This window comes from Orbicella franksi, chromosome 3, assembly GCF_964199315.1.
Source record: "Orbicella franksi chromosome 3, jaOrbFran1.1, whole genome shotgun sequence".
In the NCBI taxonomy this organism is placed as follows: Eukaryota; Metazoa; Cnidaria; class Anthozoa; order Scleractinia; family Merulinidae; genus Orbicella; species Orbicella franksi.
Window position 1 is genome coordinate 4,277,501 of NC_138147.1, and position 122,500 is coordinate 4,400,000.

Sequence of the window (122,500 nt, forward strand, 5' to 3'; positions counted from 1 at the left end):
GTACTTTGAACAAGCGAAACGAACTAGCAAGTGCGTGCCCCCACAGAAACAGATACCTACTCAAGAACTTTGTGAGCAAGTAACGCAATCTTTTAGCAACACGAGATTTTTCAATGTTATATAGCATCTGTTTTTCCATATCATAGCAACTGTTTTTATATCTCATAGCAACCTAAAGTTAGCTTTTAATTGCCAGCTTGTGTAATTTAACGGTCATTCGTTGATATTGCCTGATGAGTGTGGTCATCCTTTGACCATACGAAACAGCGTTGTCGCAATAAAACGATGAATTGAAGTCTTGCTACCATTGTTTATTATCTACACTGCTCCTCTCAGAGTCGAGCGCTCTATAAATTTATTCTGTTCAAGTTCAAGAAGTTTATATATATATTTATATATATAAATCTTCACAAACACCAGCCACACATAAACGATCTTCATGAACTCATGTATACTATCACAAATGAAGACAAACTGCACAATTTAGTTGCACACCTATATTTCGACTGCCAGATTGATTTGTTTCTTTTCCTCCGTGAAACAACAAAAAGTGTCCAAAATTATCTTCAGTTGGCGTATGCTAGGTACAATACACATTGGAAAGGAGACTAGCTGAGGCGTGAACTGATGAAATGATCATATTCGAACAATGACTTTGTAGTTCAGAAAGTAGTTTCGTTCTTATAATATTAGCTAAAGCCTTATCGTTACTTTTAGGGAGCAAAAACGAAACAAACGAAGTGACATTCACGCCCATAACTGTGTCGACACACACTCGGGTATTTTATGAGGTGCTTTACCGTAAACTGCTGCTCATAAGCCCTCCCCGGTTATGAGCCCCCCTCCGGTGATAAGCTCGTCTACCTCTAAACCAAAAAAATACATCCGGTTGATTGTAAGCCTCCCCCCCCGGCTCTAACTTACCTTGTTTTGAATTGAATTGTAGTTCAAAGCCTAGTTACCAGTAAATGAAAAACGTATTTCGATCAACATGTGCAGCTGGGCACGCTTCGACCGAACGGACGGAACATTAACTTCAATTTCTTGTGACTGTGGGTCTAGCGCGTATTACACACACGCGCGCTAAAACAATGGTTTTCCTGTTTGCCTACGCATACAGTTTTTTGTATGGCGTGGCTCAATCATTCCACCTAGCCTACTGAAGAAGGGCTAGGCCCGAAACGTTTAGATTACCAGGGACAATTTGACACTTTTAAGAGCCTTTTGAGCCCTATATCTGATTTAATGCGCAGCTATAGCTCGTTTCGAAACGGCTTTTTTATTCCGGTTATAAGCCCACTCGGATATAAGCCCCTCCGTTTATAAGCCCATCTAAAAAGCCGAACGAATTATTACAAGCCCTGGGCTTATAAGCGGCAGTTTACGGTATGTGACAGACCTTAAAATAGGCATGTGCTTGGCCAAGCAACTTCCTTTGCTCTTAATATATATTAAATAGTTGAAAATTGTTGACGAGGTTTAAAATCACTAGCTACAGAAGGATTTCATGCCACGATCCGTGGCTCTAAGAAACGCAGTTCAAGACAACCATGCAGCGATGAACATGGCCCCCAAAATTGCGAGAGTTCTGTCTGTTGGATTAGGCATGATATTTCCCGATTGTAAAAAGTACTGACATCCACTTTTTAATCTTCTTCAGTAGTCTCGGACTGCCTATCCGGGCAGTGGGACCAACGGCGAAAACCTTTGCTGTTTTCCGGAAAAAAGCGCTGCTTATGATTTGTAAGAGTTGCCACTCTTCCATTCTCCAGTAACAATCCTTCATTATGTCGATTGTAGGATGTACAAAATGATATTCAAAAGATTACAATAACACAATCCGAGGGTGACCAGTTGTAGGATCAATCTATATACAACAATAAAGTATTATCCTAACTTTCGGGGGGTCGTTACTTACGGAACTGCACGGTAAGAAGGTAATGAAAGTAATTAAGTGGAAAATTGGTAATCCTTTCCAATTTTTCGCAAGATCAATCTAATCTAGTTGCTAAATATTTACCTCAATTTTTATATTGATATCTCCCTCTGACAGCATGAAGATATTGTTCAAAGAGCTTCGTACCACTTCAGTTTAAAACATAGTTCAGTTCTTAAGTCATTATAATTCTGGTTCATGTTTACTATAACTTGCCTTTCACAGAAGCAAACCTTCTACTGTTTGGAGAAATTAAAACAAATATTTGTAAAACATATTTTGGTGGGGGTATGTTTGTTCAAGTAAAGCAAGTGTTCATTTTCTGCTCTCTGTGGGGTGATTCTTGCAAATTATTATATTACGTGTAGCAAATCGGCAACGTTAAATTAACTTAATCTGCAGAGCCCAAAGAAATAAAAAAGGGAAACATGTAATGCCAGAACAAAAACATTGATTGTATGCAGCAAGACCCCTTCGCCCAAACTGTATATTCGCGCGTCGTGCCAAACTTGCACCATTTTTGGGTATGCAGTTTTCACATTTTTCTCCTCAAAATAGCTTTAGATTAGAACCGACTTTGATCCGTTTTGAAATGGAGCATTGATGGTAAAAACTAATCCATCGCAATTAGCATACTCTATTGCTATAAGACTTATCAGCCCCACCAACCCAAGTATAAATAAAGTTATGTGTTTATGAATTGCTTAGGAGCCGTTAAGTATTAACGAATTGCGAGGGATTGGAAAGATAGCTTCTGATACCCCCTCAAACAATTGTAGTATGATTCTCCCTCTTTACAACATATATAACTGACAGTTAAACCTACATGTAAGTGATTTCTATGTATACTCCGGCATCAATCCAAATCTCAAATATCCGGTTCGTATTGCCTGAGCCACGTGCTTGTAAATCCATTGGTTGCGGATGGACTGATATAGAGTGTTATGTTTATTATGTTTTTGACCGCATCATGTTGGCTATGAGTCAAACACACGAATAAAACACTCCTTGTCAACCACACCCGTGCACTCACTCTAAACACCGGCGTTTGTCCGTGGGTACTGACTAACACGAGTTCCCCCTTCTGGATGTACAGCCATTGCATCAAAAGATTCATAACAGTAGTGAGTTAATGAATTAAGTGTTTTAAAACCGGCCGTGGTTCATTAAGCAGCTTTGACATACCCAAACAACGACATCGACAGTTCTCTCTTTCTTGTTCACTCGTCTTCCATTAAGATGCATAACAATAGAAGCCGCTCTTTGCAGCACCAAGATAGAAAAACTTAACAATTAAAAGCTGACCGCTTTAAAACCTCTTTGGTCCTAGCCACCAAAAAAGAGTGCAAGGAATGCCACCGTAATAATCCCACTCATCAGTTAAAATTTTAGCCCATATGCCAGCCACATACTCTACGAGCAGAGTTACTTAGATCGTTCCTTGAGATCAGTCGGAAAAGAGTAAGGTGAAAAACTGGAGAAACTGGAGAATACGCATGCGTGCTTAGGTAAAATCGATAGGCACAGTTTCAAAACTCGTCTAATTCCGTCATCAGTCAAATCTTGGAATGATCCTCAAATCAAACCAATTCGAAGCCGTTGGCAACGTCGTCCTCCTCTTTCCCGACTTATCTAGGAAAGATCGAAGCGACTCTGCTCGCAGTATACCAGCTTACCAGAATCAGTAAATTTTGAAGATCCCATATCTCTGCTTTCTAAGCTGGCAGTTAACGTTGTGACTAATTCTCAGCTGTAGCGATCGATTAACCCTAACCAGACCCTATAAAGTAGGAGCCATGTGGATCGTGGAACAGAGGACCTGCAGTGTGACTCGAATAAAAAAATACTAAAGACAATCTTCATTGGACAGACAGGACTGTTCTTTTGACTATGATAGGTCATTGAAAGCTCCAGCCTGTACAAAGATTCAAAGACATGGTAAGGTAAGGTAAGGAAAGGTAAGGTAATAGTATGCGTCGAGTTTCAAAATTTTCCTATGGGTGGTAGGGAGCATATAGCCCAGCCCTTTGTTGTCGCGTCTAAACGTACTAAACGCGTAAACTTGGTACTGAACCTCGTGGAATCGGTCACGCTCCTAAGGTGAGTAAGTATTTTAGGCGCATACATGGCGTCATCCTGCCACTATTGAGTAATTCTCACGATTGCCTCAAGTCAAGAGCGCATTTTCCATCTGCACCACGTTTACACAGCAAAGCATTAAAACATAAAACATATACTTTTATTTTAATTAACTTGCAGTTCCGAGCACTGTTACAACTAGTGCTGGCATACTTCGTTTTAGTGGCCTTGCGTTTGTATATTTATGACACAAATCTAAAGAGCGGACTTTTCAAATCCCAGCTTCATCTCACTAAGGGACAACTCTGTAGCTCAGGTGCAGGAGACAGCCCAGGATCTCAAACGCTGCATATGCCAAGTGAATGAGAGATTTATATATATCTTAAAGATTGGAAGGAAAGCCTGCAGCGGCCTATTTCTGTCCACGAGCGATTAGCAAAGCCATACATTACATTTGTTTTTGCCCGGTGTTCTTTTCTTGGTATGCTTTTTACTTGTTTCGATAACTTCCCAAAATTTCTAAAAGATTATCCAACCATTTAAATTGCTCACCATTAACAGCCATTAACGTTTTCATGGAATACTTACGAATGACGTGCATAAAATAAGTTAATCCACGGCTCGCATATATGAAGCGATAAATTGCGCTTTAACTTTTCTAATGAAATCCCGATTGAAAAACAATAATTACATTCTCGCAGTTCCTTAAAAAGCTACACCCGGTTTTTAGACCAAATTATTACAACTACAAAACGTGATCCGATTGCAGCTCGTAGCAGTTTGAAAGCAATGACCTTTGGTGTGAGGGGGGAAGGGTGGGGGGTCTTTGTTCTTATCAGGGGCACCTTCCCATTCAGGCCACGGGACCTCCCTCTGCTTAGTTGAGGTGGATAACAATTTGCGTATTCATAGCTCTCCGTTATTGACTACAAATGTTCTGCTCTCCTTTTCACGCGTAGTTTTCCGGTATAATCTCGTACTAGTTTTGATTGCGTTATTTCTTAAGATAGCTGTCAAAGCTAAGATTAAGAAACCCAAAATGAGTCGACTTCTCGTCTCGTTGCTACCAAGTTGTGCGAGGACATGGAGACACACGTGGCCACGTTTGAAAGAACTAAGGTTTCATGAGTTAAAGATCGTCTGACAGCCCAGTAATACAAAGGCTCTTATTGCCTGACATATCATGTGCTTTAGCAAACAAATAACTGTCACCATTTGCTACGAAGATCAGAAAGTTTCATCTAAACTCGTTATAACACCATTTAGAGCTAAAACGAAACAAAACAGAAGCTCGCGACTCCAAGTCATTAAAATAACTGCTTAGACATACGGCTAATTCTTGTCCTTTATGGCATTTAGCCGCACTGTTTTATTGGGCATAGTTGCGCATGACCAAACACCAATAGAAATGTTCCCTTTTCGATTTTTTTCAAATGACTAAGTCACGGAAATTAACAGTGTCCAAATACTGTCTGTTGTTTGACTGTTGAGCGGAAATGGTCTTGTTGACACCAAAATGAACAAAAATATTAATAATTTTTGTATGTGCACGGACAGAACTAAATAAACACGAATGTAACCATGAAGGCAGAAGACACATTCTGCACATTAGGTGCGCAGCAAACCGTATTTGCCACGCCAACTGTGTTGACATACAGTGTTGTATCTACGGCTTTACACAGCATTGCTTAGTGCATCCTTCGTAAGGGCTCATTCAGTCCTCCCTAGGGCAGCCGTCAAAGAAAAAAAAAGAAGAAAAAACCTCAAATACCTAACGGAAACAAACTGTTTTCTCAGCATGCAGCCATGATGAAGTTTTCAATAGTGTTAAGTTTCTTTACAACACTGTTTTCGAACACGTAAATGTGCATTATAGTACTATTGCACAACTGATGTGTCAAGTCGGTGATTATTGTTTAAGATCCTGATGTGCTTTTGTTTGAGCAGCTCGGCTCATTACTATATTCTCCCTTGTGTGATACAAACCGGGAAACTGCTAGAAAGTTGACGAGTTCGCCGCTTAATCTATGAACACAACGGATCAAAGTACGGATCGGTGTTGAGCTCGCAGGGACAATTGACTTAAAAGGTGAACGGGGCATTCGCAAGCATTAATAGAATTATCAAATCTCCAAGCCCATTTCGTTGAAACTCCTTTTCTAGTTCGTTCTTTTGCATAGATTAAGTGTTACAACAAGCAGCAGTTATTAAAATCTTGTCCGATAGCGTCTTAATTTCTCAGGAGAAATAAATTAAAAGTAAAATAAACAAAAGTGCCGGTTTATGCTTTCTTTATAATTATTGCTAAAATCCTTGACGAATTGCAGCCAATTAAAATATAGTTAACGTTTAGAAAGAGAAATTACAAAGTCAAACTTTACCGTTTTGTCTTTGCGAACGAATACTGTTAGATATAATCGACCCACTACATTCCTGTTTTTTTTTTCAACCGTCTGTGGCCTTAAAGTTGCTTGCGACATGACCTGTTTGTGTACAGAGGGAACACATAGTGAAATTTATGTTTTGTTTGTTAGTTTACACTGCGACGAAAAAGAAATGAACACTTCTTTCTTGACTGCAAAGTAATGCAAATGAGATAAGAAAGGTTTTTCATAACCGCGGGTCACAATTTCAGGTTGCATTCACCTTTGTCGTTCGCGGCTAAGCGTAGCTTGCAAAGGCAATCGTCACATGTTTATATTGTAATAAAACTCGTTTCAAATAAAACGGCGCTAACAGAGTCGTATTAGCGGGATATGTACAAAGTAAAACTGCTAATCTTTTGTGTTTTCGGCATTTTTTGAAGTCCTTTTAAATGACAACCTGGCTTTACAAAACCGATATCGTGTCGGCTTATAACACTTGTCGGCCTTTTGAGAAGTAAGCGGAGCTGGCAGGTTGCAAAATGGGTTCACGGCGTAATCCGCAAATTCTTCCCACGGTTAAAACAAAATTTAGTCTTCATTTATTTCTGACCCTTCCAAATGTTGTCAACCGATTTGACAAATCGGTAAATAGAGGCCAGCTCTCAAACACAGAACAGTCTGTTAATACTATAACAAGTCGGAAAATGTGATCGGCAGATTTGTAATAAACGGTATGTTTAAAGACGGTTTATCTCAAGAGATCCCGAACCAAAATTAGTACAAAAAAAGCTCGAGTTTACTTTTGCAAAAATTAAACAAAATGTTGTTTAAGGTCTTGACGAGCACCTAATAACACAAACGGGTGGAATTATCGCGTTCTTTTTCCTGGTGATGTTTGGTTTTCTTTAGACAAAAGTTGCTAATAGCGCGCGTTCCGAGATGAAAAATGCTAATTTCCAAACATATTAAACTTGTACCGATTTATGTTCACAGTGCGATTCAGAGATTTGTAAACAGAGCACACAATGAGTTCAGTTTTACAGAAGAAGTCTATAAAAATATCAATCACGCCTTGCAAAAGGGTATTTGTTTGTTTACATTTGGACAGTAAGGCCCTCATTTCTCTGTATTGAAATTAACTTGTCCTGAAAGACAAAGAATGTATCACCAATAAAACCAGCAATAACAAAACAGTTAGTTTATTCAAAGAGCTTTAATTACTTTGTGTGGGAGGATTTATGGACTATATCAAGCAATATTGTATCTTTTGAGGTCCAGATAATTAACACGTGCATTCTGGGCTCTATATTTAGTGTTTTACTATCACAGAACTGCGCGCTTCCCTCTTAATTGTTCGCACGCAGCAACTTGCGAGTGCGCACTGAACGCGGATAGATTTGACCGGCTAATGATTGAAGGTGTCAGACAGTTAGGCCGGTTTGAATAGAACAACAGGTCGACTCGACAATTGCAACTGCCTTGTCCGCAAGATGAACGCGAACGATTCGAGTTCCTCCACAGACAACTCAAAGACCTCAGAGAAGATTAAGAGGCCACTAAACGCCTTCATTCTATGGTCTAAGAAGAGGAGAAGAGTCATTGCCAACGAAAACCCGCAAATGCACAACTTCGATATCAGCAGAAAGCTCGGCTTGGAATGGCAGAAGTTGTCGGAGGAAGAGAAAGCGAATTACTTTGAGGAGGCCAAGCGTTTGAAGGAAGAACACAAACAACTTTATCCTGATTACAAATACCAACCGAGAAAACGTGATAAAACAAACAAAAGGAACAAGCTTCTGCATGGAACACCGTTCCAGTTTAGCTTCTACCCTCACGACACAGCGGGGTTTTTCGATAGCAGATACCACTTCCCCATAAATGACACGAGGCCTTCCTTCCCCACGGAAACATTGCTACCTCACGCCGAACCCAGCGCAAGCAACGAAGAAATCACACACAGCTCTCACGCTAAACCAACACACACGGATCACAACCCTCATAGTGTCATTTACCAGAGCTTCCGCCCTCAATCATGCGATGGATTTGTGCCCTACAGGAGTTTGGATGCCCCGTACATGCCGTTGCGGCCCAATTTCGATTTCTCGCATCTTAATTGGTACGGTTCTTCTTCGGCGGCTGGCCGCATTGCTCCAGTACCATACTGTAGTAGGATGTACCCGTGGCACGCGGCAAGACAAACCGATTTTCACTCGTGACAATGAACAGCGCACCCCGCCGCCTTGGGTTCTCGTAACTTAAGCGGGCTTGCCCCAGAAAGGGACATATCAAGGTATAGTAGAGAAATAGGGACACTATAATCCAAACTACAGGAGATAAATTGCGAGACATTATCAAATTTATTACTGATCAAAACATCGTTGAAATTGTTAGTTTAATTGGTGAAGACACTTCTAAAGTACTTCGTGATTACTTAACTTTGACTTTGTGGGTAGCTTAATGTCTTAAAGAGACGCAAGAACGAATCCTTAAAGTAATCGCTAAACGGAAGTCGATTTTTCGGTTATAATTATTTTTTAACGTTTTTGTAAAGTACAGGAACCAAAATGCAACAAAGCACTATACATTTCGTGGAACGTTGTTAGTAAACACATCGACTTGTACAGTTTTGGCCTCAGCAGTTTTTTGTTCAGCGTTTTAGAGACTTTGAAATGGCAAAACGAAGAGAAAAGGAAAGCAGAATATACTATGTCCCAATTCGAAAACCAAAAAGCTGTTTTATTATGCTCAGTCATTTAGTTAATGACAATTCAATCTCAGTTATTGAAGGAATGATGGAGTGCTACAAAAATAACGGAAATCAGATTCTTTCCAAACCAACAACAAAGGCAGAAGAGACATTCAATTGGTACCGAACTTTACTCAGTGGCCAAACTTTGGGATGATCGGCTCAGATAAGCATCAGTAAATTTAACAGTGTAAATTTTGTGTGAAGAAAGCGGCATTACATTGAACCCAAGTGTTAAAACACGTGGCAACTAAGAAGTAATACTTCAGTATTTGGCCAGCATGTAAAAGTTGCGCAAATGTTCAACGTGCCGCGGGCAACCGCGGCAACACCCGCAAACAAAAGGGGGGAAAAAAAATCACGTTTAACTAGTTTGATTCAAATTCAGAACGTTAATAACTATATTGATTTTTTTTTTGACTGATGAAGATAACTAGTTTCGACCAGTCGGCAGGCTCAGGGCCTTTTACTTTCATTAAATCGTTTTACAGCTACAGAGTCAACAAACTACAAACACATTCTGACATGCTAAATAAAACACCATATCAGGTCGCGTTTCTGTTTAAAACAGTAGGTACTATAATAAGCCGCATTGTTTTAACCTCTATAGGGACATAAAAGCCTGTTACCAAACTCACGCTGTTTCTGAAAAGATGAACAGTATTCTCAAATGGAGGTCAAAATAAACGGGAGATCACGAGAACTTAAGAACTGTCGCGAAGAACTCCAATGACACACTTGGCGTTTTATTTGTACGTGAAGTTTGAAGTAATGAATCTTTTAGTGCACTTTACGTTGGCATTTCTACAAGAAGTTGTTGTTGGCTTTGTGGATTTATGAATCTTATAAGACTGATTTTTTTTTTTTTTTCTCAGTTCGAAGTATTATTATCGAAGCTAAGTTAAGAAATATTTTAGGCATAAAATAAAAGACACGCTTATGTTCATAGCTTGGATCCTAACTCATTGCCCTTCAGGAAGGGCAATAAGCGAATTTTACTTTATCCATTCAGAGGTACATTTGGGCAGAAAAAAGCTTTTCGTGTCTCTCAGTTTCTGAGATAATTTAAGGAAAGCTTACATGTGAGTTTAGCTCGATAACTAGTAAGGTAACAACGTTGAAGTAGGAGCTAAACGAGGAAAATTCTCTGTTTCTACTTTGCGTGGTTTTAAGTAACACCATTAAAAAATGAATTGAAGACTTTTGTTGAACAGCATATCATTTGTCTTCACAACTGTTATTCCATTGGTTCTATAATTGGAGAGAAGATTTCATCTGGTATTTCTTTCCACTCAGCTCTAGATTATTTTGTTTTTCATGATTTAATATGAGGATATAAAGTACGTTAACTCGACGCAAAGGGAGGGTTCTTGAAAACCACTTTCTGTATATTACGAAATTAGTGAATTCCTTGTTATATTACACAAGAAGTATTCTACAAAAACTTGCTCTCCTTTTAAATCGTTAGACCTTTGTAGACAAAGTTTAGATGCTTGTTAGTCAACACCATCGTTTTGATGGTGCAATTAGTTAAACACTGCACAGTTTAGGAAATTCGGTAACGAGTTAACCGCTTTTTACAAATGCACACATTGTTTACCTTTCGTCCACGGGGCAACACTGATCCACGAATTTCGTATAGATCATACTGCTCACTTATGTCTTTTACTTCCTAGTCCTTTACGAAGAAATAATGTTGTATGTGTTTCAAAGAATATATATTCGATTACTCATTATGTGTTTGATTTGATTTTTTTCTCTTTATTGCAAAACCCAATGGACGGTATCCAATGTTGTACAATTTGTGGGATACCTGTTGTATATTATTGCTTCACGCCCTTTTTGTAAGAAAATAGTGTCTGCATATTAGGGAAAGAAACAGAGATCTTTTATTTCAAAACACAGAATAACTTGTCTCTTTTGTTGTCTTTTAGCAGCTATCTCTATTGAGCCCAACTAGGATATTTAGCAATTAAGATTTTTTTTTTCATCTGGTAAAGCACTATTCACTGTGTAGAAAGACACCTAAACTGTCCTATCTCGTCGTTTGATGGCGACCGCACTGGTTGTCTCACCGGTCCAGCTGGGAGGCGGCTGTTTAAACTTTTAATTTAATTTTTAATAAAGAGTTTGAAATTGAAAGTCGAGGAGTGCGGGAACATAGTAATGTCAACGTCTCTCGGAGGCATGTGTTGATATTAAAGGTGGGGGCGAACGGGAGTTCCATAAAAGAGAGGTTGAATCAGCGGCGATAGTTGCTTAAGCGAGATTTGAAGACCACATCAAGGCGAAGGGTTTGTAAATAATCGTTTTCGGCAGCTGCAAAGCGGTGTTAAGCTGAAAAATAAAAACCAACGAAGGAGCTGGATTACTTTGATGCGATGTGGTTTTGCGGCATTAAATGTAAACACTTAACATTCTGCATGATGGTGTAAAAAAAAGAGACAAAAAAAAGTAAAAAAAAAAAAACATATACAAACGTGTTTTGTAAGTATCTATGGCCTTCAAACAAATCCTTCTTCCTCAGTATACAGATGAACAAAGATTTATTATGCATCTATAATTCTCTTTCCATGATGAGGATTTATGCCTTGACTAAAATTTTTTGCTCGTTTTTTTTTTTTCTTTCTTTAAAAAATATGGAAACACTACTCCGACCCGCGGGTTTCTGCCCGCGGCAGAAAGCTGTTTGCACCATAACTTAACCACAAAAAGACGGTCTTGCATAAACTTTCCATTGCAACCAATACTGCTAAACATGAGGTTATATGTGAATAGTTGATTTTCAACCTATTTAGTTATCATGAAATACATGTCATATCTTTTTTATTCAATGTAATATATGAAACGTTTGCTACCTTTGAGAGGGATAGCGAGAGATAAAATTACCGACTTAATTTGCCGTGTTGCACAGTCTTGTGATTCGTCAAGCCGTCCATATTTGTGATACGGGTGAATTTTTTAAAACATCTAGAGATAATCTTTATTTTATTTTTACTACAGCCCATATTGATCAGCTCAGTTTTCCGTTGCAAATTAAATTTACTGCACCCTAACTTCCCTCTCTAACCCATTTACATTGGTTAAAAATGTTAGAAATGTCATGTACTCGTAACATCAAAAGGTGGGCATAACTTAAGATACTTAGCTTAAGGCAAGTTGTTTTCGGAAGTGAAAGATGACTGTTACTAACTTTATCAGCTTTCCTTTCTGACTAGCGAAATTTTTTCTTACGCCGTTTCCTCTAAGGTCACACTTTTGGTTCATTGTTAACTCGTGGGAGATCTATTCTGTCCAAATAAAAACTTGCCAAATAATTGAACCTCAGAAATGCATATTTAGATGCCATGAATTTACAAGGTGCATTTTCGCTTCATAAGATAACACGCAGATACCAGCTTTATTTCGAGTGGGCTTAGAATTCAAGAGCCTTTTTGTCACGATAAACTATACAAACGATTGCAAGGGGAAATTGGACAGCCATGTCACTTTTAGGCAGGAACTAGCTCATATCCTTTACAAACAGCAATTTAAATTGCGTTCTCCTTTTCATAGTCTTTTTCTTTAGCTTGAAAGACTGCGGAATATTGACTAGAGACATTTGTTTTGTTTTCACGATCCTAGAAATTAATTTCCAACATATTACGCACTTGAAGTGTGCCATCGCAGGTCTTAATTAGTTATACAACAAACGCGTTTCTAAATTTATGTTTTCCGTAGAAACTTGTTTCGCAATTTTTTCGAGCTGCTACATTTTTTTGAACTGCCAAGAGCTCTTCTCAATTAAATTTGTCGGCTTTAACGAGTTGTTCAGCACTCGCCGCATACCCTTTATAAGCCTGGTTTATTGATTTTTCTTGAAGTAAGCTACACGTTTTTCTATTTTCGAGGACATGACTTGTTTTACCTGACTGCCATTTTATGTTTTGTTGCTACCTGCCACTTCGGCGAGGTTTTTAATTATGAAATAAGTGCACACCACGTCGTTTTTATTGTCAGCTCGTGAAGCAGTTTACAAATACAGCTCCCATATAGACTGGAAAGTCCGACCACCAGTTTATTAAACGTTTTTCAACATCTTTAAACAAATAGTTGAAGTTTGGGTTAGCTGCTTAGTAATAAATCTATTTCCTGTCAATTGCATGCGACAAGGTTTTTTTCACTACAATTAGTTCCCCTTAGAACTGAAAGAAAAATTACCAGATTACTGAATTAATGTGAGAACTATGATTCTTTTCGTTAGGTTTACGCAATTCACAGCTAAGCGAGTTCAATAAAGAAATACGAACGTTTCCACTGTGACATTTCAAATCTTTGATTTTCCAATCACTTTCAAGTTATCGAATTGTTTGCCATCCCTCTATTGCCCCTTGGCGAGCCAAATTTGTCACACTTATCTCAAACCTAGCATAGTAACCTTGCATCAGAGCAGCACTGTAGCCATCGATTATCGTCTTACTGCAAGATACCTCTTGATTTTGAGAAAATAAAAGCGACCATTAGCGATTATAATAACGACTTTGCTTCTTTGTGTCCCAAGTTTATTTCTTCACGAAAGCCCAAAGGTAAATAAGTGGCTATGTGGGCACGGATGTGACGGAAATATCAGCGTTGATACGAAGACTTAAACTTCAAGTAAGTACAAAAGTCGGCATGCTGAAGACATTTTTGGTAGCTAATATCACGCGTTATAACTGCTTCAAAGCAGTAAAGATGTACTTTCATTGCGTTATTCCAGGCGACAAGAATTGATTGTTAAAAGTGCCGAAGTTATTTCATTGAAGAATGAACACAAAATAACAAGGCGAAGACAAGGCGTCTCGCCGGTGCAAATGATATGTCAACAAAAGCGGTTTGAGGCCGACAAATTAATAGACGACAACGTCGTTAGCGGTGGAATAGCGTACAGGGAGAGGTAATTCAGAGGGCTTTCATTGGCTGAGAAAGGGGTTTGGAGATTATTAAAGGAATTTTCAATGAAGGTATGAAATGGGAGGTTGCATTTTACGGCGATCGAGGCTTATTCGCCGATTCTGTATTTCCAAGGTGTGTAAACATCGTATGGCATACAGCTGCCCATAAAGTAAATACAATATTCTCAATGACCTATAACTGAAGTTTCACGCAATTAAAAAGATTAGCGAATAGAATATCACCAGTACCCATGATGGGCATAAGGCGATAATTAAGCCATTGAAATGCCTTCCCGTGGGATTGGATCTTCAAACGGGTTTCCACACAATGAGGCCGGAAATTAAAATCTCCCGCGAGTAAACGAACCCTGATTCACATGTCAAAACACACTTGGTTCTTCTGTGATGTGCCTCCCTGTTAGACTATGGGAAATACAGTTGACGAACGTAAGTATTGATGCTTGGCAGCTAACGAGAAGAGCCGTTTTATTAACGGGAACAATAGACGGGACCATGACACCTGACCACCGATCCCTCACAAGAACATTGTTCCATTTGATTGACATCCCAGGTTCATATAGTAAAAGAGTTCTATACACTGAAATAAATCACCGTTACTGTTTTTTTGTTCCGAAGCTAGGATGATCTATATCAGTACACGATTCAAAAGCTTTTGCCTAGAACTTGTCTCGAACTCGATTTGCGGTAAGCTTCCTCTAAGCTGCAAATAAAGACACAAACCTCTTCAAGTTGGATTTATTGAAAGTTTTTTTCAGACATGTGCGACATCTTAAAAGAAACGAGGCCTTTTATACCCGTGACATTTAAACCATTGTTATTTGAAACTTTTGCATGTGCCGACCTCTTATTTAGTGCTGCCTTGAACAGTACATGAAACAGCAAGTCCATGAAATTCGACTGCCTTGAATTTCAAACTGAAGCAAAACATATCCACCCGACATTCTTTACTCAAATCTTTAGAAAAAGAGCTCGGGCTTCTACAGCTTAATGACATTACCATGAGTAGATTATGTTAAATTAAATCCTGTCTCTGTGAAAGCTGGACTTCATAACGAGCCTAGAGGACAATGTGAGATCAAACTGGGTTTCAGGGTAGCTTGTTTTAAAATCCTCCCTTGGCCGATTTTTCAATAGTTAAGGTTTCCTTTCAACTATAGGTCCTATAGTGATCAGCCACAGTTATTGCATACTTCTTCTTAGCTGGATTCATTTACCAGCTAACATCCTTTTATACTTTTCTAAAGGTTTTTAGACCGATTGTTTCATTTATTTCATACGGTGAATAAGAGAAATTGTAAGATCGAGCCGGACTAAGTTAAAGCGGGCAAACAAGGAAAATAGAAAGTTTCTTTCTGTAAAGCACCTCGTGTCTTCAGTCATGACGAGCACTGTACGAAGATGACATCGTAGTTGTTCCGAACAAATACGACTGTAGCACGAACACTAGATAATTGCGCAAGAAACTGCCCGGTCACAGAAAGCCTTCTTCTTTCCAACTGCTTAAATTGGAAAATTTACTGCGATGATCATTCTTCACTTTCATCTACAACCGCAGTTCAAATATGAATTATTTCATATATACTCCACATGATTTAAACATAGGCACGCGAGGCGTGCAAGAGTTATTTTTTGGGAATTAGAAGCCCCTGGAGGTAGCAACACTCAGTGGACTCTTAACAGTTATGAGAAGGTTAATCCAACAAGTTTGTTTGGTTACGATGTTCTCGTTGACGTCGTCGCCGTGGTTTGCCTAAGCTCCCTATTATATTATCTCCAGTTAGTTAAGTTTCAATTTTTCTCAATCTAAGAAGGATATTCTGTCAATTTTAGCGTTAATGAGTTCACATTGACTTTGTGACCTTGATACTATGACATGGGTTCTTGTCTCGACCGCTGGGTTAAGGGAGCGAAGGCTCAGGTACTAGCTTTAAGTTTGTCCTACGCGGGCAAATTATCTCGAACAATAAATAAATATGGAGTTAGTTTAAATTACAAGGAAACAAAAATAATCAAACGTGCGCACTCTCTGAACGCAACTCGTGTATTCATATGCAAGATTTACAGTAATTTAACTATAAAACATTGCGATAAGACAAAAGTTAAAACCATCACGGTTAAAAACTCTAAAAACTGTAAAAAACTCTGAAAAGCGACGACGTTTCGACGTTTACTCAACGCCATTTTCAAGTTTAATAGTGTTTTATTGAAGTCTCTAAGGATTTGTTTTGTACATTTATATTCAAATAACGTTTTCTTATTCATTTTGACTTGAAAATGACGTTGAGTAAACGTCGAAACGTCGTCGCTTTTTAGAGTTTTTTTTACAGTTTTTAGAGTTTCTAACCGTGATGGTGTTAACTTCTGTCTTATCGCAATGTTTTATAGTTAAATTATTGACAAAGCCTATTCTTTTAAGATTTACAGTATTGTTGATATTTCTGAAATGTTATAGAGTATCGTATTCTAAGTAAAAAATAGTTTTTGGGGGTTTGACAATTATGCATTGAGAGGTTTTCGGCCTTCTTAGTACTCTCCGAAACCGAAGGATAACGACTCTTGAATGACAGAATAATCAACAAAGGACCATGAACTTCGGTGTTACGACATCCGAACGGATGGTCAAGTCGGAAACTTCCGTCGATTTCTGCGGATAGGAGGAAAGCGTTAAGGGAGTGTTTGATCACCCATTGATTATGATTGATCGTATTTTGCTTGGATCATGGCATTAAAAATTATATGTATGTACCTCGTGTCTTAAAATAGTCTTTTGGAAAACCCGTTGGAAGGCAGGGTTCTCAAATTGTTAATGGTTTCAATATTCAAATCAGATTTAACCGCTTAATCGTAGTTAAGAAAGTGTCTGTCTCCTTGTTTCGTGATTCATCAAATCCCTTTGGCCGAATGTAGAGCGATTTGATTTCGTGGCTTCGCGGTATCTTCCTACGCGACCACGTGAGTCTAACACTTGTGGCAACGCCACGGATCCAAAGCCCCGTTTTCCCGCGCTTTTAAAGTCAACATAACGTAATGCGGTCAAAAGCGAGATGAAAAATGCACCAGTATGGTTAGAAACTAACGCCAAGGGAATTAAGAGGCAATCAGTGGTCTCTGAAGTAATACTTTGCCTGTTATGTAAATGATGCAATGAAAACTTAAACGCACTGATTTGATACGTTACAAAACTTATTATTAATTCCTTGCTATGCGCGAGAAATTCACACATTTAATAATGAACTTCAAACTTAACGACGCAGTTTCCTTTGTCCATGCGCACCTTAGCCAAATTTCATTTCAAATTTCTCAACCGATGTTTAGTTCAGTTTGAGCTGTACCCACTTCGCGTCAGGTTTGCTGACTTTTAGCAATGCGAGCGAAGCTTTAAAAGGATACAGCGAGTTTTATTTAAACATTGAGCATTTCATTTCACGTGAACCTGAGTTTCTTGAAGCTTTGAGACGGAAAGTTCGCTTCACAAGGTGGCAACATTCCTTCTAACGGTTTGATTCAAGCAACGCTGGGCTCTGTGGTGCTCACCACTTGGGACATTTCAGAACTGTACTGTAGTAATCTTTAGTAGCAACCGACAAACAGAATAATCGATGCTGAACGATGCAATCAGCGTTAATTCCTTCTTCACCGGTGAGACATTTAGATACAGTCACTATGTTGAAGTATGCGGAGACAGATAAGAGAGGCAGGGCAGTGGAAAAAGCCTTCTTAATGGTAAGTAAGAATTTCTCATTCTATATAATCAGCAAATAGATTGAACTTTATTCTAATGGCATTTCTGAAGATTTTTTGGTCATATGATATTTCAAAGACTAAGCAGTCTCTTAGTTAAGAAAGTAACTCTCAGTGACTTTCGGGCTCCACAACAATTCAGAATACCAGCAAAAACTCATTGTTTAATTTTCCTAGAAAAGCTTCAACACCAGTACCGTGGAACAGTGATCTGAAAATTATATTAAAATGCTTGAGTTAGAAACCGAGTGTATGGAAAGCAGTTACTTTATCCAAGAAGGCGACTCTCGTACATATACACATATATTTACCCTTACACTCTTCGTAAATAAGCTTCAATTTTCATAAAAACTCTTTGTGATAAGACACGAAGAGACCGAAGACAGCATGTAATTATAAAACGTTTAAACGTAGTTTTCCTTTGTGAATTACTAATCTAAACACCTACTTTTCTCTTGATTAGTCCTTGAAGCGCTGATTACTGTGCAGTACGTACATGACATGCATATCGGTGTCGCAACCGCAGCAGTCTACTGATCATCAGCCTGGTTCAGTTGTGGCTTATAAGGATCCATACTGTGGAAAAACTCAAATGATTTCTGGCCGGAGAAATGGCTCGGACAGTGGGATGGAAAGCGGCAAAGTCTTTCATGAGAGCAACCCGACTATGGAAAATTCTGGTAACGATAGGATAAGTTATTAAGGATAGAGGTAACGACTTGTTTCTTAGAAAAATCCAGTAAGATGGAATGCGGAAAATTATTTCAGTCCTGAGAGCAACCCGGCTGAGGACAATTCTGGTAATGATAGGATAAGTAAATAAGGACACAGGTAACGACTCCGGTTTCTTAGAAAAATCCAAGATCAGTGCTAGAACAAGCTAATAAAACGTCCATTTTGAAATCGGAATGATCTCAGAAGGCAATCACGCATTCCTAAGCTGGGTGGAGAGTTTCGTGCGCTCCTCTTAGTGCTTGTTTTACTTTCACGTCCAGAGGGGTGGTAGCAGTCGAGAGGTCGACTAGTCATTCCGTGCTCGCAAGTTGGAAACCTATCCTGTTGGACACAGCACGCAGGTATCATGAGTACCATGCGACAATCCACCGGAAGCATGAGTCTGGATGGAGTGTCGGAATAGGGTGGTTGATTTCTGACCGGGCCTGTACTGCCTCAGCGCTTCTGACTTCATATGTCCTCATATGGACCCCCCGAGGTCTGTGTCTGTATTTCAAGCTGGGTTTGCAGGCTGTCGTTTCTGTTTTCTGTTTTTTGTTTTTTTGTTCTCTGCAGTCAAAAGTCTAAAAGAATTAATAAACACTTGATCCGGGTTTTTCGAGGGCTAGTCGGTTGTTATCAGTAACTTGGAGGAAGGAAGAAATGTGGACACAATATGCGATTGTATGATCACCCTCGAATGGAGCAGATGAACATCTATTTCCTGTTTAACTTTTTGAGCTTTAAGCAATTAATGTTCCTATACAACAACAATGCCATTGGCTATTGAACTGATATTACATTTTTTACCTCTAGAAGCACCGATAAGGGAGGTCAGGAGTAGTTTGTATGTTGAATTATTAATGCTTCACCCAATGCATGCCATGGATAAAGACTGGTTTGGAGTCTTTTTTACATCAAAGTGGACAAGTGTGCTTAGGCAGCGTTTGCACGTTGTCTTTCTATTTTCTGCATGAAGAAGAAATATTCAGTTATTGGGTTAATCGAGAATGAGAAGAACTTCTTCATGAAAAGAAAATTTATGGATAGTGCTGAAGTTACGCTAAAATTTGTGGGGTTGTAGTTAAGTTACTAATTATTTTCTTTTGCTGTTTCTAAACAGTTTATTGACTTGTTGTAAATTACATAAGGCAGAAAAAAGTTGCTTGCTGCGTCCTTGCGATGTTCTCTACGATGAAGCTTGTGCGATTTCCTAGCCTCAACGAACAAAGAACTTGGCTAATATCCAGCCCTCTTGACCTTACGCTTAGTCAATAACCTATATGTAATTCTAGGTTGGACTATGTAAAACAATGGGGAATATCTAATTATGTATGGTTCTGTAGGACTTTGTAAGCAGGTTTTGAATGATATTGTACTTTAAAGTTTTATCTGGAATGTTAATCAAACTTAAAGTTTGGTTATATATGGTTATATGAGTTTACTAAGGATTTTGTGTTACTATCAGGAAGATGTAGGGCTCTCCGTAGGGCTATATCAGCTCAATTGTATGAAAATGTATTGTTATGTAGAGCTATATAGGCCTGTGTGTGGCTATGTCAAGCCATTTAGGGCTGTAGAGTCTTGGCATGCGTGAAAAAAGCTCTTTATGACTATTTCTAACTTTTGGTTGGGCTTAGGCCACGTTTATTCCAGACTCAATCGAAGCCTTGTCATGGGTGTTTGCATCCTTCGAAGTGTGCCTAAACGCATTGCAGAACTGGAAATGAAGACAGGAACTCACTCACGGTATCAGTCATTATTTACTCGTTCGATCTTTTGTGACCTTCGGAAAACTTCGGACATCTTGGGTAACCTTCGGTAAATCGAGCACTGTCGAAGAAGTTAACCTTTGGAAATCCGCCTACTGGTTAGGCGTAAACTGAAGAGCATCATCTTCGGTAATCTTTGATAACCTCCGGGAAAATCGAACACTGTTGAACATCTTCGGAAATTCGACTAATTCGACAAATCGAGCTCTGTCAAAGCATGTGCAGAATATCTTCGGAAATACGACATATATGGAATATCGAACATCGTCGAAGAAGGCAATCTTTGGAAATCCGACTAATTCGGCAAAGAGAACATTTTCGGTAACCTATGCGAAAATCCGAGTAATTCGGAAAAATCGAGTACTCCCAAAGAAGACAATCTTCGGAGATGCGACTAATTCGGCAAATAAAACGAACAGTGTCGAAAATCTTCGGAAATCCAATATTCCGCAAGTCGAGCTCTGGAAGTATGTGCGGACGAATATCTTCGGAAATCCGACTGGTTCGGAAAATCGATTTACTGCCAAAGAAGAGCATCTTCGGAAATCCGACTAATTCGGCAAATACAGCATCTTCGGTGGCCTTCGGTAACCTCTAGAAAATTCGTACTTTTTCGAACTTCTTCGGTAATCCGACTATTTCGGCAAGTCGAGCACTGTCTGTTGCTTTCGAGTGGTATACCGCGGAATATCCCACGAGACACTTGTATTCTCTCGATATACACACGCGCCTAAGGCTTGTGTTTATACCGAAAAAATTTAAATGACCCGTGGGATATAGTTATTCCAGAAGGGGTCACTGTTCCGCCGTTTTGTTACTTTCCAGTAGCAAAATTCGTACGTTATCCATGTCATATGGACTGGAGCCCAAAAAACTCAACACAAGCAAGTAAGTGGTAGGGCTAAAGCCCTTCCTCCTCCCTCGCGGTCCCTGATTTCATTTGGGGTTTTGAACATATCTTTCAGTAGCCTGAAATGTCAGTCATCTCCCACCCTCAGCTTAATCCCCGGGCGATTAGGCTGGATGGTGGAAGATGACTGACATTTCAGGCCACCTCGGAGACCCAGGGGCAGTTAGTCGGGACGACGCGATGTTTTCGGGCGAAATTTTACGTCTTGATGTAAACTCTCGCCCGAAAATATCGCGTCGTCCGAAAATGTCGCGCCGACTAACTGCCCCTGGGTGTCCCAGGATGACCTTTTTTTTCAGCTACAGAGCGGGCCTACAGAGCAGCGGGAAAGCTTCTTGAGCCGACTGTACGCGAGGATGACCAGCAGTTTCCATCTCAAATTCAAGATGGCGGACGGTGAGTACTGTCGTGCAACGAATGTGTTACTTAAAAAATTGCTGTTTGCATTAAGGGTGTATACATTATTTTTTCTTTAAAGTAAGACTACATGTAAGCAGAAGTATAAGTCCTTTTTTGTTATTTTTTTCGAATGAAACTCCAGCCTCCTACACGGAAAGGCTTAATATATTATTTGCATGCTTAGCGACGTTGTTAGAATTGTCCTCTCTTTCCAGAGTCCGAGTAATTCTCACTTATACAATGTGCTTTTTGTTCGTAAATTTCAGGTCAGTCGGAGCGAACTCTTGAAGAAATGTTAAAATCTATCAAGCACGTGATTCTTGTTTTGTCTGGTAAAGGAGGAGTTGGTAAAAGTACTGTTTACGACACAGATAGCATGGAACCTCTACGACAAAGGAAAGAAGGTAAGCTGAAATCTTTGCGTTCTGTCGACTTATGGTTTACATTTCTACATTTACCCGTATTAAGGACGGTTGCGCGAAATGTAAAAAAATGGGGCGTCACCGACTTCGTTTTGGAGAGAACATCCCCAGAAGAACACCCGAAATCTGAAATAATCGGGCTTCGTTAGCGAATAACGCCACAATGTCTGTAAGCCCAAAATATTGCAATTAGATCTTTGAAGTGAAATGTTCTCTGCCAAATGTTGTTTAAGGTAATTCCTCTGAAATAAAAGTGACAATAGAATTTTTTTCAAACTTTGTCTACTGAATATTTATCATATGAGAACTTCAATTTTGAAATAAAAATGGGGGGGTGCCCATGCTCATTAAGGAGCAGCGAAGCATTGAAAACGCCCCATTTTGGCATTGTTCAATGCTTGTTATAAGAACACATTCCCAGTAATAGTAAAATCTTTGTGAGTCCAGACTCACGAGAACACGCATTAAACTACAGTCAGTACATTGCGTCAGACACAAATAAGCATTTTAAGTTCGATTCAGACAGAAAGCTAAATCCTAGATTTAAAAAAATGAACCAAATTTCTTGATATGGTTACCAAACTGCAAAATAGAAAAGACCACAGTGTATCTGCTATTTTCTTTATTTATTCAATTTTCAGTGATAGAAATTAGTTCAGTCTTTTCTCATGCAAAGCTTATGATTAGTTGATTACAATGACTGGAAAAAAAGGTGGGGTTCCCGTGCTCGTTAGTGAGCTATAGCCATTTTTCAACTGACAGAACTCAATATGAAGGCAAATCCATCATGTTTTCAAGATGCGTGTGCACGAGCATGCGCTAACTGACGCCATAAATTATGCGCAGTAAGGATGCATGATGCAAATGTGAGGAATCACCTTAAGGGGACCTATTAAGTGAATTTACTCAACTGGCGAGGTTCCTTAATGAACAAGTTCGCATTTAGCGACCATAGTTTCATGGACCTGGCAGCCACAAGATGGCAGGATTCGATATCCCGTGGACAGAAATCTTAAATTTTTTTTAACTTCCCACATTCATTTTTTGTTCATTTTTGGACAATGTGGAGATATTTGTTAATAAAATCTGTTTCTGGAAAGAAAAGTAGGGGTTGCCAAACATCCAAGATCATTAAACCCAGCCAAAGCTATGGCAATAGCCTTCTGCCCTATCATTGTTCATTTTATAGCCTGCATGACAGGCCGTAGAAGGGGAGGGAAAGGGTCCACGTAGGCTATTCATTTTATTACTTAGTGTGTGCTCTCATGCATAACATGATGTGTGAATTTGCGCACACAGTAAGGACGTGCAGAAACAATTAGGGCAAATGTCCTTAAGTCATTGATTCATATGCAGTGGGAAGGGTTGCATGGGGGGGAAGCTTTATTGGATGATTTTCTACGTTTGGGATAGGTCTTGTTTTCGTGTTTTACATTTGGGAGCGAGATTTGTTATCAGAAGATTTATAGTATTGGCCACATGATGTGTGAACTGGTGACACTTAGGGAAAAATCCTGTCTTGGATTAAAAAATGTTCACTTTGCCTTCCTCCCAGCACCTTCTGTCTTTCTCCCCCTTACCCCAGAGTCACCCCAGTGAAAATCTGTGGATCTGCCTCTGGTAGCAAAGAAGTGTCTTCAAGAATGTATTGTTACAGGCTGCCGTACTACCTTGATCACAATAAATGGCTAATCTTTGTGTTATCTCTTTATCTTCCAGCTTGGCATACTGGATGTTGACATATGTGGACCAAGTATTCCAAGGATGATGAATGTAGAGGGAAAAGATATACAGCAGTGTTCTGCTGGGTAGGTCATAATATAAAGGATCATCTTCTGAAGCCATTCCGTGGGAGCCAATATTAACTAAATCATGCATATATACTGTATACAACTCTCACACTTGTGTTTGATGTGTAACAGTGAAAGAGTGTCTATGACCTTTAGTGGCTCATTACAGGAGAATTCCTTATATCCAGTTTGATGGCAAGAAACTGATTTGAAGTGTTGCGGCTTCTCCTGCATGGAATGCTGGTCTGTCAGGAACCAGTACCCCACTTCTTTGGAACTTTTGTGGGTGAACGTGCTTGATCTTGGGAAGTTTTTTATTTCGTAGAATTTAGATTACCTGCAGTATAAATGCATCAGACGTGTGTTTTAATTATCATACTTTTCATGTACATACTTCACTTTCTAATTTTTTTTTTATAAGATCAGCTGATATGTTATTGACATCATAACTTGCCTATGTTTTTTGCCAAGGGTGTTTACTGTAAGTATTTTCTAAAGATCACCTGAACCTTTCTTTTTAGTTTGGTTCCAGTTTACACAGACAAGGACCAACGACTGGCTGTTATGTCAATTGGTTTCTTGTTATTAAATAAGAGATGATGCCGTTGTGTGGAGAGGACCTAAGAAAAATGGTATTTATTCATTTATACTCTTCACTTACATATTTTTTGACTTACCTTGACCTGTTCAAGCTTGTTAATCAAAGCTAGATCTGAGTGTCTCATCATCAATGAAACTGACTACTGAAATCACTTCAAGGAGCTATGCCACCACATATTGAGTAATTTTTTGTGAAATGCACAATTTAATTACCTTAGTTTAAAATGTAGGAAACTTCAGGTAGCTATTATTAGGCTTTGTTGATATTGAGCAAACAATACTTAATTTTCTTTTTTGGGGGCAGTATTATGTCTAGTTGATATATATTACAAAATTTCTCAAAATACAATTAAATAGCTCAGTTGGTAGAGCACTGCACTGGTATTGCAGACGTCATGGGTTCAAATCCCATTCAGGCCTGATTTTTTTTTTTCAGGCTTTAATTTCACAACTGCTTAAGTTGTGTGCATAACTGCGATGATCAATCATGTCTTCAAAAAAAATTTTATGTGACACCCCCAGCTGGTCACCACTGGATCCACAGTGTAACTATTTGTACAAAGTTATGCAAATTCTTTCGAAAATACTGTGGCTTTTCTGGGCTTTTGAATGAAAGGAAAATGTTTGAAATCAGCAAAATGTTTTACGACTATTTTAAAACAACTTTGTTCCAGGCCAGAGCACCACTGTCTGCAATGCACTTTTATTAATGATTTCTAAAATGGAGCAAATTCTGTAGAGTGCTACAAACATTTTGATGTTCCTATAGACTTTCTTGAGTTCTCAAGTGACAGTTACCGGTTTGTTTGTTTTTTTAGCAATGATCAAGCAGTTTCTATCAGATGTATGTTGGGGTGACCTGGATTACCAGCTTATTGATACACCTCCAGGTATGACGACTGTGTAAAATGTTATTTTCAGAGGCTTGTGATGTACTGTTGTGTTAGGTACAGTGGCCCAGTGGTTAATGTCGTACACTGTAGATCAATAGATCTGGATTCAAAGCCCGTTCATGGGTCTTTGTACTGCATTTTTAGGTGAGAGACTTGACTGGCAATGCCTTCCATCACATAGGAGGAGAAATGAGTACTAACAAGTTGCTGGCCAACCTGAACTGCAAAAATACAGGGATATGAGGAGATATCCACCAGTAGGCCAGCTCCCCATTAAGGACATTTAAGGGAATACAATACTCCATACTGCGAGACTGGAGTTGGAGTCAGAGCAGATATACTCTTAACTTTGTTGATAGTAAAATCATGCACATTCATTTTACAGTATGCAGTGTAATCCTATCATTATTGCTCTGTTCTAAGATTGGTTTTGTTCAATCCAGGAACATCTGATGAGTACATAAATGATTACAGTTAGTAGAAAATCTGCGACATTACAATCCAGATGGAGCAATTTTGGTCACTACTCCTCAGGTATGCATATTAAAGTATATTATTTTATAATAACCGTTCTATAATTAAATGCTGTCAATTATTAGGAAGGCTTATTTTGATTTCAGAAAGTTTACACTCGCTTAATATGTGTCTGTTGTGACTAATACATTGTTAATTTAGCCGTAAGAGCATTGAGGAAAGGCCAGCTTTTCACTTAGACATTTACTAGCCTTTTAATAGTCAATCAATTCAGGTGAAATCGAGCCTAATCATTGTTTGGCCAAAACCTAAGATTAGTTTAGTATCAGTTGATTGGCAAAATTGGTCTCCAGTTCTGAACTTTTAACCCTCATTTTTTCCCTTTTGTTCTCAATGAAAGAAAAATGTCAGCAGTTGTTCCTGGGCATGGGATAACTCTCCATCTTCAATTGCTTAATAAAAGATTTGCAAGAAATTTACCAGAATGAACTAGTATGTAATATATTGATGGATTTTTCAATGACATTCCTGTTGTTTCTCAGGGTGTGGCAGTGTCTGACGTCAGGAGAGAACTAACATTCTGCAAGAAAACTAAAATCCCAATCCTAGAGTGGTGGAGAACATGAGTGAATTTGTCTGTCCTCATTTGTAATGTAAGTGTTAGCCTCCTAATACAGATGCTCTTTGCAGGAAACACTGAAAGCGGTACTCCCATATATGGGCTATATAGGTTTGTGTCATGGGGTAGGATATAGTTTTTGAGGTTCTCAATCCTTAAAATAGGGTATCATTTTTGCTCCTGTTGACATTAATTGTGCTCACGGTGTGATCCTTAGACAGGTTACCTACCTAAATTGTGTCCGCTAATATTGCAATGCGTAAATGCCCGGCCAAACAGAAAATAAGTTCTACACTTGATGCTTTTAAACTTCCAGTGTCACAGAAGTGAAATACAGTTGACCTGTTGGTGCCATTCATAGTTTTTGTTTTTTCCTTGAATTGGATGTCATTTTTCTTGGATCGGGCCTTAAACAGGGTATCAGTTTCTTTTGTTTCATCCCTAAATAGGGTCAGGGTTTTAAGTCTTTTCACTGCACACCTACAGTATCTGGGATTGAGGAAACATTGCCAGACAAGTCCATGCAAAATGCATGTGTGGAGGAGGCTTTTCCTTTTCATGATTTAAAGAGAATATTTAATACACTATGACTTGTTGTATTTTTGACTGTTATAGTGTACCTTCATCTAGTTCATAGTATGAAATAATATTTCACTTTCTTTCCTTTAAAAATGTACAAATTTGTTTCAAAAGGAGGAGGTGAAGCTTTGGCAAAGAGCTGCAATGCTCCATTTTTAGGTAAAAATACTTACTAACATCAGTGACTACACAGGAAGGGGGATAGAGGGGTAGGGGGCAATCAAGATCATGTTTCATGGAAAATGGTCTTTTCACCATTTATTACACTTGTCTATATTAGTGTTAAAAAAAAACAAGCAGGGAAGTATATTGTTTGGAAATGCAAAGGTCTCATTTGCTGGAAGCTTAAGGAATGTCAACCAAATTCTTTGTTGTGTCAAGCTTATCACAAGGGGTCATTGCAAATTGCAGACAATTCTCACTGATGTGATGTGTTCAATTTGACATTGAAATCAGTGAGTTTTCGCAGAGGAGAGTCTTCTAGCTATATCTTGCTTTCAGCTCTTGAAAAAATAGTTTTTTCCTTCTTTGTAGGTTCTATTCCACTGGATCCCAGTCTAACGCAATCCTTAGAAGACGCCAAGCTGTTATTGACTTGTTTCCTAACTCACCAACACTAAATGCAGTAGACGTAATCACTTCCAAACTGTTAGAATTGGAAAGCAATGGAGATCAGTGATTGAAGGAACAAGTACATTTTTTCAAAAAATGGTTGTTGAGCATGTGGCATTTATACAGTTGGACAAATGTGACTGAGATGGCCAAGTGTTCAACCACTGGTTTCTCCTTACAGTGCCAGTCCCTTATCAATCAAACCAGTGATGAGAATTACGGCAATCATCAATCAAGCCCTGCTCTAGTCATTAATTAAGGAAGAAAACTAACATAGAAAAATATGGCTTCGCCTCTCTGGACGATTTTGCCACTCACTTAAACCAAGCATTGCCTTGTTGTTGGGGCATATAAACCATGCGTAATAGCCTCCTTCACAAAGTTCTACTTGTAAAGCAAGAAAGTATGATTACTGAACAGCATCTTGAATTGGGAAAAGCTTCATTTGAATTTTCCTTTGATACATAGTTACATAGTATATGCGACTTCAAGACTTGTTTTGTCTGTGACCTCTTCAGGTGGTCACCAGTAAAGATTTGAATTTTGGATGACTTCATGTAACCATGCACGAAAAATATAACTTGATACCAAATAATAACAACCAACAATAATATAACCAGATAGAAACAATAATAACAAGATAGAAATAAACCAGTAAATAAATAAATAAATAAATAAATAAATAAATAAATAAATAAATAAATAAATAAATAAGTAGACTGAAAAAAAAATGCAAATTAGTTATAGTTTAACTTGTGGTATCAAGGTTTATATTTCATGCATGGTTACATGAGGTCACCTTGGATTTAAATCTGTTATGGAGACCAAATTAAGAGGTCATGGACGAAACTAGTTTTGTAGTTGTATATATTACTGTAACTGTGTGTTGAAATAAGATTTGAATGCAGTTTTTCCCTATCAAGGTGACGTTAAATGATTGTACCTGAATTTTGATAAGCAGACTGATGTTGCAGAAGTGATTTATGATCAGAAAAACAATTTGAATGAGGTCTTTCCTAATCCAGATTGTTGCAAATCATAATTTTACACGGCCAATAATATACCTAAGATTCTTTGGTCAGAAACTCATAAAATGTTGCAGCTGAAAGGTCAACAAAAAAAATGGAAATAAATGCAAGTGGTACTGCCTCAGTTATCTGCATGGTATTTTGCGATTGTAAGAATTGCATTAACAATCAACGTTTGAGTTACTTTTACGTGTAAGAGAAATTAACACGGAGACTCCATATTTCCAATTTTGTTTTTAATTTAGTGTGTTAGTGTGCAAGCGTGTCAATACAAGAGTTATTTTTTTGTGAATAAAAAGCCCTTGGAGGTAGCAGCACTCAGTGGACTCTTGACAATTATGATAAGGTTAATGCAACAAGTTTGTCTGGTTGTGATGTACAGCGAAAAAGAAAACATTTTAAGAATTTGGTTTACCTTAGGAAATGTGATATTAAGCCTACTTTATGAGATCTGATTTTAACAATCGATCAGTGACTTTGTTTATTAGAACTACATGGAACTGTTCCCAGCCAGACAGCTAAACATCATGCAGTCTGCAAAAACGGCAGATTGGTTTTGATTCTGGATAATTTTTCCAACTCATTTTATAACAACAACCAATTTAAGTAATATATAGAGTTAGCAAAGCCTAAAAGCAGAGCTCCTGATTACAACAATTTAACCTTGCTTGAGCCTGGGATCCAATTGAAAACCTGTACCTGGGCAGTGGTCAACTTAAAAAAACACGTGACCTCAATGAGCTCTAAAAACGAGCCTGCGATATGGTCAAGTGATACTGGTCAGTGCATGCCTTGTTTTGACAGGTATAAATTGAATATAACATAGATACCCAATAGCAAAGATGTATGCTCTAACCCTCCCCCCTCATGATCTCTAAAGGAAAAGCCTTGGGAACTAGGTTGTTGTAGAGTGACATTTCACATTGATTTACATGGAGGGTGCGTACGGACGAAGGTACGTACGGACAATTACGTGACAACCAAAATATTTTGGCTCGATGGGTTACTGCTAATATATAGATTTAGACCAGCCTAAAAGCGTAGCTCCTGGGCCGGGTTGTTCAGAGCCAAATTAAACTAACCCAGGAAATGGTATAATTTTGTTTTGAGTTTTGTAACGCGAGTTGTAAACTTGAGCCCACGATAAGGTAACGTAATACTGGTCAACGGATACCTTGTTTTGACAGGTGCCAATTGATCATGACATGGATAATAATAATAATAATGATAAATTCGAATGTCGATAACTTCGATAACTTTGGATGTCCAATATCAAAGAAGTACACGGCAAACCATGGCTGCATGTCTCTGTCAACCTATTATTTGGAGTGTGGCCGCCATGTTGCGCGACTCAGTCGTCGTCGTCGTCGCTGTCGTGCGTACGCGTCCACGAGCAATACCGCTAGCCATGATAACCATGAGAAAATCAACTCATGGGTTTCCTTTTCTTTCCTATATGAGTATGGGGCTCCGCTTGGCGGCCCTTCGGGCCGCCGAAACTCCGCTATAACATCGTCATGCAATAACACGGTCTTATTCTGTTTCCAGCAATGATCGTAGTGTTTTTAAGTTTTGATATTCCACAAAACCAGTTCAAATTAGATAATATCAATATCAAAACCCATAACATAGGCACGAGAGGCGTGCAAGAATTATTTTGTTTGTGAACTAAAAGTGTCGGAGATAGGAGCATTCATGAAACTGTTTACAGTAATGATTTGGTTAATTTGACAAGTTTTTTTGGTTGCGATGTACAGCAAGAAAGAAACTGGGAATTTATGATGTACACACGATGTTACATCGGCAATGGTAAGATAACTAAATAGTAAGCCATAAAATTTTTGGTTGAACAAACTACAGCAATCTGACACGTCTCCAGATTAATGTAGATACCATCTTATTTTCTAACAGGCTATTATTTGATTCTTTCTTTGATACAACCCACACTGTGATTGGTGAGACACGTGCACATGCATAACTCCCTCACTTACCGATCACATAGCTCTTCCAACCCCCAAGAGGAATTTTTGGTCAAAAATACTCAAGTTAAGAGAACTTTTCGCATTTTATACAAGTCGTGAGGTTACCCTTTTTACACAACACAACGCAACAACACTACTTCACCGAAAATAGAAAGAAAGAGAAAAAAGCCTCTGACACATTGAAAGTCTGATTTAATTAAACTGCACTTTAACTTGGTGCCACGCAGTTTTCAAAGAACATTTGAGAAGTTTTGATACTTTTTACCTCTAAAAATATCAGACTGAAAAGAATGTCATAAAATGCCCATCAGAAAAAAAATAAACTGCTACTGCAGAGACGTAAAAACCGTCCAGAAATGAATTTACTCCAATATAAAAAATCAAAAGTGTTAAGTTACCATTTGTAACTAAAGATACCAATCATCTTATGGGAAAGAGTGGTGACGATTCGTCAGCTCTAATTGAATTTACTCCCTTGTAAGAAACAAGAGTGTCGAATTACCCTTTGTAACTAAAAAATGAAAACATCTCGTTATATTCGCATGCAACAAGAACAAAACAGTCGTCACCTGCACTTACTGTTGTAAACGTTAGAACTGTCTCAAATCTAAATAGTCTCGTCTCCTCTAACACATGTCCTAAGAACTAGAAGCGACGATTCGTGACCTCTAATTGAATTTACTCCTTGTGAAAAACAAAAGTATCAAGTTACCTTTCTAACTAAAACAAAAATATTTCGTGCCATTTGCATACTACTAACTCAGGAACTGTTTCAAGTATCAAGGCTCATCTCGTTCAGTCCTTGTGTTTAATACAATAAAACGCTCAAGGCTTCATATACCTCACTTAAGTTATCTTGAATAAAAAAAAAATTCCTTTTTCTTCAACTACAATTCGTGTTGGTTATTCATGTGAATAAGCGAAAACCTTGATAACATTCAAGAGAAAAGATTTAGTTTCATTAAAACGTATCTTCTCATTCCAGTAGTAAACAAGAACCATTATAATTGTAAAATCGTCACAGAATTAGATCTTTTAGTTCGGTTGACCAAATTAATCGTAGTCTCTTCGCTTTTCACATTGAAACTTATCAATGGATGCTGAAATTAACGACACGCCCGGAACACTCATTGCGAACTCTGCAGCAATATTTAGGTTTCAATAAAACACGCAAACGATTTGAACCTGATCACAACCTCTTCACATTCCCAGTAGTGCATTCCGTCCCCCCTAAAATACAATTGATCCTATCATAGAAACCACATCATCTTGTTTTTCATTCACATCTTAAACCTAGTAGTAGACTCAATTCAAAAATTACACTTATCTGATGGGAAAAGCTCACCCTTCATCACATGCTCGTAGTTATATGCAAACACTATGTTTCTTTGACTGATTATTTAGTTGCAGATGATTATCAACCCCGCCCACAAAATCTTCAGCCTAACCCACAAAAAATGTCGAAGTAAGCCCAATATATGAATACTTCCTCCTCTTTTATAGAATAAATATGGCCGCTCTGAACTGCATTGAGATCAAATCTTCTCACATACCATTTACCTTTAAAACAAGAAATTTAATTGGCTGCTTATGGCAGATCCAATCTGATTGGTGTGACATACATACATCTCTCACTCACTCACTCACTCACCCACCCACCCACCCACCCACTCACCCACTCACTCACTCACTCACTCACTCACCCACTCACTCACTCACTCACTCATCCAGTGACCCGTCCATCATGACATACCCCGACAGGCCGACTAAGAGGTATTTTTTTTTCCCAAAAAAATAACCCAAAAATGATTTCCACTTAATAGCAATTAGGAATGTGTCATTTTATTATATTGAATGTTTCAGTTGAAAAAGCAATCCGCCGAAACTAATTCGTAAGCGGTTAGCGCTCCGTATTGCGAAATTCAGACTGTTCAGGGAACCAATCACTGTTCCTTCCTTCATCCAAGACCACGTGATGAATAGTTGTCACTGAACTAGCCCGAGCTTCCTATTGAGGAAACACAGTGATGATCTAAGTGGTTCGTATTGCAAAACTAAGAACACTTACGACCAATTCAAAACTTAGGCAAGAGTTATTTTTTTTCTGTGAAGTTTTGGAGATAGAAACATTCATGGTAGAGTAATGATTTGGTTAATTTGACAAGTTTTTTTGGTTGCGATGTTACATCGGTCATGGTAAGATAGCTAAATATATAGTAAGCCATAAAATGTTTGACTGAACAAACTACAGTAATCTGACACGTTTCCAGATTAATGTAGATACCATCTTATTTTCTAACAGGCAATTTGATTCGCTCTTTGATACAACCCGCACCGTGATTGGTGTGACACGCGCACATGCATAACTCCCTCGCTTACCGATCACATAACCCTTCCAGCCCCCAAGAGAAATTTTTGCTCAAAAATACTCAAGTTAATTTAGAGACTTTTTCGCATTTTATGCAAGTCGTAAGTTTACCTTTTTACACAGCACAACACAACACTACACAACTTCACCGACACTAGAAAGAAAGAAAAAAAAAAACCTCTGACACGTTGAAAGTCTGATTTAATTAAATGCACTTTAACTTGGTGCCACGCAGTCTTCAAAGAACATCTGAACAGTTTTCATACTTTTTACCTTTAAAAATATCGGACTGAAATGAATGTCATCAAATAAAACTATTAAACTGCTACTGCAGAGACGTAAAAACCGTCCAGAAACGAAAGCTTCTTTTTTGTTTAATTTCCTGGAAACAATAGCCGGTAACTTGTCAGCTCTAATTGAATTTACTCCAATATAAAAAACAAAAGTGTTAAGTTACCATTTGTTACTAAAGATAGCAAACATCTCGTGGGAAAGAGTGGTGACGATTCGTCAGCTCTAATTGAATTTACTCCCTTGTGAAAAACAAGAGTGTCAAATTACACTTTGTAACTAAAAAACAAAAATGTCTCGTTATATTTGCATGCAACAAGAACAAAGCAATTGTTACCCGCACTTACTATTGTAAACGTTAGAACTGTTTCAAATCTAAAGTCTCGTCCCCTCTAAAACATGTCCCAAGAACTAGACGCGACGATTCGTGACCTCTAATTGAATTTACTCCTTGTGAAAAACAAAAGTATCAAATTACCTTTGTAACTAAAAATAAAAATATCTCGTTGCATTTGCATACTACTAACTCACGAACTGTTTCAAACCTCAAGGCTCATCTCGTTTATTTAACTAAAATCCTCGGCCTAACCAACAGAAAATGTCGAAGTAAACCCAATATATGAATACTTCCTCCTCTTTTATAGAAGAATAAATATGGCCGTTCTGAACTCTGTCGGGATCAAATCTTCTCGCATACCATTTACCTTTACAACAAGAAATTTGATTGGCTGTTTATAGTAGATCCAATCTGATTGGTGTGACATACATACATCTCTCACTCACTCACTCACTCACTCACTCACCCATTGACCCGTCCATAACATACCCGACGCGCCGACTAAGAGGTATTTTTTTTTACAAAAAAATAACTCAAAAATTGTTGACCGAGGAGGCGGAGAAACTCTGGGAACGAATCGCATGTCAGCGGTATTGCCCATGAAGACAAAAAATCAACATGGTGGACGGAGAAGCACGAGTAGTCATTTAATTTTGCAACAACAAGCCTAACGTCCTGTCTCCTTTCTATCCAAGCTTGAGTATTACAGATAAAAAGAAGAAAAACTCTGTTCCGTGATGTCTGCTAATCCAATTCCTCTTCGCCTTCCTCCGATGCCGAAGGTTGCGGACCTGCTTCGCTTGTATGGACTAGCCGCAAAGAAGCAACTTAGTCAGAACTTTATTCTTGATCTGAACGTTACAGGTAAGAACATTTAAAATTTTGATAAGGAAGGCGAGGAAAAATAAAAGAAATTTAGGTTCAGTAGTTATTAAATATTCAAGTGAAAAATCACAGGCCAAGAATCAATACTCAATTTCTTATATAGTTATGTGCTGTAGGTAGGCTTTATGAGCGATTTGCTCATTGCAGTTCTGCAGTCATGAACTTAGATGGGGCACGCACACAAGATTATATATGTTAATGTATTTGAAAGCTGCAAAGGGTTGTCATAATTACTAGATGGTGTCATTCCATTTTGTATCAAGCCTGTTTGCCGTCAGAGAGGCAACTGCTCTCCTCAAAAAGCCCAGATGCGTTTAGGACAAATTAAATAAAGATTGATTGATTGATTCACCGGTGTGAAGTCCACATACACGGGTATATGTAATGACTAATGCGTTCCATTATTTTTATGCTGGTTTTCCTTCATGTAGGTGACAGGGCAGAAATCTCCAAAGGTGACCACGTTTCACTGATACTCTAACTATCTTTTTGATTGATAGATAAGATTGCAAAAGTTGCTGATGTCTTTGATTGCCATGTGTGTGAGGTGGGAGCTGGCCCAGGCTCTCTCACAAGGTCCCTGTTGCATGCTGGATCCAAGCATGTCGCTGCCATTGAGATTGACCGGAGATTTCTTCCATCGTTAGAGGTACTCAAATGGGTGATTCCAGAAAATATCCATACCCTACCATGGGCGGCATGAACATTTTAACCCCCCCTTACCTTAGGAAATTCCAAAATGCTCTACCCCCCCACCCCATGCCCTCCAAATTCCAAAATCGTTAACCCCTCCTCCCCTCCGGAATTTTCGATTTTTTTTCAGATCCTGTTTGACTGCCTAAAACTTCCACTGAACAGGAAACTTGCACTTTTTTCCCCATCCAAGAAAATTCTGCTCACAATTAATGGTCCAGTAAACAAGCAACTCAAGTTTGTCAACGTTTAATAAAGGTACACTGTAGCTTTCCCATAAGTGTTGTCTTGAAGTTGCTTACCACCAAATAAAACTTTTTGTTTTCATTTCATTAACTTCATATTTTCAGGAGAGTAGATCATATTAATACCTGTGGAAGACAAAAGTGAAGTTCATGATGTGCCTTCACCTGCCATATTGAAAATTGCGTTCATTGAGGGACTGCTGACCACTAGTAATGCTGCCTACAAATCTGTCAGGCGTTCCATTCAGAAACGAGAGACTAGTGTGAGTTTCTCTCATGGATCAACAATTGTAGTTTGGAAAGAAACACAGACTTGTTTTATATTTTATTAATCTATCGACTAATTCAGCAACTTTAATGCCTCTTTGATGTGGAGCTTGCCGCACAATCCATCTGCTCACTTTTCTGTGTGATCGCTAGCACCTGCCTGATCGATCTTTATCCTGCTTCAGTGGTCGGCTCATGCTTGATGACTTACAAACTGGAAAAGTTATCAGATGCCTGTGGAAATTCAGAGCTGAACCCCCCCATGCGTTTGGAATTCCAAACTGCATTACCCCCCCATGCCTTCAGAATTCCAGTCCAAGAAACCCCCTCTCCCTTTTAATTCCAAGATGCCACCCGTGGTATGGTATGTTTATTTTCTGGAATCACCCAATGTAACTATACCTGTCAGGCTGGTGATAATTTCCACACGAATTATGCCACTTGTTATTTTATCATTTTTATCTGCACTACTGTATTTCAACAAGCAGTATTCGATTTTTTTTTGTGCCAGTGCTCCTTAAGTCTCAATTCTAATGCTACCCTTTCCATTATTGAACAAAGCCTAAGAAAATACTGCTCTCAGCAACTGTCAAACTATATTGTCCCATCCCTACAGATGTGATACTTTCTCATGCTATTCTATATGGCTGTCTTATAATTAGATGCTTGAAAGTGCCAGTAGAGGAAGACTGAGCATACATCATGCTGATATCATGAAGTTTTACATCCCTGATGCTTTTCCTAAAGCTGACATGGTGAAGTGGGAGTCTAATGGTACAAAAGTCTTTGGCTTTATGTATAATTCCCAATAGAATATTGCATAAATTTATTTCAATGTTGTTAGTTCAAAGAATTAGATGTCAGTAACACAAAATCTTTAATTACGTTTATTCTAATTTCCTGTGTGCTTAACAAGCTATCGACAAACTAGGGATAAATTAAATATTGATTATAATTGCATTGCAATGTAAAACGCATGATTATTTCAGATCATAACTTGAAGCTACAATGACTGGACACAAATGTTAGTTTGAAGGCATACAAGGAGTGGGGGAGGTTGCTTGTACCGTGTTTTCACTCCACGCTCCTGCCCCAATCAGTCAGCTCCTCCCAAACAATCAGTCCATGGGTTATTTGTGAGACTATTTTGTGGAGCAGTCTATTAAAGGAACTATTATACCTTAAACTTTTCCACATCTTTATTAATTATAGCTCCTGTGTTTTGATATGCAGATATTCCAGGAGTGCGTATGGTGGGGAATCTCCCATTCAATGTGTCAATCCCCCTTCTCCTGCAATGGCTGGAAGCCATTCCACAGAGAGCAGGGCCATTTACTTTTGGTAGGACACCTATGGCACTTGTGTTCCAGAAAGAAGTAGCTGATGTGAGTGAAAGAATGTACACGGTATTGTTAGAAGCATAAAGTAGCAGTGAACATATATATTAAAATTTTGTGGTCAATTCATATAATCTGGGAGAAATCTTAGATTGGAACCCAAAAATTTCATGGTCACCGCGATAAAATTCAGAGTTTCAGAGTTGGTGATCCATGTGGTACTGTGATTGTTTTTATTTGCACATGGAAGCTTAAAACAGAGTGGAAAATGCTGGTAGTCATGTATACATACTGGTATCTGTATATTAATGCCATTAAGTATGGATTTTTTTAAAATTTAAATCTAAGACATTTCTTTAGTAAGCTTTTAGACGGCTATTTCCACTTGCAGATAGTGGTTGCTGTTTTCATTCCATTTGTCCTTCCCTCATGTTTCATTTGTCTCTGTGAGTATGCACACTTTGTGAACCTGACACCCTCTAACAAATCTACATCCACAAAGGCTAGCTTAACAAATTACACCACACAAGGCCATGGTCATACAGACGTGAACTAACCACAAGCTCAACTTGCCTTTTACTCTATAAGTATTACATACATGTACATTCTCTGGTTCTTATTAAAGTTATCACTAACGAATCACTCTTTTCCCTGGCTTTAGAATATCCAGGCACCCCCTGGAGATAAGGAATGTACACGACTCTCTATCATGACACAGTATTTGTGTGAGGTGAACAAGACTTACTTGATACCAAGAAAAGTGTTTGTGCCAGAACCAAAGGTACAAGAAAATAGAAGGAGGGCATTTACAAATGTGTTTACTCGCTTGCTTTGATGGAAAGTGAAAGATATCTACTGTTAAAATCAGACACTTATAGCACTCTGTGCTCCGTATGCCCATTTATCTCACTGCAGGAACTGCCTGTATTGGCACCGAGCTGGGGAAAGAAGGCACTCGTTATACCTTCTTCCCTAATGCCTTGTCATGTAACTGATGAATTTTGCTCACCTGTAGATTCGGAGAAAAAGGCAGGGACTAAAGAAGTAGTGTCCGTGATTTGACTATTTTTTTTAATATGCAACAAAATCAAGTTACGTATTGAGATGTTTCAATTTATATCAAATAGTTCGTTAGACACCTAGACTTTTAGTCGTGTCTGGTTGTTAAAGAGCATTTAGATGAATATTGGACTGAAACAGACACACCAAACCGCACTAAGTACATGTACATGTAGCTGCTAGAACTTCAGTGCAGTTGAATTTTCACTCTATACATGTGTCTAACCTGAAATATCCAAATCCTACACATATATACATGTATCTACATGTAAGCAAATAGTTACTTCGGAAACATTTTGGACGCATCTAAGTAATATTTTACATCAGCGAGGTTGCTAGGCAACGTGCTCCATCAGCAAACTTTAAGCTGGACTAAAGCTTATCAGAGAACGCTCGTGTTGTTTTGCGTTTGAATGGCACGCAGTTGGGGTAGTCGTTTAAAAAGAAAATCTAAACAAAAGTACACGGCTTTTACATTTATTTTATTGCAATTGGGCAAACAAGAGTAACGAAATGACGAAAAGAATGCTGTTACTGACCAAAACAGGAACTGGGGAAATCATCAGAAAGTTATTCGTCTTCATGCAATGTGTTAAATAGCTGAAGTAGCAAGCACTGCTTTGAATCTGTTCTTGCCAGCGTTCAAAGCAAATGATCAGTAGATCTCAATCAATATTGTAGTTGTTTAGTCTTATGCTTCAAGGCAGTCTTTGTAGCAGCTAAAAAACAGTCTCTCGAGAGTTTCAAGCGCACTATGTAAATAATTTTCCATATCTTCCGCAAATAAACGTAATTAATTTCGCCTTGTTTACACACGCTTGTACAAAAGTTCTTGTCGATCAAAAGTCGGTAGTCATATTTATCATTTTATTGTCATGGCATCATGTGATGACTTCCCCAAACGGCATTGAACTAGAGAACTGATTTACAGAAATATGACAAGCGTTTGCTAAAGAATTTGACTGCAATCGATATCATAGTTTGAATATCGAAGTGCTTTAAATCATGAATACTTTCGAACACTTAGCAATTGGAAACTTCTCCCAGGAATCGTATTGTTTTAATTCGATCATAGCTGTCCAACTCAGCATGTTTTACTAGTTCTGGCCAATTCTTTTGATTTTCGTTTTTTTGCAAGCAGTTTTTAACAACAACTGTTGTACATTGCATCATTTGAAACATTTTTCCGTGCCTGTAAATAGTTAGAGTTGACACACGGGTGGAAGTCTTGGAAGAGAGGTTAAAACTTTAGGAAACAGGGAAATGCTGCAGAAATTCGATTCCACGGCAGGCTCGAGTTCTTCCAAATCTTAACAGGTGTTTTAACAGAAACATTGACATCTTTTTTGTTTGTTTTTGTTTTTGTCTGGTTGTTTGTTGTCTTATTTTACTTTATTTTTTTTCTCCGTTGGAAAATTAGCAAAATAAATTGTTCAAACTGTATTCAGTTCTACAGAGTATGTATTGTTAGTAATATTTTCTCAAAATAGATTTTATTTGTTTTCTGAGTTATTGCGTTTTTTTCTCGCAGGTTGACGCTATGTTGCTACGCTTTGTGCCGAGAGTAACTCCTCTTATCGACGCTCCGTTCGTTGTTGTGGAGCAAGTAGTGAAAGCAAATTTCTCAGAGAAGCGGAAAACCATTCGAAACTCATTACGGTAAATTAATTCACCCATGGCATTAATCACATTATTAGAATTCTACTAGCATACTTATACAATGCGGACGCGCGGTGGCCTCATGGTTAGTGCGCTCCGGGGACATTGTGTTGTGTTCTTGGGCAAGACATTTTACTCTCATAGTGCCTCTCTCTACCCATGCGTATAAATGGGTACCGGTGAACTTAATGCTGGAGGTAACCCTGTGATGGACTAGCATCCCATCCAGGGGGGAGTAGGAGAAATATTTTAAACGAGTGGGCTTATAGGAAAAAAAAATATGAAAGATTGATTTATCTGAATTATTTAGTGGGTGCTTGCCTGTTTTGTTTTTCAAATTTTCCATTTGGCTTTCACGACTTTCATTTATAAAAGTTGAAAATAATTCAATATGATTTTTGAACTAGCGCGCGGAAGATAATTTAGTGGTGAGCAATAAAGACAATAGAATGTCTCAGTCTGATAGTTGCCCCTTGGAAATTTGATGTTCTTAAAACTAGCATATTTGCCCTCGAAGCCGGCTTCACTTCTCGGGCAAATATATGCGATCACTTAGAGTCTATCCTCGTTTTGTATCTGCGATAGTCAACTGAGTTGCGTCTCATTGATTATTTGCTCGGAGAAAACTCGGATTTGTGGTCTGTTAACGATTGTACAACTTGTGCAGATTGTGCTGAGTACTTGAGGTGCGCAGATGTTAGAGCTGTTTCTCGGGTGAAATTGGTCAACGGACCCGAAAGATTGCTCCGAGCTGGAGCTACTTCTCCGCAGCAAACTTATCCTAGAATAGTTCTCTGTAATCTCTATGGCATGTCCAAACTGAGACCTGCGCTACCGTTTGTTGTGTTGAGATTGAAACAACTACTTACAGCTCATGTCATTTGCTTTATTGTTGGCATTCAACAGAAACCTTTTTCCCGGAAAACCGGAGTTACTTGAGGAACTTCTAGAAAGGACTGGGGTGGACTCTACTGTACGTCCCCAGGAAGTCGGCTTTGAAGATTATGGCAAGATCTGTCAATCATTCATTGAAATGTCACGTGAACATGACTTGTCTATCACGCCTCTCAGAGTGCGCAAGCCTGTTCCCATCGCAACGGAGAAATACAAAGAGACGGATGCTAACGCTAGTATCGCTAGTAACACTAGTGACCCAAGTAACGCTAGTACCACTACTAATGATAGTAGCACTGGTGACGCTTGTAGCACTAGTAACGTTAGCAACACTAGTAACGCTAGTAACACTAATAACGCTGGTAATGTCCCTATATATCGAACTAATGTCACAAATTCATGTCGTCAAAGGCTAATCAGGGTCTGATCCGTGCTTCGCTGGCGCCAAACAGAGGATTTCTGCAAAGTAAGCATCTGTTCAATGACAAGCTTTCAGACAACAGACGATTGCTTTATGTCACTCAAGCTGAACAACGCTTGGCTTGTGGTAATAACATTCCTTGTACGTCCCTCATATGATGACGATGCGTTATATTTTACCACGACTTTTACTGACGAAAGAGGAATCATATCATTGGATGTAAACCAAAAGTAATCATTATTCCGATAATGATGTTTAAGAGATTGAATTGTGAATTGAGGTTGTGACTACCGTCCATGTTGGTTTGGAAGACTGCGGATTCCAAATGATGAAATCACAGAGAAATTATCGAAGCATCAGTTTTCAGTAGGAAAAAAAATGGCGGCTGCACATTTTAGCGCGATGCCATGCGAGCCTAACACAGCCTATTAGGCACAAGGAAAGCCGTATTGCAATATTCGCCCCTGTACTAATGACGTAGGGTATGCTAGATTTGAAGATTTTAGAACTTTTCCGTATGTTTTGTACGTGTTGTTAAGGTTTTCGTGCGTTAAGGATTATGGGTAAATGTACTAGTCGCCATCTTTTTTTCCCACGGAGGATTGAAATGTGACGCACTATCACTTTGTTGCTGTATGTAAATTTTTATAAGATGGCTTGTATCAGCTTGTGATTGCTGTGTGCTCACCTTTCTGCTGGGGTAAAAATTGCCAATACTTTTAAGTTTTAAGCAACACTGAAAACATGTTGATGTCAGAAACAAGAAACATGGGAACACTGGTACATACCTTGTGTTATCGTTGGAGTGTACCTGGTGATGCTTTACTTTCAGAATGGATAGAAATCTCGATAAGACAAATTTAGGGAGCAATAAGACATTCCAAAACCATAATAATGGACATGTTTGGTACTGATTTTGTCATTCTTACTTTTCTCTTGTCTCGCGCGAGAGCAAGACATGAGAGTTGTCAAGCTAAGGGTAGGGATCGGAAGTAAATAAATATCATTCGAGTGAAACATCGTATTTTGAAGAAACAAAATCACTTGAAAAGAGCTGCGTTACCAATGGCGTATCATGAATAAATAGCCCAAATATTTCATGTTCGTTTTTCTCCGTCTTCCCATTTGCCATGAGTGCCTCCAACTTGTTTTTGTACCTTATTAGGCCATTATATTTATAGGTTTTGCTTAGAATAGATAAATTTCATACTGAGATCGAATCCTTGTTTTATAGAATTAGACTTATTCGTGGCAAGCGAGAAATTGCACTCGTTGAATATGAACGGGGAGGATTGAGGCAGGGGAAAAAAAATTAAGTTTACATATTACAGGGAAGGAAAGAATCGCCTTTTTTCCTCACATCAAACATCAAACCGCGGCACCTGCTTTTCGGCATCTTTCCAAAATCAATAAACATGTCCAGTCTTTTAATTGGTCGAATTTTTGAATATTTTTTGGTACACTCATTTATTAATGAATGTTTACCTGTGCAAGCCCCAGAAGTGCAACAAATTTGATGGTTTGCTACGATTCGTTAGCACCCATAAGAATAAAAACAAAATAATTTGCACGCAGCCATGAAAAGACGCCAGTTGATAGTTTTAGTCATCATCACTTTTTTTGTTACGTTTTTAATTTGTGTTTTAGGGAGCCAAAATCTGTACTTCGCTCAGCATTCACAAGCCTCTTCGTCTCCGAAGAGGGAGATTGCGTTTGGCGCCCTTTTGCCTCTCCACGTCAAGGACGAACTTCAACGATGTGGATCGGCTCAGAAACACCAAAAAGGATTTTTATGGTTGAACGCACTAAAATATGCAGTTGAGGAAGTCAACAGAAAATGGAACAGGCAGCTTTATAATGCGTCCTTGACGCTGAAAGTTCGTGATACTTGCAATGATGGACAAATAGCATTGGAGCAAGCTCTTGACCTTGCTAACAGTTACGGGAAAACAGTAGAGATATCCTCATCGAGGCATGACAATGCTTCGGACGATATCAAACAAGTTTTCGGCGTGATATCTGCCTCTCAAAATAAGGACGCCTCAACCCTTTTAGGCCTGTTTAAGGTGCCACAAATAATATTTGGAAGAGAATTGGGAAGGAGTGTGCCTCAGAATTCGAATGAAATTTTGCAATCAGTATCAGTTGGTTTCTACAAGGCTCGGGCGCTTGCAGATCTCATCAAATATTTTACTTGGAGTGCGGTATCGGTGATATATTCTACTAACAATCGAGAAGACTACGAAATCTTTTTGCGAATATCGAACATCGAAAAGCTGTGTATTGCTGTTACTGCTCGACTTGCTGTTGGGGAAACGGATTCTACTCGGTTCGAGCGCGTTCTGGCGAAACTGTCGACCGAGCCTCAATCTACTGCGGTTATCGTCTTCATGGGAGATGCTGAAACGAAAGAGTTATTGCAATGTAAGTTTATACCCGGAGTATTTCTGCTTTCAGTGGGAGATCTAAATCGCCTGAGACGCACTCAATACAAGACAAATGGTAAAAAATGTTGAGAATTTTTTTCATCAGCAGCTAAATTCCAGTGACCGAGACGGGTCCAACATTAACCATTAGCTGGTACCTGGCAAATTTCCTCTTCATTAGAATTTAAATTTCACTACACCAGGATTAAATATAACACAAAGCAGTAAATTGCAGTATGTTACACGATACGTACAAATTGTGTTTGAACCTTTAAAAGATTGTATGGAAAACAAATAATGGTAACTTTGAAACAGGGGTATACGTAATATCTGATGATATTTACCAACAGCATTAGTACAAAGCAAAAAATGTTAACCTTAACCTTGCCAGTGATTACGTAAATAACCAGTAAATGAACAAAGCAAATTATTGTTAACTGAATACCGTGCTTTTGCAAGAAGCACGTTAAAAGGGGAAAAAATACCGGCAGTTGCAAAAACTCGCTGACACGTGTTTGAAGGGAAGAATCACTCATGCTAAAGTGATGACATTACTCAGCCAGTTTGATTGTTGCGCTATGATGACCGACGCAAGAATAAACCAGAAAACATTGGTGAATATGCAAAACTCTTGTTTGGGTGCATTTTCAATGCAAACTACTGCCAAGTTTTATACACCATTGGGAAATATTTACCCAGTTGTCAAAACTCTGAGTCCATTTTCCCGTCATGCAAAATCAGAATTCTCCGTTGACCACTGGTTTTGCTTGCTTTTAAATGATTCCCAGTCAATCAGTTAACTGCTTCAAACTTTTTTTTACCGATAGTCTTTTGTTTCAATTTCTATTTCGTGCTGTTTACATTTCATGAACGTTCTTTTTGTCTCGAAGTGGCTAACAATTATGCTAAGTGTCCTTCGATTTCGTTCTGCAGCTTTCAAAAACAAGAAGGCTATTCCACATTTCACCTGGATGCTAGCAAACCAACAGAACGTGAACTGTTTTCAAGGCAGTACTCTACACGATACTCTCATCCTGATCCCTCAGTTTCCATTCATGGAGGGTTTTAGGAACTATTTCAACGACAAGGATGATGCTGTTGAATTTAACGACGTTGTTGAAAGTCCTGGCGGTCAAAGCAGCTGTTTAAACATTGGAACGCTTGACTCGCCGTCTGAACGAAGAAAAGAGGAAATCCAAGCGTCCATGAATAGTGTTTATCTGCTCGCACATGCGTACGAAAAGGCGGCTCAATCCCGCACACACCGACTTGATCGAGCGGCGTTTTCCAGAAGTCTGGCGCTCGTGCTTGATGTGCTGTACAGTCAGAACTGGAAGGTGTTCTCCGGTGAGTGGCGAATGAAGGAGAACATGTTTTCTTTGATTCATTTGCAATCAAATGGATCCGTAAACAGTCTTGTCAATGTAGGTACTTGGGATAGCGCATGGTATATCAATCATCTTGGATTGAGGTGGATCAATCATACAGTGCCAAAGTCCTTTTGTGGCGACCAATGCTCTCCCGGTCACATCCGGGTTTTAAAGGACAACTGCAAGTGTTGCTGGTCCTGCTCAGCTTGCCATTATAATCAGATTGTCAGAGATGATTTCACTTGCACCGATTGTTTGAGAGGCTATTGGCCCAATGAAGATTTCACCAAATGTGAATTTCAGTGGCGGAGAACTTTCTTCGACTGCACTTTGGCCGTTTTAGCTGTGGTGCTTGTCTTCTCCTTCATGGTCCTTTAATTATTTTAGTTCTTAATTACAGTATTACAATTATTTAATTATTTCAGGTAGTTTACTTTTGAATTTTCCTTACTAACTGACATCCTTCTTTATCTCCTGACTGTTTGCCAACGTGCTTTAATTGCAGCCAAAAAGATGTCGAACACTTTTGGGAATTGCATTACAGGGTTCTCTAAGACTTCGTTTCTTACCATACTGCGATTTGTCAGACCTATTTCGCCCAAATGTGATGGGAAAATGCTTGAGCAGATAAAATCGCTCCGATTCACAATCGGAAATCGTGGCGTGTTGGCTCGCGTGAATGAACCACCTAATCGGTCCTATAACCATATTGGGGTGCTCGGCACAGATTATGCAAGAGGTATGCAACTTTATGGGTCGTACTTCTTCTGACGAACGAGCAACACCCTCGTAAATTTTCCGTCGATAAGCACTGATGCGTGGGCCAACTGACCTGGCTGTACGTGCGAACTTGCGGTACCTTTTGTCACAAAACTCGCACAATGACTACAAACAATAAACTGCGAAGATAAAGACCTATCCAATACTAAAATCTCCCATCAAAGTTCACAACAATCAGTTAAAGAATTTATAGAGCTTTACCGAATCCTGTTTCGTGACCTTGTCAGTCATGCAGGCTAATACTCTAGTGATCGGTTGCCATAAATGGAAAGAGTAGGGGAAAATTATATGTTGCGGACTCTAGGACCACGATGTCCAAATGTAACTTCTTTTAAGGCGATTTCTTGTTTAAAAAAAACTAATAAGATTTGTATGCAAAAAAGTTGCCAAGTTTTGTGATCAGCATACAAATCCTTAAAATTTGTCAAATCTTTGAAATCGCCTGCCCGTTTTGTTCCGCGACCCTTACCATGACTGACTAGGTCACGTGGTGGCCTCGTGAAATAGTTTACTTTAGTTTAGTTTAGTTTAATGAGTTCGTGACCAAAATATAAGAACAAATTAATTCGGAGACAAACAATGAAATTAAACAAATACGTTAATCAGTTGCCAAGTTAGTAAGTGCCGTTAAACTGACGTTTTGGGGATATTTTGCCAAGTTGTGGATAGCTTTTCTATTTTTGCATTTTTTACCCATTTTTAAATAGAAAAAAAGAACTATTGTCACTTGAAGATTCACATGCAAAAACAATGCGATGATTGATGCGTTTTAAGAGGCTGCTTATTAGTCACATGTAAAATACATGCAGTGTATGTGTAAAGAAAACTTGTTAACGTTGGTTGACTGCTATGATAATGTTGTAATGCAACATGGTGCAAATATAGCGATCATTTTGGGAGTTTCTGCCAAGTTATTTACAGCTATAAGGATTTTGTGCACTACCTTTCAATCATCTATGCGCTTTCAGTTTCCGCTGGAGTAAGCAACAAAAGTGCCACTCTCAGTTAATCAGGCCATCGAAGGAGATGATTTTGCAGGTCTCGGGGAAGGTATCTGCCATAGAAGTACATACGTACAGGCATCTAACTCCGAGACATTAGAAAGTAGTAATGGCGCATGCAATGGTGAGAGCAGTCGCCTCCCACTGATGTGAACCGGGTTCTAATCTCGGACCCGGCGTCATAATGTGGGTTCAGATTTTTGTTGCTTCTCGTCCTTGCTGCGAGAATTGTTCTGCGGGAGGGTCTACGATTTTCTTCCCCCCACAAAAACCAAAAATTCAAAATTCCAACCAGATTTAGAAACAGTGGACGAACTGCTTCAAAACCTGTAAACAGAGGTCGATTTTAATGAAAAGAAGATCGTAGATGTTGTCTCCCACTAATTCCTCCACTTCCCCCGAAAAATGCTATTAAATATTACTGACGCTTTGGCTTGGCTGTTTACCATTAACACTTATATTCTTACTGAAGGAGTTACCCAACCCATTTAAGTCTCACTGCAACAACTTAACTTACTGAACATTTTTATTACATTGGAATGAAAAGTTTCTCTCATATACTTCTTCAAAACAATCATTTATTTCCCGTGGTTTCAAAAACAATTCTATAACAACACGTGCCTTAAGCAGGTACCTGGCTCGGTTATTCTTCAATAACAAACAAATAATATCATTAAATTTACACAAATGTAAGTTCATTCAAACTACACCTTTTCTATCCAGGTTATTTCACGTTTTGTTGGTTCACAAAGTGAAAATTCACAAATTAATAGTCCATGGCTACTTATAGCTAGTTCGCTATTTGAATTTTTACATGGACGTTTGACATGCAAGTAAGTTTATTTCATGGTAACACGGGATTTCAACTTCGTAGCAAATGGCTCGCCCTAGACACGTGATCAGTGTTTACCAAGTAATGAAACGCTACGTGCGGTAAGTCCATCAAATTCACCATACATTAATAACAGGAAATTAAACGTGTAACAATAACTTCGTCCCGATAATGTTGTTAAATCTCTGTCTCCTCTCAGGTAGAGAATCTTTCCCCGGTTTTCTTTACTTCCTAGAAGCTCTCACAGTGGCCGTCTTCCTCTTCTTCTCGGTATTTTGAAGTTTGGTCAACACTTTCCTCTCGTGGCCTGCCGGGTTTGGCCTGTTGGTATTCAAACTCGCCTCCTTCTTTGATCTTCCTTTACGGGACTGACAAACCATCGTGGCTGCAGGATCGAAATTATAATAATCGTATTCGTCCAGGAAATACTCGATTTGGTTTGCCAAACGGCGGCGTGGGTTATATCCTTTCATTTCTGTAGCTGCAGCAGCTCGGCGTTGACAGTTCAGCGATGCAGTCGTGGATTTTTCTGGCCAACGTTCCTGTCTTTCGATCGACGTGATGTTGTGAAAAAAATAACCGCCTTGCAGGTTTTTAATACAATTTTTAGCACGTGCAACGCCCTGAAGTTATGTGACACAGGGCGCACCCACGCTCAAAATGTCGGCTTCTCATTGGTCGAGAATTACAACGTGATGTTTTGTATTAACTTATGATTTGCTGACTGTCTTAACAAAAGTACTGAATTGCATCAGAGAATTTAGTGTGGCCGGGCTGAGTCCATAGGGGTTCTGATTAAGCACGAAAACAATGCTATGATTTACCGAAGGATGCAATTTTCGTTTGCCTAAGAAAAAAGGCGCGTACGATTTGAATTTAATGGCAGTCATTGGAGGAGTCATATGCGTCATCGAATGAAGTCACTTCGGATTCGATATTGTCACTCAACCTGAGTGACCTATTGGTTCGAATTCGTTTCTCTGAGTTTAACTCCCCCTCGTCCCACGCCCTCACACGATTTTAAGTTTTCCTTATTCGCTCCTGCTTTTTTCGCAAGCTAAGCTTATTATATAAAATTCGAGTCTGATGCAACATTTTTAATTCTTGCTTAGCTTTAGAATAAGCTTTTTAGGGCAAAATGGTCGATCTAAGGTAAGAATGGAGCTTGCTATTTCGATGTAACTAACATGAAAATATCTACGGACATCGATCCTTCCTTTGTCTTTCCGCACATGAGAAACTGAGCGGGACCTAAATGTTACAATGTTTCCGCCTCGTACATAATTGTGTCACTTTGTGACTTTGGTGTTGCTTCGGAACGATTGAACGATGGTTGATTTTCTGTAGATAGCTATCCTATTTCTGCTTTAAAATGCATTTCTAAGTTATCGGCTCCTTTGGAAAATAGAAAACGTATTTTTTAAGCTGCTGTTTGGCACTATTTAGCAATTCGGTTGTTAAAATCCAGCAATTTGGAAAAGCGTAGGCTAAGATAAACAGGTGCCAATGTCGTCGGCCACCTGCCCCGCGTCTGCTAATAAATCGTGAATATTATGATTCACGGATTTATTTTCCTCGTCAAAGACATACGAGATTTGTTAACCCCCAAAATCAAGTTTTAGCTCCTGCGAATCAAATTACCTGTAGTGGTGAAACGACAAAGAACTTGCCCTTGTGGATCAAGAAAAAGGTGGGGTTCAAAGAAACCTTTAAAAATTGAAATAGTTAAGCTGACTCTGATACCGCTAAACTGAGACACTCAGTTTATACTGACGTCCGGCTGTACCATAAGCTATGAGACCACCCACTTAATTAAAGCTAAAATAAAGGGTGTTACAATGTTGCACTATTGCTATGGTGACCATGCATGTCAATAAATGACTACAACTTGTTCGGCAATGACTGGGCATTTGCTTAAAATCATTGTTCATAAACTTATCACTACATGGGTTAATGACTCTTTCTCTGAGGTAAAGGTGTTGCGACCAAGTGCTGGAAACTGTTGCCAGCCACTTTAACGCATTTTACGTAGCATACACGAATCTGGGAGAGGAGGTGAAACGTTAGCTCCACTCTTACTAAAAGTTCATCAGGTATTTCTTTTCTTCACCAGAATTCCAAGTTGAATGAATGTTGTAGCGTAGAGCGATTTAGCTCCATCACTCCTTCACTCCTTGTTAGACATTTCAAACATTCCGCTGACCGGTACATAAGGCTTTCACAGTCTCTTCCACCGTGTCGACTTAGTTATATTCGAGAGGTAGAAGGTGAAACGATTTGCGATTGTAAGGAAAAGACTTAATTACGTTTCTTCCTTGGCGATTCGATTGCAAGGGAGAGTCTTCATGATCTTTCCTTCACAGACCTACGTGATACTAGTGGTAACTTAAAGTTCGACAAGGGTAAGCAAATTGTGAGTTAAAAGGCAATCGCTATCGAATAATTAAAAGATCCGGGCGATTTTTTAAACGTAAGGAAAAAAAAAAACTGATTGAACAACAAAGTGTATTGAAGCTTATTCGGATAGCTTTTCTCTTGTAACTTCCACAGACTGAAAGTGTGAGTGTGTGTGTGTTTTTCTTTTTTTTGAAATATTGACGATATTTGCTTTATGTAGTGATTAGTTCGCTTCCAGCCGTTCTTTGGTAAGGGATCATAAATTCCGGTTACGCAAACACTCGACGAAAAAGACAAACTGTACGTACAATAGCTAATAATTTACCAACCATACCATTTAAAGAACAGGAAATTAGCTTCTCCGTTGTAGCTTCGTTTTATGGACAAACAAGAAGACGAAAAATATTAGAGGCGTTTGTCCATCCCTTAGCAAAGTCAGCATGGTGAAGCACAACGCCGACCCTTTTGACTTTGCACTTGGTCCTTCTTATGATCCAGCAAATGCTTCATCGAGTGTTGTCACTGTGTTTATCTTCACGACCGCTATGACTGCTATAAACTGTCACCTTGTCATTTTGTTCAACGCGCTCAAGTTATTATTGTGGCAGTGAAGACAAAACGGCAGCTTCGCGCCAAGTCAAACATAACTCTTGCCTACTCAGCCACAACTCATCTCATGGTGGGATTGGTAACTCAACCGCTACAAATCACCAGCCACAGTTTAATAATCCAAGGTGAGACTCACAATAGCCAGTTTTGCACCCTGAGTGAAGTGTCAAGGGCTGTAGGCCTGACATGTTTGTTAGCATCGCTATTCCATTTATTCCTGATGACTGTAGAACGTTTTATAGCGATAATGCACCCTTTCGCATATGAGAATCAAGTCACGGAAGTTCGTCTCATGGTGGCCTCTGGTGTGGTGTGGGTCGCTGCGATAGTTTTTCCCTTTGATCTTATCGGGAATTACAATTTCCTATTACCCTATATGTCTTAATCCCCGCTATGATTTACTTTAATGCTGTTATCTACAAGGAGGTCCGTCGCAACGGGAAACAAATTATATCTAACCGAGTGTCTTCGGAAACCAAGGAGAAGATGCTCAAAAATAAGAAATCTTTTCACACGACACTCGTCAAAATACCCACAATTTTTCTGTGCTTTATTCCAACCAATATTTGTTTAATTATACTGGACTCTTTTACGGACAGAATCCCCAACGATGTACGAGTGGTGGTTAAATCTCTGGTAACGCTACTACCGCTTCTAAATTTAATCCTTAGATTTACGTTGTTAGAATAACACATTTTCAGGTAGGCTTAATCCAGTTGTTATCACGAAAAAACCCTGCACAGGCAGAGGAACTTGAAAATCGGATATTTGGATCGCGACAAAATAGGGTCATAGTTATTGCTGAACAGCGAAAAATGAGGGCTGGCCAAGAACAAGACGAACGACAAGAAAATCCCGACACTGGGCAATAAGCGCGTAACAGTGGAGGAAACACAGGGGAGTAATCTCAAAATGAAGAACTGGTCCTCTGCCGCTGAGTCGAAAGTCAATTGGTTTTTAAACATACCCTGCACTTGTGTTATAAATCCAAATTAGCTTAACGGTTATTTGACGACTAGAAAGTCTGTAAGGTATACGTATTAGCAGTTGAATTGTATCTGTTTTTTCTTTTTTTCTTTTTTTTTTTGCACATCAATTTAATAATAAATAAATAAATAAATAAATAAATAAATAAATAAACGTCATGTATCGTGAAGTCTATTGTAAATCTCTGCATAAAATATAGCCGCCCAGACTTACCGTCAAGCTGAGCTGCGAAAGCCGAGGTCGGACTCCACGAAGCTCAAAACTCGCGCGCGAGGAGCGCGAGCGCGACCCTCGCGCCTTTGAAGTTCTTTGAGAACAGGGAGGATTTGAGAAAGTCTGTACTATGATCTCGATGGGGTTAACAGGTAGCCGTAAAACTGGCCAAAAAATTTACCCGTCAGGCGAAAAAATTGGAAAATTTTAACTGTTAGCCGTAAGAAATGTTAACCGAAAAACAATTTCCACGAACGTTAAGGTTTCAAAATTAATGTCTTTTCAAGGCTTTTTGTTTTGTCTTGTGGCCTTAACACTATATTAGTCTTAAATTTATTCGTAAAATTTCTTTTTCCGTCCCGTACAATTTGGGGTAGAAACTACAAAATTGCCCCAATGTCTATTGTATTTATTAGACCTGATTAGACCTGATTTTCTTAGGACATAAGAACGAAGCACGCATCAAATAATGCCTGCAGTTTTAAGTTGTTTCTTCGGTTTTAAAAATCGTTTTAGTTGGTTCAAAATGATGTACAAAAAATAACCTTACAATGTACATGTGGGAACTATCAGGCTATGATCTAAGAAAATTATGCTTACTGTTTGCTAGTTTGTATTTAAAAAATCACTTGTTATTATTGCTTCTAAAAACCTATGTCAGCTGTTTCAAACAAATGTCTCTGTGAACGCTCAATCTGCCGAGTCAGAAGATATCGGTAACTGGAGATCTCAATTCTAATTGTAAAACGATAAAATGAACTGATTCTAAACCAAAAAGTGCACAGCTGTAGGTTTTCTCACTGATAAGACATGTGGCTTCCATGGACTGTACGATTTTTGAAACACCGACGTCGCAGAAATTAGGTTTTTTTTTTTTTTTTTGCCTGAATATTCTATTGTAAGGAGATCATGAATTCCGGTTTACAAGGGCAAACGGCGTAAAAGTTAATTTGCATATACAATAGCTACTAATCTACCGACCATAAAAACTTATATTTTCGACTAAACAATCACAGCCTATCTAAAGTACTGGGAATTAGCTAATCCAATGCAGCTTGGTTTTTTGGACAACCAAGAAACGAAAATTATCTGAGGCGTTTGTCAATCCCATTTCAGCGACTGGATAAACCACGCTGTGTAAAATCGTGATTTTTAGGCTTTTTTTTATATAATAACCTCTTACTGATCGAGTGCGAGGGCTGTGTTGGGGACTATTGGCCCGAGGTCCGTACAAAAATGTCCGAGGGTCGAAATTGTCCATTAGGGCTCTCGCAAACTAGGTTAGAAAGGCCTTTAGTATATATGGCACTCGGGCCTCAACATCGGTGAAAACAAAGTTTTGGTTTATTACGATACAGAAGGGTTTTTTACAATATTTCGGCTCTATTTCAGAGTCATAGTCCTTCAATTAAAATCAAACAAAGTCGACAGCTTACACATCAAGGCTAATTGTGCGTATACAAAAGGCTTTCACAGTAACTTGCATCGTGTCAAGTTAGTTATATTCGAGATTTATAATGTGAAACGATTTATTGATTGTAAGGAAACGACTTATGGTTCTTTCTTGGCGATTTTATTGTAAAGGAAAGTCTTAATGGTTTTTCCTTCACAAACCTTCGTGATAGTAGTGGTAACGTAAAGCGCGTTCAGTACCAAGTTTAGCTTTGGTGACTGGATAAGAAGCCATTCTTTCCTTGTGGTAACCATCTGGGACAAGGATGACTTATTGACTTCGTGGTTTAACCTCTCCTTAATTATTCTTTTACAGTTGCGTTTTGCACTATTTCTTAAGGAGCTCAGTCACGGCATTTTGAGTTACTTTGGCCATGGGCAAAAATTACCTTTAACAAACTGAAGGGTGCCTAAATATAGTAGTTTACTAAAACAGAAAAACACCAAAGATATAAAAATAAACCATAAAGAAGCACGGATGGTTAAGATGGAGAAGATTAACACGGAATACACACGACGAACATGAAAAATGTGGGCTAAACTTTTCAAGATACGAAAACGTGACGTATCTAGCTCGATAGATAAATGATATATGACCAACGAATTAAAACTTAGTTCAGTGGCATCACAGTTCCCACTGTTTACAGAAGATCCATTTTCCAAGTTGAGGGGCACATAGCCACTTCGATTTACTGTCGGATACGAGACTGCGAACGTAAAGTACTTTGGCCAAGAATGGAATCAGGCCAACTTGCCACACAATCTAAGTACCCCGGGTGACCTTGTTCCCTTTGAAATGAGCAGGTAGAATGCATGTTTTCGCCTACAGTCTGTTACTTTGTACAGCACTAATTGCACCAAATTTTAAATGTGTACTTTATTGACAACGATGCAATATAAGACTCTACTGATGCTGATTAGTTTGCCACGGTTAATTATAAATTCTTGGATAAGCGAATTTAAATTTATTTGAGCTTCAACCGGTCTTATCGAGCCAATAGGAGCTGGTGCGCTATCAAATCATTAAAGATTCCCAATTCAGAGAATTCAGACCTATTTTGACCATCTGCGGTTTGGGTGAGGTTACACTGGAAGGTGTTTGTTCATATTCATCTAAAATGGTGGCAAAGATACAACGTAATTTACATACCTAAAAGCAGTATTGCTAGTCCTTCAGCGAACGTGAGGCTTCCGCCCCCTGCCCCTTCCCGAACACGTTTATAGAAAACAGAAAAAGCCCGGTCTGAATACGGATAATTTTCCAGACAATTATATTGTGAACGAAAAGAGCGTTTCTCCTACTATTCGATTAAACAGGACAAATTGACAAGCCACAAGCTCTGGCTACTTTCAAAACCATTTAATATAACACGGCGGAAAAAGAAATGTTTTTGTCTTGTTTTATGAACTGCTGTTTAGAATTATTGGATATGCAGAAACTCCTCTATAGCTAAGTCCCCATAGCTCTTGTAAGGAACATGTCTCAATAAGACTTTTCTCCTCTCATTTTGCTGTTTTCTAGCACTGGAGACGCTTTTCCATCTGTATGGACTAACTTGGACAAAATAGTATCCAAATAGTAACCCCCATTACCTATGATATACATCTTTGCAACAGAATTGTTACCAAAATCACTTAATTTGCCACAATGGCTTTCTTGAAGCATTTGATCAGAAAGCAGTCGTCCGGCTTGATGAATGGGTAATCTTCGTTGCGATACCTGTCTAACGCCATTGTCGCATCATTCCATCTCTTGTGGAATGGCTTGGTGACTCTTTTCATGTAATAGTCTGAAGTCTTGTCGATGTTACTGCTGAGTGCGTCTTCAAGGCGGTTGATCTCGTCGACTTTAAGTTGATTTCTCTCTTTTTCTTCACATTTCAGCTGCAAGACAACAACAGAAAACTGATTGACATCATGTTAATGATACAAGAATGGCGCATTTGCCCATTCAAACAATGGAAGGAGCTAGAACAAGGAGACAACCCTGACAAGTTTTAAAGGGTCCGTTTTGAAATAAAAACAAAATAAAAAAAAAACAAAAAAAACAAAAGTGCAACTAAAATATATGGACAAGCTCTCCAAAAATCAGTGAATCCATGCAAATCCACCATTTCCAGATACGATTATAAGTCTATGCAGCATATATTAACTATGTTATTTTTCAAATGTTTGGAAATCTCCAATACTTGGAAATCAGTGGCTTTTCAACAAAACCTTCCGTTTCGAATGAAGCCGGACCGCTAAATTAGGAATTACGTTTTCAATTAAACATTATCACAGAATTTTTATTTGTCTCATTGTTGAGTTAATTGTGGATTGTTTCGTCTCGTTGGTGAGCTCAAAATGTTCAATTACACAAGAAGCCTTTCATGTGGAAACATAAGTTTATATATTTTTAATGTCTTGTTTAGATATTTCCACTCACGATGCACGTAAACTCCTAGGCCTAGAAAACGCAACTTCCGCGTTTGGGCGACCTTTTCCAGTCAATCCTCATGATTGCCTGGATAAATTTGTCCTTCCCGCTTAGTGTTGTTTTATTATTTACTAAATAAAAAAAGAAGGTACTTTTTACCTCAATCTTTTCTTGGATTTCCTTTTGTGGGTCATTTTGTTCACGAAGGAACTTGATAAAATCCTCTGCCTCGTCCAACCAAGCTCGAACTTCTTTCATCAAGTTTCCCATCTGTTTAACTTTGCTTTGGGCATCTTGAAGCTGCAGGGATATGTACAACAAGGAACTTTTCCATAAAGCCAGTTTTTATGTTCAACCTTACCCTTAAACCGTAGGAAATCACTGAGTAGTACTTTACTAAGGTACACAGCAGAGAAAATAACAAGCCAAAATCGATGGAACAAAAATGGTTAAGAGGGGAGTAGACTGAAACGGATTTGAGCGTTGCACGGGTGGGGAGGAAGCCTAATACAGCACTGTAGAATCCCTATTTCTTGTACTCTTAATTTCTCAAACGATTACTCGTATAGATTAGTTTCACTGACTGTAATTTTAACACCGCTACTTCCAACTTACAATACTTGAACTAACCATATCTATTCGTGATTGGTTCTTCGAGCGCCAGTTTGTCACGTTATCGGAGCGCGATCACGTGGGTGTCTAATTAAAGGTGGCCAATTACAAAAAATTGTAATCGGATACCCCGTAATTCGTACGTGTCATACAATTTAGGGAGTAATCGCGCTCGCAGTTTCGAGTCAGCCTTCCGCTTCACGCTCGTCTGATTTTGAAATTACTCACCCAATTACTCCTTTAATCTTACTCCACTCAGTCCAAGTACTATTACAAACCAACCAGATCGGGATTTTACTGTATATTTCGGTCCTTTCATAATTTAGTTCTTGTTTTATTACTAACCATTTCTTTTCTCTCCTTGACCGATTTAGTGATATCCGCCCAGCATCCATCAAAGTCATCCAGCTGATCTCGGATTCCCTTAGCAGTCGAATTGTGATAGTCAGCATCCTTGATGAGCTGTTCTCCAGTCTCGTGGAGCGAACCTAAACGCGTTCCTTGAGTCTCCATCTCGCGTTCCATTGTCTGTTAGAAAAGTAAACGTCGTTCATTGTTCATGTTTGTTACTAAATAATTAAATAGATGTTTGAATAAAATACACGACTGATGTTGAAAAGCTGATGCGAACGCCCTTCACTCTCCACGCATTTACGGTTACCACAGTGCCTGCCTATTGCAAAACAGCCATTAAATAATATTTGGGTCTTACTCGATGTCAAAAAAAATAAATAAATAAATAAAAAAAAAAAAAACATGGATACCTCTTATAAGAATCGTACTAAATGGGCTTGCTTGGAGTTTGGTACATTTTAGTGGATAACTTGATATTCAAAACAAACAAATAAGCAACAATACCAGTACCAATAACAAGAGCAAACAAACTAACGAAATTGCTATTGATTTTAACAATTTCTTTGGAATTGCGTCTTCTGATCTAGGCAACAACTAAGTTAATTCGATTGTTTTTCCTGTTTTCACAGAGTAATTGTTATCATACGGTACCTCTAGCAGATTCAAATGCATTTTAACTTGTTCGTCATCTGTGATGTCAGTCTGGGCAATCACATCCAGTGTTTGCTCTTTACTTGATAGCCATGACAACAATACTGTTTCCTCTTCACGTAATTTATTCCAGTCGACAAGGGCCTGGTTCAACTTCTCTTTCCACTCCTCAGCCCATGTCCACACTGCCGCCCAGCGCTCACTCAAGACCTAACAGGACAGGAAACTGGGTTAGTTCGATTATATCACTACACAAGCAAAGTGAACTTCTCTTCAAATAGCTATATAAAAAAAGTATTCGACTCTTGGCACACAATGAATTCACGATATTCAGGGAACGATAAAGAATCCCCAGAGTGGAGAGCGCAACCATACACGATTTGCAACCACTCGTTTTAACTAAACGTTAAAGGGGCTCAGTCACGGTATTTTAAGTTATTTTGGCCACATACAAAATTAACTTTAAATGATAGGAAACCTAAAAATAACAGTTCAATAAGATAGAAAAACACCAAAAACATAATGATAAACCATAAAGGAACGAGGATGGCTAAGGATGGAGAAGATTAACACGGATTGCAAACGACGAATTTGAAAAATTTAGGCTAAACTTTTCAGTATGATTTATAATAGTCTTTTAATTGTGAAGAAATAATTTGTGGAGATAAAATGTGAGAATATTCATTACAAATGTGATATTATACAATCTCATTGGGGGGAAGTGGTTCGGAAGTTTCTGTGCGGTGGATCTTATTAACAGTACAATGTATCTCTTCCCCAGATTTTGAGTTACAGAAAGTAGCAAGAAGCGCGAAAGAAGATCTCCACTTCACGTGCAAGATTATTTTACAATAGACGACTGATTACGTGTCGGCAGAAGTTGTAAGCTTCTGGTGTTGGTAGTAACATAATTTGTTTAACCAATGTTCGGATATTGTCCTACCTTAACCCAGTCCCTGATGGTTTCATCTATAGCAGGATCTTCCAAGTCCACGTCTAAGATCATGTTCACCATGGAGTGATTTGCCAACTCCTCTTGAAATTTCTATCAAAACATCAGAAGTAGATTCATTGTCTTATTTTCAAACTTTTGGAAAGTTACTGTCAGCTAAATTTCCCATTTGATTAATATTTGTTTAGACCTAGGAATGACGTCATAAATTTCTTGAACTTTGCAATGAAGCCACTCGCCTCTGACTCATGGCTCGGTTTGGGGTTTAAACAGCTTTATTAGGATAAAATAAAATATCTGAAATACATGTATTACGCACACTAGAAAAGCTTGTAAATCATTCGCTTAACGACTCGTGATTTACAAGCTTAGCTTTTCTCGTGTTCTCTCAACATCCTGCGGGATTTTATTGCGCCGGCAAACCCCTAGAAAGAGCTATCGTTGCTTAACTAGTCCATGGAAAATAAAGTGCGGTTCATTTGTTAACATTACCCTAAATATCGAAGTTTATACAAGTATAAGTCTTTCATATCAGGATAAAAACAACGCCAGACGATTACGTCAATTAATTACATGAAGAACTTCGCATGTACAATATCATGGAGTTAAGGTCACTTTTAAACCTGATGATTGGTGACTTGCGTCTGCACTCCCTCATAAGTTGGCTCCACGTCATCGTCTAACTGCAGCCGGGACTCTGCACGGACCAGCCAATCATTCATTCGCTCCAAATGTTGTTTGAGTAAAATTATATAAAGGTCCAACAACCTGGTGCAATGAAGAATGAAATCAGAGTAAACCTTGTAAGAAAGCTAGCCTGCGTGGCAGGCCGTAGAAGGGGAGGGAAAGGGTTAAAATGAGCGCGGAAGAATAGAGCACTCCTCGAGGAGGCGTCCCTACCCTCACGCACTTCGATCGCTCGTTTTTTCCCCTTTCCTTCCCCTTCGGACACGTGCCACGCAGGCTATAAAAAAAGCCGGCTCTAAAGATGAAACATTTAGAACTCGATAGAAATTAAGAAATGGCGAGAGCTGTGCATGATGGTGGAGCAAGGAGAATTTACATTTTAATCGTTGAAGTAAACAAGTGATATTCCTTCTTTTTCTCGCAGTGTTTTCTGAAAGAGATAGATCACATTTTCGTCGTCTTTCCGTTGAGATATAGAAATACTCGCGAACGTTTGACGTTTTTACAATCCCCAACAAGTTGGGGATTGTAGAGCATTTTTCGTCCTCCCATATTTTCCACTGATGCTCTACAACCAAACAATGTTTACATAGGCCAACGAAAGAGTTCTTTAGCTAGAATAGTGCACAATTTACCTTTGATGTTCCTTGTTGATGCTGTCCTGGAGCCTTTTCAGTTTGCCTTCCGTTGCATCCATTCTATCGTTGAAGTAATCTTCGTGTGCATGGTCAAAGCATCTCTCATTTACCAGGTTCTTTCCTTCTTCTAAGACATCATAAGTCTGGGACTCGACGTACTCCAGCTCAAACATTACCTCCTTTTAAAGACAAACACAACGCTAGGTTACGTTTAAGGTGCTTAACGACCAAAGCATAATAAGTGGGTAAACTGGGTAAAGGCTTTATTTCACGAGGATGGCAGAATAACATTAAACAGATTTGTTATCACCTGGTGGCTCTCAAGTAAGTTATCAGGAATCAGTTGGGATCTCAGAGAATTCGTATTTACAACTTCAGTTTGTCTTGGTCTTGTACAAAAAATACCCACTTATACTTTCATTACAACACGGCTTGGACTGGATTAAAATAACGCGTTTTAAATGCCATGAGATCCTGCTATTTCTATTGATTTGTTTCTGCTGTTGTATTTGATTTCAGCTGTAGGCTTACAGAGGAGATAATGGTCGAGGGAATTTCTTTCTTAAATTGAAATTTATAACATACTTTTCTGTCTCATAAAAGTGACTTCTGTTCATAAAATATATGTGTCATTACTGCTGTTAAAAGCAAAGGGAAAATTTAGTACATTTAAAAGGTAACAATATTTGTACATATAAAGTAAAAGAATAAAAAATTGAGGATGACCTTATGCTGATCCAAAGCATTCTTAGTGGTCTTCAAGTCCATGGAATCCTTGTCGGAATGTTTAGAGCCGTACTCCAGATCACACAACCTCTGATCTACTCCATCTAATTTCCTCTTTAGATAATCAACGAAGTTGGTAGAGCCTCTGAAAATACACACAAGTCATAACCATCTCTTATAAATTTCAGTCAATGACTGGCACGGACTGAATCATCGAAACATTCTTCGATTGGTTTTTGCAAGGAACGTAGTTAATCTTGTTACACAGGGTTATACTGGCTCGTGCCTGTAAAATATTCTGGTGGATTGGGTTATTTTTCACGGTAATTCTGTGGATGCGAAATTGTCAGCTACCATAACAACGACGAAAGAAATTCATATTTCTACTTCTAAGAATGAACAAGGATTGAATTTTGGACAAAAGCAAATTTCGGTGTGAATAGATTCCTGTAAGTGATGGACTATCGAAAACTTAGATATACAGAATACACTAGTAGCAAACATTTTGTCATTGTACTTCCACAACCTAGAGAGCACTCTACGTCTAATGTCTGAAATTACGTTCCTAGTTTCCCCTCGTAAAAGGGATGCATGGAGGTACTGTATTTCACGAGATGTTACCATATCAAGTGTACGTACTTGTAAAGAACACAATTTTCCTCTAATACAATTTTAGGAAACAAACACTAATCAACTGAATCTATGTTGACAAAAACAAATGACAAACATATGAGGATTTGCATCAAGCATTGTTGCAGCTGTTTTATCACACAGGCATTATTAGGTTTATTCAGCTATGACCTCACCTGTCTTCTGTTCCTGCTTTAGTCATCAGATAGTAACCGTTAAGTTAATGGAAAGCCATGGATATTAAAGTAATTAAAGAATCGTCGGGGTTTATTCCGTTATTGAACTTAAAAATTGGGGAGAGTATTAACAGGCGGGTTAGCGGCATAGAAGCGTTATGTGCATGCTTCTGTATCTAGCTATAAAAGATAGCGACATGACAGAGGTAATGGTAATGCTAGTTCCCTTTAATCAATTTCACGTTAGTAAGTCAATCATTAAGATTAAATCAATGGGAAAGAGATACCTATCTTAATGACAGAAAAAAAAAAAATTCTGCTTTCTCGTTAGTTGATGCTGATTAGTGTGCATCATTTTCATCTGTGCTTTTGTGAGTGCATGCCAGTTTTGTGCTTATAATTGTGTTGTGGTACGAATTGAAAACGGAAGCAATACCTTTCCTTACCCTGTATTTTTTCTTTCTCCTCCCAAATTGATCTCAATCTGTGTCACGTATCTGAAAAGCATAATGTCAGTTTGACATGATGAAGTAACATTGGAACTGATAGACTAAATCTTTCGTAAACATATTTTTTTCTCGTCATGCTGGTCAATTTTAAATCTAAATTTTTCACGCGCTAATTTTCCTTTACTTCGCATTTTATGCGCGCTTTTCCTTCATTATTACTCCCTAAGTTAAATAGAGATTGTAGAAAAAATGCGTGTAAGCGATGGAGATGAAACGAATACGAATCGAAGTCGGGTACGCAGGGGGATTAAATACCGAGCCGTTGCAAGGAAGGAGCTGCAGATAATAAGCCAGAGAAGAAAGCTAGCTGAGCTTCCTGACTGCGTGAACCGCAAGGACATGGAGCTACATGCACATGTTTTGTAGCTTGAAGGCGATGTACATGCAAACATAGTTAATAGAGGGAAATGGTTAGGAAACCTGGCAAAGTTCTTTGTTGTATGTTTTTGTTGGCTATTTTGGGGGTTAACCCTGTACAAAATTAAACATGGCAAAATGTAAAAGATGGTTATGTGTGCTCATACAAATAACAAACAGACGCATTGCGATTATGTAACTCATGCATAGTCTAATCAGAAACCAAAAGATGTGCAGGGTCAAGCACCTTCCAACGTTAATCTTAGGCCTGTATGTTTGCTTCTTTGATATTTACCGGCCTTCCTAACTATTTCCCTAACTATGATTTAAATTTTCGGCAGTCAAAAGTTGACATGTAGTAATATGATAATATTAAAATAGATACTTTTCATTCTATTGAGAATAGAGCCATACCTGGAGCTTCACATTGATTGAAACTTTACCTGGGAGAAGTTGAGTCATCCTTGCCATGTTTGAAATATTGAATCGGGGATTCGCCTGAATCTGGTTCATCATTCTTGTCAGGGCTAATTGAACGCCAAGAAGTTGCCTTAGCAGGTTCTGTTGTCTTTGGCGTGCCCTCACCTGAAATGCTTTCCGTGGATATCAACAAAACTTCTCTGCTGCCACTCGATCTTTTTACAACCTGAAAAGAAATGTTCGGAAATTCCAGGCAATGATATAGTCACTGGGCAAACCAAAATTGAATTTTGAATCAGTGATTTTCATGGCTCTCTTTGGTATATTTGCGTCAAAGTTATTTCCAGTGGCAATTATTCCCTCTGTGAGATGCGCCTGCGGGGAACCATGGTAGTTGTATTCATCATCTTGGACTGGATGTTTGTTTAGTTGAATACAACTACCATGACCTTCTGCAGGCACGTCTCACATTCTGTATTTGAGGACCATTTCATTCTCTTCAGTGTAATGACTTTGCTGTTTCCATAGTTTCCATATTTGAAAAATACAAACGTACAGTCGTTTTGATTTCTTCGTCCTTTGTTTCCTTGTTTGGTGTGACTGTTTTATTCCCAGAGCGCTGATTGGCAGCTTTGTCATCAGATTCCTGTTCTTGTCCTTTTCCAATGTTTTCTTTTACTCCAACACTATCTACTGCCTTGTATGTTCTTTTTTCCCTTGTAACATCAGTCACCGTTGTGACGTTCTCTGCACCTGCACCTGCAGCTTGAGGTGTCTGTAATTATGAAGTGGCTGTATCAAATATGGCTGCCATTTTTATTCCACTGGAACTCTGGGAGCCCGAAGTTGACCTTTTACCCCAAGTTCGGCCTCAATAACTTTTAACTAATTATCACTTAAACGGAAGCGTGTACATTCAAGAAGTTACTACCCATGCAACAAACAGCACAACGTTCATGAAGTCATTTGAGAGTAACAAGTCTTTTGAATTATCACCTCAAACACGAGGTTGGTCAGGCTAATTTGAACATTGAACGAATGAATGAATGCTTTATTTAACGTGGATATACGCTTAGCTTGATAGCTAGTTTACAGGTATTCCACCTAATAACTAATGAGAACCTAACAACTAAATAACGCTAATATCACGATTCATCAGGTAAAAATTACAAATTAAATACTGATTAGAACTATTCAAAACTATTATGAAAATATCACCGCCGCAGTAATACTATTAAAACTAACATTTTCAAAAGAAATTGATAATCAGCAGCCATTTATGAAAAGGGTCTATGAAAAAAGAAAAAAAAAAAACTAATCTCGCTGTATAAAGTAAGCTATTTACCCTGACACGGACACCGAAGTAACTGAGAAATGCTCAAATCCGACAATTTATTTTGTCTTATTTATATATCCTGCATATTTACAAACATACGAATAAAGAAAAAAAAACCACTTTATTTAAGTGTCTGAGTGTTTAGCACTACTGTACTAATTGCGGCGGGAGGCTGACCAGATGGCTATTTATAATTACAAAGCTTGGAGGAGTTGATTTTGAGACCACCAAACACAAACTCATCTAGTGGCAGGAGGAAGATTTGAACCCGAGGCCACTGGGTCACAAATCCAGCGACCTAACCACTAAGCCACGCCCCCTCCATAAAATCTTTTTGATAAAAGCTAGTTGACAGTTTCTCTAGTTTTTCGAGTAACCGTCAACTAATTACGAGCTATTCCGCGTATATTGTCTTTGTATCGAGCACTCCTACGATCGCGTGAAACGTGCCAATTCTACTATAGTTTTCTTTGTTTATTTACAAATATAATATGTATCTGAAAATCTTTGATACTGACCTCTCCCTCAACTGTGTATATAAGTTTCTTTTCTGTGTCGTAACCGTCGCGACTCTGGCTAGTGATCTGTTAGAAAAAAAACATAGCTTGAAGATACAGGTTCATGTCATCTTATGAAAGCGAGGATTCATTTCCACAAGGAAGATAAGCAGTGGAAATAATATTCATGTATATAAAATCTAAATTGCACATATTCGTATTCCCCAGGGCCCGTATGGATACCAGCATCGTTTCTGAATCGGCTTCCCTGGTTAAATAAAGTTACTTACTTACTATAAGCAAACCAAAAACCAAGCAACAGTTGGTGGAGTTGAGCCAAGTAGATTCTTAGTGCCCTAACTGAATATACCATTACCTTTTCATCGTCTCCTGTTTTTCCTTTCGTGAAGCTGTCCTGACCCTTGATTGTTACTTGGGTTCCCGTTGTGGCTTGCTTGGCTGCTGAAGCGTTTTGATTATCTTCAGAGCTGAACAACTGTTAGGTGGCAAAAGCAGAGTCAAGTTGTCTGTATCTTGCATGCTACCTTGTCCAGCTAATTATTATTCTACTAGTCTCATAGCGGTCAAAGACGCCACGCGCACATTCTTTTCAACTTTCTCCAAGTTTTAAGCCCAATTTCAAAAAGCTCGACTAAAATAGCAAGCTTTGTAGCTGCACATGTATAGGAAATTTAGCAGTTGCTATCCACTTAGTTTACGGTTCGTGTTTTGGCTTACTGCTGCTCTTTTTATAACGTTTCATACAAATATTGCAAATGCTCCGTTCAAACTCAGTCGAAACTAGGAAGTGGCGTTGGAGGTTTGTGTCTGATCGCTGTAAAACTATCATAGTCCAGAGAGACGTTTTGATTGAATTTTAGGTAGCTTGGATATCTTTATTTTGTGATTATTCCGAGAAAGAAGTAAGAAATGCGAGGTGAATTGCAGATTGAAACAAACATATACCTCGTTGGTAGTCTGTGTGGACGTGACATAGTCATCTGTTGTTGTGATACTTCGTTGTATCGTTGTTACAGTGTACGCGTACGATTCTTTTCCTGACCTTTCAGGAGATGATGTGAACTTTAAAGGCTCCTCCATAAGCTCCTACAAAAGGAAGGTTAGGCGGTAGAGAAATGGAGAAAATGAAAATGCATAAAGTCACTATTGACTTTAACAATATGTTCAAATCAGCAATTTTAATACACACACGAGGATGATCTGTTACATTGCAGATCAAAGGACCATTTCAATCCTGTATGCGTTTGGCAAAAAAAAAAAAACATTATTTCCATACACAGCACATGCATTATGATTTCAGGGCTTGATTCGAAACTTAAATTATTAAAGCTATTCAATCATTTTATACCTGTTACACGAGAACGGGGGAAAATTATTGGACCAAAAATAGACCTGATCTAGAAAATCGTCAAACGTCCTTGCTGAACTTATAGTGTATAACTTGGGACTTCAGTTAAATCATTAAAGTACAGGCCTGCTTGCCAGCCACGTGACCAGCACACTCGTCATAATAAGAAGCGAATTTGAAAGCCCAATGTAATGCTTATTCATTGCAAGTTAAACGCAGGTTGTCAGATAACTCTAAAGGCTTCCATCGAAATATCGTCAACTTGGATGAGGGAGTCAGGGAGAAATAATACCTGAATGATGACCAAGCTTAGACTATCGACCTCTAGTTGAACTGAACTCGGAAACGATAGTCTTAGATCGTGTGGTGGTAAGTTAATGCTTGTTTTGTGAATCGTGATTTCATGATTATCTTGGGTGATTGCTTGCAAGGTAAACATGAAACGTGAATTTCTATTTTCGTGGTTTAAGGGGAGGAAGGGAGGGAGGAAATTCTTTTTCGCAAAGCGTTATAGAATAAGACAAATTGAAACAGCGTAGCAGCATGTATGAGCAGCAGCACCGACAGAGAAGGATAATTTAAAGATTCAGGCTACCTTAGTTTCCGAATCCTTGAAGGTTGGACTTGAAGCTGAGGAGGAACTTCTAGAAGAACTTGAAGTAGGTTTTCGAAACGGAGACACGACAAAAGCTTTTCGCTGAAAATATGGAAAGAAAGAGAAAGAATAAATCCGAGCATTGCTTCTGGGCTTGGAAACAGCCAGATCAGTTGTTTATTGCGTTTAATTTATTTAATCTAAACGTGAATGATTTTGACATGAAAAAAAGAGAGGCGACTGTTGAAAGGACGATCAAGCGAATATATTTGCAGTAAAATGCTTCAGTAGTGAGCAACAATTATTTTCCAGTCATCAGCTCAGTATTTTGTGGCAACTGAGGTCAATTGACATCGGATCCAACATGTTCTTACTTAATTTGGCAACAACAGTATTGCGCAGGAACCCTTAAAAAAATGAAGATTTTGTTTCTGCTTGTAGAAGCTAAGTTTTTTTCTCCACTTAGGAATTGACAGACGGATTATTCGAAGTAATCAAGAAATCTGGTTTTTAAAGAGTGTTAAATAATCGCCCAAATATAGGCCGGAATGTCAAATGCAAAGGACTAGGATTTTAATTTTAAAGCACTGAAAAACAAAGTCTTGAAGTTGAAGTAAAAATAGTCTGGAGGTCGCGGGTTCAAGCCCTGCTCTGGCCACTTCGCTCGGGTTGTTTCTCGGTAGACCCTAGTTCAACTCCTCGGTCATGCTTGTAAATACCTCACTACTGCTCTGCTTCCCGCCAATTTGGGTTTTTTTAGCCTATTATGTTTAGGAGATATATGTGTTTCTTCCAGTTTAAGTGGTATGCCTGTGAACTAGCTAGGCGTGGCGAAGCGCATTGACCACTATAAACAACAACAACAACATTTGAACAACATTTTTTACTATCATCCCATTTCCATGTCCTACCTCTGAAATTTGGATCTCTGTAGGAAAGCCTTGAATATTAAAAACTCGCTCATGCCCCACTTCCTTGTTTATGTTGCTGTCATGGAACACTCCATCGTTCTTTTCTTCATGTGTTGTGGTAAAGGTTTTAACGTCGTACGTGGCGCCACTTGATCGCGAGCTCTCGAAACTGGTAGAAGTAGTCTCGACTTCATATTCCTGGCCAAAAGAGTCCAGGTGAAAACAATGAATGATGTACTTTAATTAACCTAAGATGCCAGCCCGATTTTTGGAACCGGTTAGGGAACAGAAAAATCGAGAGCGCTCAAAAATGAGAGTTAGGCTCTCAAGTAACTATTCGCCAATCGGAAAACAAAAACAAAAAAGAAAAAGAAAAAAGATGGAGGGCTCGAAAAATCGGGCTGTATATTGATACAATAATAATATTAGTTAGTATAAAACGTACGTACTTTGCAAACTAAAACTAGAATTAGCTAGCTGCTATACCATCGCGAAAAAAGTCAGTTTTGCTATTTTGTCATTTGGCCTTTAATACCATATCTACATATGCACCTAAAGGGCTATTCCACACAAAGCTTAGCGAAGAATCTTTACTGTGGTGACAAAAACTAATTCTCGTGAAATTTCAGTTGTAATCGAGTAACAGTGGACAGCTCTAAGAGCTTAGGAATGCTATCTATCAATGATACTGTAAAGTTATTTTAGGAAGCCACTTACCCTTCTCGTAACCCCGGAGAGTGATCCTTCTTTCCTCGAGACATCAACGCAGCATGCGTATTTCTCCACAGATTGATACAAATATGATAAGAACAGCGTTATCATATTCTTATCCGGTGAGTCCGTACCAATATCTTGTAACAAACAGGATACAACAAGCACATGTTATGGTACTTAAAATATATAACGCATGTAAATTGCCACATAGTATTTGTACTGGTTATTTCCCAGGATATAGGGCAATAACCCGCATTAACTAAAAGTATAATTGAACATTCCTTCTGCAAATGGAAACGAATTAAGAACATTTCTTTTTGACGCCCTTAGTACGATTTGTAGAGTTTTTCTTTTATTATTGATTATTGTTCTTTATCTTAGCTGTTATTTCTTTTTTTAATTGACAATAAAGGAAAATAAACAGAAATAAAAGGGGAAGCTATACAAATATCACTAGTGGTGTGAAAAAGAAATGAAATGATGAGGCTTAATAACTTAAGTCATCGTCTTTCACTTTAAGTGTGATGTCAATCGTTTTTCCTTACCTTTGGATTCGAAAAGGGGTGGTACACCATATGAGGTGGTTGCCAGATTAAATGCATGCGTAACTCGCTTCTCGAGATCATCGGCACTGATTGCATCAAAATGGAACAAGGAGGGGCTGGAAATTAAGGTCAATAAGCGCGATAAATACATTGTAACAAGAACATTCACTAGGTGCATTTCTCGTAGGCAGCCACAAGTATATATAACAAGTTTTCTTTCTGACTTCATACAAACCTTTGCCTTTACAAATCCCAGGGAATTTTGATAAAAACCTCAATTAATAAGTCCTTACTCAAATCCAACTACTTAAAAAGTGAAAATGACTACTGAAACTGAGGGATAGTACCAGAGAAATATGCCCAAACCTAAACCAAAATGGTGGAGGCGCGGTTGCCTCAAGATCAAGCGGTCAGAGTTAGAGTCCTGGCCGGAGACATTGTGTTGTGTTCTTGGGCAAAACACTTTGCTATAAAAGTGCTTCTCTCCACCAAGAGGTATAAATGGGTACCGGCGAATTTAATGCTGGGGGGTAACCCTGTGATGGACTCGCATCCTATCCGGGGGAGCTGAATAGAAATACTCTTAATCGCTTCGTGCTACTGACACCGGAGATAGGGGCTAGCCGATTGGGTCATCTGGCTCGTATGGAGACTTCACTTTTATTTTATACCAATATATATGCATGATTTCACCGAATAACAAACTTACTTGAAGGAATGAAGAAGCGCATTGAACGCTACACCATCGAGCCAGCTGCTAGTTAAGTTAGACACACTGACTTTCTCTTTGTATCTAGTGGAGGCAAGACCGCAATGATCGATGAATTAATGTCGAGAGTTTTAGGTAAATGTTACTTTAAGGGCCGTGGCAAATAATGCTTAAAGAGTGTTGTAACACCAGTGAGCCTTGTTTTGCGTCTTGTAAAGCAGAAAACACACGTTAAAGGAGGTTCCCTGTTTAATGAATGATTTTAGGGACGAACTATTGGTAAAAATAGCGCAGGAATTCTCAAGCAGTACCCATATTTTTCGGTTCAAATTTTCATGCATATTTTTTTGTTTTGTTTTTCGATAAGATATTATATATGAACTTTTTTTTCTCTTGATGGTTAAAATCTGCTACGTATCATTCGATGAAGGAATTGATTTTTTTTCTTTAAACACACAGTCAATTAAATCTTAATCTACTGTCCTATCAGTGGCATCTACTCACCCTTTTAGGCGATCCTGACACCAAGCTAACAGCTTTTTGTCCACCCCATAATCCGTTAGAGCAGGCTGGATTGTCTCAGTGACCTATGCAAAGAACATTTACTTTACAGTCAAGCCAAGTGAAGCGTACCCCTCAAGATTACATTAAAGAATTGATTATTAGAATATTGATCCCGCTAGCCGTTTCAAGTATGTATTAATGGATTGATTATCGCTAGTTGTTCCAAGAATACGGCGAAAAATAATGAGTTTATGTTAAAAAAAAAAAATCAATTTGATATTGATTTTGAAATGACTAACGAGGTTAATGTTCAAATAATTAATTCATTATTGCATTATTGAAACTTCTAGCGGGTTCAATGTTCAAATAATCAATTCATTAAGGTAATCTTGGGAGTACGTTTCACTTGGTTTGACTGTAATATTTGAATTCATAACTTACTTATCAACTGATGAAATAAGCAACATGCAGATTCCGCCAATCGCCCATGGGTCTTCCCGGACGATTCCTTTGATCCTTTTTAACCAAATATTAGCCAAATCTTTGAGTTTCACGCAATATTTGTGGCTTTCCATGCGATCAAAATTTCTGGAAACTTTGGCACGGGTGAGAAAGGTTCGGAAATAAGACAAACTCACAGTAATACCTGAAATTGTAGGATAATACTCCATATCAAGCTTAAAGAGGCTCGCTGAACTCCAGCCACTATGTCGCTGCCAATAACACCAGCTGTTCGAACCTAGACATGAATAAAAAGATTTCAAATTGGGGTACATTGTAATGGCTTTTAGTATCACCCAACTAGTGGACTAATGCAAATCCTGCACTCTAATTGGCTACGCTACTAGAGGACTATTAGTAACAGTCCTCGAGTAGCGAAATTGGCGCAATCGAGCGTGACGCTTTCTTTCGTTTTATTCCCAAATAAATATTTCTTCAACTTACATTTGCTAACTTTGTTATTGCCTTTTCTGTCCGACTAGTTGGGTGATACTAAAACAGTTAGACCCTTCGACCTCAAGGGCCACGGGTCAATAGCCCATTCGGCTTCGCCTCATGGGCTATTGACCCGTAGCCCTTGCGGGCTACGGGTCCAATTGTTAAATAGCCATCGTAAGTCAACGCAAGGCCTGGCCAAACGGAGTTGCAATTAGACCCAAGTTTTCAACTTGTGTCTACTTGCGAGTCCGTTTGTAATAGCATTATTTATTATCAGGAGATAAACTAGAAAAGGATCACCTCTTTTATCTCCTTTTCACTTTCCTATGGATTTGTGAATAAACAGTTATTATTATTATTATTATTATTATTATTATTATTATTGTTAACTTAATTTAGGTCCTTGGTGGACTAAATTAAGATCTGTTGTAATTGAGACACATATGTACCTTGCTTCTGGCCAGAATTCGCATAGCCTCCTGAACATTTTTGATGTAGCTAATGCGATTTTTCTTCGTCTCTCTTGAAACTTTAATTCCGAGAAGCACTTCAACAAGAGTAAGCAGTATCTGTCCATCTTTGAGTTCATCGGTAAGGTCAGTGACTTTAACAGGAGGGTTTGCCTTCATAAGAGAAAAAAATTGAAAGGTGCTGAGTTTGGTTACAGTAACTGGTTAAGATTTCGCAGAGTCAGTGAAAATTAGGGTGCGTTCCTTTGGGGAGACCTGGATCAGGTTCAGTGATCCAAGATCACTCGGATCAGGGTGAAGCAAATGGGCCGATAAATCCGTGACCAGAGTGATTCACCAGTTCCTTTAATGTACCATGATCCGTGTGATCATTATCCTGATCCAGGTCATCCCAAATGAACTCATCCAAATTTATTAAGACATAGTTAGGTAACTGTTATTGACCATGCATGAGATGCAGATTTAGAAATATTATGGTTGACCAAGTCGAGGTTTACTTTAGAAAAAATCATAATATTTCACCTGAACAAGACAAACTTGTTGGTGAATAGGATTTTAATTATTTATATTTATTTTCTTGACGTTCGTTGACACAGGCAGTTTGTATCGCATTTTTGATGAAATTTTTGTCGTTTGAAGCAGCAATTTTGAATCGTGCACGTAAATAAACAATTATTTCAGTGAGATTTGCCGCACATTTCTAGCATTTCATGAACGACTATAAATTTGTAGGCCACCTGGGCTCACTCAAGTCCCCCTCGATCTTATTCTTGTCCCTTTTTCTGTAAAGAAGAAAAAGAGAAAAAAAAATGGTGCAAGCAGAAAGAAAAATGCTGAAAATCGGGATTATTTCGCTATGAATGTGAAAGAGATTTACTCGGTTTTGGCAAACTCATTTTCAGACGATTGAAATATTTATGGAAACTCTCCTTATATTAGGATTAAAAGTACCCTTGTGACTGATTCTAGCTGAAGAATTCAGAGTTGAAATAGTGCAGTGTTGCTATGGTAATTGCCTCCATAATTCTTCTGCACTGTCTACATGATAGTATATTGTTATTGTAAAGAGAATAAGGAATTGATCAATGTGTTGCTATGGTGATTGCCTCCTTAATTATTCTGCCCTGTTTACATGATAGTATATTGTTATTGTAAAATGAATCAGAAAATAATTGACCAATGTTTTGCAACAAGAGTTGTAAGGTTGACAATAAGCGTTAATTCTTACTTTTGCCAGCTGTAGGTTAATCCATCGAGTGAAAACCTTCTGGTGCCTGTCCATTTGATCAGCTGTAAGAAAAAAATAATAAAAAATAAATAAACAAATAAATAAACAATTCACGCTTGAGGACGTCTGAAAAAGTGCTGGTGGAAGCTCGAGCGAACCCGAACCCGAGTGCGTCCATCAGTTTTTCCAGATCTCGATAGTGCATTATTTTCTTAGAAAACCTAGGATCATTATTTTCTATTTGGCTTAGAATATAGCATGAAAAAGCGAAAATATCTACAACTGAGAAGGAGCGGTGATTATGCTGGCAACACAACATCCGGGACATACGTGCTCCATGGTTTGCAGCCAGTGTGCTTCTATTTAACAATCAGATTATGAACTTGATATTTCTGATAGGTGATAGCTGAATCGGTCTTCGGCATCATTTACTATGTGCTAAACAATTAGATTATGAGTTCGAGATTTCTATCGCGCGATAGAAATCGAGAGCGAACAATCTAATTGTTTTAGTATAAATCTACTGGTCGTTCAAAACTTAATCTAAATCCTCTTCACAGACACTTCGAAAACGCCAAGAAGCGGCCGTCATTTTGTTAACAAGGACACACTGCTCCGCTACTAACTATCTATCACAGAATAGATAGTGAGTAGCGTAGCCAATCAGAGATCGGCATTCGTGATAGAACGCTAGTAGATTTATACTAAAACCTTATAGAAATCGAAAGCGAATAATCTAATTGTTTTAGCGAATGTACAAGTAACTTTTTAAGATTTAAAGAAGGGAGGATTGCTCACAGGGAGGGCCAGAAGACTTGTCATTAAAATGAGGCCATGTCGTATAATCAGTTTTTATTTCTCTTAATTGCTTACGCTCCACAGAAAACTGAGTAGGACCATTTCTGAGAGTGTCACGGGAGGCCAATGACTGTTTTGTTTAACTCAATCGATTGCACGAGTGTTCAACTGTTCAAGTAAAGGGTTTGCATCTCGAGTACCATGCTCAAGGATTGGCGGATTTTATCACGATGATTATTTTAAATCATTATAATTAATGCTGGAGCGATGAACTGTGAAATTTATTGACCAAATACTTGCGTTATTTCTCCTGCATATTTTCCAATGAAACGCACACATTTTCCTTATATATAAGCTAGTTTTTTTCCCTTAACGACTAGGGTGCATAATAAACCTACATAAAACACACCACAGTTCAGGCAATAAGAAATTGATAAGACAGCAAACTTTTGATCGATGTTACCCATAGATGGTAGTCGCTGTAATGGGATGAATTGAGAGAGCAGAAATGTATCTGTTACTCAAAATACTTTCAATTGATATACTTAATTTTTTTTTCAAAACCGGGAGAGGCAAAAAAAATGCCAACAAGCGGTCTAGTGATGTTTTGCTCTTGAGCATGAAATGATAATCAGTCAAAGCTTTCTCGTCTATTTATGTTCCGTTTCAGTTGCCATAAACAGTAGACGTTGTCAAAAAGAACAAAAGAGTTGGTATTAGGCGCGTTTTTATATGTATGTTGAAGTACTGGATATAAATTTTGAATATCTCTAAACATCTCAGCTGCTGTGTTACTTAAAATAGACGTAATTTCGAAATCATATTGATTTCTTTCTTTTGTTGATTATAGTTAAGACCGCGCAAACTTTGGTTGGATTAATTCATTTTCACGACTTAAGCTAAATACATTTAAACTCAGATCTTTGCATTCAATGGGAACTGGCGACAAAATAGCCTTTCCTCTAAATATATGTCTTCATCTTAAACGTAACACCTCGACACTGCTAAAACTAAACCATTTTGCCACTGAAAGTTTTAAATCCAAACTAAACAAGCTTGCATTGCTAAGGATTTTGTTAAGTTTTATTCAACTTTCAGAGTTTACCTGATTCTCATGCAAATTATTCCAGCTTGATCAACGATCGAAACAAATAGTCCTTCCTAAGATTTTATCTACTTTGCTTTTTGCACAACACTTATCAAGTCTTACCTCTCATGGAGATGTATTCTGTATTCATGTTTGTTCACGTTCAGTATGGGAGCACAAAACTCTTCCAAGCACTGCGTCTTAGTCAACTTCCACAATCGCGTCTACCGTCTGAAAGAAAAGGGTGATCGGAGAGCTTTAGGCCAATGTACCCAACTTGGTAACCTTGTCTGCGTTTCCTCTGAGCAAGACTCTTCAGCAACCCTTCTTTTAACCCTTCGTGAGAATGTTCTGCCTGGCTACGAAGCGTTTGTGTTGTTAATTTCTGCTTTGTATACTCGGCATGCAATCATGATTGGCAAACTGTCACACAACGCTAACTATTGCCCAATTATATGTCAAACGATGGAAACTCAATTAATGACAAACGGCTTGCAAAATATATAGATGTTTTGTCTTTAAGAAAAAATGCAAGCCTTTTCAAAACAAAGCTCAAAACATATATCTTTAAGACTAATTGGCACTACATTTCTTTCAACGCTGAAGGTATCAGTCTGATAATTTGATGCTTAGTTTTACTACTCGAGGACAATACACTCTTCTCATTTTTCTTTGTTTTCGTCGTGGATTTTGATACTGCAAGGAGATCACTTTTGGCAGGTATTTTGGGACCAAAAGCACCCTAGGCTGTTAATATAATTATGTAGATACACATCCTTGGCAAACTGTTTGGATGCTTTCTTAATACATTTTGTTTATTTAAGTGCACTAGGTCCGATTCACAAGCTGCATTGCATGCTGGGGGAAATAGGCCGGGGTGAACTCAAAGAAGTGGTGGAAATTAAAACAGCGAGGCCAAACGTACGTTTCCATATCTGTTGGAAACCCGTCAACTAAATTTGCGCAATAAAACAGCACATCGACATTTTCCTTGACAGTTTTGCTTTTTTTTCTGTCTTTTGGTGGCCAATATCTGCTCAGAAACTGAAAATTTGACACTTAAAAGTAACAAAACGTCAATTTACCGTAGCATGTTTACCCAATGGTTTAACCATTGCGTGTTTGAAAATGAAAAATGAAAATAAAAAAATAAAAAAATAAATAAAAATAAAAATAAAATAAAATAAAGTAAAATAAAAAAGAAAGAAAACAAGCGCGGAAACTGTTTTTGTTACCGAATTCGACCAAAAATGCCGGTTCTAAAGCAATTGATTCTGCTTTTCTCATCTTAATTTGCCAACCAACCAGTCCTTTTTTGCGGCGCAATATGCTTTCTACTTGATGAATACATCATTAGCAATTCTTATATGTTCTGAAGTAGGTCCAGCTTGTTAGGAAAAGTGTCACAACAATGATACATCGGTTAATCTCGCATCTTGTACCTAGTCCTCAGCCGGTTCCTGAATGTGAACAATTTGGACCATGTGGACTGGTGACTACAAAATATCAAACGTTCAGCCGACTACATGCTTGCTCACAACCGGCGATATGATCTGTTGTGAAACTTCCTACAGCAAAAAATCGGCTAAAGAAATTCCATAAACCAAATGATTCTCGACCAGTAAAACAAGGAAAAGGTTTTGTCTAAAAAAAGTAAATATTTTACTTTCGGGCTGTTCAGATTATACTGACTTTGTGTTTTTATCAGTCGCGCGGAAGATTTCAGGGTCGGAAATATCATTTGCTTAATGGCTAATCTTGCAAAATAAACCCTTTCACATGGAAGTGGGGACCTCGGGCATGGAAGCGTGGAATCTTACGGTCAGGCTAATCAGCGGAATCAAGCTAAAGTGTTGTCTGGAAGAACGACATTGAAGCGAAAAGCAGCTTCATCGGAACAAACGAAAAAACAAACAAACAAACGCTAGTTCTTTGTTTTTGTGCGTGCTTAGCGACCACGCGATTGCATTTTGGACCTCACCCCGCGTCCCCGGGGTTGCACGTGAAGACAAGTATTTCTTTAACACCGGTAGGTGAGGTACCTCACCTCACTGGGGTTCCCCGCTTTCCCCGCTTTAGTGCTACCCTCTTTAAATAAAGTCTTTACTTACTTACTTACTTGCTTCCATATGAACAGGCCCTTATAAGGGCTGGATAAGTGACAATTAAACCGCAAACTCGAGGATTCTGTCCACTGATATTTGGCGACGTGCTTAGCCCGAGTTAGGTATCAAAGTCGGTAGAAACCCTTAAAGTGAGCTGTTAACTTGTTTCGGAATGAGCCACTGACTTATTTATCGATCGAACAGAAACTTGACAAAAACGCCAAGTTAATGCCATTTTTCAAAGACTGGCGAGATCCGGTGCCGTAATAATAAAACCGCCCATGTAAAGCTAATCAGACCGTGGCTGCTCGTTTACCTGATAGTCGGTTATAAAAGTGATCTATTTGATAAACCGTCAAAACAAATTATACTGTGCACTTACTTGAGAGCTGAAATCACCGCAAAGGAATTTTATCGTCACGTACGGATCAAACGGAGGAAATTTGTGCTCTATGAAAATAAATTCAAATGCTATGGCAACCTCACATTTGTAAAAATATTATCAGAGTATACGTACTTCAAGAATTAAAGATTGACAGGTCTATCACTGACGTAAAGAGGAAAAAAAATTAAGTCAGCTTGCCTACACTGTGTCATTCACCAAAACCGGCTCAGGACACAGTTGCGAGATGGCGTATGAAACTTCAATTTACAGAGAGGTGATTCAGGAAAAACAAAAACACTATGAAATCAGTGTTCATTTGCAAAAATATAAAAGCGACGTTTTGTCAAAAGGTAAGTGCAACGACCATCAACTTTCTGATGAAACTTTAGAAAACGTACTGTGACGGAATAGTAGAAATGGATTTAATGGATAATTCTTTTGCTGAATGATCGACTATTTTGATAATGTTTGCGTTTCGTCAATGAATAGCTTCTTCGGCCAATACCTGGTTTGACAAAAGGCTTTCAGTCTAGGTCACTCTTAAAACTACATTGAACACGCCTATATTTCCACAATTCAACAGAAAGAAATGGAGAATAGGATATAATTTCTCTAACCGAAAGGTTAACTCGTGCACTTCAGATACAAAAATAGTAAGCAAAAAACAAGTAGAAATCCTAATTTTGTTGATATTTGTGAGTGGAAATATTCAAGTCAGTTTCATCATGCAGCGCAACGTGACTGAACAAAATTCTGACAAAGATGACATTTATTTGGGTGGTTCTTTCCAATCGGGAAACACTGTTGTATGAATTTAATTTTGAAAGCATAGGCCGCTGCTTTTGATGAATACGAATAAATTTCATTTTTAATCCACTTGAAAAGCATCAATGGCATTCTCTACAGCGGACTTTACTTCTGAAATTTTTTGATTTAGGGTCGGATAATTCTCCATTTGTGAAAATCCTTTAGAGCGGGTGATTTGTGAAGCGTAAGTGGCGAGCACGGAGCGCAGCTGTACTGCGGGCTGAGTTACAGATGGAAATTTCCAATTGAAGTGTAACTGGAGAGCTGCAATAGAGCTTTTTCATTCACGCAAATTTTTATAACAAAAGGAAAGTGTTTAAGAATGAAAATAGCTCAACTCGCACAGTATTGATGTTGTGCGCTAAAAATGGCTGCTATTTCATTGTTTAACCAATTTGGCTGCCCTATCGTTATGTAAAAACGCTCTATAATTTTTAAGGTGATATATAGATATGTTTAACGCACATTGGATTCTTGCAGTGGAGTGAGAAATGGCTAGAGAGCCAATAGCAATGCAAACATGTTAAACTTCCTGGAGATAAATTCGCCAAAGGCTTTGTTACGTAATAATGGAGATTTACGCTGCAAAATTCTGCTCTTACAGCTTCTATGCAAACTAACGCTACGCATGCTCGGTGTAATCTATTAAATGGAGGTCTTTTCTTCAGTATGGTTTGCGCCGTAACCCTCGGTCAAGGTCATGATGACGCATGTGATTGCAGCGTTCGTGACTTATCCCTTATCCAGGAGCCGGTAATTACGTACCACTGGACGTTATTGCTTGAGGAGAAAATAAGATTAGTGAATGTTCTAATTATTTCTTATTCAGTGTGTTTTTCCAACGCCACCGACACATCCATATTGTTGTTAAACAGAGAAAAACAGCGAAATTATCACATCCCGGTTGATCGTGAATAGATCTTTTTCATAGGAAAACTTAGAATTTTCTTTGCCAAAATTTGTTTACTTCTCCTGTTTGCATGTGTGAAAATTGATTTTGTGCCCTAGTTGGAAGAATCGTGTGCTGAGCTAAGCAATAAATTGCTAATGCCACAAACTTGAAACTCAGAACAGTCAGCCATTTTCTTTATTCTTACAACTCGAGGCATACAGCGGGAGAGCTAAAATTTGCCACCTTTCATTAACCATATTGGTCACATTTTCCCGTGGTTGGCACTCTTAACCGGAGACCATGTAAATGACATCCATAAATTTTCAAGTTTACCAATGGATTAAAAAAAGTTAGAACTAGGTAGAAATGTAGAGGAAATAAGTATGCTTAAGACGAAAATAAAAAGGTGTTTGGAGAGAAGGAAGCCGAGAACCTGAATTGAGTGGGGATAAAAGATGTATTTTTTAACCTAGACTTGGTTCAAGCTCAGGGGGGAGCACTGCCATATATGGGCTATATAGGTATGTGCCGCTGTGAAGGGTATGGTTTTCAAGCAGTTTACTCTAGGATAGGGTATATAAATCAGAGGTTTTGGGTCTAGAACAGGGTATCATTTTTCACAAAACTGACTAGTTGGTTGAAGATTTTATCTAGACTAAGGAACCCAGGAATTGTCATTCAAAAATATCAAATCAGCAAGTTTAAATTTACGCAAATCAGCCTCAACAGTGACGATAGATGGGGGGATTTGGGAAGTTTACTCTAGTATAGGGTAGCAAAATTCAGCTGAACTAGCTCTGGTATAGGCTAAGGGTTCCAGGGTCCCAGCGGCACATCCCCACCAAGAAATTCCCAAAGTACCTTCCACGGGGTTCAAGCTTCCTCAAAAACAAATTTTTTAAAAGTTGTAGAAACCCTCACTTTTTTTATGCCTGAACGGAAATACGGTATTTAAAATATAACTAGTTTTCTATATGTGCTCTGTAGTGCAACGTGACTGAGCAAAATACTGATAATTCATATAATTATTCGAGCTGGTTATTTCCAATCGTGAGGCACTTGCATAAATTTAACTTTAAAAGCACACCACTGCTTTAAAAAAATTAAGAATGTATTCCACTTTTTATCCAGTTGAATGGAATTAACTACATTATCTACAGCTAGCTTTGCTTCTTAAAGGTGATTATAGGGTGGGTACCTGGAGTATGTTGGCAGGCAATTCTCTATTTGTCGGAATCCTGTAGCACGGGCGGTTTAGATGAGGCGAAGTTCGACGTACAAAGCGTAAGCGGTGAGCACGGAGGGCAGGACTTCGAGCCTCGTTACCGATGGAGTTTTCAAAACTGGCATGTAGTTGAAGAGCAACAATTAGCAAGGCGACATATAGTTATACTTATCGCAAAATAGATTGTTTCGAAATGGAAGAAAAAAATAACGGAAAGGTAAGAACAAAACAAAAATGTCAAACTGTCTTCCTGGGGACAAAGTCTCTTTAGGTAACCATGGAGATAATTTACACTCCAAAATTCTGCTATTACAGGCTCTATGCAAACTAGCAATACGTCTGCTCGGTGCAATCTATTTAACGGAAGTCATATTTACATGGTTTGCGTCGTAACCCTTGGAGGCCATGATGACGCATGCGATCGCACGAGTTCGTGACTCATCCTCAATTTAGGAGCTGGTATTTGAATACAACTAACGTTATTGCCTGAAGCCAATCTATATGTTAGTGAATATTCTAATCATTCTAATCTCTGTGTGTTTTCCAATGCCACTGACCCATCCACATTGTCGTTAAATAGTGGAATAATTAGGACCCGGTTGATCGTGAATGATCTTCTTTTATGAGGAAAATTATAATTTCTATGCTAAAATTTGCTTTATTTCTCGCTCTCTTCCACGCATGTGTGAATATTGATTTGGTGTCTTTGTCTGGAGAATCGTGTTTAAAAGAAATGTTCAAAAAATGTCGTTGTTTATAGTGGTCAATGCGCTTAGCTACACCTAGATAGTTCACAGACATGTCACTTAAACTGAAGGAAACAAATATATCAACTGCACTTAAAAACCCCAGCTGGTGGGAGGCAAACCAGCATGACCGAGGAGTTGAACCAGAGTTTACCGAGTAGCAGCTCCAACTAAGTAGATTTCTGGCGCCCTAGCCACTCGGCCAGACTGCCTCAATATGTTGAGCCAAGTAACAAATTGCTAATTATATAACGCAAAACAGTCATTAAAACTTGAGACAAGTTTTGGACTTTTAACATATTCACCGATGAATTAATTTAAAAACAAAGCTGCGTGTCGAAGCCAAAATTAAAAATGCAAAGAAAAATTAGTATGCTAAATGGGAAAGGTGTTTGAGAAGAAGATAGCCGAGTATGTCTGGATGTGATAATGACCTTCCGGATCCAAGATATCAGAAATACCGGATTTTCACGTTGTCGTCATTTGACTTCAACTACCAGAATTCCTTTCGTTTTCTCTTTATTGTTTAAATTTTAAAGATCCAGTGGGGTTTAAATAACAATTACCCTAATTAGCATAAGAAACAGAGAAAGTAAAGGATTTTGGTAGTTGTAGTCAAATGACGCAAATCACCTATTGTGATGAGAACTGACTGAAAACTGACAACAAAGAAAACAGAAGTTCGTATAGTGTGATCGTCCGGGTCAGTGTAGTTCTGAAAAGAACTGTTGTTGGTGACTGACGTTTCGACAACCTGAGCGGAAGTCATCTTCAGAGTCAAGTGAATAGTGTTTGTCAGTCGATGATGTTATAAGTCTGGTCCGTTGAACGTGATTGGTCAGTATGGCCATGATGGTATTGGCTGAAAGACTCGTGTAAAGTTTGTCATCAGTCATTGGTGGGTTTCGATCCGTCTATTGTTAGTCAAGTAGGTCGGCTTTTGGTCCGTGTATTGTTAAGTCGGTCTGTTAGAAGTCCGTTTGTCGGTTTCGTTTCTGTCGTGGATAAGTCGTTTGTAAGGCGCCGTTAGTTGTTGACATCTGTTAAGTGGCGTTTGTTCTAGGTTAGTGTACCAGCTTTCCAGAGTCAGTTGTTGAAAATAGTTTGTACTGTAGGTTAAGCACTGAGCAGAGTCCCAGTCAATGTTGTGGTTTGTCAGTTGATGATGTACAGCAATGTGATTGTTGGCATCACCATTTCTCGTGGCTCGTTTGTGTTCAGTCAGTCTCGTGTTAAGGTTTCTGCCAGTCTCACCAATGTAGGAAGCCTGGCAGTCGGAGCATTTGATCTTGTAAACTGCTCCCTGTCTGTCGTTAGGTTCGTCTCTGTCTTTCACGTTGGTCAGTAAGTGTCGTAACGTAGTTGTAGGTTTGTGGGCTACACGAATGTTGTAGGGCTGTAGGATCCGTGAGATGGTCTCAGAAGTGCCCTTAATGTAAGGTATAGTCACTGTAGTAACAGGTGTAGGGTTCCTGTTCGCAGCGTCAGCTTCAGTAGGTCGGTAAATGTTTCGTTTAATAAAGTCAGCGTTGTAGTTGTTTTTGTGAAAAACACGTTCAAGGTATCTGTTTTCGTCACGTAAGCTGTCCGGTGTGTCACAAACTAGTTGCGCTCGTCTCGTCAAAGTCTTTATAGTCGTGGCTTTGTGTGAAGTCGGGTTGTAGGATGATTCGTCAAGTAATCTGTCGGTATGTGTCGGTTTTCTGTACACTGTCGTTCGTAGTTCGTTGTTGTCGCGGCTTACCAAACAGTCTAGAAAAGGAAGTTTTCCATTTTCTTCGATCTCTTTAGTAAACTGGATGTCGGCGTTCTGTTCGTTTAGGTGGTCGTGAAAATCGTCAATTTCGTCTTTGTGAACGGCGGTAAAGGTGTCGTCAACGTAGCGTAACCAAAGCGGTATCGTTTGTCGGCAAGTTGCAAGGGCGCGTTCCTCCACGTGTTGCATCACAATTTCTGCGACAACAACAGAAACAGGCGACCCCATTGCTGTTCCATGCAACTGTTTGTAGTGTTTACCGTTGTACTGAAAGTAAGTCGATGTAAGGCAAAGGTTCAGTAAGTCCATGATGTCTTCTGTAGGTAACGGTAGTTTAACAGTAGATTGTTGTATAGCGGTCTCGGTACACTGTAATGTCAATTGAAGTGGAATACTGCTGAACAGTGATTTCACATCAAAAGACACAAGTTTGTAGTTGTCAGGTATCTATACTGTCTTAATAGCGTCGATAAAGTTCTCCGTAGGTTGTAGTTTCGTTTTGATTTGTCAGTAAGGGGTTGCAGTATGGTCGTCAAGTACTTAGATAGTTGATACGTAGGGGACCCACAGAATGACACTATAGGTCGCATCGGTATACCAGGTTTGTGCAGTTTCGGTAGTCCGTAAAGTTTCGGTGGTTGAGGTACTGAGCACCTCAGTCGATAGTAGCGTTGAGTGTCAATAGCGTCAGTCTTTTTAAGCGTAAGTATTTTGCTGTTAAGTTTACGTTGAAGTGCTGGCGTCGGGTCGCGTTTAAGTTCTTCGTAAGTTTGTTTGTCGTTAACAAGTGCGTCCATTTTGTCAAAGTAGTCAGTCTTGTCCATAACAACAGTGACACGTCCTTTGTCGGCTGGTAGTATGACAATGTTGTTGTCGTTTTTCAGTTGTTTCAGTGCTTGCTGTTCGTCTTTTGTCAAGTTATTGTCAGGTATAGAGGCTGATTGTACCGTGATAGGCTGATTGTACCGTGAATTTGATACTCACAAAAAAGTGACTTACTAGAAAAAGAACAATATCAAGAACAAAAACCAAGCAAATAAAAATACCTGGAGAAAACAAGCCAAAACAAAACAAAACAACAACAACAACAACAACAAAAACAAAACAAAAAAACATGGATTTTCCACGCGTGTCGAAGAATTCCTAAACCCACAAGAAAAATTGATTTCTCTGCATGTGTGATTTTCTATTCTTTGTAATCTTTTTCTTCGCAACAAAATGTCTTTCATTTTGAGCTAGAAAACATATTTTGAGAAGCAATGACACCAGCGGAGAGTAAAAAGGTTGAAGCCATTCTGATGTCGGATAATGCCGACCGTAACACATGAGCATCATGGGTATTGAAACTCTATGAGCATTAAAGGAGTGAAAGGAATGATGCGTGTGGTTTTCTTTTGTGCTCTTTTTTGTGATTTTGACGGCACTCTTAACCAAAAAAAGTGCAATCAAGTGCACTTACTGCGAGAGTTTTCACAGCAATATGCTGGTTTTAGCTCTCAGTTTCAAACTACCCTCGCAATTGTCCGTACTAAGACAAGAACCGTTTCCGACTAAGGTCTTTCGATGTAAAAACTCATTTTCATGGGAAGGTTTTTGTACGAAAGACGCGGTTTGACAAGAAACTTTCTCATGGTTGGCTCCTGTTAGCCACATCAGTGGTAATCTCCGACATTTTTGGCACTTAGCCTCGCTTTCATGCTGCGTTCTGAGCCGTTCATTTATAAAACTTCAGTTAGAAGCTGCTGCTGCAAAAAGTGAGAATTGTTTTAACCTTAGACGTATTAATTCCGACGTGGGACGAACGCTAAGGAGCCGCCAATTACATTAACCGTTTATAGCACTCTCAACGTTGCACTAATTGCTAAAAACATTACGAATTTTTGTGAAATTCATCAGCCCAGCCGGGACAATATAGTATTACAGTCATTTTACTGGGAACTCAGCCGTATTTTGAAAATATATTAACTATGTATTGAGTAAACGGGACTATTGTCAACGGTTTACAATGTTGATCACTATTGCCAAGGTAATATAAAGCGTTATGAGAACTGAAGGTGAATTAATCAACATGAAACGAGCGTAGGACAAAGAAAAATTCTGAGTCCCCGACAAGAATCGAACCCATGACCTCCCGAACACCGGGCGGGCGCTCTATCCACTGAGCTACGAGAACTCATGGAGAGCAAGGTCATTTAACTGAGTTCATATATGACAGGTGTCCTGCATACTGCTAGGATCAACACTATTAAAGCGTTATGTCAGCCGCTAACAGCAAAAAGACAGCAAATCAATTAGTACCTGAAAAACGAAAGAAAGAAAGAAAGAAAGAAACAAGTTATTTTCATGCACGATATTCTTCTTCGCTCAAACAGAATTTCTTTTTCTGACATATCAAATTTCAAACCATTGTCGAAAGGATCCACAAAGTATATGAAGAAATCTTCAATTCTACTTGCCTTGGTGTTGTACTGAATTTTACTGAACTGACGACGCTGGAGGAGTTGTCTGAAATCAATAGAGAGAAATGACACTTAAAACCAGGATGTGAAAGAGTTAATGGTCTCTAGAGAACGGTTCGCTCTCACAAATATGGGGCCATTATTATAATAGCCCATGTGTCGTACATATGTCGAACTGAAGGCGAGTTAAATGCACTTGGCACGTACTATCCGACACCCATTTTATGCTGTCTTGTTTCTAAACATGACGTCTGAAAAATAGATAGCAATCACACACGTTTTCTACAAAGTCTGGAGAAAATCCCGAAAGTTATGAGTTATGATCAAACAGCACGAGAAAATAAGTCAGGCGGTAAGTAAAATATATTGTTTTAAGTATATTTAAGATGCAGACGAAGAGGACAAGGATCACCTTTATAAAGATCATCCAGGGCAGCGTCCATTAAAGATGACGCAGTAACAGAATCTCTATTTAAATGTGGCTAGGTTTTGTTTCCATTGAAAAATTTTGTTAAAACAACTAGTTCAAGTTTAGAATGGCTATACTAACTCTATTTTGGATAACTTTACCCAACAATTATTTTCGCGGAAACTTAATTTGACAAAAGTGTAGAGGCAAATTTCGCGAGACCTAAATTTTTCGTTTTGACAGTAAATCCTGCTAAAAGGATTCTAACGTGGCGAAAATTTTCTGACCCTTCTTAAATAACCGAGTCATTCACTACTACAGATTTACAATGTACATTAGGCCTAATTTTACAACGATATTGAACAAAACCATATAGTAATACAAAATAGATGTGCGTTTATGATAAAGCACACGTTATGCTACAAAGGTCAGTATTTGCAGTAGGCATCAGTCATGTGATGGATGGTTCGGAAGGAAAGACTATAGACACGAAAGATTAATGAATACATCAAGAGCGCAAACGACATGTTTTGCTTTTGTAAAGTGGCGTTAAATTCTTATGAAATTGTGCGGCGTTAATTCTGTTGTCTTTTTGCTAACAAAAAAATTGCTAACAATTAAGACGTAGTTTACGTGCGAAGAAAACGTTTACAGCCTGCACCATGATCATTAGGTTAAGACGGGCTGGCATACGAAACAGCTCCATAAGGAAATATAGAGGATATGACCGCGCGGGGAGAGAAATCTTATCCTAGAGTACTGATGGCATCCTCGCTGCACTGCACTTGTGAGAGATATCATCACGTGAGAATCTAACACATCCAAATGTAAAACATCTCAGTTTTTTATTCATTTTTGTAAGCACCGATGAGTGGCCACCTCAACTAAGCTCGGTGGTATGACGACCATAAAAAGTACGTTTGCTCCTAAAAAAAGGGCTATTTTCTGGGTTAATTTTTTTTTATTTTTGGAAATTAAATTGTTGTGACAACAACGGCCGCAAGGCCTCGCCAGTGAAAGGGAGGCTCTTATTGGCTGACATGTCCGTAACCATGATAACACCAATATCCTTTTTTTTTTTTTTTTTTTTTTTTTTTTATTACAGGGAAAAAAACAACTTACAGTTCAACTACTTACATCACTTATGGGACCATTACCTACATCACTTACTGGATAATTACTAACAATACAATTACTTACATTACTTACACTACAATAAGTTACATTGTATTAATCAATTAATTAATTAATTAATTAATTAAAAAGACTACTTACTACTTACATACAATACACGTTACTTACAATACTGACAAGTGCAACACTTGTTAAGGTTGACCTACAGTACAATAATATCCGTGCACAGTGTTAGCCTTAGGGTTTTCTTCATTTTTTTTTTTTTATACAGTTGCTTGTTGGTAAATACGTTTAATTATTATTATCACCCACTTAGATTTCTAAAGATTATCATTTGACGCTGCTCCAGTTTTGAGGCTGTTGTAACATGCCAGAAAGACAGAGAAATGTTTCATTTCAGGGGGCAAGTTGCGTGTCCTACACGACCATATATAATATCTCGCCACAAGAAAATTAAAATTAAGTTTCTGTTTATTCTTTGATTTGTCTGGCCTTAGGCCTAAGACTATATTTAAAGAAAGGTTGTATGTTCTCAACGCAAGATTTTGGCTTACAAGAAGCTCCTTAAAGTTTTGCCAGAAGGTAGAGACAACTCTACAGGACCAGAAAAGATGAATTAGGCTTTCCTTCTCAGTTTTGCAGAAACTGCAGAGATCGTTATCTTTTATTCCTACTTTTTTAAGAAAATCATTAGTCGCCAGTCGTCTATGCAGCAATTTGAATTGAAATACAATTAGTTTTATAGATTTCGTACACTGAAAAGATAGCTGGTACGCCGCACTCCAGTCTATTGGTTCATTGGCTTCAAAGGCACAATCCGTAGCCCATTTTTCTTGACTCTTGGTTGGACACCTTTGTTTAAGACCAATTATTTTTTTATAGGCCTGTCTGCTTGGTTTACTTGCTTTCATAAATTTCGTATAAAAGCTTTCGTATTGTATATTTATATTATTGTGTAAAGGTATTTTGATTTTTTTTAAAGCGGATAACAGCCCATAAAAAGCAAGATAATTTGTTTCAGTGATACCATACCGATCTTTGAATTCAGAAAAGGATAGGAAGGTGTCTGAATCTTTCATCAAATGCGAAACCCTGTTAATCCCTTTTTGCTGCCATTTTTTGTAAACACCAATATCCTAACATGTGAAAGATAATTATAGTATCTTCCTTTCGTGCGACGAATAAATGAAATTTTAGGATCAAGAAAATCTCAGTAGTTCGTCAATATCTATGTTACAAGATACGTTTTTTTAACAGTAGCGGTGGTGTAACCTAAGGACAAAAATATTTTAAAGGCTTGAACTGCGAATCCTTGGAGCTGTGCAACGTGTATGGAATTTTACCGTATTCATAGGAAAAGGAAAACACTGTGACGTGAGATCGATTTTACTAGCTTGACCGGAAGTATATAACAGAATTTCAAATGGTAATTAATAGATACAAATTCATAAAACACGAGCCATTAAAACAATTTTTATATATATTTACAAGCACGTGTGAATCTATTTGTAAAATAGAAAGAGGAATGGTTGATTTATTTTATCTACGAAATCGGACACGGCAAAATTTCAAACACAATGTCAAACTCAATTTGTGATGTCAAATTAATGAAGATGGTCAAGTTGTGCTGTCGCTTCGTTTTATTCAAGTTGCCGCAGCTCCTTTCTGAACTCTTAGTGAAAGCCACTATTGCCAACTCCATGTATTCGGCTACAACTGAAGTTCGTCAGGAACAAGGAATATGAAATTTTATTGCATAAAATTTTTACTGAATCGTAACTGTACATGCGCAAATATTTTTTGATCGATGTACACCAAACTTTCTAAACTAACATAATATTCAGTATTAAGAATCCTTAAGTCTTTCTCATGCAAATGATGAACGGTTTCTAGAGAACGGGCCACTACTGCAAATATGACATTGTCATTTCCCTTTTAAAATCACTCGTCTACAGGTCTGTGCATAAATTCGTGTGTACGGGGAATTAAAATACTGCCGAGGGACAAGTGCGTCTTTCTGCCCTCGCTGTTAGTACACCCTGTTTAAATTTGAAGATGGAAGGTAAAACTCCGGTTGGTAATTCAAAGCCTGCTGTAGAAAAGTTTCAGAAAGTCGTTAAGGATGTCAGGATTGCTCGGCGTCACACACAGCAATTCGCGACCTTAGCCAGTAAGTACGCAGATCTTCTGGAAATAATAAGTACACATTATAATTCTCTCATGCTCAAAAGACTCCAAACTTAAGCTCACACCGAAATCACGCTAAATTAAATCCGAGCATTAACGATGTGGCGTGGAATCAGTTAAAATGATATAATCGTAATAATACATTATTTGGTTAAGAGAAAGTAGTGGCCATGTTTCGCTAGTGATCCAGGAACGTTCAAATTTTTCTCATGTGTAGGTCTCACGTGAATGGGCTTCCCTATCTACACCAACGCTTAAGTGAAAAGTTGATGTGAAGAAAATGTTCGGTTTGTGGTTTTTACACTGATCAAGCAAAGTGAAAAGAAGTGGCAGTCAGAATTAAACGAGGCTGTAATATTCACTAGTGTTTACGCAGCTTTGTTCTTACGTGTTTTATTCCGATACATTGTTGATAAATATGTATAAAACATATAACTTCAAAAAATAAACAAAATTGCTTGTAGAATTTATATATATAAAAAATAACCAAACCTGCTATGTTTTGAACAAAATTGGATACAATTATCAAGAATAAACCCTGTTTTACAGGCTTTATTTTAGACTTGAACTAGAATGCCGGATGTTTCTTGCCAGTGAGTGTTGTGCGTTGTTGTGTTTATATTACTCAAAGAAAAATTAATTGCTGCAGTGTTTTTTAATTTCAAATTGTTTATAGAGTCAGGTGGAAGCAGGAAAGCCTCCCGAAAATGTTCAAAAAATCATTCGAATCAACATTTCTTGTGCGAACGTATTTTATCTCAAGTATGACAAAAGAGATAATGTTAACAAAAATGTTGACACAAGTTGATCAACGGTGAACATAGCTCATGTAAATGTCAAAATTTAAGTGTTAGTTTTTTTCCCCCATAAATCCAGTTACTAGCAGTATCTATAGTGACTCTTCTGTCATATGACTTTCGTGCCTAATTAACTTAAAGCTACAACGCAAGTTACCAACTAGGAGTAGTTCTATAGTAAGTAGCAGTAGACTGAATTACTAGGAGGAAATAGCCAGATTTAGGTGCCCTGTCTGAAGTCGTTCAAGGTTGGTAGCTGCTCCTCCGGGCTTGATCAATTTAAAGGCGTGTTTCTCTGTCGCAAACCTGTCCCACTGACTGTTTGATCCTTTTTGTCGGAAAGAGCGAAAACGGGAATATTGAACTAAGTTAAATAAAAAAAAAAAGAAAAATCATGAATACTTAAGACAAGTTCCCCTTTTTTTCTTCGTCCCTTTTTACAATTACGTTGGCGTTGAGCGGAAGAAAGGTAATAATTTATATTTTTGTTTACCCATCCCAATCTCCTACTCTCCCCTTTGTTCAGCCCCCTGCGGTTTTCTATTTTTTATATTTCTCGCGCTCGTGACTATGCTCACGAGAAAGTAAAAGGTCTGCGAACAAATTTGTGCAGTTGAGTCTGTTTTTAGTTTCAACGACCAATTCCAAATCTCAGACGTCAGTCGAAATTCCTCAGAAGTCGTCCCTGACTTAGCTTAGGATTTAAAAAGCAATGACAATCGATCAAAATCAGCATAAAACTACATATCTACAAATGAAAACGGCTGTCACAGAAAAACAATTATCTTGGACTTGGTCATTGCTCTTCGTAAAATCTCCTTTGAGCATTTTCAGTATTGCCATAGTTATTTTTACTTGTACTAACACTGCATGTGTACTTTTGTGAATGCCTTGTTTGTATAATTCGGTATGAACAAAATGTATTAACTAAAGATTGTTTCATTTACTCATAAGCTTGTTATTTTTTGTTCCTTGGTGAATTTTTTGTAACTTGTCCGTGATTAGTCTTGAATTGTTATCAGCCTTTGTCGTTCTTATTCTTTTCTTCGAGTTCAACTAGTATATTTAATTTTCCAAAAAATAATGAACATTAAATACTTTTTTTTAAAACACGATCGTGCTCACAATTTTTGTGTTGATATTAAAACAAATGGAATTTCTTGTATTAATCGAACTAAAATTAGAACTAAACGATCATTTCGACAAGCCAACCCGTAAAGATGGTTTGCAAATATTTTTTGCTTGTTTTGAATCAGGTCAATGCAGAAATATGCCTTTTTATTATTATTTTACGACGTGGAAGCATGCAACATTTCACGAAAACTTCAAACGCATTTTTACGCGTTAGTATTTACATTCAAATTAAGTTGACCTTGCGGTGCCATTGTCGACTAGCGGCTAAGTAGTTTGACTATACATTTGCATATCTACCCTAAATTGAGCAGTCAACTGTTAATTAAGTACAGACGAACAGTAATCTTGACGAAGTGAGTGCTGTTTTAAGCATGGGAGACCGTGAAGTAGAAGCTGCTCGCCAGAACTCCATTAAACTGAAGAAAAAAATACAAGACCGCACAGGTATGACAACTTTGGAACTTATTTTTCCGTTGAAGGCTTAACCATGGCGAACGCGTGTAGCAAATGCTCGATTGATCAAATTCTCTTCGATTACGGAGTGTGGGCTTTGATAGCTGCGACTGCGGGCATTGTGAATGAATGTAGCAAAGGCAGGTTTAATTTTGCCTGCCGAAGTTTAATTTTGTGCAGTGTGAATGAACAAAAACAGTCAGGGGGTTGCGGGTTCATGCCTTTAGTCAGTCTAATCCAGTTTAAACCCCGTCATTCTACCAGTTGTAAACAATCTGGAACTTTGCATAATACGAGCTTCACGTACCCTGTAAACCTTAATGGACACCAAAAAAGCTCGTTCACTTAACATCAATGTACTTCGATAGCGAAAAGTCGATGCTGCCCAGACCAACATTTGCCAACATTCGAGAGGGAGAGAAAGTCACGTTTGGTTGTAAAAGCGGGAATAATTTAAAAGACTACTTGTATGTTAAAACACTCGTGTTGATCCAAGGCACTTGACATCGACTGCTTTGATGCTGGTCTTTATTTCGAAATATTTGACAAGAAATGAACAGAAACGAAATTTCTGACCTCGGACATAGTTTGCTTAGGAAAAACATGACCGAATCACAACACAAACTTTTTAAAAAAAAAAGTGGTAAATTTTTTTTGCTTTGCCTTCAATTTTTCAGATATGCTTGGAATTTAGTTCACAGCTATGTTAACATATAGAAACAAGCTTATTAATACATAAGTAATTTTAATTGCAGCTTAGGTTTTTTCCTACGTAATAGCATGCATGTTTTGATGCGTGGTGATAAATATGGCTTGAGTTATGTCTCGGGTATTAAAACGACTTAAACTTGTGTAGTGGAGTGTAACGAATTCAATAACAATTCTAATATTGGCATCTTTGCAATTGTTTGATTGATTGAAAGAGAAAGGAATTATTTCAAACTTATGTCTAGCAAATGCTATTTAAGTATGAAAAGTAAAATGTCACGTTTCAGTGTTAAAAGCTGTAATGAAAAAGTAAAAATAATGGCATAAAATCATTCGAAAAGAACACTCTTGAGATATAATATTCTGCTCAGTCTCAAATCTCGTTCTATCAATATCTACACATTTGTCATAAGGAAAGTGACGACATTTAGAAAAAACATTCGTTTATAAGTAATCAGAGAGAGAATTTAACAGTATTGAAATTTAGATATTCAATTAACTCCATGCCAACGTACATTTCAAAGCTTGCATATATAAAAAGGCACTTAAAAACACTATCGTTTGTTTCTTTGTTAGTGGGGTAATTATGACATTAAAATATTCAAAGAATTTTATTGATCGAGGGACGAAAATAACAAAACCGCGGACGAAGGACTTCAGATAGGAAATTAACAAAGATGGTAAGGTTGAATTACAAACGCTAACAGAGGGTTTACCTCAAATGACCACCAAACGTGGAAAAATCAAACAAGACAAATGAAAACAATACAAGTTCATGCGGACAAAGGAAACAAAATCACTTGGAAATAAACAAACCATTCAAAGACGAAGTAGGAACTAAGAAGTTAAATCAAATCATGCGAATTTTCTTTTTGTAAATATATTATTATGTGATTTCATTACAGGCGAGAGAGAAACCTTACACAGGAAAACATTTACCAAATGGGTGAATGCAAAGCTTGCTCAGGTATTGATAAATTTCCGCTCACTTTAGAGACATGAATATTCGTTTTTGAGTAAAAAGTCAGGCTTATAACTTCATTTAGTTGCAATATTGTCGAATCAGTTCAATTCTTTGACGCGTTTGCTTGTGAATTGTATTGTGGTCAACAGGAATTCTGGGTTTTCTTGATAACAAAATGCGATATATCTTTTTTCTTATTAACCACTGGATTTATTTAAAAAGCAATATTATTTACATGAAAAAAAATATATATATTGAGAGCTGTTCTACTCAAAGGGAGGACCAACTCATTACAAATGTTGACAGATGGTAGAGACGCTTATTAATACTTATGTATATTTTTTCCTCGTAGCATGACCCTCCACTTGAGATAAGAGACATCGTTATTGACTTGATGGACGGGAAAATGTTGTTGAACCTGTTGGAATGTCTTCTGAATTGTCCATTGGTAAATATTACGATTAATCCAATCAAAACGAAACTTAACGCATTTTTTATTGGGGTTTCGATCTTGGATGTTGAAAACAAAAAGTCTTTTTTTGGGGGGGGGGGGGTGGTTTCAAACTTTGGTTCAGTGACACTGAGGAAAGTGTTTATTGGCAAATTACCACTACTTTACGAACAGATGCGACAAACCATTTCATGGTGCCATTTAGAGGCAAAAATGCAACGTGCGTTATGTGAAAAAAATAAAAAAAAAAAAAAAAAAAAATAATAATAATAATAATAATCAGTGTAAAAGTGAAATGCACTCCTGCCGGTGCAAAAAAATAGTAGTTTAATAAAGTTCTGTTGCGGTGTCCAGATAAAATTGCCATGCCCTGACAACGCGTCTTAGAGAAATAATAAATTTCGTCATGCTATGCACAAAAACTGGCCAAGTTCAGATCTCACTTGATACGTGTAGTTTAGTAGGCTTAAGTAGGCAGGAGTATAAACCTTTAATGATATAAGAGAGCCTGAATTGAGGTGATATTCTTGGCCATCAGTTAAACATGGTTAAAATTTCAGCCCATCTCTAAACTATCAGGGAATTTTGCGATATCAGATCTCGGCAGTTAGTTAAAAAAGTCTCACTTCTTAGCTGAGAGTTAACAATTTTGACCAATTCTCGGCTATCAGTTAAACTCTAGGCAAATCCTCATATAGTGCTCTTCAGTGTTAATTCTGTTGTTTTGCTTTCTTTTTCTAGAAAAAGGAGAAAGGAAACATGCGTGTTCATAAGCTGAACAATGTTGAGCAAGCCATGGATTTACTCGAGAAACACAAGGTATATCTGTTTTTGTGCCGATTTTGTTTCTTGTTATGATGAACTTAATGAGGGTGGAGGGGAATGGAGAAAGGGCGGTGGCTGTTTTGTAGTTGAACCTTGCATTTCAAATGGAGTGGTTCAGAGCATAGGGCTGGAGCCTTGGTCAAATTCTTTCGTTCGTGCTGCATATTAAAGTAATTACACTGGAAATTTGTTACTGCAACCGGACAAATTAAATAATTGAGGGGAGCCTCTTCAGTCGTGTTGGTTGAAAATTGCGCTCTTATAAACTGTTATACAGTATTTTATGATATGCATCAAAAACCGAGTTTACAATCCTTTTCAAGGTAAAACTGGTGGGTATCAATGGATTCGACATCGTTGATGGAAAGCCTCGTGCAATCCTTGGACTCATGTGGAGCATTATTCTCCGATTCCAAGTAAGTGGCACATTTAAAACAAAATTCAGGATTAGATTTTCCAAGCCATCAACATTGTCCAAATATAAAAGTAAACCCAGGGTCAATTCAGTAAATAAATTACACTTGTAGTTTTTACACGTGTAATTTACACGTGTAAAGTCCGGCTTGTAAATACAAGTATTCAATGAAAGTATTTTCTACACTGGAATTTACACGTGTATCGCAGGTCAGGATACAAGTGTTTATAAATGCAAATTTTAATATCTCTGTTGCCCTTTCAAAATCTGCGGGCCTATTTAAAATTCCAAAAGTTGGATGAAGGTATCCACAGGGAGACGAAACTTTCCTCGAAATTCCCTAGGATTGTCGATATCAAAAAGCCTTCTTTCTTCAAAATTCCTAGGTTGACCGATAATTTGACGTCCCAGGAGCTCGTCGAGTTGCTCTTCACTAGAAGACGACATGTTTTGACGCTCCAATATCTGTTTCACAAGTCGTACTCAATGTTTACAAGTGACATGCGACTTGTATTTGCACTTGTGATTTACAAGTTGGACTCTTGTAAAAATACAAGTCCGGACTCTTGTAAAAGTTTTATTAAATTGGACTCTTACCATCTTTTATAGGTGTAGCGCTACACCTATAATTACAAGTCAGACACTTGTAACCTGGATTTGTGACGAATTTTATTAAACTCGTTTTCGTCTGCGCGTGTAAATACAATGGTTCCATTTGTAGATTACAAGTGTAAAAGTATTATTAAATTGACCCCTAGAGTCATCTTCTGTCGTTTACCTGTATTACTACTACTATTACTACTATTACTACTTATGATTAATTGCGAACTACATGTTATTTTGACTAAAATGAATGAGGTGAAGCCAAGAGAAAAACAAGTTCTCTTGGTGAAGGAATATAATATTTTTACTTAATGATAGGTCCAAGAGGTAATGCAGGAAACAGTAACAGAGGAGACGGCCAAATCCTTCAACGTCGAGAAAAAACTGCTTGATTGGTGTAAGGAACGACTGAAAGGGTGAGTACGTTCCAGATACAATTGTATAGTCTCTTTTAGCGGTTCTAGCCATGTTCACTTTTGATTTTTTATTAGGTATGAACAGTATGTCACAATCTCAGATTTTACCTCGAGCTGGAGAAATGGCCTGGCGTTCAACGCTCTTATCCATTCGTACAGGTACGAAATCGGCGATAAAATGCACAACTACAGTACGTTCAAATTTTGCTTAAATTGCATGTGCCGCCTCCGAACAAAAAAGTCAGTTCACATGTAAGTTAACGGGAGAATAAACAACAAATTCAATGTCTGTAGCCCGTGTGAAATTTCTAAAATCACCGATTACCTCCTTAAATTATTAAATGACCTGCTTGTAAAAATGAAAAAGTGCTTTAGAAATCACAGCGTGATATCTATGGTTTAGCCCTTCTTCATCCGCGGAATTATCGTTAACGACAGAGATAAATACTATGGCTTATATTCATACGCAAATGTGTGTATGTTTCAAATTTACGAAATGACGGCATACAAGAATTTGATACTCTTAAAATAAAATCACACGGTTTTAAGGTACGTCGCTGGTGGCCTTCATTCGCCTTCAGTTTCGAACGCAAAATAGACCGCTAGTCGGTGTGTATATTCAGTATAAAAAAGTAAGGGATAGTATGTAATCCAATGAACTATCAACAAAATAAAATCGTACTCTTTTATAGACCTGAATTGTTTGACTTTGATGCCCAGCAAAAATCATCAATTCAAGCGAGGCTGGATAACTCCTTTAAAATGGCAGAGAAACACTTTGGAGTTCCTCGCTACCTTGACTCTTCAGGTTTGTTTATTTATTGTTTTATCCTGAACAAATTCTGGAATAAAATTTACATTCAAGGCATTAGTTGGCGTCTATCCCTTGCTCAATTGTACTGCCTCAGCGTACCCTCCGCAACGTGAGCGATCCCTACCCAGTGCTATACTTCGTGGCATCACCTGCTACTTAAACACAAGTTCACAAGAGATCAATTACAAGCAAAATGTAACAAGCAAAATATTACCAGGATATAATCGATGCTAGCAGATAGAAGAGACAGTAGCCAGTGACAAACAATGAAATTGTTATTGTCACACGCTTTTCATGTGCTGTGCTGGTAAGAGGGAAGGGAGAAAGCGAAGTCAGGAAACTGATGGGACTTGGCAGGCAGCAAAATAATTTCTTACCATAAGTGACCATTGATATTTTTGCGTACTTTACAGATATTGATGTCGATACCCCCGACAAGAAGCTAATAATCATGTACTTAACAGAGCTGTACAATTACCTGGAGGGAAACAAGGCTAAGGAGCGGGTATGTAATCCCTGTCTGAATCGTTGACCACATGCATGGCCGCCACACATGTACAGTTCTCTTTTGCTTGGAGAAGTGCAACATGTACCGTTCAAGATCATTTCTCTTGCCTCTTGCATTAACGTGATGCAAGAGTCAAAACAGTTGAAAAATAGCTGCCTGCCTGGCTTTATTGAAAAGATCTCTTTTTCAACAGAAAGCTTCAGCTGTGAACAAGCTGACCATCACTATTGATAGTCTGGAAGCTGTCGAGGGAGCTCTTAATGATAGCTGGGACCAGCTGGATAGTAAACCGGCCATCAGGTAAAATGAATATGTACAAATGGTCATTTGAATTAAGGAAAATAAAACCTGGGGTGAGGCGCAATTTCTTCAGGAACTGTTGAACTAAAAAAGTGATCAGGGGGAAGTCAAATTAGATGTTTAGATCTCCTGCTATAGACGTCTGCATATTTAGACCACTCGCGTACAAAAGATTAAGCGATAAAGCTAGCCCAATGCACGCTCGATGACCTCGGACCTTGGACTTACAAACTCGTACCCTAACCGTGGCACAAAGGGAGGTTTGTTTGCTAAGAATAGCTAGCTAGCCTTCAGCCTCCTACAAGTATTTTTTGTTGATTATGACGTCGAATACGTTACATGAGAACCTTAGTTCCGCCATCTTAGATTTTTATTTATAATGGATAGTTACATTGGGTATAATATTCTATAAAAATAAAGTGTTTTGCTTTTGTAGTAAATCGGAGCGTGATAAGGCTGTTGCTCAACTAAACAAGAATTTAAATGAAGTGGAGAGCGGACTGTCCGATGCAGAGCACCGCAAACCTGTGTTCAAAGAGAAAGATTCTGTGGATTTAGAGACAGCGATAAAGCAGCTGGAAGAGCAGAAGGTAAAGGATTTGTCAAGAAGATCCATCTGGTAGTTGCCTCCTAATTTTGAGAGATTCCATCTGATCCACTACCTTCCACTTCATCTCGCTCAAACTGAAATGTCCAATACAGAATTAATGATGTTAGTAAGCCTGATCTGCTTTGTTTCAGCATGGTGTTATTCTTCGAAGACATCGTTATCTAATTGGTTCCTGAGTTTTTACCTGTATGTCATGAGAACATTATAAAAATATCTTTGAACCATAAGAAGTTCCAGTTAGTAAAAAATTCTAGGTTAACCTTGCAGTGTAGATGGAGTTCTCAGGAGTCCTGTCTCATTTCATGGACGAAGTAAAATGAAGAAAGGTGGGGTTGACGGGAACGCCGAGTTGCTGGGGTTGTTATCCGACTGTTTGCGTCAACCGTAATCGTGCTCAACGTTTTTCAGGTTTTCTTCTTTAAAAAAGTTAGTCTTTTGTTCCATATACTGTGAAAGTCGAAAACGGCGTCGATTTTGAGTAACGGATCCTTACAATTGTACAATGATCTCCATCTACGCTGTGTCATCTCAGACAATAATTTCGTAGCCAAAATCAGTAATGCTTTTGCAATACGTTCTCAGTAAGGATTTTTGTAATATTGTTTAACAGAAGTTTCGTGAGGATCTCGAGCCCCTGAAGTCTCGTACATATGAAGTGTTAAATGAGGGTAGAGCCATGATAGGCGAAGGGTACTTTGACAAAGGGGAAGAAGAACACTTTCAAGATAGAATGAATAATGTCGACAAAAGAATGCAGAACCTTCTGGAACATTCTCAAAGGGATCAAGACAAGTGAGTCAGTCAAATCTCTCCATAGCTTCTCAGCTCGTTTATTATCCTAGAATGTTTTACTGTGCTGTTGTTCGTTAAAACTGTTGTACATCTTAACGACTGGACAATTATAACTAGATTATGTCCATTGTCAAGGAAATTCTTTCATTTAGAATAATGCGCTGTAAGGAACGAAGGAGTTCAGTTTGCCAGAGAGTACATGAAAGATCACACAGTGCATGTTTGAACCTAAATAATTCAAGACAAGTGAACGATCATGGAACTGCCACGCAGGAATAACTGATGCTTTGTTTTCCTTACGATACACATCACATACATTATGGGACAACGTAACTTCTGCTTAACCTGGCAGGTTACCAACTTTTCTATAGCTCGTAGAACTATTGACTTATTCAGACTACTCAAAACAGTAAGCAAATAAAAATCCCCCCGACTGTGTTGGTGCGGCTACCAGATATTCGTCCAAAAACTATAAATATAAATATGCATCTGATACAACTTAAAAGTAAACTGCAATGTAATGATATTCTTATATCTTAAGTATTGACTGAAACGAAGCTAAACCGATTCTCCAAAAAGGAGGAGAAAAGGGAAGCGGAAAGGAATATTGGTTAATAGCTTGCTGAATCATAAGATAGTTAAGTGGTTAATTTTAATTACCTACTTAACTGAAACCTCCAAAAAGATAAAGTTAGCTGTGGATCGTTTCAAGCAAATAGATAATCTGATATCTTTACTTGATCGTAGGCTTTCTTTAGAAAGATTAGTCCTTTTAAAGCAACAGTTGGCTCGAATGAACAGCTGGCTAACTAAGGCTGAACGGAAGATGAAGCAAGGAAATAGTCTTGGTCCTAACTATGAGGCTGTTAAGACGAAGTTGGAGGATCATCAGGTAACAACTACGTACACATAACGTGTTGAATTATCAATTATGATAAATACCTGGTAAGTCTAAAAACTTAAGTCAGGTGAAAAAAGTAATCTTAAACATTCTAGCCTAGGCCTGTTTATGATGCTCAGTGAAAATCCAGAGCTATCACTGAGCCACTTGAAATTTGTACAGGTAATAGACCAATTTCAATATATTAAAATTCAGCCTAAAATAATAGACCACAGTGCGAGGCTCTGGGGAATAACTACAGAGTTTGTGGGGTTTATTCCCCAGAGCCTCGTGCTGAGGTCTATTGTGTTAGGCTGAATTTTAATATATCGAGATTGGTCTATTAACGGAAACCAGTTGTTTAAGTCAGTTATTGCGAAATGCCATGGCATGTTAGCGATATGACATTTATTTTCCTCTGTCTTTGGAAACGACAAATCACGATATTTTGCTCAACTTTGCCCAGTAACTGTTAGTTTACTGAAGAGAATTGTACTCATGTATACCATATCATCAACGGCCTTTCCTTGTCTTTGAGGTTTGAACCGTTGACTTTCATTGAAAAACCAATGTGGAATACGATTTGGTTTCAGAAAGACCTGACTGAAGTTTAATTTTTACTAACAGAAATTCCAAGAAGAAGTTGGAGACATCTCCTTGGTAGCGTCGGTGCTGGCAACTGATTTATCTGACCCAGACTTGGATGGCAAAACACGGGACAAAGTCAAAGACGTCAGCAGCCGGTGGGCTAAAGCATGGAACTGGAGCGCAGATCGAGGCCAAAAGTTGACAAAGGCTATGATTGACTGGCAGAAATTTCGAGATGAGGAGCTTATTTTGCTGAACTGGCTGAGCCAGAAAGAGAAAACACTCAAGCAAGTAGCAAACACGGATGTTGCCGACGACGAACAGGTCAAAGAAAGCCTAGAACTTCTTGAGGTAATGCTTAGTTTAGAATGAGCGCGATTATAAAGAAATTAATGCGTAGTTTCTGCCCCAGCGACAAAATTAGAAAATGTACCCTTTTTCAAATTCTGCAAAGGCTTAATAATCAGACTAGTAAACCATTAAGAAAAAAAAAATACTGATTTGAATTGAGAGTTCCATGAAGTATAAAATGTATTATACCCTCAAGAAACTCTTTCTAACCAATCGATCAATGACGCAATCAATCAGTCAATCGACTATTTTATTGATTTGGAAATATATTTTGCAACGTCGAGTAACTTTATCATTTTGCAAAACTCTTCTAGAGCTTGTAAGGCCAAAAACGAGTGATTTGCTTGCATGACGCCACTATACTGTCTGTTCCAAATCGATTGGAGCATGAGTAAGTTTTAAGATAAACCAATGAATTAAGAGCAACTGAACAAAATATACCTATAATACATTGTAAAATTCAGAAATTATTGGAAAACTTTGCTGCATTTGGAGTATCAGGCCATCGACAATTGAAAGTAATTCGTTTTTAATCGGAGAGCCTAACACAAGTACATCTGAATTATAAAAAAAAGTCTGCATACCAACCAAGAGGCCCATCGGGCCAGAGCTTATCATTCCCGGTTTCGTCTTCTGTAGCATAAAGTGACTAAGAGTATTGCTACTCCCCCTGGATAAGATGTTAGTCCATTGCAGGGTTACTCCCAGCATTAAATTTGCCGTTCGTACACCACGATGAAGATAGGCACTGTAGGGACAAAGTGTCCTGCCCAAGCCGCAAAACACAATATCCCCGGCCCGGACCGCTCGATCAGGGGTCGAGCCACTAACCATGAAGCCACCGCGCCTCCACAGCTGAATTATAACCTGCGTCTTTTTACCTGTACCAACAGGCCACTCAAAAGGAACTCGAAGAACAAGAGCAGAGATTGCAAAAACTTCGTCATTTAGGGGAAGCTCTCATTGAGGAATCTGATCATGATAAAGAAACGACCAAGGACATCAAAGCTCAGTTGCAAGATTTTGACGACTGCTGGAACCAAGTGGCCAAAAGGGTCATTGATGAAAAGGAAAAGGTTTTGATATTACTTATACTTACTGTATTAATATCATGCGTAAACGTGGTCACGTTTCAAAAGGTCCGTCAGCTTGGAACGGCGATCTTAGCTTTCCAAAGTTTTAGAAATATCAGAACCGGTACAAAATTGATTTTAATCGTGTCTTAGCATGTCTGGGTGAACAACAATATCCAACAAACGTTTCATTTAATTCCTTCCTCTGGCCTCAGATGTTAGGAATGTCAGTGATTTTTCGGCCGCGCGCTCCTTGCACTTAAGATATTTTTTCAATTTAACATATTTGTTGATACTCGCCAATGGAGAATAAAAAAGGGAAAAAAATTAGTCATCTAGCTAGTAACACATTTCTATTAAAATATGATTGGCTTGAACTCTCGTTTCAGCGGTTAACTAATATACATTTTTGCATGATGTGGTTGTTTGAGGGATTTTTTTAAAATTATTATTATTATTACTTTTTTGCAGTTAATTAGTGCGCAAAATAAAATGAAGGAGATGTACGACCTGATGGACTCCGTTAATGTCTGGATAGACGATGGACAGGGCTTGATGAAAGAATATAAAGAAGATATGCCGGAAGAAGAAAACGAAAACCTCAAGAAAAGAGCCCAGGTATATTAAAGACGTTTCTATTTACCGAGCCCTTTAATTTAAAGTACCGTAAATCCTCGAATTAGCGCTTATTCGAGAGGGGCGCTTCATCGAATGGGGGCGCTTATTTAATTTTGCCAAACCTTTGACTGACATGTTCATTTTTTTAATCCATCATCTGCGCTTAAACAACAACATGAGCTGTTTATCGACATAAAAAGTTGATCCTAAAGTTTAAATGGCGGCACCGTTAGTACTTGTAATTTTTTTTCAAACTTAACGTGTTCACAAACTGAAATATTGTACAAATCTGATACTACACAACGAAAACCATACATCCTTTGTTGTCTCATTACTTGTCCAAAATATGGGGGAAGGAGAGGGGGGGCACTTATTCGAGGGGGGGCGGGGGCGCTTATTTTAAACTTTGGCCGACAGGTAGGGCGCTTATTCGAGGAAGAGGGGGGGGGGGGGCGTTAATTCGGGGATTTACGCTGGTAATTTATATCAAACACCAACAAATCGCATCAGTGTGCTTTTTAAGTACGAGGTTGTATCAGAGTTTATTACCCGAACGTATTCAGCTGAGTACACAAAGGTCTTTTTTTTTAGCGACACTTATTCAATCGAAAAGTCGTTAATTTCTTTTTTATGAAACAACGTTCCCTTTCAGGGTACTTAGAGAACATCCCGTCCTCTTCTACATTTCATTTGAAACTTATAAATAGAGATCGCTAAAATATATGTAACTTATTTAACTAATTTAGTTGTTCTGTTCAGCAAGTCCGTCGGGCGAGGAAAACACTGCTCTGCAACACAGCAAAATGTATTAAATGGGAATTATTATCTTACACCAGTTTTCTTGTGCGAAAATCACATTTTAAGATATTTTGTGTTCTAGCGTGGACAGATAACTTGTTAAACTGGTTCCTCGAACATTATGTAAGTCGGGATATTTGTTCTCGTCTCGCGGATTACATGTACTCTATTGGGTGAAGCTGGATAAAAGCATGTAATACGAATTATTTTCTTTTTTCTTTCTTTTTTTGTTTTTGTTTTTGTTTTTTTGTAGATTAAGTTGGAAGAAAGGCCCTCTATGCAACTCAAGGTAGATCGTGTTAATCGTCTGGGTAAAGACGTCTGTAACATTCTTGATGGACCATCACAGAAAGCTGTTAAAAGAGAATTGCAAGAATTTAATGACCGTTGGCGAGATCTGACGGCGGCCATTGAAAGCTACAGTGACAAGGGTTACCCGGATGTGAACGGCAGCGAGTGTTGTCTTATGAGGATCATCAAGCGAAAGTTCAAAACTCTTTCATAGAGAACAATCATGAACTTCGTCAAGTTTAAATGCTTTTTCATAGGGATAATTCATGAAGTTTATGAAAGAATTTGCAAAACGTAATGACAAAACCCCTTCGATCAATTGCTTGAATTAACTTCAAGGCGCATAAGAACATTTAGGTCAATTTAAACGGCGTGGGGGAATTGCTACACAAGAAGATCAAAATCAGGAAAACGACCATCAAAGAATAGAGCTCATTGTTTAGCAGTTTAAGTTAAGTTTCCTAGACAACTATTTAATTAACAACTACATGCAAGTCTCCTTGGCTCTAGCGTAGAAAATTGCTCAGAATGACGTAGCAATAACCGAGTCAAATTGCATGTCGTTATATAACAATTATATTCAGAAACGTTCAATAGACGAACAAAAAACAAACAAACCAAAACAACAACGCAAGAACAGCAAAAACACCAACAACAGCACAATAATAAATAGAATTTGGGCCAATTATAATTATTCCTATTCAATAAATACACATGGATCGAGTGACAGAGCTAGCACTAGCGATTATTACATTCTAAAATTAAATACCAAAAATAGAAGACTTGCTATATCGAGATAATTTCGATAAAATGTGACAGTCGTATTACAATACCATGTTTCAGTGAGGTTGGTTGGAGGGTGATAAATTAGTTTTGAAGCATTAAATTTATATATTGGAAATAAAAGCCTGTTATATTGCCTGGCAGAGTTGAAGAAAAAGCTCTTTGTGTTTGTTTTTTTGTCATGTGACCTTTCCAGCTCCCAAAGAAAAAAAAAACTGTTCGGGAACAAAATGGATGATGCCAGAAATCGAAACTGCAGAGAGATGCGATTCGTAGGATTGCAAATTTTGTAACAAAAGTGCAGAGTTTTATGACAGAAATTTGGAAAAAAAATTGATATAGCATGCAGCAACTTTTTAGCCGCACTAAAATCTTCTGAATCTTTAAAACTTTCACATCTTCATAACAATATTTACATATATTAGTCTCAAAATCGGCAAATTCAATTAAAGAACCAGAAAAACAAAATTCCCTTTCGATTTTGAAGAAAACGAATTGAAGAAAACGAGTAAAGAATGGAAGTTGTCGGAAAGTAATCCTAACACTTTGTTTCTGCAGGAGTAAGGCACGCTGGCGTGATGACGCGTGCCGTGGGACCCAGCTCTCCTATAAAGAAGTATTGTATCTAACCTTGGCACTTTGCAGTGTCATGTCTTAAACATCGATTGTTACAAATTGCGTTCAAGGCGAAGGAATAGATGTAATGATATTGGTCTAAAACATAAAAATAGAAGGGATGGACGTCCTCTCAAATCATAGTAGCAAAAAGTATTTTCAACCTGAAAAACCGATCAGCGGAACCAAATCGGTATAGTTTAATGCTTTCACATCATCAAAATCCTGGATAAAAAATTGTCTGCGGAGAGTTATCTTGTCTAAAGGTGGCCTTATTAAAGTAGAAAGTAATAGCACATCATTCTTACGAAACAATTGTAAAAAGTCAACAACTGTTGTAGTTCTCAATCTGCTTTACTGTTTTTGGTCCAACGTACAAGCATACGAAGGTACAATTGATACGTTCTACGCCTGCGTTGGGCCGCCATTACTGAAACAGGTAGCGAAGTCAGCAGCACATTTTGCTGTCCTCATTATGCCCGAGGCGTTTTTGTAGCAAGTTGCTGCTTACTTTCTGCAGGTTTCCTGAAAATGAAAATGTTATAAATTATTCAAATGTAATAACAAGGGTAAGTTTTACTTTCAACAGAAATTACTTAAACTCGAGTGTAAAGCTCCCTGATCATCTAGGTATCAATCTGCAGTACATCTCGCTATCTCACTGAAACAGTCCAATCGTGTTTAGGCCGTTTCCTCAGTGCTTGTACAAAGAAAATCACTATAGTGGGTGAAGTTCGCATTATTGTCCGTATCGCTGCATTGATGCAGCAGATTACAGAGCTTGATGATCTTGTGAACGTAGGCACCTGTATGCATGTTTGTTGCTAACTGCCGTTAGCAAAGCGTAGGCTAGATCCTATATGCAACGGGCATTGCCGCGCTGTCATTAAGCTATCGTGTTTTGTATGTCGAGTTGAATGTCATAGCGCTTGACATAATTGACGAGAGATGCTAACATTTCAAACACATATTTACCACGTAAGGAGGAATCAACTGAGACATGCATGTCTTGTAGTCTGTCAAGCATTCCGCAGTTGTCTTATCTGCCTTGTTGTTGCAGTCGTACAGATCGAATTGGCATTGCTAAGAATAAAAATAAATAACCAGTTTTCAGTTTAATTTTCCTTGTCTTATCCTCACAAATGATTGGTCAAATGTCAGATAGAAACCGAATACAAAATTAGAGTGATTAATCTGGCTGGTCTCAGTGGGGTGACCGTTAGCCGTAGAACAGGCCACAGATTTAGCCGTCAGGAGTAAAAATTGGACAATTTAAACCGCTAGCTGTAAAAAAAAAAAAGAAAAAAAAGAAAAAAGAAAAAAGAAAAAAAATACTAATCGTAAAAAGATTTTAGCCACGAATTCTCAAGATCGCTTTTCAAGACTTTCATGAGTCATGGATTGTGGCTTGTAAGCTATATTAGTCAATAGTTTAGATAGTAACAACCTTTTTTCGTTCCGGAATGTTTCACAGTTACATATCTGTTGACCCTAAAGAAAATAAAAGCCAACATATCAACCGTTAGCCGTAGAAGCCACTACCCCACTGATACTGTGTAAATGAATATATAAAAATTGTAATGGTTCAGCCAAGTGTTGTCCAACATACCGCAAATGGGCCACGAGTAGGTTCAATAATTGCACGAGATTCTGGAGCATTCGTGACAGGAGTGGGCCCTTGGTTCTTCAGACATTTGGCAAAATCCCAAAAGCAGCCAGCCTGTGCTTTAATTCCCTGCGCATGACTAATGCACCAACTCAGATCCATTTTACACAGGGTCTGCAAAGAAATATATCAAGTAATTGGTTGTATACATTTCAAAAGCATGATAATAAAAATACCAACGAAAAAAAGTCGTACAGTAATTATTGTTTTGAGCGATATAGTAGGATATTGAATTTGCTGTAGAGACACATAGCTATGGAGATATTACTCTAATGTCGAAGCAAAATATCTTATTTTGGTTATACAGCTAATTTAAGGTTATGACAAGAATGCGGTGGCACCTACAGATAATAAACTTTCGTTGATGAAAGTTTTTTATTCTGTATTGAAGAACGGTAATATTAATTATACAATTATTTTTTTCAGGCAATTAATGACAGGCTAAAACAGTGATAATATTCATGGAATGAAAGGGGAAAAAAAAAAACAAAAAGAAAACTAAGAAAATACGTCCCTCAAAGTATTTCGATTGTCTCTGTCCCTACGTCACAGTGACATTGCTACATTAACGTAGAAAATGAATGTATTGGTTAGTTTGTAATGACTACTGATCGGTATTCTTTGTTGTAGGACGTAAATTGGATACTAATAGAATTACAAATTTTAATTTTACTGAGAAACATCTCTCAGACTCTCAAAGTCAGACTCTTCTGACTTCCCTCCCCCCGGGGGGGGGGGGGGAGGGAGTTCTTCCAGAAAAGCTGGGTGGGGATGTGCGGCCCACTTCCCAAAACCCTTACCCTATTTATTAAATCCATTTTGAAATCACTGGTTATCCTTGCAATCTGATTGGCTCTCAATGGTGCGATTTATTCACGAATCGCACTATTTTTTGCTCTAAATCGCATCTTTTCCTCAGCCATTGAGAATGGGACAGTAAAACAAAGCAACCAATCAGATTTCAATATTAGTTTAAAGTAAACAATAAAATTTCAGGAAAATGAGAGGCAAAAAGCCATTGTGTGGAGAATTTAGCAACTACTATTGCCAAAACTTTGTTGTTCTTGTTGTTTTTTTTTCCAAAAAATTGACGAATGTAATTAATTACAGTTTCTAAATGACGATTATGAGCTCCTTCAGGCTGAGTACCTACTTTAATGGAAGTTTCCAACTTTCAGTGTCCATTTTGACGAATATTTTGGCGGTTTTTCTTCAACATCTGCTCAAAATCCGTATGATACCGAGTCCAGTAAAACATAAAAAAACGAAAACCACACAACAACAAATTCAGGGCCATCTCAAGGAGGTAGATGTTTCCAGGTTTCCGGTAGTTTCAAACGAAGCAACAAAAGAGCTCAACTCTGTCGCTGTGAATAAACATAGTCAAAATACGCCCCGCGCCACAAAACAGTGAATGAATGAACGTCTTACGAAGCTGGTGCTAGTCCCGCCATCTTGGAAATATCTTGAAACAAATGGCACCGCGAGAACTTGACAAGGTCCTGGCATGAGTATTGAGTCCTTCACCGAGGTCACAAAAGGAAACGGAGATGATAACGAGCTGGACTCCCTTAAAATCATGCCATTAAACGGTATGAGAGAAAAAAAAAACGTACCATCCACTGGGCATCGTGCACTCGAGTTTCACAACTCAAAAGAAATCCATCGCAGAATTAAGCAGGATGCACCTTCAAATTCCTTCTCCAAAGACAATGAAAAGTCTCAGCCTCAACCACAGAAGAAAGAAAGACCTTCCATCATTGATTCAGGCGACAAGAATTGAACTTTTATACCTGAAATAAACTATTTTCGTTCTCACTTCAAAACCGCTTGTTTCTTTGTCATGCTCGGATGAGTTTTCGTCACATGACATCGTTTTGCATACTAAATGAGACATAAAGGCGTTTCCGGTTCCGCTTTTTTTTTTTTAACAAACCGGCTACTGGAACGATACATGTACATCAAAAATCTAAAAATTAAGGCGATAAAATTGTGCGATTTCAAAATGGATCTAATAAAGTGGCAATTGAACTCCGTGTCGTGCAATTTTGGTCTGACATCATACTTGCGATTTCAAATCGAACTTGCGCTGCGCGCTCGTTCGATTTTGAAATCACGCGTATGATTTCAGACCAAATTGCACTCCACTCAGTTCAATTACCATTATTTATGACCTGATTAAAAATTCGATAGCCTATTTATGACCGTTGCGGCTGACACAGTTGCCCTAAACTTAAGTTATGAAGGGCTTTTGTTGACGGTCTTATTGATAATGATGAAAAAGTAGCTTCTTCTAGCTAAGAAACATACCCAACTTAAGACTAGAGTGCTAAAACCATATCCAATTTATGACCAGAATGGCCAAAATCGATACTCTATTTATGACCAGAACGGCTGAAAAACCCGACCCGCACATACCTATAGAGCCCATATAAGGGAGTACCCCCCGCCGGGCCTGACTCTTCTGACTCTCCTACATCAAAAGTAGTTTCAAAGTATTTTGCTACCCTTTTTACTTCAAAAAGAAACTAATTACATATTTTGGATAATACGCTTGAGATTTTATTTTGACTTAAACAGGATGAATCCTAGAAATATTTTGTAACACATGCGATTGGAACTTCCGTGCACTTACCACGAAGTAGGGCATAGTAGGATTATTTGATCCCATGCAGTTCTTGTAGGCTACCAAGCACTCAGTTTTGGTGCTGTTCCCAGCTTTGATGCAGTTGTAGAGGTCTTTTTGACATTGCTAAAAAGTAAAGAGATAAAAAAGATATATTTCCTTATCATTCGAGAAATGTTTTGAATAGATAGGCACATGAAACATTGTTTTTCGATAAAAGTTTAGTGGTGTAATTAATTCTGGCTTTCGTTTTCTATAAAAGAGTTGTAAAGCTATGTTAATTTGGGTCAGTGGCGGAAAAGTACCAGTACAAGGAATCTATAATAAATAATAACTAGCAGGGAACTGTAATTGAGGTACCGAAATTGGAAAATCTCTACGGGAACAAAAAGCTTACAGGTTTGGCCGTCAGGTCGGTAGTTCATACTGGAGCAACGTTAACAGAAACGGTAACTTACAATAAGACCAACTTTGCCGAATCATCTTGCATCTGCACCAAATCATCGGCGCGGACCATAGCTACAAAGGCTAGAAACAGTGAAACAGCCACAAAAGTCTTCATCTTGAACAAGCCTCTGTACGTAGTAGTCAGAAATGAATGTATTTTTGTCCGACCCAGGTACACTGCTGATAAAGACAGAACAGTTTACTAAGACTTCAATGGAGAACAAAGGTCTTCGCGTTTGTTGAGCAACAGAAGCGTTAACGAGTTTACTTACAGAGGTGGTCATACTATTCAATATCGGTGTTAAATAACAACAATAGGACGAAGGCTTAACTAAAACTGCCAACATCTGAGCAAAGTAATATGTTCTGATCTATGCAGAAGTGTTAACATCTGATCACAGCAATATCTGTGAAACGATCCAGGAACTTAATGTTACGAAATCATTGTTTCTGGGAAATATAGATTTGCGAAATAGTTGACAACTAAGTTTCATGGAGTATATCGAGCAAGTAACTGGCCTTGTAGTGTATGTATGTCAAACTTGAAACATGATTACCTCTCGATATACCCTAATACTACGTGATCATACGGCCGTTGACCAAGCAAAGATATATTTACTTTGACAGTACCTACAAATCAACTTATTGAAGCTTACCGTCCAATTACAGTTGTCTGATTATTGGCCGTTTTCAATTGATTGGACAGCTGTAATTGGACAACTGAGTAGCTTTTGGCTAAACAAGGGACATATGTGGCGTTCAAAGTTCCAATGAGATTCAATCGCATTGTACCAATTGGTGATGTCTTGTCGACATTGTAACATTTACCTTTCATGTTATTTATTTTCTTTTGAATTGTTTTGTTTTACGCTGTCTAAAATTGCTGACTAAGTGGGCTAGGATATCGTCTTTTGTCACATTTCTTGCTCAGTCTGTTTTCCCAATTTGATATCTGTTGTCGCAAGAATAATACTGCATATTTTTAAATTAAGTTAAGTGAGTCAGGCAGCTATGAACCGTGATTGGAGTAAAGATAACAGTCCTCTTTTTTTTTTTTCTGCCGGTGAGGGTTAGACCAGAGTCTATTGGAAAGCCAAAATATATTCCTTTAACTTTTTTTTTTAAATTCTCAGGACAAACATAAGATATCATATCTCTGTTGTTTGTACGGCATCCCCTAAAGATTTTATAATTCAAGCCTCAAAATGAAGAAATAATAATAATAATAATAATAATAATAATAATAAAATAAAAGTAATTGTTGGTGTATACGCTTAACATAAATGTTCCCCTGGGTTTCAGTAGGTTTTTTTTGGCCTACCGTCAGTGAATGTGAACTTAATTATTTCCAGGGTGATATTTTGCCGTTTTTCTACAATTTATCTCTCTGCTTTTATCTTACGTGAGTGATATTTTCAATGTATACTTTAATGTGGGTTCAAAGTGCATGGTTTCTTCTTAAAAAAAGCAACAACTAAGAATATGCAACTAAACGCTTTGTTTTCAGTTTTCATAGCAGTGGTCATTGCATGTCAGTTTGTTTGCGTAACCTGTATCTTTGCGTCTATAAAATTAACTAGCTACCCCCTACCAAACAAATGATGGTAGCCTGTGTATAGCCACCCACTCCCCAGAGTGGGTGGGTCAGACACTAACATGTTGCAATTTAAAAAAATATGATGAATTAAAATAAAAAGGATTAAACAAGGGACTGCATGACTTGGAAAGAACGATTGAAATCCACTAATGATCTTAATTGATCTAAATTCACTTTGATTTTTCTCTTATCAGAAAATTCTTCGGAAGAACATTACTGACAATCTTTTCAGATAAAAATTACTTTTGTAGATCATTGACAACAGTTGTAGAAATAGCATGTTTATTTGCATGCGAAAGAAGAGGAAATAAAATATCTGAGTACAATGGTGGCGAGAAATAATTATGATTTTATGCTAACACCTGGTGTATAATGATGCAGAATCAACATTCACTTTTCAAAGATTAGCTACTTTTTTTTTCCTTATAAAACTGCACTAACATTTGTATTCAATTTTCTGCATCGTATCGATGTTGTGTTGCCCTCGAAAAAAACCAAATGATCTGACAACGTTGAAATATGAAAAACATTAGCCGGATCTAAATGGTACGGTGTCTTAATTTCAGGAGTGGAATCTGTGATTGATGTACCTCCAAAATAGGTTATTCTCTTTTACAGATTGACCTTTTATGTGATTATTGTCCATGTATATAGATTTTTAGGCTTGATCGGGAAGTTATAAGCCCGGAGGAGGTACTCCCAGAAAAATTGGGTTGGGGTGTGCGACTCGTTCCCCAAAACTCTTACCCTATTATGACCATAATCTGCGATTTTCCCTACCCTATTTATGACCTGACCAAATATTCGATACCCTATTTATGGCCGTAGCGGCTGGCACAGTTGCTCTAAACATAATTTATGAAAAGCTTTTGTTGATGGTCCTATCGATAATGATGAAAAAGTAGCTTCTTCTAAATAACATACTTAATTCAAGACCAGGGTGTAAAAACCATACCCAATTAATTTCTGATCAAAGGGCCAAAATAGATATCCTATTTATGACCAAAACGGCTGAAAAGCCATATCCTTTAGGGCCGCATATACCTATATAGCCCATATACCCCCGCCCCGGGGGGGCGGGGGGCGCTTATAAGTAATTCAATAAGTAAAATGGGAATATAATCGATCATCATTCGACGAATAGAAATACAAAGGATTCAAAGAGAGCAACCACAATGGTATTATTTAATGTTCTTTTTATTCTATTCCTTTTTTGTACTGTCAAACTGCTAGCTTTTCCCTTTCATTATGTATCCATCCAGTGCTGGTTCAAACTTTCGGGGTTCGTTTAGTAGCTTAGCTGGAAGCGCCATTTTTAAGGCAGGAGCCCAGTTCTTTAGCGCACTCATACTTTTCTTTCACAGTGGTTGCACTTGTATAACACTCTTTACCTTTCGCGTAGCACTGTTTCTGTAGATGAGAAGGATAGAACACAAGATTCAATAAAAATTGTATGTTTAATAACAAAATAGTAATGAGATAAATTAAAACAATGGACTTATGATTTTTGATGATGTTTATATATATATATATATATATATATATATATATATATATATATATATAAAAAGTTAAGATGCTTCGAGCCAACAGGGATGCCACGCGCCAGAAGGATCCAAAAGGATTCGTAGTCCAAACCTCGAGTAATGAAATTTGTAGGCAATTGTGGAAAACGAGGACGGACAACTTCGAGCGAAAAAAGAAATATATATACAGTAAAAAATCTAAGAAATCTAAAAAAAGGTTTAAAAATTTAATAAAAATAAACGTTTCGGTCAAAGCCTGCAGGCACTGCAACTGATGAAGGTCTTTGACCGAAACGTTTATTTTTATTAAATTTTTAAACCTTTTTTTAGATTTCTTAGATTTTTTACTGTATATATATTTTTTTTCGCTCGAAGTTGTCCGTCCTCGTTTTCCACAATTGCCTATATATATATATATACATATATATATATATATATATATATATATATATATATATATATATATATATGTCTGAATTTATGAAAACCGTGTCAAATTTGGGGCAAAACTTTCGCGCCTGCCTGCCGGCGATAGCCGGCAGGGAGGCCTTTGCGGTGCTTGAAAAGCCAGGGGGGCTTCCGTCAAGGAGGGTGGGGGAAGATAGCCCTGGGACCTGGCTACCCGCTGATACCAAGCGGGGCTGCCAGGAGCTAACCCCAGGGGGGTGGGGTGGGTCACAGAGAGAGGCACATTCCTCAGTTGAAACTGCTCATTTTCTTGGCAGGACAGCCTTGGCCGGCAATGCCCTGCAGTCTTAGGGGCTGGCAGCCAGCCAGCCAGACACAAGCAAGGTGGGTGAGTAGGCTGTGTGTTGACAGAGTGCCTGTGGTTGATCGAGTGAAAAAGCCTGGGTATTTTCTTGGAAAAGTGTCAGGGTGGTTGTGTTGAAATTAGCACGGTTTTCATATATCCAGACATATATATATATATATATATATATATATTCTTTCTTTGAGTAGAACGTATTTCGTAGAGCGCTGAACTCAATCGATTGAGGAGCATCAACTATAACTTCAGAGAAGTTCAGGTCTCACGAGTAATCATCGTTTTATTGCTACAGAACTGTTTCGTATGGTACAAGGACCACACTCATCAGGCAATTTTCACGACTGAACTTTAATTTTAACGAGTTCAGTCGTGAAAATTGCCTGATGAGTGTGGTCCTTGTACCATACGAAACAGTTCTGTAGCAATAAAACGATGATTACTCGTGAGACCTGAACTTCTCTGAAGTTATATATATATAACTTGCCGCGGCATAGTTTCAAGGGCTTTGTTTGGGGATTTTGGGACCGCCTTTTTTGAACATTGAATATTTTACACGCGGGTCCCTTCACACTTTCGGCTGACTCGACGAATCGTGTTACTTTTTTGATATTAATCCTATTTGTATTATATTCGATTATTTATTCTTATTTGGTTTGTGTCTTTTGAGTTTTGTACCGCATTGTCATAGTATCTCGCTTAGTAATCACCGATTGTTTATCATTGGTTAATTTTTTCGTTTTCATGTGTTACCACGCCCTGTTATGTAATCATCTTTGTAATATGATGTCATTTTTTATACTGTAAACTTATTTAAGGTTATTGTAATTTATTATTCACTTGCACTGCAACTGATGAAGGTCTTTGACCGAAACGTTTATTTTTATTAAATTTTTAAACCTTTTTTTAGATTTACTGTATATATATATATTTTTTTCGCTCGAAGTTGTCCGTCCTCGTTTTCCACAATTGCTTACAAATTTTATTACTCGAGGTTTGGACTACGAATCCTTTTGGATCCTTCTGGCGCGTGGCATCCCTGTTGGCTCGAAGCATCTTAACTTTTTATATATTTTTATATATATATATATATATATATATATATATAATATATATATATTTTTATTTATATATATATATATATATATATATATATATAGAGAGAGAGAGAGAGAGAGAGAGAGAGAGAGCGTACTGATCTATATATAAAAAGCTTTCTCTAAGGTCTAGAGCTGTTGGAGGTCGTAATTGTTCACCAAAAAGATGAATAAATAAATATCATAAAATTTATAATCAAACAGTGAAATAAAATAAAGCAGTTTAACGCCTTAGAATGGCGTTATTTTAGGATTTTAAAATCATCGGTATGTCTCAGATCTTTATCTTGTAAGTATATAGCTAAAAGCTAATTTAATTATTAGCTCTTTCATTACGTTTTGACGAAAACTGTAGTACACTGCTTTTTTTTTTTGTTTTTTTTACAGCAATCGCTCACGAAAGCGAAATGTACTTAAAGCTCCCCAGCCTATTAGGCAATGCAACTTCAATATAAAGATCTTCGATAGAAAAAGAAGTCAGCTATTGCAAACAAAATAAAATTGTATGGACACTTTTATGTTATTATTATCATTATTTTTCTTTACCGAGCCATAGCATAAAGCACTAAACAACAATTTGCGGACAAAAACTAAAGCAATAAAAATAAAAATAAACTCAATCTTACATCTCAGTTGAAATTTGAAAGAAACTTGCTTTTCGTTGTCTTGTTTCAAAGTCAGAAAAATAAAATTTCAAGTTTAATTAAAATCGCGAAAAACAAATAAGTTTGCTTTCGTTTCGTACCACATAGTCGGGAATCAGTGCCTCCACACAAGCCTTGTATTCAGCTGCACATGTCTTCGCGTCCTTTTTGTCCTTGAAGCATTGATAGAAGTCCTTCGCACATTGCTACATTTAGAGATGAACAAATTACAAATACTGAACTAAAACATATCAGTCAAGCAACCTTCTGGTAGATGAGATACGAAAATTTAAAGATATCAAATAAGGATAAACCAACGAATCTATTCCTTTAAAAATCTGATCAAGTGGAACTGGCCAGGATCTTGTCTAAGAACTGAGTGGCACCCACTGCATGTTGTCTAACCGTAAAACACACAAGAGGTTTCCTGAGCAACTGAATGAAAAGTTTGATTCTTTTTTCTTTATGATCTGTGAATATTCCTCCACCCCCTCCGCCCTCACCCCTCACGCCCTCGATGAGCAGTGAAGATAAGGCGATTATTGCGTGGCCATGATGGTCTCTGATGGATTCGGACAAATTGGCTTGCTATGCATGTTTCACTGGAAAATGTTTTTAAAAAAGCTCAAGGTAGGAGTGATTCTAAATTCCAAACTTTTTCCTTTTTATAACCCCTTTTGTTCACTTTGAATTTTCGCTTTTTTTTTTTTTTTGCTTTTCTTTGCTTTGCTTGCCCTAGACAATGGCACTAAAGATCGGAAAGTTAAAATTAGTACTTTGTTTGGTGCCGTGGCCAATATTCCTGCCCCTAGAGACTACTATTCTTGAAATATTCCCATTTAAAAGTGACTTCTAGCCAGGTGTATCCATTGCCAGTAAGTTAAAACACCCACCTACTCTGGTTATAAAGATAACAGGCATATGGTTAGACAGTCGTCAAAGACGTCTGCATTCAATTTAGCAATTTCGAATGGAAATGTCATGCCCTAGTATAGTACTTTATTGATAGTATATCATTTATCTAACTGCTATACGATTTCTTTTGTGTTGACCTTTACATTTATTCATGAAAAACTAACTATATATCCGTTTTCATCCTGTACTTGTCCCATGTCTTCGATCGCATCCAATGCAACCTCAGCCGGTCCCTTGTTTTTCAGACATTTGCCAAAGTCAAGGAAACACTGGGCCTTTTCTTTCAATCCTTTCGACTCGTTCAGGCACTGTGCTAAGTTATTCTTGCAAGTTACCTAGTAGAAACAAATGAAGCAATCAAACAAGTGAATTAAACTGAACGGCTTATTCGCGGTATACAACTTTATTAATTAATTTATTTGTTTATTTCCACGCAATATTTAAACAGGCATGTCCAATTCAGCTAAAGTTGAATTGAGGTCTACTTACTAAATAATGTGAAATTCATGTGACACCGCAAGAAGGCAATTATGTTTTCAGACAAAACCAATCTATGAAGAATCGCTTGAAATGCCGGTTACACAAACTAATTGAATATATATTCGTCTCAACGAGGGAAGAACGGGCAAAATGTATCGAGATCGTCATGGTACTGTCAGTGTATGTAATAGAACTACATGCTGTCCAGTTTCGGAAATAGTTAGCTGAGAGAGTTTCCGAGGACAGCCAAAATTGGAGGAGGACTGTTAGAGGAATTTTGCTTAATTCAATTATTTCCAAATTGGGCAGCATGTAGTCCTCTGATTTGTTAAATATGTTGCCCATAGGAATTGTTAAAGTTACTTTTTAATTTGGACAACTATACAAATTAAGAATTCATTGGGACAATTTGCAAAATTAGCACTGAAATAATTGTGCCCAAGTTTGTATGGGATTTTACTCTGGTGCTGCGCAAGCATTGCAATTCCATCGGCACTTTGTATGGGACACGGTCACGTGATTAGGCCGTTTTAATTACGATAACTATACCAACCAACAGCCATCGGTCGGCTAAGTAAATGTTCTCCTTATGTTGAATAATCTTCTTAAACAAAAGAATAAGAATGATTATGTTTATGCTGACAATCAACAAGACATTACGTATCAATCATCGAGAGCAGTCTTCTTAAGGCTTCTCCCAATACAGAGTTCAGTTGTAATAATCTACTTACGACAAATGGTGGTATTGTTGGTATCAGCACAGCCATACAGTCTTTGTATTCCTTCATACACTCAAGCTTCCCTTTGACACCAAGTCTCATGCAGTCATACAGGTCGATTTTACATTGCTAAAGAAAAAATATATATATGTGGCGTGTAGTTAACTATTAAAACAAAATCAATGAGATTTAAAAACAAACAAACAAAAAAAGGTAACAAAATCCAATATTGCTGATCCACGATGGGGAACATTTAAAAATCTGTGACATCATTTTGGCGATCTGAATATAGTAAACAGGTTCGGAGTCTTACAGGCCATGAATATAAGTTTAATACCACTGATTGTGATACTTTGGGAAATAATTACATGCGGAAGGGAGCTGAGGTGTGGCAGAATCCCCACCCCCCCCCTTCCATTAGGCTCACGAAAGAAAAATAGCCCATGGGTAACTTCCTGGTGCACAAATTTATCGAACTTACCACATAAGGGTGTCTACCAGGTTCCCCGTCGTTACTGGCATCCATTAAAGCTTCGGTCACTGACCCTTTGTTTATGAGGCATTTCCCATAGTCAACGAAACACTGTGCTTTGCCAACTAGAAAACTCTGCTCTTTGAGACACTGTTTTAAGTTGTTGTTGCAGGCTGTCTGGAAAAAACCAACCAACGAACAACCCATATATTAAATCAAGCAAACATATAGATGGAATATTGGATCCATGCATTTCAAGCTATTTCAGTCAAAACGTTACACAGTGATAACCGATTGTCATGCTGTATGATGTTAGAGGAGCTCAGTCACGGTATTTTGGCTATGTACAAAATAACCTTTAAATTGAAGGAAATGAAAATAGTAGTTTACTAAGATAGAAAAACACCAAATAGGTAACAATAAACCATGAGGGAGCAACGATGGTCAAGGATGGAGAAGATTAAAACGGATTGAAAACGACGAGCTTGAAAAATTGAGGCTAAGTTTTTCAAGATGCAAAAATCGTGATGTAGCTCCTTTAAGTTATGAAAAAAAATAAATAAATAAAAAAATAAAAAAATAAAAAATAAAAAAATAAAAAACGGCCAGACGAACTCTTTCGTCTGATGAAGGGTAAATATCCATTTTATGACCCAGTCACTGGTTCATTTTTCTCAACCATAAAACGCCGGTAAGGTAGTATACATTTGCGGCATTTTAGACCCCGTCCACATTACGCTGGAGAAATTTTAAAAAAAGGTGCGTTATTTCTACGGTTAGGCCTACCGTCCACACTAAAACTTCACGAAAACGGAGCTTTTCGAAAACGCTCTTCAAAGCGGAGGAATTTAAAAACGCCGGATCTGCGTTTTAGTGTCGAGGAAAAACATTTTAGAAGCGGAGCTTTCCAAAAACGATGACATCGCGATTTTCACGTGTGATTTCATTGCCCGAGCTTTCCTAAATCCATATTAAAAATGGCCGGTGATTTTTGTGTTTCCAGCTCCCTGGACTTTGGTCTTTGGACTTTGGTCTCCGGCGCAGTGTGGACAGAAAACATGTGATGGGCTTTCAGAATAAAAACGCCGTTTTCAAATTTCTCTGGCGTAGTGTGAACGGAGCGCACTTAGTGAACAGACACCCAATACGAGCTGATGTCAGCAGCAAGCAGTATATCGATGTTTCGTATAACACTTACCATGAATGGTGGTAGAGATGGTATAATCGCAGACATGCAGGACGAGTACTCCTTCATACATTCCAACTTCCCTTTACCAGCTTTAATGCAGTCGTACAGCTTGTTGTTGCAAGTTGTCTAATAAATGAATAAACAAACAAGCACGTATATAAAATCAAATGAACATACATTATGAACGAAATGGTGGGAAACGCAGAGATATATATGAGATGCGCGGTTGATCTCTCTAATAGAGCAATCATAGTTTTTACTTGCATTTAGTACTAACTACGACTTACTATTGTATATCTATGTTCTTCAGCATAAAATCCATGAATAAAGGATTGCAGTGTTGATTGGTTTGAAATCACTAGCTAACAAAATATGAATTCGATCAAATTTTTTTTCCAATTAAAACGTTTCAGCTTCATTTTAAAGCAACATTATACTTACAACAATTGGCGGTAAGGTTGGTATCAACACAGCCATGCAAGACTTGTACTTCAACATACATTCCTTCTTGCTGAGAGTTCCAGCTTTAAAGCAGTCATATAGGTCGATTTTGCATTGCTATAGAAACATCATACAAAAAACATAAAAAGGAATTGACATCTAGTTTTAAAAACGGCAACAACAACAACAAAGACAAAAACCGGCGCAACAACAAGAACAGCACAACAAAACCAAATATCTAAAGACAAATCAATTAACAGTTGGGTGGCATTATAGTTGTCGCCTCCAGGCTGAGGTTGCGGCTAAGTAAAACACTGCAAAGGAAAAAATGATCTTAATGATTTACTGAAATTTGCTCTGCGATTTGTTTTCCTTAAAATTGTCTAAATTTATGGACAATGCCTTTTACTACGTGCTGAAATCAGCATTTTAATATGAACGCCTGAAACATTATACATTGTGACTACCGAAATGTAACCCTTTTAGGTAACCAATTTACTTTATTTTGAATCAACAATGTGAACGGATGTATTTTTTGTCGTTCAAACTCTTAATATAATATTTTTTACGGAAATCAGTGACCCATACGCACCACATAAGGATGTCTGTCGGGAACTCCGCCCTCATCGTCGTCAGCCAATAATAACTCTTCAAAATCGTCTGCACGAAGGCCAGCCATGAAGGCAAACAGGAAAATGGCCACAAAAGACTTCATTTTAGATCTCTTTTCTGCTATCGAACTCAGGTTCTAAGAAATGCAGTACCCATTCAAAATAGCTCTGTCTTTTATATGTTGTGTTTTGTCTTTTGGAACAAATGGAAAGGCATTGTGTCCATGCAGCTGAAAGGTTCTTGTTTACTTTGTAACTCTGTCTATTGTAATTAGGTGGGGGTTTAGCTCTTTTTATCAGTATTGTGGTTCATGGTTTTATTTAAAACAAAACAAAACAAAACAAAGAAATGATTTCTTTTTAAAAGGAATTTACCGGGTTGCTTGTTTAAGCTGAGGCAACACAACCGGTTTAAAGAAAATATCGCCTTTTATCACAGAGCAACATGTGTTTACTGATCAGTTGAATTTTAAGGAAATTCGTTGAACGAAAAAAAAAGCTGGAAGAATACTGTGCAAAAAAGGAAATTTATAGTTTGCAAGTTAGTGTAAAGAAAAGGAGTTCAATTGATAGAATAGGTTAGATTTTTTCAGGTAGAGTTAATGGATCAATGAACGGTGTTAAATATTCTTTTGTCCACGTTGAACCATGTCAAATAATAATTTTTTTCTTTGCATCGTTGTTGAAATCGTTGCTGAAATCGCTGTGGAGCGCCTACAGCGATACTGAAGATAATTTTTTACTTTCTCTTGGTGGTAATTATCAGTATTTCTGTCTTAATCTTAAAAATCTATAGGACATTTGATAACATTTTACAAGAACTTACAGAATGAACTGTGGTAAAAGGTATTAAAGACTTGATTGAGTCTTAAGTCCAATGAGCTCAAACGTTTTGTGATCGGATATAAAGGATAATGTTTTATTACTGCGTGGTTCATGTAACCCTTCGGCCGGAAAAGTGTCTGCAATCTGTGTTGTCAGTTTTTTTTTCTTGCGTGCTATGTCGTCTCTATAAGTTGCACTTGGCGTAAATTTTACGCTACAAGAATCATCCGTAGATTAATTGCGTCATTGTTCCGGTCTTTTGAAATCGTTTGAGGTCTCCTTCCAAAAAATCTCACGTTTTTCAAACCGAGTAAAAACCCAAATTATTCAAGATGTTTCGAGTAAAAACCGAAATTTTTCAAGATGCTTTCGGTTGCCTTCGAAAGCAATGCCTACAGGAATAAACTGATCCTTCAAGCTACAACAGCCAGCGGCCGAAAAGCTATTTCAGAAAGATCCATTTTAAAGGTGTGTGAAGTTGTAATGTAAACCTACAGGTTTTCGCCTTGGATTCGATTCGTGTTATATAGTGGAAGAGACATGCATTATCTTTGCCAGAATACGTATACCTTATTTCTTTGTTTCAGCTGAGAAAGCAAAGCCTTAGCAATAATCCTTCCTTCTATGTATAGTACCATGAAAATATTAACTCTAGAACAAAACAAAAACGAGAAAAAAGAAAGAAAGGAGTACACATAAACAACTGAAAAGCGCATTTTAATCAATAATAAACGAGGCTGTAATTCAACGCATTTCATGCGTTTTTCATGTTTCACTACTTCATTGAAATTTTTGCGATGACCAGCGCGGTGTTGGAAGATATTACACGATTTCATGACCTAATACCAGGTTTCTTGTTGATCGGTTTAGCAAAGGCTGATATATGTTCTGCATCAATTCTGCTTCGATATTTGTTTAAGGTTACACACTTATGTGCGGTTGAAAATGGCAGTAACTAATATTTTAAGTTTTAGGTGTTGCCTTTCCGCAAACTTGTCACCCTGTTATGCACCTTGAATATCTCCATGCTTATAGGGACGCGATTTGAGGCTAGGAAGTCACACTTGAAAATTGTTTCTGCGAAATCTATTATCAGAATTATGGTTATTTCACCATTCATGAAACCTCTGTTTACACTCACTGTCACTAGCTTATATATATATATATATATATATAGGCAATTGTGGAAAACGAGGACGGACAACTTCGAGCGAAAAAAATATATATATACAGTAAAAAATCTAAGAAATCTAAAAAAAAGTTTAAAAATTTAATAAAAATAAACGTTTCGGTCAAAGACCTTCATCAGTTGCAGTGCAAGTGAATAATAAATTACAATAACCTTAAATAAATTTACAGTATAAAAAATGACATCATATTACAAAGATGATTACATAACAGGGCGTGGTAACACATGAAAACGAAAAAATTAACCAATGATAAACAATCGGTGATTACTAAGCGAGATACTATGACAATGCGGTACAAAACTCAAAAGACACAAACCAAATAAGAATAAATAATCGAATATAATACAAATAAGATTAATATCAAAAAAGTAACGCGATTCGTCGAGTCAGCCGAAAGTGTGAAGGGACCCGCGTGTAAAATATTCAATGTTCAAAAAAGGCGGTCCCAAAATCCCCAAACAAAGCCCTTGAAACTATGCCGCGGCAAGGCACAACAGGCGCCCTAAACAGGGCCCTTAAACAACAATAATGTAATAAATTCCCCGATGGGGGCCCCTGAGAAAACCTAGCGCTAACAAAGCTAACAAGATCCAAGGTCAGGGCCTTTGAACACCTGAACTAAGATAACCGCCAAATTTGCAAGTTATTTTTGCGCTAATTGTAGTTTATTCTTTTTTTCGAGTGGAATTCCTGACGTTTATTCAAGCCAAAAGGTGCCAGAGAGAACAACTGTGCACTCCAATATGCCTCTTTAGTGATTAAAAGCTTTTCGATGTTACTTGTATTGTTTGCATTTATCTGCACTTGATCAATACACTGGAAAGAAAAGTCGTTTAAGTCGTGCGGTGTTCTGTTGAAATGCACCGCTACCTCACAAGTCTTTTTCTTGGTCAGCATAGCAGACTTGTGGTTGCGAAATCTAACTCTAAAATCTGTTGTTGTAGAGCCAATGTATTGTAAGTTACATTTCTTACACGAAGCCAAATAAATGACATTTTTTGAATCACAGGAGAGTTTCAATCGTATCTTATAGCTCTTGCCTGTTTGAAAACTTTGGAAAGAATTTGATTCAACAAGGTAGTTGCGACAGAGATCACATCTTGTTCTTTTGCATTTAAAGCAACCCTTAACCTCAACAACCTCTTCAACCTTAGTGTTAGAGCCATAACGAGATGGCGCTAACAACTCCTTAAGGTTTTTAGATCTTCGAAAAGAGGCTATGATGGAATTTGGCGGAAAAAATTCTTTTAATTTGGGGTTGGATTCCAAAATACCTAGGTGTTTTCTGATGATGCGACCAACATCAGGTAAATTTGGATTAAATGTTGTTACAAATGGAAACAATTTCTTCTCAGCTTTGGCACGAGTTCTAAGTAAGTCAGTTCTAGATGTAGTTAAGGCTTTAGAAAATTGATCTTCCACTAGTTTTGTGGGATAACCCTGAT

The 122,500-nt window shown here is 38.0% G+C and overlaps 6 protein-coding genes, 1 long non-coding RNA gene and 2 pseudogenes across 13 annotated transcripts; 6 read left to right on the plus strand and 3 right to left on the minus strand.

Annotated features, from left to right (window-relative positions):
* Positions 1–7,629: 7,629 nt before the first annotated feature.
* On the plus strand, positions 7,630–11,779 carry LOC145480743 (uncharacterized). The gene has a single exon (XM_081459063.1). It carries the CDS (start codon positions 7,872–7,874, stop codon positions 8,595–8,597), a length of 726 nt encoding a protein of 241 aa, XP_081315189.1. The 5' UTR covers positions 7,630–7,871; the 3' UTR covers positions 8,598–11,779.
* A 9,805-nt stretch (positions 11,780–21,584) lies between these two features.
* LOC145480519 (cytosolic Fe-S cluster assembly factor NUBP2 homolog) lies at positions 21,585–28,300 on the plus strand (annotated as a pseudogene). The gene is made up of 9 exons (XR_014048520.1): positions 21,585–21,594; positions 21,864–22,001; positions 23,739–23,827; positions 24,331–24,441; positions 25,228–25,299; positions 25,746–25,836; positions 26,319–26,424; positions 27,069–27,133; positions 27,509–28,300. The product of XR_014048520.1 is annotated as a cytosolic Fe-S cluster assembly factor NUBP2 homolog (transcript).
* A 5,066-nt stretch (positions 28,301–33,366) lies between these two features.
* On the plus strand, positions 33,367–41,058 carry LOC145480766 (dimethyladenosine transferase 1, mitochondrial-like). Its single transcript, XM_081459090.1, has 7 exons — positions 33,367–34,456; positions 34,978–35,126; positions 36,345–36,456; positions 36,916–37,067; positions 37,681–37,800; positions 39,610–39,737; positions 40,644–41,058. The coding sequence occupies exons 1-7, from the start codon at positions 34,330–34,332 to the stop codon at positions 41,056–41,058; spliced, it is 1,203 nt and encodes a 400-aa protein (XP_081315216.1). The 5' UTR covers positions 33,367–34,329.
* On the plus strand, positions 41,031–47,202 carry LOC145480763 (metabotropic glutamate receptor 3-like). 2 transcript variants are annotated; one of them, XM_081459088.1, is made up of 3 exons: positions 41,031–41,097; positions 42,700–43,476; positions 44,412–47,202. In XM_081459088.1, exons 1-3 carry the CDS (start codon positions 41,031–41,033, stop codon positions 45,224–45,226), a joined length of 1,659 nt encoding a protein of 552 aa, XP_081315214.1. In that variant the 3' UTR covers positions 45,227–47,202. The 2 variants fall into 2 exon arrangements, with proteins under 2 accessions (XP_081315214.1, XP_081315213.1); XM_081459087.1 differs by lacking the exon at positions 41,031–41,097 and having other exon boundaries at positions 42,507–43,476.
* A 3,096-nt stretch (positions 47,203–50,298) lies between these two features.
* On the plus strand, positions 50,299–51,463 carry LOC145480520 (uncharacterized; annotated as a pseudogene).
* Positions 51,464–53,260: 1,797 nt separating this feature from the next.
* On the minus strand, positions 53,261–79,920 carry LOC145480757 (uncharacterized). 3 transcript variants are annotated; one of them, XM_081459078.1, is made up of 25 exons: positions 79,340–79,920; positions 74,076–74,183; positions 72,068–72,129; positions 70,819–70,992; positions 70,077–70,169; positions 69,431–69,513; positions 68,927–69,010; positions 68,218–68,333; positions 67,676–67,809; positions 66,959–67,156; positions 66,048–66,149; positions 65,050–65,190; positions 64,460–64,579; positions 64,105–64,170; positions 62,807–63,025; positions 62,274–62,476; positions 61,411–61,461; positions 60,159–60,303; positions 59,430–59,611; positions 58,731–58,875; positions 58,099–58,200; positions 57,156–57,365; positions 56,496–56,678; positions 55,698–55,838; positions 53,261–55,003 (listed from the first exon to the last, which is right to left on the minus strand). In XM_081459078.1, exons 2-25 carry the CDS (start codon positions 74,101–74,103, stop codon positions 54,755–54,757), a joined length of 3,231 nt encoding a protein of 1,076 aa, XP_081315204.1. In that variant the 5' UTR covers positions 74,104–74,183; positions 79,340–79,920; the 3' UTR covers positions 53,261–54,754. The 3 variants fall into 3 exon arrangements, with proteins under 3 accessions (XP_081315204.1, XP_081315205.1, XP_081315206.1); XM_081459079.1 differs by lacking the exon at positions 79,340–79,920 and adding an exon at positions 76,440–76,933; XM_081459080.1 differs by lacking the exons at positions 66,048–66,149; positions 79,340–79,920 and having other exon boundaries at positions 74,076–74,429.
* A 7,892-nt stretch (positions 79,921–87,812) lies between these two features.
* On the plus strand, positions 87,813–103,375 carry LOC145480744 (utrophin-like). 2 transcript variants are annotated; one of them, XM_081459064.1, is made up of 17 exons: positions 87,813–88,040; positions 92,055–92,116; positions 92,466–92,561; positions 93,306–93,383; positions 93,713–93,805; positions 94,726–94,823; positions 94,899–94,982; positions 95,516–95,631; positions 96,051–96,142; positions 96,339–96,445; positions 96,882–97,035; positions 97,666–97,847; positions 98,595–98,739; positions 99,355–99,666; positions 100,560–100,742; positions 101,211–101,357; positions 102,409–103,375. In XM_081459064.1, the coding sequence occupies exons 1-17, from the start codon at positions 87,926–87,928 to the stop codon at positions 102,658–102,660; spliced, it is 2,316 nt and encodes a 771-aa protein (XP_081315190.1). In that variant the 5' UTR covers positions 87,813–87,925; the 3' UTR covers positions 102,661–103,375. The 2 variants fall into 2 exon arrangements, with proteins under 2 accessions (XP_081315190.1, XP_081315191.1); XM_081459065.1 differs by lacking the exon at positions 87,813–88,040 and adding an exon at positions 90,143–90,432.
* Positions 103,376–104,233: 858 nt separating this feature from the next.
* LOC145480773 (uncharacterized) lies at positions 104,234–107,452 on the minus strand. 2 transcript variants are annotated; one of them, XR_014048540.1, is made up of 4 exons: positions 106,664–107,452; positions 105,454–105,624; positions 104,820–105,335; positions 104,234–104,369 (listed from the first exon to the last, which is right to left on the minus strand). It is a non-coding gene; the product is annotated as an uncharacterized LOC145480773 (long non-coding RNA). The 2 variants fall into 2 exon arrangements; XR_014048541.1 differs by lacking the exon at positions 104,234–104,369 and having other exon boundaries at positions 104,797–105,335.
* A 3,891-nt stretch (positions 107,453–111,343) lies between these two features.
* LOC145480767 (uncharacterized) lies at positions 111,344–119,199 on the minus strand. The gene is made up of 8 exons (XM_081459091.1): positions 119,022–119,199; positions 118,430–118,546; positions 117,998–118,114; positions 116,809–116,976; positions 116,340–116,456; positions 115,293–115,463; positions 114,315–114,419; positions 111,344–111,590 (listed from the first exon to the last, which is right to left on the minus strand). Exons 1-8 carry the CDS (start codon positions 119,142–119,144, stop codon positions 111,477–111,479), a joined length of 1,032 nt encoding a protein of 343 aa, XP_081315217.1. The 5' UTR covers positions 119,145–119,199; the 3' UTR covers positions 111,344–111,476.
* Between the last annotated feature and the right edge of the window lie 3,301 nt (positions 119,200–122,500).

What these genes read in the sequence shown, in the direction of transcription:
- LOC145480743 (XM_081459063.1), top strand. Translation starts at nt 7,872, where the DNA reads ATGAACGCGAACGATTCGAGTTCCTCCACAGACAACTCAAAGACCTCA.
- LOC145480766 (XM_081459090.1), top strand. Translation starts at nt 34,330, where the DNA reads ATGTCTGCTAATCCAATTCCTCTTCGCCTTCCTCCGATGCCGAAGGTT. An exon ending in GATTTCTTCCATCGTTAGAG is followed by an intron (nt 35,127 to 36,344) that starts GTACTCAAATGG and finishes TCTTATAATTAG; the next exon opens with ATGCTTGAAAGTGCCAGTAG. An exon ending in TGTTTGTGCCAGAACCAAAG is followed by an intron (nt 37,801 to 39,609) that starts GTACAAGAAAAT and finishes TTTTTCTCGCAG; the next exon opens with GTTGACGCTATGTTGCTACG.
- LOC145480757 (XM_081459078.1), bottom strand. Translation starts at nt 74,103, where the DNA reads ATGAATACAGAATACATCTCCATGAGAG. An exon ending in GGAGAAAGAAAAAATACAGG is followed by an intron (nt 60,304 to 61,410) that starts GTAAGGAAAGGT and finishes GTGTATTTTCAG; the next exon opens with AGGCTCTACCAACTTCGTTG. An exon ending in CGCAAGTCACCAATCATCAG is followed by an intron (nt 58,201 to 58,730) that starts GTTTAAAAGTGA and finishes ATGTTTTGATAG; the next exon opens with AAATTTCAAGAGGAGTTGGC.
- LOC145480763 (XM_081459087.1), top strand. Translation starts at nt 42,630, where the DNA reads ATGAAAAGACGCCAGTTGATAGTTTTAGTCATCATCACTTTTTTTGTT. An exon ending in AACGAAAGAGTTATTGCAAT is followed by an intron (nt 43,477 to 44,411) that starts GTAAGTTTATAC and finishes TTCGTTCTGCAG; the next exon opens with CTTTCAAAAACAAGAAGGCT.
- LOC145480744 (XM_081459064.1), top strand. Translation starts at nt 87,926, where the DNA reads ATGGAAGGTAAAACTCCGGTTGGTAATTCAAAGCCTGCTGTAGAAAAG. An exon ending in GCAATTCGCGACCTTAGCCA is followed by an intron (nt 88,041 to 92,054) that starts GTAAGTACGCAG and finishes ATTTCATTACAG; the next exon opens with GCGAGAGAGAAACCTTACAC. An exon ending in TCGCTACCTTGACTCTTCAG is followed by an intron (nt 95,632 to 96,050) that starts GTTTGTTTATTT and finishes CGTACTTTACAG; the next exon opens with ATATTGATGTCGATACCCCC.
- LOC145480767 (XM_081459091.1), bottom strand. Translation starts at nt 119,144, where the DNA reads ATGAAGTCTTTTGTGGCCATTTTCCTGTTTGCCTTCATGGCTGGCCTT. An exon ending in CATCTCTACCACCATTCATG is followed by an intron (nt 116,977 to 117,997) that starts GTAAGTGTTATA and finishes GGTTTTTTCCAG; the next exon opens with ACAGCCTGCAACAACAACTT. An exon ending in AGGATGAAAACGGATATATA is followed by an intron (nt 114,420 to 115,292) that starts GTTAGTTTTTCA and finishes CTCTAAATGTAG; the next exon opens with CAATGTGCGAAGGACTTCTA.